The sequence below is a fragment of the Caloenas nicobarica genome, chromosome 29 (assembly GCF_036013445.1).
Source record: "Caloenas nicobarica isolate bCalNic1 chromosome 29, bCalNic1.hap1, whole genome shotgun sequence".
Lineage (NCBI taxonomy): Eukaryota > Metazoa > Chordata > Aves > Columbiformes > Columbidae > Caloenas > Caloenas nicobarica.
The window spans coordinates 2574735-2714391 of NC_088273.1; the positions used below are offsets into that span (position 1 = coordinate 2574735).

At 53.7% G+C, this 139657-nt stretch overlaps 8 protein-coding genes across 8 annotated transcripts; 4 read left to right on the top strand and 4 right to left on the bottom strand.

Moving 5' to 3' along the window:
* Positions 1–3982: 3982 nt before the first annotated feature.
* Positions 3983–4615, top strand: LOC135999711 (olfactory receptor 14J1-like). The gene has a single exon (XM_065653267.1). The coding sequence runs from the start codon at positions 3983–3985 to the stop codon at positions 4613–4615; it is 633 nt and encodes a 210-aa protein (XP_065509339.1).
* Positions 4616–12764: 8149 nt separating this feature from the next.
* On the bottom strand, positions 12765–21761 carry LOC135999581 (antigen WC1.1-like). The gene is made up of 14 exons (XM_065653143.1): positions 21695–21761; positions 20402–20716; positions 19123–19431; positions 18587–18901; positions 17741–18067; positions 17342–17656; positions 16680–16994; positions 16236–16286; positions 15837–16151; positions 15385–15420; positions 14963–15100; positions 14070–14165; positions 13248–13400; positions 12765–13018 (listed from the first exon to the last, which is right to left on the bottom strand). Exons 1-14 carry the CDS (start codon positions 21759–21761, stop codon positions 12765–12767), a joined length of 3006 nt encoding a protein of 1001 aa, XP_065509215.1.
* Positions 21762–55204: 33443 nt separating this feature from the next.
* On the bottom strand, positions 55205–56137 carry LOC135999600 (olfactory receptor 14J1-like). Its single transcript, XM_065653164.1, has one exon. The coding sequence runs from the start codon at positions 56135–56137 to the stop codon at positions 55205–55207; it is 933 nt and encodes a 310-aa protein (XP_065509236.1).
* An 11131-nt stretch (positions 56138–67268) lies between these two features.
* Positions 67269–68195, top strand: LOC135999712 (olfactory receptor 14J1-like). Its single transcript, XM_065653268.1, has one exon. It carries the CDS (start codon positions 67269–67271, stop codon positions 68193–68195), a length of 927 nt encoding a protein of 308 aa, XP_065509340.1.
* An 8571-nt stretch (positions 68196–76766) lies between these two features.
* LOC135999567 (scavenger receptor cysteine-rich type 1 protein M130-like) lies at positions 76767–90421 on the bottom strand. The gene is made up of 14 exons (XM_065653132.1): positions 90355–90421; positions 84457–84771; positions 83175–83483; positions 82642–82956; positions 81796–82122; positions 81397–81711; positions 80738–81052; positions 80294–80344; positions 79895–80209; positions 79443–79478; positions 79021–79158; positions 78078–78173; positions 77250–77402; positions 76767–77020 (listed from the first exon to the last, which is right to left on the bottom strand). Exons 1-14 carry the CDS (start codon positions 90419–90421, stop codon positions 76767–76769), a joined length of 3006 nt encoding a protein of 1001 aa, XP_065509204.1.
* A 12920-nt stretch (positions 90422–103341) lies between these two features.
* Positions 103342–104268, bottom strand: LOC135999713 (olfactory receptor 14J1-like). The gene has a single exon (XM_065653270.1). It carries the CDS (start codon positions 104266–104268, stop codon positions 103342–103344), a length of 927 nt encoding a protein of 308 aa, XP_065509342.1.
* Positions 104269–105860: 1592 nt separating this feature from the next.
* LOC135999607 (olfactory receptor 14J1-like) lies at positions 105861–106787 on the top strand. The gene has a single exon (XM_065653170.1). It carries the CDS (start codon positions 105861–105863, stop codon positions 106785–106787), a length of 927 nt encoding a protein of 308 aa, XP_065509242.1.
* Positions 106788–119858: 13071 nt separating this feature from the next.
* On the top strand, positions 119859–131191 carry LOC135999586 (scavenger receptor cysteine-rich type 1 protein M130-like). Its single transcript, XM_065653149.1, has 15 exons — positions 119859–119925; positions 120903–121127; positions 123446–123535; positions 124509–124817; positions 125039–125353; positions 125873–126199; positions 126285–126599; positions 126947–127261; positions 127655–127705; positions 127790–128104; positions 128515–128550; positions 128836–128973; positions 129787–129882; positions 130557–130709; positions 130938–131191. The coding sequence occupies exons 1-15, from the start codon at positions 119859–119861 to the stop codon at positions 131189–131191; spliced, it is 3006 nt and encodes a 1001-aa protein (XP_065509221.1).
* Positions 131192–139657: the final 8466 nt, after the last annotated feature.

Genomic DNA, 139657 nt, shown 5'->3' on the forward strand with positions numbered 1-139657 from the left:
ACTGTGAGGGCAATTACAGCTCCCCCTAGGAACCTGCTCATTGACTGGAGACTTCCTCAGGTTGCTAACAGAAGACCTTTTCCATCTCTTCTCCATGATCAAGTAGTTTGTAACACCTAAGACATTGTCACCCCGTATTTGGTTTACATGGAAAAGTCTTGGAACTGGGGGTGAGGGTGGGTGTGCTACAGTTGTCACCAATCTGAGAAGACAACAGGAGTTTGACCGACGTCAGACAGAGCCGATTTCAGCAGGTTCCAAGATGGACCCACTCCTTGCCAAACCTGAGCCACTCAGTGATGTTGATAGAACCTCTGTGATATTATATTTGAGAAAGGGTAAAAAATGCTACACAACAGCAAGTGGGAGAGAGAAGGGAGGAAATGCGAGAGGAAAAATGCTGCAGACACCAAGGTCATATCCCATAGGACCCAAGTAGGTCCCTCAGCAGGCCAAAGCCTGCTCTCCTGAAATCCTGCTCTTTGCCTTGTTATCATCTTCCAGGAGCCTCAGCTCCACTTTCTCATCCCTGACTGTTACATCCCTGACCAACTCTTTCTGCTTTGTAAGTGTGAAGTGCCACAGGGCACATCACTTCACTGACTCCTCAGTCACCCGTGTCAGGAAGGTGTTGTCAATGAGCTGCAAAACCCTCCTGGATGGCTGGTACCTTGCAGATTTTGGGATATCTTAGATCTGTGCAGGAAGGGTGGTTTCAGAGACGGTGGAGGTTTTCTTCATAGTGGGAAACAGAATAGGAATGAAATCAAGGCACAAAGTGCAGCTGGGAAGGTCCAGGCCGGACATGAGGAGAAAGGAATGTGAGTGGAAGGGCAGTGCTGTGGTGGAGCAGGTCACCCAGAGGACTCTGCATCAGCCCAAGGCTTTGTGCTTCAAGGAACAGCTGGGGAGGACAGAGAGATCTCAGCAAAGGAAGGAAGATGCTCAGACAAGAGCAAGGTGGGGCAGCAGGGGGGATGTCTCCAGCCTGCAGGGAAAGAGGTGCAGGTGATGCCACAGCATAGGACAGGCTGTTGTGGAGATGATCAAGGGATGTAAAAAGGCTGAAAGCCGCCAACAGACATGAGCTCCTTCTCCCCTTAGCTATGGCTGTTGTCTCCACCACTGATGCCTGTGAGGAGACACCTTGTCCTTACAGCACAGGGGCCTCATGGTCTCCTTGTCCCCAGCCAGGAACCTGGGAGGTGTGGGACCATAGTCCTGCCCTTGGCCTTGCACAGCCCCACATCACAGTGTCCCAGGAAGAGCCCTGGGCAACGTGGGAGGGATGGGATCTGATTTCCCAGGGGATGGGGGTCAGGGCTTGGCCCTTTGGTTAGTGAAACACATTCAGGTTTACTCAGCATCAGAGAGACCTGTACTTTGCTTTTCCTGACCTCTCATCTCTGCCTCCAGTTTTCTGCTCTAACCAGAGCCTGGGGATGGTTTCTCAATATTGTCCCTCAGTGGGACCCATTAACATCACAAGAAACTTTGGAGTTTGAATCTGACTTTGACTTCTTGAGAAGTTTCTTCAATTCCTCTCAGGCTGTGAGGCTCATGGACTCAGCACCAAAGCCACCAGAGGGGTCATTAAAGTGCCTGGGGCTGCTCCTGTGCTGCTGAGCTGGGCTGGGCTCCTGGGACAGAGGGAGCTCATGGCAAGCGGCAGCGCTGCAGAGAGACAGCTCTGCCCAGGAGCAGCTCCTCTGCAAAGCGCAGCAGGGCTGAGGGCTCTGCCTGGGGATCTCAGGGAGATGAGCAAGGCAGAGAGAGATTAAAGGTGGTCAGGATGGGGAGGATGACTGAGAGCTCACTGGAGGAGAACTCTTTGCAGCCCCTTGACATGGTAAGTCTCTGGGTCCAGGGCAATGCAGCTGTAGCTCCTGGAGGCATCTCCTAAAGCTGGAACAGCCACAGCTTGTGGGATCCCTATGGAGAGGACTCTTGTTCAGCAGTTTGGGAAATCTGAGAAGTCGATTGTGCAGCCAAGGGTGCCCAGAGCTGTCCTGCAGAGCAGGGTCCCTGCACCCCAGGGCTGTGCCGGGGCAGGGACTCTGCCGCCTGCCAGGGTCAGCGCTCAGCCTGCCCGGGGAGATCCCCACGGTGCTGTGGGAAGAAGCTGTGGGGGGAAGGAGCCACCTCTAGCTGGGCAGGGTCCTGCTATGGAGTGGAGGTTATGTTTTTCAGGGCTGCTCACAGCTCCAGATCACTTTACGAGATGCCCAGGAGGCTTTTAAAAAGCACAGCAAGACAGGGGCTCTGTGAAAGAGAAGGATCCTGTTTTATCAGTCTTATACTCTGGGTTGTCTATGTGGCCAAGGGGACACAGAAATTAATGTCTCAGTTCAGGAGGATGAACTGAAATTCCAAATCTGTGAGTCTTAGAAGTGAATAAACCTGTGAGTATCAGAAATCAACACATCCTGGCTTCCAGACAGCATCAGGATGACTTTTCCAGGCTCATTGTTGTTGGTCTGATGTTCCCATCAGAGCCGGCCCACACAGAGCTGCCCCTGGGCAGTGCCCGGCTGCTGGGAGGTGTCTGCAGGGCAGAGCTGAGCACACAGCGGCTGGGATGGGGTCTGTGACACTGACAGGAGGAGACCTGGGCACAGAGACACAGCTGCAGGCAGAGACAGCTCCAGGCAGCAGAGCAGGGGCTGTTCAGGAGCTCTTTTGCTCCTGCTCTGCAGGTGGCTGCTGGGGGTTGTCTGCTGGGCAATGATCGGACTGTCCCTTTAGCACATCCCATCTCCAGGAGCCCTGACTCTGCTCTGCCTGTCCTGCTGGGCTCACCAGCTGCCCCCAGAAAGGCCCAGCTCTGCTGTAGGATGCCAGGAGTGCTGAGCCTTTCCTTGGGGTCCGCACTCTCCTGCCAGAGTCCTTTGCTTGTCTCTGTGAGGGGTCGTGTCCTGCTCTCTCCAGCACATCTCCACCTCTGGGCTGGGGCAGGGAACAGTTTGCAGATCTGCCCTTTCAAACAGGGCTCTCCTTCTCCAGTATGAGTATAGTTGTTTGGATTAATTAGATTAATTTGTTTCTGAAGTCATTTTCATGGTAGCACAAGGTGAAGCACAGGACAGATGAGTAGAATCCTGATGGACACTGCTGCTATCTGACTCTGCACTGAGCCATAGAAAGCTGAGACTTTTTTTCAGTCCCATCGCAAGACACTTCACATTTTAATCACAGAAATGAGGATTTGTACCCCTAAAAAAACCCCGCTCACCTGATGTGGTGGTGGAAAATAAAAACAAAACAGTTAAAATAATGATAAAGACATGCTAATTGTCTCCTCTGCAGCCCATGGCCTTGACAGTCATGAGCAGAGATATTTAACTATTTCATGGCAGGTGGATTACATCTGCCATTCCTTGTGAATGTCAGACCTGTCACAAACCAGCTCCCATGTCCCCACTGCAGCAGAGCAAAGCTGGCTGCTTGGCAGCACACGGGCAGAGGTCCTGCTCCTCACAGCACACTCAACCAGCACAGACCAGAGAAAGGAAATGCATTTAAATTGGGGTGATATATATAAAAAATGGTATGGCTTTGCTAAGAGGAGTTTGTCCTGATTTTAAGTTGCTTTTTTTTTTTTTTTTTTAAACAGAGCCCACGTGCCAACAAACAGCAAATGTCCAACAGCAGCTCCATCACCCAGTTCCTCCTCCTGGCATTCGCAGACACACGGGAGCTGCAGCTCTTGCACTTCTGGCTCTTCCTGGGCATCTACCTGGCTGCCCTCCTGGGCAACGGCCTCATCATCACCACCATAGCCTGTGACCAGCACCTCCACACCCCCATGTACTTCTTCCTCCTCAACCTCGCCCTTCTCGACCTGGGCTCCATCTCCACCACTCTCCCCAAATCTATGGCCAACTCCCTCTGGAACACCAGGGCCATCTCCTACACAGGATGTGCTGCACAGCTCTTTTCATTTACCTTCTTGGCAGAAGCAGAGTTTTCTATACTCACCATCATGTCCTATGACCGCTTTGTTGCCATCTGCAAACCCCTGCACTACGGGACCCTCCTGGGCAGCAGAGCTTGTGTCCACATGGCAGCAGCTGCCTGGGCCACTGAGTTTCTCTATGCTCTGCTGCACACGGCCAATACATTTTCACTGCCACTGTGCAAGGGCAATGCTGTGGACCAGTTCTTCTGTGAAATCCCCCAGATCCTCAAGCTCTCCTGCTCACACTCCTACCGCAGGGAAGCTGGGCTTCTTGTGGTTAGTGCATTATTAGCATTTGGCTGTTTTGTGTTCATTGTGGTGTCCTATGTGCAGATCTTCAGGGCTGTGCTGAGGATCCCCTCTGAGCAGGGACGGCACAAAGCCTTTTCCACATGCCTCCCTCACCTGGCCGTGGTCTCTCTTTTCATCAGCACTGCCATGTTTACATACCTGAAACCCCCCTCCATCTCTTCCCCATTTGTGGACCTGGTGGTGTCTGTTCTGTACTCAGTGGTGCCTCCAGCAGTGAACCCCCTCATCTACAGCATGAGGAACCAGGAGCTCAAGGATGCCCTGTCGAAACTGAATGACTGGATTTCTTCTGAAGCTAGACACTGTCTCTGTCTTCTACATAAGAGTTATAGTCTAACTCACTGAAGGGTCATCCTGTGTGCAGTATTTTTTCTCTCTAGTTGTGGTTTTTTATTATAATATTTTAATTCCCTTCGTAATTCACTGCCTGCTTTTCTTTTCTCGTCGAGTGTCTGTGTCAACAAGGAATCATGCTCTCTGTGTTTAAGCAAAATAAAGGGCCCTTCAGCAAATTGTTTTCTGCAGACATTCTAACTCCAAGGCCTTTTCTGAGCTGCAGGGAGAGTTCATGTGAGCATGGGTGGAAGGGAAAAGAGCTCTTGCATGGCAGCACGGACAGGGAGCAGCAGAGCTTGGTCTTCCAGAGCTGTTCTCGTTCCACTCCCACACTCGCCTTCTCATCCCTTGTGTTGGTGCAAGGCCTGAGTGCTCTGGCAGCTTGGTCACCGTCCTGCTGTGTGTCAGTCCTGTGAGCGCAGGCAGGGACAGGCAATGGGCACTGCTGTGACAGAGCTGGCCTCAGAACAGCCTTTCCAGAAAGAACGGTCATCTCCTCAGGGCAGCGCATGATGGTTTATATCTTCTTGCAAAATCTATCTCAAGCATATGCCTACAAAAGTGGCCCACAGATGAAACACCGTTGTGCAGCTGAACAGTGTGTGTGTGCAGGGCTGGGCACACAGCAGTGTCCTCTCACAGCCAGGCCTCCTGCCAGAGACCTGCAGGACCAGCAGAGCAGGGGCTGGGCTGTGCCCGTGTGCACTGGACACCCCTTCGGAAGGAGCCTCAGGTCAATCACCATGGACTGGCCCCTCACAACCACCATTTCCAGCACTGGCCTCTCACCCCAGCTCAGAGTTCTTTGTCCCTCTATGGAATTACTCTGAATGAGTAGGTCAGAGGTTCATGTTTGCATTTTTCAGATGACATGTAAGCATACACTTCATGTATGTGAGGTGACATGAACCCGAGTCAGCACAAACACCATCAGCTATTCCTTGGGTTTCCACGAAGGCCTGTGAGACAGAGAGTTTATTGAGGTCACATCATCTTGGGACTAATATCCCATAGGAAACCACCAGAATGCAGCACTGGGATGTGCTTCCTTGAGCCAATGTCCATTCCTAATGATGAGGGACGTCAAAGAAGAATGCAGAACATGATCACACACCATGGGGCTGAGGTGCCTCGCATCCTTTGGGAATAGGAACAGGAGGCCAGAGAGACACTGTGACTCCTGTATCTGCCTGTAAAAGGGAAAGGGTCTGACCCTGAATATCTCAATGTGTTTTAAGAGTCCACGAGGCCAGCTCAGATGTGGGTGCCTGACAGAACCCTGATATTTCTGTGTGTGACTCCAGGGACTCCCAGTGGCCCAGTGAGATTCATCTCAGGTCCCTTGGGTAGGCTCATCGCGAGTGTCCCTATTTGCTACATCACCTTTGCCATCTCCATCACATGCTGTTCTACACAGTCCTACACCTGCCCCTCTTTCCCTGTGGGAAATTCTGGATTGTGGTGTCAAAAGTGCCAGAGTAATCAGAGAGGTTCAGAGGTCTCTTAGAAAGGCAGACGTCAAACCCATCTTCAAGAATGGCAGGAAGGAGAACTGGGAGAATTACTGGCTGGTCAGCCTACGTCTGTCCCTGGGAAGGGGATGGGCCACATCCTCCTGCAGCCATTTCCAGGCAGGTCTAGGACAAGGAAGGGATTGCTGAACCCAAATGGCCAGGGGAAAGAAAGGCATGTTGTGTACATGGAGTTTTGCAAGGCCCCAGACGTGGTCTCCTGTGGTGGCCTTAGAGCAGATTGGTGAGGTCTGGGATGAAGATGTGGATGTTTTGATGGGTGTGAAGTTGGCTGGATGACCAAGCCCAAACATCATCAGTGGTACAAAGTCCTCTGTTTAGCCAGTTTCTAGTGGCATCCCTCAGTGATGAGTACTTGGGGCAACACTGTTGAATGGGTTTATTCTCCCCCTGCATCGTGTCACGGAGCACATTTTCAGCTCCTATGTGGATGATGGAAAGCTGGGCAGAGGCCTAGAACAACCTCACCTGGTGGACCCTGCCCTGAGCAGGAGAGTGAGACAAGATGATATTCAGGGCCTTCATCAAACCTGAGGTATTATATGATTCAATGAATTTTTACCTTGGAGAAGTGTTTGAAGACAGAATATGTAGTCCTTATCAGTTAGAAGAATGAATCCTGCCTGCAATTGCTAACCTAAAATATGTAAATCCTCTCAGTTTTGGTCACTCTGCTCCTCTAACAAAGATTAAAGTGACTTTTAAAACACCTGATCAGAACGTGCAAAGAATACTGTCCTTGCAGTGCAGACACTCCGGAGCCTGCACAAGTAGTTGAGTCTTGTTTTAACATCTATCTCAAGACTGTTACATAAAGTGTCCTTTAGCAGAACTTTTCTCCTTATACGCTCATTATAATACTAAAATACACATGCCTAGGATGGGAGACCCAGGCTCAGCCCGGGACCCTTCCTCAACAAGCATACATGGTGATAAAATAACTATTTCTCACCATCAGAGCTGAAGAAAAGACTAAAAGGAGTTGTCCTGTGCAGGGACAGGAGTTGGATGCGATGATCCTTATGGGTCTCTTCCAACTCCGGACATTCTAGGATTCTATGAAACACTAGGTCAAAAGTCCATGTTTTCATTGTACAGATGAGTTGTAACCATACACATCACGTGCATGTCCATTGTGTGCATGTGGTGAAATGAACCCAAGTGAGCACACATGCTATCAGCTATTCCTTGGGGTGCCATAAAGGTCAGTGGAACAGAGATGGTGTTCAGGGGTCTCTTGCAAGATGTGTTTTTGTAGGATTCCATGAATCTTTTCCTTGGAGAGCTCTTTCAAGAGAGAATTGACAGAGGAAGAAGAAAAAGAAAACAACAAAAAAAAAAGACAGAAGCAGAGATATAAAATACACCAGTGTAAATACAGCAGCTCCTCTGGGGAACGTTTCTCCACTCAAACCCTTGATCTGAAATCTATTAGATAAATTTGATGAAAGCAGCTTAGTTTTATCTGCTCACACACTGGACCACAAGGAGGGTGATGGCTGGGTACGATGCCATGTGCTCAGCTGTGTCTCAGGAACTCATAGGCCAGTAGGAAGCCAATGGCTGTGGAGGGGACTGTGAGGTCACTTGTGCCTCTGCAGGGGATAGATCAATAGCAGGAACATGGCTGGGAAAGGGACTGGGAGGTCACACATACGAGACAAGCAATCGGGCCCAATCAGCATGATTTATGAAAGGCAAGTCCCACTTGACCAACCTGATCTCCTTCTATGTCAAGGTGACCGGCTTAGCAGATGAGGGAAAGTCTGTCATGGGGGAGTGAATCCACCACACAGGCTGTGGATGTTGTGTACTTAGACTTCAGTAGAGCCCTTGACACCGAATCCCACAGCATTCTCCTGGAGAAGCTGCAGCTCATGGCCTGGATGGGTGTATCTGCGATGGATAAAGAACTGGCTGGAGGACCGGGCCAAAGAGTTGTGGTGAACGGAGCCAATCCAGTTGGTGGCCGGTCACGAGTGGTGTTCCCCAGGGCTCAGTATTGGGGCCAGTTCTGTATAATCTCTTTATCAATGGTCTGGATGAGGGGATCAAGTGCACCCTCAGTAAGTTTGGAGATGACACCAAATTGGGAGGGAGTGTTGACCTGCTGGAGGGTAGGAAGGCTCTACAGCGGGATCTGGACCAGATAAAATGATGGGCTGAGTGTAGTTGTTTGAGGTTTAACAAGCCCAAGTGCCAGGTCCTGCACTTGGGTCTCAAGAACCCCAGGCAGCGCTACAGGCTGAAGGGAAGCGTGGCTGGAAAGCTGCCTGGCAGAGAGGGATCTGGGGGTGTTGATTCATAGCAGCTGAACATGAGCCAGCGTGTGCCCAGGTGGACAAAATGCCACCAGCATCCTGGCACGCACCAAGAGTAGCGCAGCCAGCAGGACCAGGGTAGTTATCATCCACTTGTAGCTGGCGCTTGTGAGGCCCCCACCTTGAATCCTGAGGTCAGATTTGCGTCCCTCACTATAGGAAACACCTTGAGGTGCTGGAGCAAGTTCAGAGAAGGGCAATGGAGCTGGTGAAGGGGCTGGAGGAAAAGTCTGATGAGGAGCAGGTGAGGGAACTGGGACTGTTTAGTCTGAAGAAAAGAAAGCAGAGGGGAGGCCTTCTCACTCTCTACAACTGCCTGAAAGGAGATTGGAGTATGGAGAGTGTTGGTCTCTCCATGTCTGTCCTGTACTGAGGACCCCAGAGCTGGATGCAGGACTCCAAGTGGGGCCTCACCGGAGTGGGGCAGAATCCCCTCCCTTAACTTGCTCGTCATGCTCCTTTGGATGCAGCCCAAGATATGTTTGGCCATCTGGGCTGCAAGCGCACATTCCCAGCTCCTGTCCAGTCTTTCACCCACCAGGATCCCCAAGTCCTTCTCGTCAGGGCTGCTCTCCATCCCTTCATCCTCCAGCCTGTAATGATAGCAAGGGGGTTGCCCCAACCCAGGTGCAGGACCTTGTGTACGGCCTTGTTGAACCTCAGGAGATTCAAATGGGTCCACTTCTCGAGCTTATCCAGGTCCCTCTGGGTGGCCTTCTGTCCCAGAGGCGTATCAGCAACACCACTCAGTTTGGTGTCATCCGCAAACTTGCTGAGGGTGCACTTGATCCCACTATGTCATTGATGAAGATATTAAACAGTACTGATCCCGGTATGGACCCCTGAGGGACGTCACTTGTCACCAGTGTCCATCGTGCCACTGATCACTGCTTTTTGGGTGTGAACATTGAGACAGTACCTCACCCACGGAACAGTCCAGCCATCAAATCCATATCTCTCCAATTCAGAGAGAAGGATGTTGTGAGGGACCATGTCAAAGTCCAGGTAGATGACATCCATAGCCCTTCCTTTGTCCGCTGATGTAGTTACTCCATCGTAGAAGTCCACTAGGTTAGTCAGGCAGGACTTGCCCTTGGTGAAGCCATTCTGGCTGTCTCAAATCACCTCCCTGTCCTCCTTGTGCCTTAGCACAGCTTCTGGGAGGATCTGTTCCATGATCTTCCCAGGCAAAGGTAACAGATTGACAGGTCAGTACTTTTCAGGGTCCTCCTTTCTACAGCAGAGGAGAGAAACACTGCCACACAGCGCAGCTTGGAATGTGGAAACTGGACATGAGAAGGAAGAAATGTCACTCAAAGGGTAGTGCTGTGGTAGAATAAATCATTCAGAAGGAGCATGAGTTCAGTCAACGACCTTGTGTTCCAAGGAACAGAGCATGGGAGTGGAGACACATCGGTCAATGTATGGAAATACCAGGGTGAGAGCAAGGGGAGGAAGCGAGATGGGTGTCTGCAGCCTGCAGGGAAACAGAAGCAGCTGTGGGACAGTGTAGGACAACCTGTGGTGGAGATGGCAAAGGGCACTGGCAAGGCTGGATGTCACCAAGAGAACCCAAGTCTTTGTCCCCTTGGCTATGGCAATCATCATGTTGTCCTCAGGCACTGGGGGCACCTCATGGCCTCCTTGCACACCCCCAGGAAGGCTGGGAACTGTCACACCATTGTCCTTCACTCAGCATCACACAGCCCACATCCCCCTGCCCCAGGAAGAGCCCTGAGCAATGGGTGAGGGACAGGATCTGCCTTCCCAGGGGCTGGGGGTCAGGCCTTGGCCTCTCTGCTTCACCCAACAAAACCAGGCTTTTCTCAGCACCTCAGCTGCCTGCACATGACCCTTTGTTTATCTGCCATCATGGCCTCCAATTCTCTGCTCTAACGAGTCCCTGAGGAGGCTTTGCTGGTACTTCTCCTCAGTGGAACTCATTAATACTTCAAGGTACTTAGTACTTATTTCTTCTGACTTTGACTTCTGGAAAGGTTTCTGCAATCTTTTCTCAGCACCTGAGGTTCAAGGACTCAGCACCAAATGCACCATGGGGTTCATTACATTGAAGAAAGCTCTAGGAAACCATGTCTTTTATTGTAATTGTCTTCTAGTATTGTACAGTTAATTGGAGGGGTTGCCTATTGTAGTTTCGGAGAGTGATTTCAAAAACCTTCTAATAAAAATTACTATTTTTTTTTTTTCAAAAGGTATAGTTTATTTTTTTTCAGTGTGGAGAAGAGGTGATTGCAGCATTATCTGATATTGATCCAGGGTCTCTCCTAAGGAGGTCTGGACTGGTTGGAGAAGCTGTCCCTTGAGGTCTGACACTGTGTGGACAACCTTGCTCCTCACCTCCCCAACCCCATCATTTCTCTCATTGGCCACCTGGCACTTGCATCCCTTTTCCTTACACCAGACTTCTCCACTGCAGGCTGCAGCTGGATGTTTGGGGCAGAGCTGAAGTAGCTCAGCTGGGAGAGCATCAGACTGAAGATCTAAAGGCCCCTGGTTCATCCCTGGGCTTCGCAATGATTTTCTCCCTTTGACATTTGCGGAGCCCATCTGCCTTCTTCCATCCTGCCCTGGCCCTCCTTGCGCCTCCAGCTCTTGCCACAGCACTGCCCATGCCCTGTAGCTGCAGATCTGTGGGTCAGAAGGAGCCTTCTTCTTGCACCACAAGTTCCCGCCTCTCCCTGGGCAGGAATCTCTATTCAGTGCTTTTTTGGGGTGATCTCCAGCTGTCCCTCCTTCTAATCAGCAATCAGGATCTCTGTTTTGTGAGGCCTCTGCAAAGACCCTGTCTCTCTCCTCTTTGTCATTCTCGATGGTGCACAGACTGCTCCCCTCATACACCTCCTTGCCTGGACCTCAGTTCCCAGACTGGAGCATCCTGACCACCGTCCCACCCAGTCCAAGGGCCGGGCACTCTCTGGAGCTGAGGTGTGAGTCGCAGCATCCTCTGGAGGTTTGTCACAGCTGGGCCTCTGACGTGCCAAGGACAGCTGGCAAAGCCGTGCTGAGCTTCGTCCCCTGGGGAGCGTGGGCACCAGTGTTGTTCAGTCACAGGCTGTCCTGAGCAGAGTTTTGTGCCTCCCCGCTTTGCCCTCCTGCTGCAATGTTTGATGAATCACAGACACGCTCCTCTCTGGGCATCAGCAGAGAGATACAAGCACAGGGGAATCTGTCTGAGGCCCCACATGAACATCCCTCTGCATCAGTTCCTCTCTGCTGCCAGGGCACAGGTCAGGACAGAAATACCAGCAGTGGCTCCCCTGGGGTCTAGCTTGGAAGTCACCAGCTGTCACACTGGGACTCCCAAACAGCCCCAGCTCAACCACTGAATGTCATTTTTACTTTTACTTGCATTTCCTGAGCACTGCACAAGTTGTTGTGCTCTCCATCCTCTCAGCCCAGAGCCAGGGCTCACAGCACAGGTGTCTCAACTGTCCCCCGTTTCCATACCCAAATATTCCAGGGAAGTTGGGCTTTTGTTGTGACTGAGAACAACTGAGAGGAGAGGGACAGACTGTCCAAGCAAAGTTACTGTCTTTTCAGCTTTGAGAATGAGCTTGAAAATGTTTGTCTGCCGGGGTAGTGCCTGCATGACTGTTACTGCTCCAAAAGAGTCCTTCTAGGTTCTTGCTGAGCAAGAACAGGAGAGTCATTGATGAAGACGGGCTTCGGGGACCCATGTGCCTCCTGACCATTGCGGGAGGAGATCTGTGGGCCATCATCACCTTTGCAGCCATCTGGAGTTTAAAGGGCACCTTGACCACCTTAGGGTTCACTTCTGCGGGGTCACAGCCCAGGACTTACCCTGATTGGCAGCTCTGTCATGGCCTCTGCGTTGTGGGACCAGCCTGGCCCAGGCAGGGCCTGGGGGAAAGAGCAGCTGGGAGATCTCGGGGTGAAGAAATGGGCACTGGGGTGCATCATGGCACCTATTAGAGAGCCATTTTGTCTAGAAACTGCCTGTGGCAAAGCAAGATGGGAACGTCTCTGTCAGCAGGATTATTCCACAGGGACCACAGGCTCTGGCAGCCCCACAACCTGACCCCAAACCTGTTGTCCCTGAGACAAACCCCTTCCCCACCGCCATGTCTTTGTTCTCTGCTGCCCCTGATCAAACTCAGGAAGATTTCCTGATGCCTGGGCAGACACAAACCAGATCCCGGTCAAAGTCCACTGAGACTTTTAATGACAACAAATATGATGCACAGTGTAAAAACAGGGAAAAAATGGAGGAAACTCTGGGCTGTTTCTGCTGCCCATGGGCAAAGGGAGACGGTTCCCTGGTGCTCACGGCTCTCCCAGCTGCACAGACCTCTCCTCCCTCCCGGCTGCACCCACCTGCACAGCAGGGATGGGGTTTCCTGGCTGGGGGCTCAGGAATTGCTGTGCACCCAGCTCTGTCACAGCCTTTGTGTCCTCACAAGGATGTGCCAGAGAGATCTCTTCAGCATCATCATAGCCCATGCTCCCCGGGGACAGGGACGAGGTGTCTCCTTCAGCTCCAGGGACCCCGGCACTTCTCTGGGAGCACAGGCTGCCCCCTGCAAGCAGCAATGCAGGACATTGCAGTTCACCCCATGGGGTCTGTGCACCACCTTCCTCCCTGCTCCTCACCACATTCAGCTCCTTCCTCCACCCTCCAGTCCCTCCATGGGAAACTCCTGGGGCAGGATTCCCCTTCCCAAGAGGTTTAGGTCTCAGTACAGCAGCAACTAGGGTGTGAGCAGGGATGGCACCCCAGGAACCAGCAGCGCTGAATTTCCCTCTCACCTCTGGGTGCATCCCTGGGTCCTGCTCCCTCCTCTGGCACCCTGGGCGTTTCCCAAGCTCCCTGTCCAGGGCCATCGTCCTCCGCAGGGTGAGAAAGCTCCCTGGCATCATCATAGCCCTCTGCTGGGTCATCCCCATGTGGAACAAGAACATCTGAAAAGAGAGGGGAGCTGGTGACAGTGAGAAGATACATCCTGCAGAGCAGAGGATGGGAGGCACTGGTGTTGGCAGCAGCACAGGAGACCCTCATGTCCTCCCCATCTCTGACACTCAGTGACACCTCTGTCCATCATTTGTCTGCAGGCAGATCAGCCCCTTCCTGCTTCATCACCTGGTGCTGATCCCAGACCATCCTCCTCCTCACGGTACCCAGGGTAGGGCTGCAGCCGGGTCAGGGACTGCTCTGAAGAGGAGCCTGGAGAGATGCGCAGCGGGTGTTAAGGAGCGAGCCCACTGACCTGGTTCGTGGCCAGCACTGCTGGGGAAGGGGGACCCACAGAGCTGGGGCTGCATGGGGAGGAGGGCTGGGAATTCACCCTGCTCCCCTGGGACAAGCTCTGTCTCAAAGGTGCTCCCAGAGCTGCCCCAGGACAGCTCATCCCTCACTGGTCAAGTGGGGTGCAGGGGCAGGAAGAGAGGGGCTGTCCAGCTGCGATGGGCAAAGCTGGTTGGGAGGCAGCTCCTCTCCTGGGCCCAGGACCTGGGTGCTCTCCCCACAGACCACACAGCCCCAGCACTGCAGGGACCACGGGCTGGGGGCTTCAGAGGGTCAGCCCTGGGGTGGGCCAGGGGAAAGGGTCCTGCAGATGTGCCCACACCCACCTGAGCGACCAAACCTCGCCTGCTTCTCCTGCACTGGGCTGTAACCGATCTCCTCATACACGGCCTCGGGGAAGAGCTCCTGGGCTGTCCTGGAGCCTGGGGACAGAGGCAGGGCTGGCACAGGGACAGGCAGAGGGGCGATGGGACCCCACTGTGTTCCCCCAGACCTGTTCCTTGGCCCAGCGCAGGACTGCTCCAACAGCACAGCCCCACTGTGCTGTCCAGGAACAGCTGCCACATCCCCAGTGAGGGCCACATCACTGTGGAGATGATCTGGGGCAGCATCACACCCTTGGAGACAGCGCCCAAGCCCCTCTGCCCCCTGGGTCATCCCCCCTTGTCTGACCCCAGAGCAGCTCACATGTTTCCTCTCCACCTGGAGCTGACCCCTGTCTGCCCCATGAGTCCATAGTAGGGCCCCAGCCTTACCAAGGGCAGGCAGGGCTGGGCGGAGGGTCAGCCTGGGGCCTGACACCGTGGAGATGGGCCTTGCTGCTCTGTGTTCCTCCTGTCTTCTCCTTTTCCCCAGAGCATCCTCCAGCACTACCCAGAGCACTGCCAGCCTTGGCCATCTCCACCAGGATAACATCTCCTCCAGGATAATATCTCCCCCAGGATAACATCTCCCACAGGATTATATCTCCCCAAGGATAAAATGTTCCCTGGTCCTGCTCTGCCATTTCTCTCCTTGCCCCATCTCTTGCTCCCACCACCTCTTGAGAGATCCACCAATTGCTGCTGGTGCCCTATGGCCAGACAGTCAATGGGGTGCGTGGAACAGGTGGCAGCATACAGTCTCATCCCCTCAGCTCTGCTTGTGCCCCTTGCTGACCCCCCGCAGCACTCACAGCCCTTCCAGGAGGCATCACTGGGACCTCTGTGGAAGGACCCACCTCTGCGCCCAGCCCTGGCTCTGAGCACTTGCCCGGCCAGCAGGGCCAGGAGCAGGCAGAGAAGGGCCCCCAGGATGATGCAGATGATGACGGGCACTGAGATCCTCCCATTGAGAGTCGGACGGCCCTGGGTGGGATCTGCATGGGCAAGAACATGGAAGAACAGCACCAGCCTTGGGAGAGGTGGAGGCAGCACCAGTCCTGACCCCCATCACACAAGGCAGCAGGGAGTGGAGGGCCCAGGGGGAGAGTGATGGAGAAGTTTCCACCCTGCTGAGTGAATTACAGCCCTCCTCAACCCCCACACAAACACCCCAGTGCCTCCTCCTGGGAGTTTCACACTCCAGCAAGGAGCCCCTTCCACCCAACTGTGGGTCAGAGTCTGGCCCTGGATACCCAGCCCTGGGGGGAGGACAAGTTACCTGCTTGGGGTGGGGATGCTGCTGTCCTGGGTGCAGCTGCAGAGGAGGAAAAGTAGAGCTGGGCTGAGAGGGTGGGAGTGCACGTACCAGGGAGCCTCCCCTCCAACACACCCATGTGTGTCTGTTGGTGTCCTTGACACATCCCAGCCAAATTGCCCCTCCTGTAGTGCTAGAAAGGGACCCAGGACAGGGCCTGTGGCCTCTGCTCTGGGTGGCAGGCAGGGTGGCACAGGCAGCCCATGGGATGGCCCTGGAGCTGCAGGGCCCCACGGGCAGTGGCCCAAGGACATCCAGTTCCACCGAGGCTGCTCCCTGCGTGGCACCAGCCTGCTGCACCCCACAGGAACATTCCTGCTCTTGGGAGCTCAGGGGCTGTGCCAGGACCAAGCGGGTGAAAGGCCTTCCCCAGCTCCCTGCCAATACCCGAGCAAGGGGTCCCAGCCCCAGCTCACCCGAGCAGCGCACGGCAGCATCTTCCTTATGCCGGCAAGCACGTCCGTCCCCAGGCCGGGCCCAGCAGTCCTGCGGAGACGACTCCGTCCCCCGGCACTCCACCCGCTCCAGCCAGATGGGGCCTTGCCCCACCCCAAAAGCAGCCTCACGCAGGGCAGACACCGCGGGGCCACAGCCCAGCTGCCTGCACGCCACCTGGGCATCCCGCATGTCCCAGGAGTCATCGCACACTGTCCCCCAGGAGCCGTGATGCCAGAGCTCCACTCTGCCCGAGCACCCGTCCTCGCCTCCCACGGCACGGATCTTCTCCCTGTCTGGAGAAGGCAAAGAGCTCCCATGGCACTCAGACAGCAGAGCCCTGCCAGGCAAGAGGAGCACACAGAGGAGCAGCTCCCTACCTGTGCAGCTGGTGGAGTTGGGGCACGGGGCCAAAGGCTCTGGGGGCATTTCTGGGCGTCTCCCTGAGGAAGGAAACACTGTGGTGAAGGGGCTGGCTCGGGGATTGTGCAGAAGATAGCGGGGCTTAGCTCTGGTCATGCCTGTGTGTGCCATCTTGGTCACAGAGCAGCAGGGGTTGTCCATGGAGGGGAGGCTCCTCTGAACCCCATCTGGTCTCTGCTGAGACCTCACTTGGAGATGTCACTGCCTCCTCCAGGCACTGCTGGGTGACAACTGCTGCTGGACGTGTGGGGCTCTGAGAGCTGTGGTCACGTTTGTGCCACCAGCAGCAGAAGAGTCTGACATGGAAATGAAAACCCCTCCAAGCTCTTTCTCTGCATTTGGCTGTGCCCAGAGGGGAGCAGAAGCTGGGGTGACACCGGACCCGAGTGGCTCAGAATTACCATTGCAGGTGATGTAGGTCTCATCTCGCAGGTCATCGCATGACTGTGGGTCCCAGGGAGCAGAGGGACACTGCCAAAAAGAGTTGTTTTTCTCCCCACACTGCACGTAATCCAGCCAGGCAGGGCCAGACACCCTGCCATAGGACAGGTCTGTTTCCAGGGATCCTCCATCCCCACAGCCCAGCTCCTTGCACGCCAGCGACACCGTGTCAGGAGTCATCGCATTGGAGCAAACACTCCCCCACGTCCCGTTGTAGAAGACCTGCAGGCGCCCGGAGCAGCCGTCACTGTTCTCCAGCCTCAGGGCCATGAACTCTGGGAGGAAAGGCAGCAAGAGGAACAGGCTGGTCTGGGGCTGTGGGAGCCAGGACACCTCTGCACTCCCCAGGCCCCCAGGCAGGCAGGGCAGGGCCAGCAAGTCCCCCTTGCAGCCAGGGCAGAGAGAAGTCCCTGATGGACACACAGCCCTGCTCTCCCCACTCACCCTGGGGGACAGCTGAGCTCCCTGGGGACCCCAGTGGGACTGAGGGCACCCATGCATGGGTGTCCATAGGCCGGGCTCAGGCAGGGGCTCAGCCACGGACAGCCTTGGCCATGCCCAGCTTTCCCTGCATCCCAGCCTCTCCAAGAGCCAGGATCCCAGCACATCTCCCAGCACAGACCTGAGCAGATGACGCCCGCGTCCTCTTTGTGCCTGCAGTCGTGCTGCCCCCAGGGCCCGGCAGCGCAGTCCCAGAGAGCAGCTTCGGACCCAGAGCAGTTCACACCGTCCAGCCAGATGTGGCCGGAGCCTTCTCCGAACCGAGCAGAGTCGGCCACCTCCACCGGCCCTCCACAACCCAGCTGGTGGCAAACGACGGCGGCATCAGACAAGTCCCAGCCATCGTCACAGACGGTCCCCCAGCTGCCCTGGTAGTAGATCTCCACTCTCCCTGCGCAGCGCCCGGACCCATTCACGAGCCAGACCCGCCGGCTCCCTGCAGTGGGGAGAAACCCCAGGTGATGTCAGGGGGTAGCTGCCCCCCACCCCTTCGTCTGGGGGCTCGTGCAGCACCGCTCACCCCAGCAAATGACTCCCACGTCCTCCACAACCCCTCCCAACAGGGCTCTCCTGGGCAGGGAGGTGTTGCAGAGGGTCAGGCTGGCCTCGTGCCCCGCGCACCGGACCCCTCGCAGCCCCACGGGGCCCGTCCCTCGCTCAGGCTTTGGGGGGTTGTAGGCTTTTTCTGCCTCTCCACACCACAGCTGCCGGCACACCACGCTGGCCTCCTGCACGTCCCACTGGTCGTCCAGGACTCTGCCCCACGTCCCGCGCTGGAAGATCTCCACTCGCCCGTTGCACCGGCTCCCTCCGCCCACCAGCCGCAGGGACGCAGAGTCGGCTGGGCCTGGGGACAGCAGAGGAGCCACAGCCATCAGCGGCACCGGGCAGCACGGCAGCCTCCAGGGAGGAGGGCAAGGGGGGTTTGTCCGACCAGACAGGACAAGATTGAGCCCTGTGCTGACGAGAAGCCAGGGCAAAGCCCAGGCCCTGTCTGCAGCTCACACCCAGGTCTGCTGCTGCTGGGTGGTGGGATGAGGCTCTGCAGGGCTCTCTGTGGGGATGGGATGTGGCTGTCTGCAGCCACAGGGATGGAGCAGAGCCCCACCGACCTGTCCTGGGCTCATGCTATGGAACACAGGCCTGGCAGTGGTGCTGGGGCCTGAGGCGCTGCCCTGGGGACAGGTGTCTGCCTCTGTTCAGACCTCAGCTCTCCCAGAGCAGAGCGGTCAGTGTGAGCAGGGAAAGCCCCCCAGGGATCCTCCAGGGAGAAATTCAGCCTGGCGCTGCCATGGGACCCAGCTTTGGGTGGCCATGTCTCCCACAAAGGGAAATGGAGCTAATGCACCATTTTCCCAGCACTCACCTGAGCAAATGACAGCAGCGTTGTTCCCGTGGGAGCATGGGGAGGCCCCCAGGGTGGTCACTGGGCACTGTCCCAGGTGGGCTTCAGTCCCGTCACAGTGGAACGAGTCTCTCCAGACAGGGCCGGTTTCTCTCCCAAAATACTCTCCTCCAGGAATGGACTCAGCAAACCCACAGTGGAGTTGACGACACAGAACGTGGGCATCCGAGAGATCCCAGCGGGAGGCACAGAGGGTCCCCCAGGTCCCCAGCACCTGGACCTCCACCCTCCCTGCACAGGCTGTGCTGCCGTTCACCAGCCAGAACGCTGTGTACTCTGGGGACAGAGGAGGAGAGAGGGTGGGTTGGTGCTTTTGTAGCCTCGGTAGCCAGTGGACAGTCCAAAGGGACAGATGCCTTTCTTCTCCTTGTGCACGGTTTTTGTGCTGGAGACGGTGCAATGATCCCTCCTGTCCTACACCCACCCAGCCTGGTTCTTGCTCTGTTCCCAAGCCCTGGCACAGCCCCAGTGTTCACCACCCCACCCTTTGTCCTTACGTGTGCAGCTGACAGCAGCGCTGTTCATCTGGGTGCAGGCCTGGTCCCGGGAGGACCCCGTGGGGCAGGAGGACAGGAGGGACTCATTCCCCACACACTGCAGCTCTCCATCCCACATGGGACCAACCCCTTCTCCAAAGTGACCTCCTCCAGACACAGGCAGGGCCACGCCGCACTGCAGCTCCCTGCAGACCACCTCAGCAGCTTTGGGGCCAAAGTGGGAATCCCAAACAGTTTTCCACTGGTCCCCATCACGGATCTCCACATGTCCTGAGCAGCGGCTCTTCCCTCCCACCAGACGGAAAAATCCTGGAAAAATACACCAAACAACCTGGGAGTTCCCAGAGCCCTCTGTCAGTTACATGCCCACATCCCTCATCACCTCCGAGCAAGCCGTGGCCAAACTGCCTATTGCACATGCCAGAGGAAGCTGTTGGGGAAGGGCTGGTGCCAGAAACACATCCAAGACTCCTCCTCCCCTTGTCTACACCACCAGAGCACCCGAGGTGTGTGTCTGCCACACACTCACAGCCACAGGTGCTGCTCACACAAAGGGCTCCCACACAAGGTTCTCTGTGCTGCGAGCACGGTCCCCCCAGCACCGCAGCCGTGTGAGCAGTTGGGGTCCAGGAGAACTGGCCCAGATGATGATGAAGCTGCAGCTGCTCAGCCCCTGCAGAGCTTGGGCCAGGCAGGACCATCCTCACATGGGTGCAACCAGAAACGCACTCTGCTCCCAGGGGTGTTCCTGGGGTGTTGGGAGGTTCCTTTTAGGTGGGAGATGTCCCAGAGCACACATATGGAGCAACTGCTATCATGGCTGGCACTCTCCAGAGCCCTCCCCTGCCTGCTCCAGGGGGTTGTTCTCATCCAGGGACACCGTGCTCTGCCCAGGGGTGCACAGGTCCCAGGCCAATGGCCAGGCATGGGACAGGAGACCCGCATGTCCCCCTGGCCTCACGCTGCCTCAGAGGGTGACAGCAGCATGGACGAGAGTCAGTAAGTGCTGGCAAAGACCCTGTTTCATGGGTCAGTGTGGGGAGCTGTGGGCAGGCAGGAGGGGTTGGGCAGCTTGTCAGCGCTGCCTGCATGGGGTCCTGTCCCCACAGGGCTGTCACAGCTTTCCCCAGGGACCAGTTACACCAGCAATGACAGTCCCCGTTCAACAGCATGATTGGCCACACTTGGCCGAGGTCCAGCATGTTTGTTGCTCCTTATGGCACAGCCAGGTCTCTTCCTGCATCCCAGCCCCAAAGGTGGGAACACGCTGACCCCTTACCTGAACACATCACTCCAGCATCCTCAGAATGATCACAGTTATCTTCACCCCATCCTGCATGTTTGCAGTCAGACAGGGTAGATTCAGTGCCATTACAGCCGACATCATCCATCCAAATGGGGCCAGATCCTGCCCCAAAGTGTCCGTACTGAGGAGCTCCAACAGCAGACCCACAGCCCAGCTGCTTACAAACCACTGCTGCATCGTTCATACTCCAGTGGTAAGCACACACAGTCCCCCACTGTCCCTGGTGTTTCACCTCCACTCTCCCAGCACAGCGCCTGCCGCCATCCGCCAGCCTCACCTCCGCAGCACCTTCAAACACCAACACGGGATGAGTCAGGAGAGCACCGAGCCCCAGTGCTGCAGGTCTGGGGGAACCTCCTGTCTGAGCTGTGTCAGAGGAACCAGGGTGGGAGCCCCCTCCCCTCCAGGCTGTCCCCAGAGCAGTGTGAGGGTCCCTTCTGTCCCCACAGCTGCGCAAGGCTGGGGGTGCCCAGGTCCAGCACTGCTGGGTCATTCTCCATCCCACCACACAAGGCAACTCTTCCCAACCCAAAGGCCACCTGCCCCCCACCCATGCCCACCCACACACTGCCCAGCCCTGCACTAGGCACCTGCTGCCCCCCAGACCAGCACCCTCTGAACAGCCCTGTGTACCAAGGGCTGCAGCTTCCCCTGCAAACCACCTGCCACAGCACCATCCAAACCCGGCCCAGCCCCAGGGCCTTCCCTGTTCCCACTGAGACCATCCACAGGACCACACATCCCCTCCTCTCCTGGTGTCAGCCCAGCCCCTGCACTGGGCCAGGCCCCCCAGGAAGGACGTCTCCCTACTGCAGATGTCCCCATCCTCTTCTCTCTGCGGGGCACAAACTGCCCCCGTGGGGTCAGGGCTACCCTGGAACAAGGGGCGCTGAGCAGCACACAAACCCTCTGGGGCACCCCAGAGGTTGGCAGTGGCCTGGAGATCTCTGGGTGCTGCCATCACCAGTGAGGCCACCACTGGCTCCAGAGGCAGAGTGCTGGGAACAAGGGGGCCCAAAATGGTACCCCAGGACAGGGTATCTGTGAATCCAGCCAGGCACAGGCTGCCCTGAACACTGGAGCCATGGAAAAGGAGATTCTCCCACCAAGACAGGCACAGGGAAGGGCACAGGCTCCATGGATCTGAGCACCTTCTGCCCCTTGTCTCAGCAGCACCTGCAAAGAAACCCCATTCCCAGACAGATCCCCATGACCACACTGGTACCCGCTGGCCCTGGGCGGTGGGACAAGGGAGTCAGCACTTACCCCTGCACAGCTGTACCCAGAGGAGCAGCCACAGCGTCTGAGGGGACAGGAGTCCCTCTGTGCCCATCCTGAGCCTCCTGCCCTGATGGCGCATCCCTCTGTGCCGCACTCCCTGCCGCAGCTCCAGGGACTCGTGGGAACAATGATAACGGGAGGGCAATATATCTCTGCAGATGTTCCCCAGCTACAGGAGGAGCCAATCGAAGCAGCAGCACCTTTTTAGACATTATCGGGAGCTATCTCCCCTCCGACACAGCCCAGTCCTCCAATGAACTTCTCCAGCGCCATTCATGACCATATATGAGGGACGGCTCCGCTGCAGGTGTCACATCACTGTGCTGGTGGAACGTCACAGGACAGGGCTGGTTGTAGTGAGGCAAACAATTTTTTACTCCTTGAGCCCTGTGGTGGGGACCAGGAGCACCGAGCATGTCCTGTGACAGACTATCCAAGAGCTCGAGGTAGGGAGCGTCCAAACACTCCTGTGCTACAAGACCCATGGGGCTGCGACTGCACCAGGGCTGTGTCAGGAAGGGAAGGAAACAGCCCCTGTGACAGACCCCACAGTGCTGGGAGCAGCAGCTGGGAAAGGGCCTTAGCCCAGGGCAGAGCCCCATCCCAGGAGCGCTGGCTCACCCACCGCTCCCTGGAGAGCCCACGGAAGGTCCCTCGCAGGAGCTGGAGCTGGGACACGTCCCTGTCCTGGCAGCAGACGTGCAGCCCAGGGGCTCAGACGCGTCCCTGCCTGTCAGTGTGTCACCGAGGGGCCGTTATTCCCCACGGGTGGATCAGAGCTGCAGCCTGCAGGTGCACAAACCACAGCCCCCGCGCTCCCCCCGCGGCGCCCGGGCAGGAAGTCTGTGGTTTCCTCCGGGCGCCGTGCCCGGGCACATCCCTGCGGTGCCCCCGAGCCACCCCCATCCCGACGGCTGCAGCCAGGGCTGCAGGGGCTGCTCCTTCGGCCTCGCAGACACGGGGCCGGGCAGCTCCGGTACCTCGTGGGGACCCTGTGACAGCACATGGACGGTCTGCACCGAGCTCCATGGCCATGGGGTGTCACCGGTGACGTGAGCACTGCACCCTCCTACTGCCAGTGCTGGGTGTGCATGGGTTATACTGACAGTGACCTCACAGCTCCTGCTGCCACCGCTGTGTGCTCATTGGTTATACTGACAGTGACCTCACAGCTCCTACTGCCACCGCTGTGTGCTCATTGGTTATACTGACAGTGACCTCACACCTCTACCGCCACCGCTGTGTGCTCATTGGTTATACTGGCAGTGACCTCACAGCTCCTACTGCCACCGCTGTGTGCTCATTGGTTACACTGACAGTGACCTCACACCTCTACTGCCACCGCTGTGTGCTCATTGGTTACACTGACAGTGACCTCACACCTGTACCGCCACCACTGTGTGCTCATTGGTTACACTGTCACACGAGTGTGTGCACTCTATGGACTTCTGCTGACAATGGTTCCAAAAAGCTGAATTTGGGTGGGGTATAAATATGGTTTTGTGACATCACGAGCACCCAGACGAGCCTTGTGTCTGTTCCTGGCCCATCTACTATTCAGCCACTGGTGATGTCGTAATATCTATGTCTGATATGGGCCTGCTCCTGGCCTGTTGGCTCTTCAGACACCAATGACCGCAAAACCACCTACACAAACTATGGGTCTGCTCCTGGCCTATTGGCTCTTCAGACACTAATGACCGCAAAACCACCTACATGAACTATGGGCCTGCTCCTGGCCTGTTGGCTATTCAGACACCAATGACCGCAAAACCACCTACACAAACTATGGGCCTGCTCCTGCCCTATCACTGCTCAGGCAGCAGTGACGTTACAAGCACCTACACATGCCATGGGCCTACTCCAGGCCTGTGAGCTACTCAGGGGTGGCTGACTCAGACACCTGGTGACCTCCCCAGCACCTGTAAGGACGTGCACCTGGTCCTGGCCCATCAGCCATTCAGCCAGGACTGACATCACAAGTACATCCCAAGCCACGTTTCTCCCTCTTGCCTTCAGCTCCTCAGGCACCAGTGACCTGACCACGTCACATCCACCCACTTGCTGTCTGCTCGCCTGCGAGACACAAAGGCACAAGTGACCTCACCAGCTGTGACACAAACTGTGTGCCTGCGCTGGGCCTGTCAGCTGCTCGGGTGTCAGTGACCTGCAACCACTTACACAATCGCTGAGTCAGCTCCTGGCCTGTGATCTACTGAGACACCAGGGACCTCACCCGCACAACCTGTTTGCTCTGTGCACATGTTGGGGGTGACCCCATCTGGCAGCGCCCACCCAATCACTTGCTCAATCCCCAGCAGCGGGATGGGGGAGGGAACTGGAAGGGCAAAAGCAAGAAAGAATATCTCATGGGTCAAGATAAAGACAATTTAATAAGTGGAGAAGAAATGACTCACAGCAGGAGATATATATGCTCAGCCTGTCTCTGAGCAAAGGATGTTCTGAAGAACACACCTGCCTCCTCAGTTCTATTGCTGACCATGACGTCATATGGTGTGGAATATCCCTCTGGTCAGTTGGGGTCAGCTCTCCTGGCTTCGTCCCCTCCAGCCTCTTGCCACCTGCAGCCTCCACACTGTTAGGGCAGAGGGAGAAACAGCGAAGGCCTTGAGGCTGTGCCAGTGCTGCCCAGCAACCGCTACAACATGAGTGTTGTCAAAGCTGTTCTGGGCACCATCAGCAGAGGCTGTGAACAAGAAAATTAGCTCCATCCCAGGGAGTACAATTTCCACCCCTTATTCCACACCACATGCACCCTGCTCAGGTCCTACAGTGTTCAAGACATTTACATCCACCACCACCCCCTTCCCCACCCCTTGACATGACACACGCAGCACACTGGGTTTGGTTGGTGTGGCTGAGGTGGACCTGGGCAAGTCCCATCACTTCTCCCCTCACTCAGTCAGAGCAGTTTGGAACATTCAATCATGTTATGAACCTAAGGACAAGGAAACCTATTTATCACCAGCCTGCACCCCACAGTGGCCTTACAAGCAGCTGGGAGACCCACACAACCAGGGGGGTGCCTCTTTTTGAACCTCAACATCCGATTTGTGGTTTATGGTTTTATTGGTGACTACTTCTGCTTCACGTTGTCTATTTTGAGATCCCCTTCAGGTCTTTTCCGTGTTGTCCCCATGCACATGTTCTTCTGAAGCTGGCATTTTGTCCTGGTTTTCCATGTTCACAGACAGTTTGCCTGTGTCTCGCAGCACCCAGAAGAGCTCAGAGTCTGACCCAGTAATCCCGCACTGCCATCCTGCTGGGCTGGGCTGGGATGCGGGGGCCATCCAGTCCAGCCCACAGGACTGGGCTTTTCCTTGTATGTGAAAGGATCTGTGCTGAGGGCCCCTCAGTGGCCTCCTGGGGGAGGACATAGCCCTTGGGCATGATCCAGCTTGTCTATGTCCTCCCCACCTGATTGAAGTTCCTCCCCAGACATCTGTGGGCTGCTTCTGCACCAGGTAAAGTGGGGGATGTCGACCCATCCTTATACTTTTCTTTCTACTCTCATTTAAAATCTACTTTTTCATTCTATTAGATCTTATTAAAGAAAGCATTATCCATTTTATATGTACGTTATAATGGCTATGTATATTTAATTTCTCTGGTTTTATACATACGTATATATCTATATATGATGTGTATACTCTTATACACATGTACAGAGGCATATATACATTTTAAATACCATATTTATTCATAAATAAAACAAAATAAAATAAAATAGAATAAAAAAAAATACTGGCTGCTCATGGCTTGGACAGGCATACTCCTTGCTGGGTAAAGAACTGGCTGGAGGGCTGGGCCCACAGAGTTGTGAACGGAGTCAGATCCAGTTGGTGTCTGGTCATGAGTGGTGTTCCTCAGGGCTCAGTATTGGGGCCAGTTCTGTTTAATCTCTTTATCAATGATCTGGACAATGGGATCAAGTGCACCCTTAGTAAGTTTGCAGATGACACCAAGTTGGGTGGGAGTGTTGATCTGCTGGAGGCTGGGAAGGCTCTACAGAGGGATATGGACTGGATGAAATGATGGGCTGAGGCCAGTTGCCTGAGGTTCAACAAAGCCAAGTGCCAGGTCCTGCACTAAAGTCATAACACCACCAGGTAACGCTACAGGCTCGGAGAGGAGCAGCTGGAAAGCTGCCTGGTGGAAAAGGACCTGGAGCTGTTGGTCGACAGTGGCTGAACCTGAGCCAGCAGTGTGCTCAGGTGGCCAAAAAAGGCCAATGGTATCCTGGCTGGTATCAGCACTAGTGTGACCAGCAGGACTAGAGAAGAGATTGTTCCCCTGTCCTGGCCACTGGTGAGGCTGCAGCTCGAATCCTGGGGTCAGTTTTGGGCACCTCACGGCAAGAAAGACTTTGAGGTGTTGGAGTCAGTTAAGAGAGGGACAACAAAGTTGATGAAGGGTCTGGAGCACAAGTCAGATGGGGAGTGGCTGAGGAAGCTGAAGCTGTTTAGCCTGGAGAAAAGGAGGCTGAGGGGAGACCTTATTGGTCTCTGCAACTACCTGAAAGGAGGTTGTAGTGAGGTGTGGGTCAGTCTCTTTTATCCAGGTAACAAGTGATAGAACAAGAGGAAATGGCCTCAAGTTGTGCCAGGGAATGACTGGGGAATAGAAAAAATTTCTTCATGAAAAGGATTTTTGGGCATTTGAACTGGCTGCTCAGGGAAGTAGTTGAGTCACCATCTCTGGAGGGTTTTAAAAGACATGTAGACATGGGGCTTAGGGACATGCTTTAGTGGTGGACTTGGCAGTGTTGGGTTTATGCCTGGACTCTATCATCTTAAAGGTCTTTTCTGACCTACGTGATTCTATGATTCCATTATTCTATTATTTTATGATTCTTCTGTGCTTGTACCTACACACAAATACAGATTTTCTCATATAAAAAGACAGATGACAGATATCTGATAAGATCAGTGCAAATTTGGCCATCCCAAATGGGCACATTACACTGAAGCTTTTTACCCTGCTTTTCTCCATCAGGCAAGTGTCGCCAAAACCTCAGAGTGGGATTCACTGTGTGCCAAGAGTAAGAAGTGGCATGGACAGTTATTGGCAGGGAGCTTTTGGGGCCCTGGGCTGTGTTAGACAAAAATAAAATGTTTCGAATGCTGTTAGGTTTCCATATGATGGAAATGTTGAGAACATTTTTTTTGTTTTAAGCAATAAAAAATAGAATGAAAGATGTAGAGTGAAAGACAAGTCTTATTGCAGATTTAGGCTTCAAATATTGCTGGTGTTGTTAACCTCCTTCCTTTGTTTTGCCTTGTTTTACTATACTGATCTCTGGGGGATTTTATGTTCTGCCTTTGTTTGCAAAGGCAAGTGATCATAACACTGGGCTGGGATGCAGTTACAGGGACAGGGGTGGGTGGTGCCAGTGTAGGTGCCCTGGGACCCTCTGCCCAGGCTCCAGCTGCAGCTTCCCAGGGGCTCTGGTCTCCAGCGAGTCCTCTGTGACAACGACCAGTCCAGACCTGGACTGCAGAGACACTGGCTCCTCTGGAGGTGGCCCTGGATACTTGTGGTCAGGCAATGGAGCTCGCCCTGAAAATGCGAGACATTTGCACACGTCTTTAAAAGCAGGAGCAGGAAATCATCAGCTGAAACAATTCAATACCTTAAATAAAATATCAGTGTTTTCCCTTGAGATCAAAATGAGGCTTTTCAGCATGTGCATTTAGAGCAAGAGGAGAACTTCTCATCTTCCACTAGATTTGCCTTGCCAGCACTCTCTCTGTTAGGCTGTGCATCTGATTTCCCTCATCTTTCATGTATTTCCACCCATCCTAACTAAACTGACCATGTCTGAAGTCACATTTCCAGCAACTAATCTACACACAAGCACTTGCGATTGCTCTCTGGATTTCCCTTCCCCTTACTCTTTGATCACTCAGACATCTCTCAACAATCCAGTTGCTGCTTTCAGCTTCAAGGAGGTAAAAGCTTCCTTGTCTTTCGGTAGTCTGTCTAATTCTGTCTTTAGCCATCTCTTTTATTGTGTTTATTTTGTAATTCATTTCTGCCTAAAATATTTTCTCATGGTTATGCCTTGTGAATGGTGAATCTCATTGGTGGCAGTTTGTCCTTGGCATACAGTTGAGGAGTGTGCTTTCTTTTAATCATGAATCTTATCAGCTTTATTTTGTTTGTTCAAAAGGAAAGAAAAGTCCCTCTTTGCCTGTGTGCAGCCAGGTCTCCAAGGAGAGCAGGTGGGAGCTGGTGCAAAGGAGCTGGAACATCCAGCTGCAGCCTGCAGTGGAGAAGTCTGGTGTAAGGAAAAGGGATGCAAGTCCCAGGAGGCCAATGAGAGAAATGATGGGGTTGGGGAGGTGAGGAGCAAGGTTGTCCACACAGTGTCAGGCCTCAAGTGTCAGACCTTCTCCAACCAGTCCAGACCTCCACAGGAGAGACCCTGGATCGATATAATACTGATAGAATATTTTCTTTAAACGGAAAAATTAATGAAGTACACCCTTTAAAATAGAAAGACGCTTTTATTAGAAGCTTTTTGAAATCTTTCTACATAGTTACACCAAGAAAACTCTCTAATTCACTGTACAAGAGTAGAAGACAATTACAAGAAGAGACATGGTTTCTTAGAGCTTTCTTCAGTGTAATGAGCCCCATGGTGCATTTGGTGCTGAGTCCTTGAAACTCACTGAGGTGCTGAGAGGAGATTGCACAAACCTTGCCAGAAGTCAAAGTCAGAAGAAAAAAGTACTGAGTACCTTGAAGTATTAATGAGTTCCACTGAGGGCAAGTACCAGCAAAGCCTCCCCAGGGACTCGTTAGAGCAGAGAATTGGAGGCCATGATGGCAGATAAACAAAGGGTCATGTGCAGGCAGCTGAGGTGCTGAGAAAAGCCTGGTTTTGTTGGATGAAGCAGAGAGGCCAAGGCCTGACCCCCAGCCCCTGGGAAGGCAGATCCTGTCCCTCACCCATTGCTCAGGGCTCTTCCTGGGGCAGGGGGATGTGGGCTGTGTGATGCTGAGTGAAGGACAATGGTGTGACAGTTCCCAGCCTTCCTGGGGGTGTGCAAGGAGGCCATGAGGTGCCCCAGTGCCTGAGGACAACATGGCTCCTCATAGGCCTTGGTGACAGAGATGATTGCCATAGCCAAGGGGACAAAGACTTGGGTTCTCTTGGTGACTTCCAGCCTTGCCAGTGCCCTTTGCCATCTCCACCACAGGTTGTCCTACACTGTCCCATGGCTGCTTCTCTTTCCCTGCAGTCCGTAGACACCCAACTCGCTTTCTCCCCCTGCTCTCACCCTGGAGTTTCCATACATTGACTGATGTGTCTCCAATCTCATGCTCTGTTCCTCGAAACACAAGGTGGTGGACTGATCTCACGCTCCTTCTGGATGATTTCTTGTACCACAGCACTACCCTTTGAGGGTGGCAGTGTTTCTCTCCTCTACTGTAGAAAGGAGGACCCTGAAAACTACTGACCTGTCAGCCTCTTACCTGTGCCTGGGAAGAACATGAAACAGATCCTCCAAGAAGTTCTGCTAAGGAACAAAGAATGATGACTCAAGCACTCCCTGGGCAGCCTGTTCCACTGCTTCACAACCTTTTCCATGAAAAAATGCTTCCTAATACCAATTCTGAACCTTCTCTGGCACAACCTGAGGCCATTTCCTCTCATCCTATCACTTGCTACTTAGAAGAACACCAACACTCTTCATGCTACAACCTCTTTTCAGATAGTTGTAGAGAGCGAAAGGTCTCCCCTCAGCCTCCTGTTCTCCAGGCTAAACACCCCCAGGTCCCTCAGCTACTCCTCAAAAGACTTGTGCTCCAGGCTCTCAACAGCCTTGTCCCCTCCTCTGCACTCACTCCAGCACCTCAGGGTCTTTCCTAAAGTGAGGGGCCCAAAACTGAACCGAGGATTCGACTTCTGGCCTCACCAGCGCTGAGTACAAGCGGATGATCACTGCCCCGGTTGTGCCTATTACACTATTCCTGATACAAGCCAAGAGGCTATTGGCCTTTTTGGCCACCTGGGCACATGCTGGCTCGTGTTCAGTCGCTGTCAATCAACACCCCCAGGTCTTTTTCCACCAGGCAGCTTTCCAGCCACACTTCCTCAAGCCTGTAGTCTTGCATGGGGTTGTTATGACCCAAGGGCAGGCCCTGGCACTTCGCCTTGTTACACCTCAGACAATTGGTCTCAGCCCAATGAACCAGCAGCTCCATATCGGTCCGTAGAGCCTTCCTACCCTCCAGCAGATCAACACTCCCACCCAACCTGGTGTCATCTGCAAACATACTGAGGGTGCGCTCGATGCCCTCATCCAGACCATTGATAAAGAGATTAAACTGGCCCCAGTACTGAGCCCTGGGGAACACCACTCATGACCGGTCACAACTGGATTTGGCTCCGTTCACCACAACTCTGTGGGCCCAGCCCTCCAGCCAGTTCTTTATCCATCGCAGATACACCATCCAGGCCATGAGCTGTGGGATACAGTGTAAAAGGCTTTACTCAAGTCTAAGTACACAACATCCACAGCCTGTGTGGCGGATTCACTCCCCCACGACAGACTTTCCCTCATCTGCTAAGCCGGTCACCTTGACATAGAAGGAGATCAGGCTGGTCAAGTGGGACTTGCCTTTCATAAATCATGCTGATTGGGCCCGATTGCTTGTCTCGTATGTGTGACCTCCCGGTCCCATTCCCAGCCATGTTCCTGCTGTTGGCCTATCCCCTGCAAAGGCACAAGTGACCTCAGAGTCCCCTCCACAGCCATTGGCTTCCTACTGGACTATGAGTTCCTGAGACACAGCCGAGCACATGGCATCGTACCCAGCCATCACCCTCCTTGTCGTCCAGTGTGTGAGCAGATAAAACTAAGCTGCTTTCATCAAATTTATCTAATAGATTTCCCATCAAGGGTTTGAGTGGAGAAACTTTCCTCAGAGGAGCTGCTGTATTTACATTTACACTGGTGCATTTTATATCTCTGCTTCTGCCTCTTTTTTTTTTTTCTTCTTCCTTGGTCTATTCTGTCTTGAAAGAGCTCTCCAAGGAAAAGATTCATGGAATCCTATAATAACACAGGTTGGAAGAGACCCCTGAACACCATCTCTGTCCCACTGACCTTTATGGCGCCCCAAGAAATAGCTGATAGCATTTGTGCTCACTTGAGTTTATCTTACTGCATGCACACAATGGACATGCACATGACGCGTATGTTTACAAATCATCTTTACAACAAAAACATGGACTTTTGACCTAGTTTTTCATAGAATCATAGAATGTCCTGAGTTGGAAGGGACCCACAAGCTTCATCGAGTCCAACTCCTGTCCTGGCACAGGACAACCCCACAGTTCACATCATGTATCTGAGGATGTTGTCCAGTCTCTTCTTGAACACTGTCAGGCTTGGGGCCGTGACATCTCCCTGGGGAGCATGTCCCAGTGTCCAGCACCCTCTGGGCAAAGAACCTTTTCCTCATGTCCAACCTGAACCTGGCGGATGTTTCTTCCATTCCCTTGGGTTCTGTCATTGTTCTGTCATCCACAGACAAGACATCAGTACCTTCCTTCTCCCCTTGTGAGGAAGCTGTAGCCACCATGAGGTCTCCTTTTAGTCTTTTTTTTCAGTTCTGATGGTGAGAAAACCCCTTGCTTTGCTTTCTGAAGCAGAAAGGAGAAGCCATGACCTCCAGGCAATGGGAAGGGGGATCCTGTCCCTCACACACGGCTCAGGGCTCTTCCTGGGACCGTGGGATGTGGGTGTGCAAGGCCGAGGGAAGGACAACACTGGTACAACAACTTCCAGCTTCCCCATGGGGCTGCAAGGAGGGAACGAGGCCCCAGTGCCATGAGGACAACATGTCTTCTCCTAGGCCTCAGTGGCACAGACAACTGCCATGGCCAAGGGGACAGAGACCTGGGTTCTGTTGGTCCCTTCCAGCCTTCCCAGCTCCCTTTGCCATCTCCATCACAGGCTGTTCTAAACGGTCCTACACCTGCCCTTCTTTCCCTGCAGGCTGCACACACCCATCTGCTTCCCCACCTGCTCTCACCCCAGCATTTCTGTCCCTTCACTGATGTGTCTGCACCCTCACTGGCTGTTTTTTGGAACACAAAGCCATGGGCTGATCCAGCTCCCTCTGCGTGACCTCTTGCACCACAGCCCTGCCCTTCCAGTCACATTTCTTCCTCCTGATATCCAGTCCTCACCTTCCAAGTTGCACTTTCTGACTCTTCCCTGCTTCTTCCCACTTCCAAGGAGAGCACGACCATCTAAGAAACTGCCCTTCATGCAGGGAACCCAAACTGCTAGGCTTCTGTGGTTTTTTACCTGACCAGAGAGAAGTAAATTCACCACGATCTTCTAAATCCCGTGACTGCTGTTGGCCTTTCAGCTTCTCTGACAGACATGAACATGTTCTTGCTGCTGTCCCGTCATGTTCTCAGGTGGGATGGACATGACAACCCGTCTCCAAGGCCTCTTCCTGGGTAGGGCCTGTGGGTACTTAGGCAGAGATTCTGTCCCAGCCATGTCGCTGCTGCTGGCCTGTCACCTCCAGAGACAGAACTGATCTCACATTCCCCTTCACAGCCACACGCTTCTGACTGGATTATGAGTTTCTGAGACACAACTGACCTCATAATACCAGCACCCATCCATCCCCCTCTTTAGCCGCCAGGACCTGACCAAGACTGAAGCATGTTCTACACAGTCCTACACCTGCCCCTCTTTCCCTGCCGGCTGTAGACACCCATCTGGCTTCCTCACCTTGTTCAAATCCATCAAATATATTTCCTACTAACAATGTGCATGAAAAGCACTCTTCTCTGGAACTGCTGTATTTCTGTTAACACCTTCTATATCTCCCCTTTTGCCTTTCTTTTTTTTCTACTATTCTTCTACGTATTCTCTCTCCAGAAACCTCTCCAAGGAAAAAAATCTTTCAAATCAGAGAATAACTCAAGTTTGAAGAGAGCCCTTGTCTCACTCATCTTGTCTCACCCTCCTGCTCAGGGCAGGGTCAACCAGGTGAGGTTGCTCAAGGCCTCCACCCGGCTTTGCATCATCCTCAAAGGTGCTGAAAGTGCACTCTGTTACATCTTAGAGGGGGGAGAATAAAGATGTTCAACAGTGTTGGCCCAAGTGCCAGTCACTGAGAGATGACACTAGTAACTGGCTGCATGGAGGACTTTATACCACTCATGATATTTGGGCTTAATGGTTCAACATCCCACCCAGCATCCACTTCTTGAGCCCCATCAGCACCACTCTGCCCAGAAGGACACCATGGCTGAGGCCTTGCAAGCACCCTGTACACAACATGCCTTTCTTTCCCCTGTCCATTTGGGTTCCACAATCCCTTCCTTTGCCTTCACATTCCAGGAAATGGGTGTAGGAGGACATGTCCCATCCCCTTCCCAGGGAGGGAGGTAGGGTGTCCAGCCTGTAACTGTCCCAGTTCCTATTCCTGCTCTTCTTGAAGATGGGTTTGAGGTCTGTGTTTTTTAAGGACCCCAGAACCATTCTGGTTTCTATGGCACTTTCAAGAGCACAATCCGGAATCATGGGAAGGGTGACGTAGCAGAAAGGAGCACTTGCAATGAGCCTGTCCAAGGCAGCTGAGATGAATCTCACTGGTCAAATGGGGTTTGTTCCTGTAGTCAAACATAGAAATGTCAGGGTTCTGTCAGGTGTCCACATCAGAGCTGGCCTCATGGACTCCTTATGCACCCAGGGATGCTCAGAGACAGAGTCTGTCCCTTTTACACAAAGAGGCAGGTGTCACAGAGTCCCTCTCTGACCTCCTGTTGCCACTCCCAAAGGGCGGGAGACACCTGAGCCCTGTGGTGTGTCACCCTGCTCTGCACTCATCTGACTTGTCCCATGGCAGGAAGAATGGACACAAGGAGCTCGCTTGAAGGAAGCACATCCCAGTGCTGCATTCAGGCAGTTAACAATGGGATGTTACTTCCAACACGAAGTGACCTCGAGATCTTGTCTGTCCCACAGGCCTTCATGGAACCCTAAGGAATAGTTGATGGTGTTTGTGATCACTCGGGTTCATGTCACCTCAAGTACATGATGTGCATGCTCACAATTCATCTGTACAAAGCAAACATGAACTGCTGAACTACTCATTCAGTGTCCATCCACGGAAGGAAGAACAACCTCTGTGGGTGGGAGGCCAGTGCTGGAAATGGTGGTTGTGAGGGGCCAGTGCTGAAAAAGGTGGTTGTGAGGGGCCAGTGCATGATGATTTACCTGAGGCTCCTTCCGAAGGGGTGTCCAGTGCACACGGGCACAGCCCAGCCCCTGCTCTGCTGGTCCTGCAGGTCTCTGGCAGGAGGCCTGGCTGTGAGAGGACACTGCTGTGTGCCCAGCCCTGCACACACACACTGTGCAGCTGCACAATGGTGTTTCATCTGTGGGCCACATTCTTGTACATGTTCTTGACAGAAACTTTGCAAGAAGACCTAAGCCTCCAGGCACTGCCCTAAAAAGATCACTTTTCTTCATAGAAGCACTGTTACGGAGGCCAGCTCTGTCACAGCAGTGCCCATTGCCTGTCCCTGCCTGCGCTCACAGGACTGACACACAGCAGGACGGTGACCAAGCTGCCAGAGCACTCAGGCCTTGCACCAACACAAGGGATGAGAAGGAGAGTGTGGGAGTGGAACGAGAACAGCTCTGGAAGGCCAAGGGCTGCTGCTCCCTGGCAGCGCTGCCAGGCTGGGACTCTGCTCCCCTCCACTAATGCAGACAGAAACTGTCCCTGCAGCTCCAAAAAGGCCTTAAAAGAAGATCTCAGGGGAAAAATAAATCTAAACGAAACACTGCAGTGCCTTTTATTCTTTTTTTTAGAAAAATAGAAAAAAGGGCTCCTCATTTCCATAGACACTTGGTCAGAAAAAAAGGCAGACAGTGAATTAGGAAAGGAATGACAACATTATGACAAAACACAACCACAACAATAAGAAACACATTGAATGTAATGAGTTAGCCTATAACTGCTATGCAGAGGGTGAGAGTTTGTTGCTGTTTCTTATTGAAAAAGTGCAGTTATCAATTTCCACACTGAATCCTGGAGCTCCTGGTTCCTCATGCTGTAGATGAGGGGGTTCACTGCTGGAGGCACCACTGAGTGCAGAACAGACACCACCAGGTCCAGTGAAGGGGATGAGATGGAGGGGGGTTTCAGGTAGGCAAAAATGCCAGTGCTGATGAAAAGAGAGACCACGGCCAGGTGAGGGAGGCAGGTGGAAAAGGCTTTGTGCTGTCTCTGCTCAGAGGGGATCCTCAGCACAGCCCTGAAGATCTGCACATAGGAGTAAAAAATGAAAATAAAACAGATAAAAGCTGAAAAGACAGCAACCTCAAGAAGCCCAGCTTCCCTGAGGTAGGAGTTTGAGCAGGAGAGCTTGAGGATCTGGGGAATTTCACAGAAGAACTGACCCACAGCATTGCCCTTGCACAGTGGCAGTGAAAATGTATTGGCCGTGTGCAGCAGAGCATAGAGAAATCCAGTGGCCCAGGCAGCTGCTGCCACGTGGACACAAGCTCTGCTGCCCAGGAGGGTCCCGTAGTGCAGGGGTTTGCAGATGGCAACGTAGCGGTCATAGGACATGATGGTGAGGACAGAATACTCTGCTGAAATGAAAAAGAGAAACATAAAGAGCTGTGCAGCACATACCAAAAAGGATATGGTCCTGGTGTTCCAGAGGGAGTTGGCCATGGATTTGGGGAGAGTGGTGGAGATGGAGCCCAGGTCGAGGAGGGAGAGGTTGAGGAGGAAGAAGTACATGGGGGTGTGGAGGTGCTGGTCACAGGCTATGGTGGTGATGATGAGGCCGTTGCCCAGGAGGGCAGCCAGGTAGATGCCCAGGAAGAGCCAGAAGTGCAAGAGCTGCAGCTCCCGTGTGTCTGCGAATGGCAGGAGGAGGAACTGGGTGATGGAGCTGCTGTTGGACATTTGCTTCCGATGGGTATGGAGTACTGTCACAGGAGTAAAAGACAATGACAAGTTAGGGGAGACTTCTCTGAGCAAAATCAAAGCCATTGCTTATGCACTTTCCCCCTGCTCCACACCCCCTTGTCCTTTTCCAGACCTTCCTTCAGCTCCGTGGCTGAGCCCTGGGTGGTCCTGGCTGGAGGTGCCGTGAGGAGCAGGACCTGTGCCCGCTGGCTGCCCAGGAGTCAGCCCTGCTCTGCAGCAGAGGGGTCATGGGAATGGGGGCAGGGGCCAGTCCTGGGGTTCAGCTGTGTCGGATGGACCCATTTCTGCTGCAGAAGAGCCTGTCAGCATCTGCTCTCCCAGTGATAAGGAACCAGGATTACACAAGGCAGTTTGAGATTTTGGGGTTTTTACAGCTTCCTGCAATTGCCCTGGAGAATGTTCTTCTGTCTCAGAAACCCTCAGCATTTCTGCTCCATGTCTGTGGGTCAGTGCAGATTAAGGGGACCTGCTCTGTCCCTCTGTCTTGCTCCAGCTGCCCTGGGCTGGCACCTTTCTGAGATGGAGGCTGATCACACTGCCATGTTACCCTGAACAGCCACCAGGTCCTGCTGAGAGCAGAGGGATCCACCTATGACCACAACATGTCTCACGCTTTCCTAAGGTCTCAGCACCCCACTTCTGGCCCAGGACAGACACGGCTCATTTCACAAGCCCAACAACATTTTCTCCGTTGCAGCAACTCTGTGCTTCTCTGTGGGGCTTAAGATATCACTAAGGTGATATAGCACAGGTTTGCATCCTGGTGGGGAGCTCACAGCTTGGAATGAAAACCTCAAGGACATAAAGAAGTGTCGTAATGATGGCGTTTGATTAAGGGAGACTCAGCTCACTGCCCAGACCCGCAAACTGCATTGCCCACACCCCACATGTCAGAGGAAATCTGGGACACGTGTTCCTATGGACACAGCTGCAGGAAAGGACCCACAAGATCAGGCTGTGACTCTGCAGCTGAAACTCCCACCCCCAGAGAGCCTGACAGCAAGAACCAGATCACACCAACCGTGACCCAGAGCAGTGGAGCAAGAAGGAAACTGCGGTGAGGGTGGGTGTGAGAGAGGCCAGGGCAGAGGCAGCCGGGCACTCAGACAGCGTCACCCTTCCCCAGCTGTGCAGCCACCTCCCACACACCAGCATTGCCGGGCAGCTGCTCTCAGCCCCTGTGCTCTGCAGAGGGAACTGGAGCTCTGGCTGCACAGGAGCTGCTTCATGCCTTGGAGCCCCCGGCCCTGAGGGCAGAGGCTTTGCTGGGTGGGAGAGGAGGCGAGGGGGCTGCTCACAGGAGGGATCTGCACTGCAGGGGATGATACAGAGTTTTCTGTGTTCTCCCTCCCATAACAATTCTGGGTTTAGTTTCCTCACATTTCTGGTCATTTCCCTGCCGTCTGGAGATTCTCCCGCTGAGAAGTGTTTCCCTGTCCATGTCTTTTCCCTTTCAGTGCTCACGGACCCCATTCCACCCTCTGTGCCCTCACCCTGGCCCTACAGAAACCTGCCTGTTTGCAGGGCACTGCCTGGGGGCATCTTCCTGTTTGCAGGTTGGGAAACAGGACAGGTCAGATTAAGGCTGATGGGTCCAGCAAAGGTGATGCAGATGCTGTCCAGAGGCAGAGGGGTGGTGAAGGGATGTTATGAGGCTTCTGGCAGATGTACTGATCACTCGAAGCTGCAGTTCAGGAATCTCAGTGACTTTTATAAGCATGAGGGCTCATTTTCATTTTATCCTTTCCTGCACCCCCCCACCCCTTGCGATAGGAAACTAAAAAGACAGGTGCAGGAAAGCTCCTCATCTTTCTGGTAATCCTTGCATTGATCTTGTCCTTGAGGCATCTGCTTGCCAAAATGCTGGGGGTGATCTAGAGCTGTGAGCAGCCCTGACCCACACAGCACCCTCTCCAAAGCAGGACCCTGCCCTATCAGATATTGCTCATTCCCCCAACAGCTTCTCCCCACAGCACCGTGGGGATCTCCCCGGGCAGGCTGAGCGCTGACCCTGGCAGGCGGCAGAGTCCCTGCCCCGGCACAGCCCTGGGGTGCAGGGACCCTGCTCTGCAGGACAGCCCTGGGCACCCCTGGGTGCTCACCATCTCTACAACCATCCCTGGGAGAAGGCAGCCGTCATGTGCTGTCCCCCTGATGGTGCAGCAGGGAAGCTCTGAAGCACGTCCTCCTCAATATTAGAGACACTGAGAGACTCCTCCTGAAAAGTCTCATAAACTGTTAGAGGTACCAGCTTAGGAGATCTTTCCAGGAACTGCAGCTGCATTGCCCTGGAGCCAGAGACTTACCATGCTAAGGGCTGTGAAGATTTTTCTCCAAGTGAGCGAGAGCTTTTTCCTCCCACCCCAGACTGTCTATAAAATTTCTCTGCCTGGCTCCATCCCCTCGGTGCTGCAGGCCGAGCCCTCAGCCCTGCTGCACTTTGCAGAGGAGCTGCTCCTGGGCAGAGCTGTCTCTCTGCAGCGCTGCCGCTTGCCATGAGCTCCCTCTGTCCCAGGAACCCAGCCCAGCTCAGCAGCACAGGAGCAGCCCATGATGTCCCTTTCTCTGTCCCCTCTGGGCTCCCTTCTGGTATTCCTGGGGCTCCAGGGGAACGTCCCATGAAACAGTGTGAAGTAATCAGTGCTGTTTCTTCTCTCACCTCTACAGAGACAATTCCTTCCCGCAGTAGTATTTTTCATATTAGAATTTGGGCATGAAAATCATCTTCTCTTGTCCCATCATTAGACAGGACACCAGGAAGGTTACAGCACAGATCTAAACTCTCCAAGCTAGAGAGAAGAATATCTCCAGTTGAATGAGTTTCGGTATTTTATTCTGTGTTTGTAGTCCTCGGGTTAGAAAGACATTCAGCAATCTTCTGGCCATGTCATGCCTCTGCTCTGAAGCAAAGCCTTTGCACACATGGAGTCTTGCACACTTGGTACCAGGTTTCCTTGTGGCAGGTCAGAGGTTTCCTGGTGCCACAGCTGGGGTGGTTCAGCCCAGATGTGAGGCAATGTCCTCAGCCAGGGACCTGACTGGGGGAGCTGGAGCTGTCAGTGTTGCAGACAGAGCTGTGACACGGATGGAATAAACTGCCAAGGCAGGGTGGCAGAAGTCAGTTCATCTGGTCTTCAAGGACAGCAGCCTCCAAGCACAGCAACAGTCCAGATCAAATCTCAGTCTAGACCTGTAAGGATATTCAAGAGCCACATAATGAGCTGTTCCTACTTCAGGAACAGTTAAAGGAGAAACAAAGACACCGTGTGGCCACTGATGAATTTAGTAAGAGAAAGCGGTGAGAGTCTCTGTGTCCTCTTGTCCTCCATCTTCACCAGCATGTTCTCCCAGGCCACTGTGACATGAGACAGGAATCTGGAGGAGAACAACCAGCAGTGGATGGGGATCAAGTCAGGGATCACTGGAACTAACACAGTCCTGACCAGTCTATGGGACAGGAGGGGCAGCATCCCAGGAGCTGAGACAGCAGGACGATGTCACAGGGAGGCCACTCTCCACCATCTCTGAAAGCTCATGGACACTGGGGACACTCCCTGACCACTGGCAGCTCTCACACAGTGTGTGCACTTTTCAAAAATGGCCAACAGATGAGTAGGGTAACTCAAAACTGTGCCCCAGAGCATGTCCACTGGGACCCCATTTCTGGGTGTCTGAAAGAGAAGGTGATGGGGTTTACCCAGGGTACATTGTGCCTGTCAGCCCTCTTTGCTTTCTGTGAGGAAAGGACAGGATTGTTGGTTGCGGGGAGAACATTGACGGTCTGTTACCTGGAAGTCAGGAAGACATTCATCATCATCCCCTGCAATATTAGAGTGTCCAAGTTAGGATATTATGGTCTGTGTCAGTGTGTAAGTCGATGGGTAAAAAGCAATCTGGATGGTTGGACTTGGAAAGGTGCTATAGGAAGGGAGAAACTTTGCAGTCATGAGGACAGTCAAGCACTGGAAGCTGTTTCCCAGGCATGTGCACTCACTCTGTCCCAGAAAGTGTCCAAGATGTGTTTGGATAAAGCTCTGAGTAATCTGGTCTGACCCTCCTTTGCGCAGGAGGTTGGTCAAGACACCTCCCAAGCTCCCTTTGAGCCTGGATGATGCTGTCCTTCCTTCCCCTTTGTATTTTCCATTTAGGGAGAGCTCTCAAGTTCTCCCTGACCACAGAACTAATTCACATGAGGTGCAGGGCTGCTTTACAAGTACCCGAAGCATGCCAGACCACAACTTTTGCATCCCTTTTCATTTGCCCCAACCCAGGGTCTCCTTTTTTTTGCTCTCCTCATGCCCAACTCGTTCATCCTTTTAGAGCAGGTTGCTCAAGAGGTGTCAGCATCCATGTACGGAGTCTGCACATCAGCCAGACATCAAAGTCACCATCAAGAGTCTTTTACCCCAGGAAGGGGAAAACTTCCAATGCAGGCACCAAACCAGTGCCCAACCTGCCTGGAGAGCCAGGACAGTTGTGCCACACAACAGCAGCCTCTGAGGGAAGATGCACGTGATGGGAATTGAAATGGTTTCAACCCAAATCATAGAATCATAAGATCATAGGATCATAGAATCATTTAGGCTGGAAAAGACCCTTAAGAACATGGAGTGCAACCGTAAATCAAACACTGCCAAGGCCACCACTAAACCATATCCCTAAGTGCCAAATCTCTACATCTTTTAAATACTTCCAGGGATGGAAGATAAAATTCTGAGCTGGCAGGACACCATTAAGTGCAGTTAGACATAAGATACTTGTCATGCCTGTGAGTTCAGACCTTGTTGGCAGAATGTCTCAGAACCCCTCAGTGAGGAGGACAGGGTGTTGGGGAGATGGGAGCACGTTTCAGTTTCCTAGATCCCAGGACAGAGCCCAAACCATCCTTCCCGTCAACTCTCCCATCCAATTTCTTGAGATGCAAATCTGGTGGGCCTTCTGTGGATAATCATGTTAAAAGGCGTGAATAATCCTTCAAGTGTTTGTGTAATTTGTCTAGGCATGTCAGTTTTTAAAGAAAAAAAAGTTTAACTTGCTTATATTTAAATATCTGTTAAAAAGTACTCTGCGTCTGTGGTAGCCCCTCTGGCAATGGCAATTCAATAGGTATTTGCACTATAAGGCTTCATACCTCATCCACAAGTACACATCTAAGTGGTTCAGATGAAGGGTGGTCTGGCAAAAGTCACCCTTTGTGTCCCCAGGTGCACGGACACTGCTCATGTGCCTCTGCAGAGAGGGGCAGAAGCTGGATCCCCTTCTCAGGACAGACTCCTTCCAGGAGAGACACAGCAATGGGGGTAACTCATCAGGTCTTTATGGCATTTCACTCAGCATCAGTTTTGACGTATTGGGTGCTTTTCTGTGACTACCCTTTCTGCACCAATCATTATAAAAAGACAACCGTTTACTAAGCCATGGTCATAAAGGGGCTGTTAGGACAAGAAAGCTCACCATGAACTCTGGAGAGAGCGAGGAAGTTTATAATAAGCAGCAGGAAGAACCAAGAAGCTCAAGGTCTCTTCTGGAGAGTGGGAGCCCCTGAGCAGCTGTGATTGGCCACGTGTAGGTGTGGGAGAGAGTCAGGGCATGTTAGGGAGAAGCAGTGAGATGGCTGATGGTTTAGTGAACCCTTACAGCCATGTCTGAGCCCAGAAATGGAAAGCAGTTGATGTGTGCAGGTGGAGGAGGAATAGGAGGAAGATTTTCCTGGGAATATGGAAGGAAGAAAGGCTGCTCTTGGGCTAATCATATATGGCAGTGACATTGCCATCTTGTGGGCATGGCTGTGCCTGGGAGATGGGGAATGGCTGCTGCTGGGGGTGGCTGTGCTCAGCCATGGCCCATGAGCTGACCCTGCTCTGCTCCTCTCTTACACTGCCCACACTTGCATGGACCTCAGGAAATATCCATGAACCTGGTGGATGCATGAACCTCCTGGAGTGATGGGTATGGATCCAAATAGAGGATTCAAGCAAGTTTGACACTGGGACATTGAGGTGACTGGTGACCATTGCCAGGTGTATGAAAGAAGCTGGAGGAGTTGTGAGGAACTCCCAGGCATTTCCAACTCCAGAGAAAACCAGAGCCTTGCAGTTAAAGCAACAGCACTTGACATAAAACTCACCTCCAAAACACAAAACACTCACATTGACCACAGGCAAATCCGTGAAAAACATTTGAGAAATACTTACCAAGCCCCAGGGGTCAGGGCTCAGTCATTCTGGAGATAAACAAGCATCGAGGGCTGACATGGCATCAGAGCCACCTCCACTTTGCTCTCACCACCTGTAACCAGTGTCTTCAAGTCTTTCCTTCACCAGCCTCCAGGGACAGGGACCTCGACTGCTTGTTTCCTTCACAGCTGTGTCAGTGCTGGCCCTTCATGGGGTCCCAAACGCCCTCAGAAACTTTTCTACTTCTGCCTTTCACTTCATCAGAGGTTTGTTCATTCTTTCAGTAGCTGCAGTTCAGGATCATGGCAGCAGAGGGCTCATTAACATCCAAAATGCCCTTACAAGCCAAGGCTCTGTGCATCATTTTCCTAGAGGCTTCAAGCCTGGTGTTGATGATTAGGGAGATTTCAGGAATAGCCAAACAGAGAGCATTTCCATAATAAATAGCAATACATCAGTACTTCTTCTATTGCCTTGCCCCGTCTCCCTCCTCTCCATTTCCAGAAGAGGCGGTATCTTATTGATCTGGGGCATTTTCTGATGAAGACAAAACAATATGTGTAGGAAAGTGGGTGCCTGATGCACCACTTGAGTGAGGAGACATGCCAGGGCAGCTCAAGAGGAATCACACTCCTCTGGAGCACAAGGCTGTCCTGCAAGGCTTCTCAGATTTCCTGAGCTCCTTCACCCATCAGACAGACTTCCATGTCACCACCTCTATCGGCTGCTGTCTCCTAGTATGTCAAAGTCTTCTTCTCTGGAGTCCACCAGCCTGTGCTCTGCTGCTGCCCTTCCTCCCTCCCCTCTGGTGCCTGGCACCCCACTGTTTCCTGGTCACCACAGCCAAGGTGGACACTGATGTTCACATCCCTCACCAGCTCTTCCTTGTTTCCCAGTCCCAGATCCAGGTGAGCATCACCCTTGTTGGCCCACCAGGTAGACATTTTAAGAAGTTGGCCCAAGATCCTTTGCACTGTTGGTATCCACAGCTTTGCCTGGCCAGTGAATGTCAGGGCGATTTCAGTTCCCCATAGGAACATGCTCATTGACTGGAGACTTCCTCGTGTTGCTGACAGAAGATCTTTTCCATTTCTTCTCCATGATCAAGTAGTTTGTAACACCCAACATGATGTCACCCTGTGCTGGATTTACATGGCGAAGTCTTGGAACTGGGGATGAGGGTGGGTGTGCTACAGTTGTCACCTCTCTGTGAAGACAACTGCAGTTTCACCCATGTCAGACAGAGCTGATTTCAGCTGACTCCAAGATGGACCCACTCCTTGACAAATCTGAGCCACTCACTCAGTGACGCTGGCAGCACCTCTGTGATATTGTATTTGAGAAAGGGTAAAAAATGCTGCACAACAGCAGGTGGGAGAGAGGAGGGAGGAAATGTGAGGGAAAAGCATTGCAGGCGCCAAGGTCATATCCCACAGGACCCAAGTAGATCCCTCAGCAGGCCAAAGCCTGCTCTCCTGAAATCCTGCTCTTTGCCTTGTTATCATCTTCCAGGAGCCTCAACTCTACTTTCTCATCCCTGACTGTTACATCCCTGACCAACTCTTTCTGCTTTGTAAGTGTGAAGTCCCACAGGGCACCTCACCTCACTGACCCCTCAGTCAACCGTGTCAGGAAGATGTTGTCAATGAGCTCCATACCCCTTCTGGATGGCTGGTACTTTGCAGATATTGGGATATCTTAGGTCTGCAACAAGGACAGGAACTGGAAACATGAGGCTTCTTTCACTCGTTTGAAGGATCAGTGTGCCTGTAGCTGATGTTCACCCACCACAAAATCGCCCATGTTGTTCTGCCCTCTCATGCTGACTTCTCAACCTTCAGCTGACAGTCTGCCCCTAGGCAGAATTCCATGCATTCCTGCTGCTCTCCCACATGAAGGGAAACTTCCCCTCTAAGTCCAGACCTCTGGCATGATGAGCACGAGACCCCCAGGACTCCACTGTTTCTCCAGGAGATGGTATTTGTAGTAACCTCATGTTCTTTTCTTGGGAGAGGCAACCTTATCAGGATAAGTGATCTGTATACAAACATTGAGAGCTGAGCAAACAGACCTTGAGAAACTTTGGGATTCACTGATCAGAAAGCTCTGAATCTTAATAAGAAGAAGTGACCAGATCTGTATCAGGGCAGGAGAATAACCCCACCCACCAGGACAGACCAGGACCTGACACGCTGAGCAGTGACCCTGAGGAGAAGGGCCTGGGCACTACAAGGGCCGCCACACAAGCCCGTGCTGCACGCTCACCATGAACAAGGCAGCTGCACACGGGGCTGCATGAGGAGGAGCGTGGGGACCCAGACACCTGGAGTTCTCATCCCATTCGGTTCAGCACTGGTGTGACCCCACACACACGGGTGTGTGCCAGTGTGCGGGTCCCAGTTTGGAGAAGCAGGGAGGAACTGGAGAGTGCAGGGCTGTGCCAAGGCAGGGGTCAGGACCTTGTGCACATGGTGTGGGATGCTGAGGGACCTGGGCTGCTCTGGCCCAGCAGCGCTGGGGAAGCTGCAGCAGTGTAGGAGTAGCCTGAGAGTGCTTGAAGGGTGCTTTCAGAGATGGTGGAGATTTTCTTCATGGTGGGAAAGAGAATAGGAAAGAAATAATGGCACAGAATGCAGCTGGGGAGGTCCAGGCAGGACATGAGGAGAAAGGAATGTGAGTGGAAGGGCAGTGCTGTGGTGGAGCAGGTCACCCAGAGGGAGTCTGCATCAGCCCAAGGCTTTGTGCTTCAAGGAAAAGCTGGGGAGGATGGGGAGATCTCAGCAAAGGAAGGAAGATGCTCAGACAAGAGCAAGGTGGGGCAGCAGGGGGGATGTCTCCAGCCTGCAGGAAAAGAGGTGCAGGTGATGGCACAGCATAGGACTGGCTGTTGTGGAGATGGTCAAGGGATGCAAAAAGGCTGAAAGCCCCCAACAGACATGAGCTCCTTCTCCCCTTAGCGATGGCCGTTGTCTCCACCTCTAGTGTCTGTGAGGAGACACCTTGTCCTTACAGCACAGGGGCCTCATGGCCTCCGTGTCCCCAGCCAGGAACCTGGGAGGTGTCAGACCATAGTCCTGCCCTTGGCCTTGCACAGCCCCACATCACACTGTCCCAGGAAGAGCCCTGGGCAACGTGGGAGGGATGGGATCTGATTTCCCAGGGTCTGGGGGTCAGGGCTTGGCCCTTTGGTTAATGAAACACATCCAGGTGTACTCAGCTTCAGAGCCACCTGTACTTTGCTTTTAGTGACTTGTCATCTCTGCCTCCAGTTTTCTGCTCTAACCAGCCCTGGGGATGGTTTCTCAGTCGTGTCCTTCAGTGGGACACATTAACATTACAAGAAACTTTGGAGTTTGAATCTGACTTTGACTAGTTGAGAAGTTTCTTCAATTCCTCTCAGGCTGTGAGGCTCATGGACTCAGCACCAAAGCCACCAGAGGGGTCATTAAAGTGCCTGGGGCTGCTCCTGTGCTGCTGAGCTGGGCTGGGCTCCTGGGACAGAGGGAGCTCACGGCAAGCGGCAGCGCTGCAGAGAGACAGCTCTGCCCAAGAGCAGCTCCTCTGCAAAGCGCAGCAGGGCTGAGGGCTCTGCCTGGGGATCTCAGGGAGACGAGCAAGGCAGAGAGAGATTAAAGGTGGTCAGGATGGGGAGGATGACTGAAAGCTCGCTGGTGGAGAAATCTTTCCAGCCCTTGACACGGTAAGTCTCTGGGTGCTGCAATGCAGCTGTAGCTCCTGGAGGCGTCTCCTAAACCTGGCACAGCCACAGCTTGTGGGATCTGTAAGGATGGGGATCTTGTCAGGCAATGTTGAACAGTTGTGAAGGTGGGTGAGCACCCAGGGGTGCCCAGGGCTGTCCTGCAGAGCAGGGTCCCTGCACCCCAGGGCTGTGCCGGGGCAGGGACTCTGCCGCCTGCCAGGGTCAGCGCTCAGCCTGCCCGGGGAGATCCCCACGGTGCTGTGGGGAGAAGCTGTGGGGGGAAGCAGCAAATTCGGGCTGGACATGGTCCTGCTATGGAGGGGGTGCTGCATGTGTCAGGGCTGCTTACAGCTCCAGATCACTTTAGGAGATGCCCAGGAGGCTTTTGAAAAAGCACAGCAAGACAGGGGCTCTGTGAAGTGGAAGGATCTTATTCTATCAGTCTTATACTCTGGGTTGTCTATGTGGACAATGGGAAACAGAAATTAATGTCTCAGTTCAGAAGGAGGCACAGAAATTCCAGAAATCTTGCTCTGAGAGGTGAATAAACCTGTGAGTATCAGAAATCAACACACCCTGGCTTACAGACAGCATCAGGATGACTTTTCCATGCTCATAATTGTTGGTCTGATGTTCCCATCAGAGTCGGCCCACACAGAGCTGCCCCTGGGCAGTGCCCGGCTGCTGGGAGGGGTCTGCAGGGCAGAGCTGAGCACACAGCGGCTGGGATGGGGTCTGTGACACTGACAGGAGGAGACTGGGCACAGAGACACAGCTGCAGGCAGGGACAGCCCCAGGCAGCAGAGCAGGGGCTGTTCAGGAGCTCTTTTGCTCCTGCTCTGCAGGTGGCTGCTGGGGGTTGTCTGCTGGGGAATGATCGGACTGTCCCTTTAGCACATCCCATCTCCAGGAGCCCTGACTCTGCTCTGCCTGTCCTGCTGGGCTTACCAGCTGCCCCCAGAAAGGCCCAGCTCTGCTGTAGGATGCCAGGAGTGCTGAGCCTTTCCTTGGGGTCCGCACTCTCCTGCCAGAGCCCTTTGCTTCTCTGGGTGAGGGGTCGTGTCCTGCTCTCTCCATCACATCTCCACCTCTGGGCTGGGATAGAGAAGAGTTTGCAGATCTGCCCTTTCTAAAAGGGCTCCTCTGCTCCAGTATGAGTCCAGTTTTTTGTATTAATTAGATTAATTTTTGTCTGATGTCATTTTCAAGGTAGCACAGGCAAAAGCACAGGACAGATGAGTGAAAGACTGATGGACACTGCTGCTCTCCGGACTAAGCATTGAGCCACAGAAAACTGAGCCATTTTGCCTGCCCTCTCTCAAGACTTTTCACATTTTCCCTCATAAAAATTAGGATTTCTCCTCCTTATCAGATATGGTGGCGGAAAATAAAGTATACAGATGAAATATTTATAAAGACATGCTATGTCTCTATTCTGCAGCCCACTCTCTACAGAATCATGAGTGCAGATATTGCACATTCCCATTAAAGCTGGACAGATGAGTAAAATCCTGATGGACACATCTGCTGTCTGACTGCACTGAGCCAGAGAAAGCTGAGCCTTTTTGCCTGTCCCGCCTCAAGACTCTTCACATTTTCAATCACAGAAATGAGGCTTTCTACTCCTAAAAAAACCCCACTCACCTGATGTGGTGGTAGAAAATAAAACAACACAGATCAAATATTTATATAAACATGCTAATTGTCTCCTGTGCCATCCAAGACTTTGAGAGTCATGAGCACAGATATTGAGGTTTTTCATTGAAGGTGGATTATATCTGCCATTCCTTGAGAACGTCAGAGGTGTCACAAACCAGCTCCCCCCATGTCCCCACTGCAGCAGAGCAAAGCTGGCTGCTTGGCAGCACAAGGGCAAAGGTCCTGCTCCTCACCACACGCTCAGCCATAACACATCAGAGAAAGGAAATGCATTTAAATAGGGGTGATGCCTATGAAAAATCATGTGGCTTAGCTCAGAGGGCTCTGTCCTAATTTCATGTTGCTTTTTCTTTTTTTGAACAGAGTGCATATGCCCAAAAGCAGCAAATGTCTAACAGCAGCTCCATCACCCAGTTCCTCCTCCTGCCATTCACAGACACACGGGAGCTGCAGCTCTTGCACTTCTGGCTCTTCCTGGGCATCTACGTGGCTGCCCTCCTGGGCAACGGCCTCATCATCACCACCATAGCCTGTGACCAGCACCTCCACACCCCCATGTACTTCTTCCTGCTCAACCTCTCCCTCCTCGACCTGGGTTCCATCTCCACCACTCTCCCCAAATCCATGGCCAACTCCCTCTGGAACACCAGGGCCATCTCCTTTTTGGGATGTGCTGCACAAGTCTTTATGTTTCTCTTTTTCATTTCAGCAGAGTATTGTCTCCTCACAGTCATGTCGTACGACCGCTATGTTGCCATCTGCAAACCCCTGCACTACGGGACCCTCCTGGGCAGCAGAGCTTGTGTCCACATGGCAGCAGCTGCCTGGGCCACTGGGTTTCTCAATGCTCTGCTGCAGACGGCCAATACATTTTCACTGCCACTGTGCAAGGGCAATGCCGTGGACCAGTTCTTCTGTGAAATCCCCCAGATCCTCAAGCTTTCCTGCTCAAACTCCTACCTCAGGGAAGATGGGCTTCTTGTGGTTAGCGCCTGCTTAGCATTTGGGTGTTTTATTTTCATTTTTTTCTCCTATGTGCAGATCTTGAGGGCGGTGCTGATGATCCCCTCGGAGCAGGGTCGGCACAAAGCCTTTTACACGTGTCTCCCTCACCTGGCTGTGGTCTGTCTGTTCATCATCACTGGCATTTTTGCCTACCTGAAACCCCCCTCCATCTCATCCCCTTCCCTGGACCTGGTGCTGTCTGTTCTGTACTCGGTGGTTCCTCCAGCAGTGAACCCCCTCATCTACAGCATGAGGAACCAGGAGCTCCAGGATTCAGTCTGGAAATTGATAACTGCACTTTTTCAATAAGAAACAGCAACAAACTCTCACCCTCTGCATAGCAGTTATAGGGTAACTCATTACATTCAATGTGTTTCTGGTTGTTGTTTTGGTTGTGTTTTGTCATAATGTTGTCATTCCTTTCCTAATTCACTGTCTGCCTTTTTTTCTGACCAAGTGTCTATGGAAATGAGGAGCCATTTTCTCTCTGTTTTTAAAAAGAATAAAGGGCTCTGCAGTGGTTTTTTTTTGTTTTATTTTTAAGGCCTTTTTGGAGCTGCAATGACAGTTTCTGTCTGTATTGGTGGAGAGGAACAGAGTCCCAGCCTGGCAGCACTAACAGGGAGCAGCAGCCCTTGGTCTTCCAGAGCTGTTCTCGTTCCACTCCCACACTCTCCTTCTCATCCCTTGTGTTGGTGCAAGGCCTGAGTGCTCTGGCAGCTTGGTCACCGTCCTGCTGTGTGTCAGTCCTGTGAGCGCAGGCAGGGACAGGCAATGGGCACTGCTGTGACAGAGCTGGCCTCCGTAACATACTTATATAAAGAAGAGTGATCTTCTTAAGGCAGTGCCTGAAGGCTTAGGTCTTCTTGCAAAGTTTCTGTCAAGAACATGCACAAGAAAGTGGCCCACAGATGAAACACCACTGTGCAGCTGCACAGTGTGTGTGTGCAGGGCTGGGCACACAGCAGTGTCCTCTCACAGCCAGGCCTCCTGCCAGAGACCTGCAGGACCAGCAGAGCAGGGTCTGGGCTGTGCCCCTGTGCACTGGACACCCCTTCGGAAGGAGCCTCAGGTCAATCATCATGCACTGGCCCCTCACAACCACCTTTTCCAGCACTGGCCTCTCACACACAGAGGCCAGCTCAGATGTTGACATCTGACAGAACCCTGACATTTCTGTGTTTGACTACGGGAACAAACCCCATTTGACCAGTGAGATTCATCCCAGCTGCCTTGGACAGGCTCATTGCATGTGTTCTTGTCTGCTACGTCACCCTTCCCATGATTCCGGATTGTGCTCTCAAAAGTGCCATAGAAACCAGAATGGTTCTGGGGTCCTTAGAAATAACACACCTCAAACCCATCTTCAAGAAGAGCAGGAATAGGAACTGGGAGAGTTACAGGCTGGTCACCCTACCTCCCTCCCTGGGAAAGGGATGGGACATGTCCTCCTACACCTATTTCCTGGAATGTGAAGGCGAAGGAAGGGATTGCGGAACCCAAATGGACAGGGGAAAGAAAGGCATGTTGTGTACACGATGCTTGCAAGGCCTCAGCCATGGTGTCCTTCTGGGCAGAGTGGTGCTGATGGGGCTCAAGAAGTGGATGCTGGGTGGGATGTTGAACCATTAAGCCCAAATATCATGAGTGGTATAAAGTCCTCCATGCAGCCAGTTACTAGTGTCATCTCTCAGTGACTGGCACTTGGGCCAACACTGTTGAACATCTTTATTCTCCCCCTCTAAGATGTAACAGAGTGCACTTTCATTGCCTTTGAGGATGGTGCAAACCTGGGTGGAGGCCTTGAGCAACCTCACTTGGTTGACCCCGCCCTGAGCAGGAGGGTGAGACAAGATGAGTGAGACAAGGGCTCTCTTCAAACCTGAGTTATTCTGTGATTTGAAAGAATTTTTGCCTTGGAGAGGTTTCTGGAGAGACAATAGGTAGAAGAATAGTAGAAAAAAAAGGAAGGCAAAAGGGGAGATAGAGAAGGTGTTAACAGAAATACAGCAGTTCCAGAGAAGAGTGCTTTTCATGCACATTGTTAGTAGAAAATATATTCGATGAATTTGAACAAAGTGAGGAAGCCAGATGGGTGTCTACAGCCTGCAGGGAAAGAGGGGCAGGTGTAGGACTGCGTAGAACATGCTTCAGTCTTGGTCAGGTCCTGGCGGCTAAAGAGGGAGATGGATGGGTGCTGGTATTATGAGGTCAGTTGTGTCTCAGAATCTCATAACCCAGTCAGAAGCGTGTGGCTGTGAAGGGGACAGTGAGATCAGTTCTGTCTCTGGAGGTGACAGGCCAGCAGTAGGGACATGGCTGGGAAAGAACCTCTGCCAAGGTACCCACAGGCCCTACCCAGGAAGAGGCCTTGGAGATGCGTTGTCACGTCCATCCCACCTGAGAACATGACGGGACAGCAGCAGGAACATGGTCGTGTCTGTCAGAGAAGCTGAAAGGCCAACAGCAGTCACGGGATTTAGAAGATCGTGGTGAAGTTACTTCTCTCTGGTCATGTAAAAAACCACAAGAAGCCTAACAGGTTGGGTTCCCTGCATGAAGGGCACTTTCTTAGATGGTCGTGCTCTCCTTGGAAGTGGGAAGAAGCAGGGAAGAGTCAGAAAGTGCAACTTGGGAGGTGAGGACTGGATATCAGGAGGAAGAAATGTGACTGGAAGGGCAGGGCTGTGGTGCAAGAGGTCACGCAGAGGGAGCTGGATCAGCCCATGGCTTTGTGTTCCAAAGAACAGCCAGTGAGGGTGCAGACACATCAGTGAAGGGACAGAAATGCTGGGGTGAGAGCAGGTGGGGAAGCCAGATGGGTGTCTGCAGCCTGCAGGGAAAGAGGGGCAGGGATAGGATGGTGTAGAACAGCCTGTGATGGAGATGGCAAAGGGAGCTGGCAAGGCTGGAAGGGACCAACAGATCCCAGGTCTCTGTCCCCTTGGCCATGGCAGTTGTCTCTGCCACTGAGGCCTAGGAGAAGACATGTTGTCCTCATGGCACTGGGGCCTCATTGCCTCCCTGCAGCCCCATGGGGAAGATGGAAGTTGTTGTACCAGTGCTGTCCTTCCCTCGGCCTTGCACACCCACATCCCACGGTCCCAGGAAGAGCCCTGAGCCGTGTGTGAGGGACAGGATCCCCCTTCCCAATGCCTGGAGGTCATGGATTTTCCTTTCTGCTTCAGAAAGCAAACCAAGGGGTTTCTCAGCATCAGAGATGAAGAAAGGACTAAAAAGGAGACCTCATGGTGGCTACAGCTTCCTCACAAGGGGAGAAGGGAAGGTACTGATGTCTTCTCTTTAGTGACCAATGAGAGAACCCAAGGGAATGGAAGATAGACGTGCCAGGGAAAGTTTTGGTTGGAGATGAGGAAAAGGTTCTTCACGTAGAGGGTGCTGGACACCGGAACAGGCTCCCCAGGGAGGTGTCACGGCCCCAAGCCTGACAGTGTTGAAGAAGAGACTGGACAACGTCCTCAGATACATGGTGTGAACTTTGGGGTTGTCCTGTGCAGGGACAGGAGTTTGATACAATGATACTTGTGGGTCCCTTCCAACTCAGGACATTCTATGATTCTATGAAATACTGGTTCAAAATTCCATATTTTCATTGTACAGCTGAGTTGTAAACATACACATCATGTGCATGTCCATTGTGTGCATGTGGTGAGATGAACCAAAGACAGCACCAATGCTATCAGCTATTCCTTGGGGTGCCATAAAGGTCAGTGGGATAGAGATAGTGTTCGGGGGTCTCTTCCAACCTGAGTTATTGTATGATTCCATGAATCTTCCCCTTGGAGAGCTCTTTCAAGACAGAATAGACAGAGAAAGAAGAAAAAAAAAAGGCAGACGCAGAGATATAAGTGTACCAGTGTAAACAGAGCACCTCCTCTGAGGAAAGATTCTCCACTCAAACCCTTGATAGGAAATCTATTAAATAAATTTGATGAAAGCAATGGACATGCACAAGATATGTATGTTTACAACTCATCTGTACAATGAATATGTGGACTTTTTACCTAGTATTTCATAGAATCGTAGAATGTCCTAAGTTGGAAGGAACCCGCAAGGAACATTGAATCCAACTCCTGTCCCTGCACAGGACAACTCCACAGTTCACACCATGTATCTGAGGACGTTGTCTAGTCTCTTCTTGAACGTTGTCAGGTTTGGGGCCCTGACACCTCCCTGTGGAGCCTGTTCCAGTGCTCCAGCAACCTCTGGGTGAAGAACCTTTTCCTCATGTCCAACCTGACCCTCCCCTGGCACATCTTCCGCCATTCCTGGGGTTCTGTCATTAGTCACTAAAGAGAAGAGCTCTACCCTGCCCGTCCTTCTCCTCTTGTGAAGAAGCTCTAGCCACCATGAGGTCTCCTTTTAGTCCTTTCTTCAGCTCTGATGCTGAGAAACCCCTTGCTTTTCTTTCTGAAGCAGAAAGGAGAAGCCATGACCTCCAGGCATTGGGAAGGGGATCCTGTCCCTCACACACGGCTCAGGGGTCTACCTGGGACCGTGGGATGTGGGTATGCTAGGCCGAGGGAAGGACAACACTGGTACAACAACTTCCAGCTTCCTCATTGGGCCTCCATGGAGGCAACGAGGCCCCAGTGCCATGAGGACAACACGTCTTCTCCTAGGCCTCAGTGGCAGAGACAACTGCCATGGCCAAGGGGACAGAGACCTGGGTTCTGTTGGTCCCTTCCAGCCTTGCCAGCGCCCTTTGCCATCTCCATCACAGGCTGTTCTACACCGTCCTATCCCTGCCCCTCTTCCCCTGCAGGCTGCAGACACCCATCTCCCTTCCCCACCTGCTCTCAGCCCAGCATTTCTGTCCCTTCACTGATGTGTCTGCACCCTCACTGGCTGTTCTTTGGAACACAAAGCCATGGGCTGATCCAGCTCCCTCTGCGTGACCTCTTGCATCACAGCACTGCCCTACCAGTGACATTTCTTCCTCCTGATATCCAGTTCTCACCTTCCAAACTGCACTTCATGACTTTTTTTTCCCTCTTCCTTTTTTTCCCATTACCAAGGAAAGCTCAGCCACCTGAGTAACTGCCCATCAAACAGAGAACCCAACCTGTTAGTCTTCTTGTCATCTTGCACTCGAACAGAGGGAAGTAATCTCACAATGATCTTCTAAATCCCAGGACTGCTGCTGGCCTTTCAGCTTCTCTGATAGACACGACCATGTCCCTGCTGCTGTCCCATCATGTTCTCAGATGAGATGAACATGACAATCCGTCTCCAAGGCCTCTTCCTGGGTGGGACCTGTAGGTACTTAGGCAGAGGTTCTTTCCCAGCCGTGTCCCTGCTGCTGGCCTGTCACCTCCAGAGACAGAACTGACCTCACAGTCCCCTTCACAGCCACACGCTTCTGACTGGATTATGAGACACTGACACACAGCTGATGTCATAACACACCATGCCCATCCATCAACCTCCTATGGCCCAGGACCTGACCAGATGAATGTATGCTTGTATTAGGGAAGTTATCAAATGTATATCCTACTAACGATTTGAGCACATAAACATCCCAGTGCTGCATCCAGGTAGATTCCTCTGGTATGTAACATCCAACATGAAGTGACCTCTAGACACTGTCTGCCCCACAGGCCTTCATGGAAGCTCAAGGAATGTCTGGTTATTTTTCACTTGGGCTCATCTAACCTCGGGTTCCTGTCACCTCACAAACATGATGTGCATGCTAACGGCTCATCGGTTCAATGAAAACCTCCTGTTGCCACTCCCAAGCGACGGGAGGTACCTCAGCCCTAAAGTGTGTCCCCCTGCTCTGTCTTCATCTGAAATGTCCCACGTCATGTGGAATGGGCAGAGAGATCTCAGTTCAAGGAAGGACAACCCAGTGCTGCATTCATGTGTTTTCCCGTGGGATGTTCCTCCCAACATGAAGTGACCTCGAGACACTGTCTGTCCCCCAGTCCTTCACGGAAAACCCTGGAATAGCTGATGGTGTTTTGGCTCACTAGGGTTCATGTCAACTCACGTACATGATGTGCGTGCTCATATCTCATCTGTACAAAGCAAACATGGACTGCTGAACTACTCATTCAGTGTCCATCCATGGAGGGAAGAACAACCTCTGTGGGTGAGAGGCCAGTGCAGGAAATGGTGGTTGTGAGGGGCCAGTGCATGATGATTGACCTGAGGCTCCTTCCGAAGGGGTGTCCAGTGCACACGGGCACAGCCCAGCCCCTGCTCTGCTGGTCCTGCAGGTCTCTGGCAGGAGGCCTGGCTGTGAGAGGACACTGCTGTGTGCCCAGCCCTGCACACACACACTGTGCAGCTGTACAATGGTGTTTCATCTGTGGGCCATTTTTTGGCATGTTTTTGGGAGAAGCTTTGGAAGAAGACTTAAACTTTGAGTCACTGCCCTGAGGAGATCACCTTTCTCTGTGGAAACACTGTTCTGATGTCCAGCTCTGTCACAGCAGTGCCCACTGCCTGTCCCTGCCTGCGCTCACAGGACTGACACACAGCAGGACGGTGACCAAGCTGCCAGAGCACTCAGGCCTTGCACCAACACAAGGGATGAGAAGGAGAGTGGGGAAGTAGAACGAGAAAACCTCTGGAAGACCAAGCGCTGCTGCTCCCTTGCAGTGCTGCCATGATGGACTCTTTTCCCTATCTCCCATGCACAGAGGAACCATCTCTGCAGCTCTAGAAAGGCTTTGCAGGAAGGACATAGTGAAAAACAAGTCATTACAGGAACCTTTGTTTTGTTTAGAGACAAGGAGAATACTGCTCCTCATTTACATAGCCAGTGCTTATAAAAGAAAAGGAGACAGTGGATTACAAAGGGGATGACAACATTATCACAATAAGAAAACAACTAATAACAACAAAAAATCCGGATAACAGTTTGGGCCTGTAATTAACTACATTAAAACTCCTATGTAGAAGAAGATGGACTGTTTATTGCTTCAGAAAACACTGAGATATGAGTTTCCTCAGGGCATCCTTGAGCTCCTGGTTCCTCATGCTGTAGATGAGGGGGTTCACTGCTGGAGGTAGCACCGAGTACAGAATGGCCATCACTAGGTCCAGGGATGAGAAGGAGATGGAGGAGGGCTTCAGGTAGGCAAAGGAACCAGTGCTGATGAACAGAGAGACCACAGCCAGGTGAGGGAGGCAGGTGGAAAAGGCTTTGTGCCGTCCCTGCTCAGAGGGGATCCTCAGCACGGCACTCAAGATCTGTACATAGGACATCACGATGAACACAAAACACATAAAAGCTAAACAGGCACTGACCACCATAAGCCCAAGTTCCCTGAGGTAGGAGTTTGAGCAGGAGAGCTTGAGGATCTGGGGGATTTCACAGAAGAACTGGTCCACAGCATTGCCCTTGCACAGTGGCAGTGAAAATGTATTGGCCGTGTGCAGCAGAGCATAGAGAAACCCAGTGGCCCAGGCAGCTGCTGCCATGTGGACACAAGCTCTGCTGCCCAGGAGGGTCTCGTAATGCAGGGGTTTGCAGATGGCAATGTAGCGGTCGTAGGACATGACTGTGAGGAGACAATACTCTGCTACTGCCAAGAACGCAAATGAGAACAGCTGTGCAGCACATCCTGTGTAGGAGATGGACCTGGTGTCCCATAAAGAATTTGCCATGGATTTGGGGAGAGTGGTGGAGATGGAGCCCAGGTCGAGGAGGGAGAGGTTGAGGAGGAAGAAGTACATGGGGGTGTGGAGGTGCTGGTCACAGGCTATGGTGGTGATGATGAGGCCGTTGCCCAGGAGGGCAGCCAGGTAGATGCCCAGGAAGAGCCAGAAGTGCAAGAGCTGCAGCTCCCGTGTGTCTGCGAATGGCAGGAGGAGGAACTGGGTGATGGAGCTGCTGTTGGACATTTGTTGCTGATGAGCATGGGGCACTGTCACAGGAGCAAAAGACAGTGACAAGTTAGGGGAGACTTCTCTGAGCAAAATCAAAGCCATTGCTTATGCACCCTCCCCCTGCTCCACACCCCTTGTCCTTTTCCAGACCTTCCTTCAGCTCCGTGGCTGAGCCCTGGGTGGTGCTGGCTGGAGGTGCCGTGAGGAGCAGGACCTGTGCCCGCTGGCTGCCCAGGAGTCAGCCCTGCTCTGCAGCAGGGGGTCATGGGAACGGGGGCAGGGGCCAGACCTGCGGTTCAGCTGTGTCAGATGGAACCGTTCCTGCTGCAGAAGGGCCTGTCAGCATCTGCTCTCCCAGTGATAAGGAACCAGGATTACACAAGGCAGTTTGAGATTTTTGGTTTTTTACAGCTTCCTGCAATTGCCCTGGAGAATGTTCTTCTGTCTCAGAAACCCTCAGCATTTCTGCTCCATGTCTGTGGGTCAGTGCAGATTAAGGGGACCTGGTCTGTCCCTCTGTCTTGCTCCAGCTGCCCTGGGCTGGCACCTTCCTGAGATGGAGGCTGATCACACTGCCATGTTACCCTGAAAAGCCACCAGGCCCTGCTGAGAGCAGAGGGACCCACCTATGATCATGACAAGTCTCATCCTTTCCTAAGGTCTCAGCACCCCACGTTTAGCCCAGGACACACATGGCTCATTTCACAAACCAAACGGCAGTTTCGCTGTTGTAGCATCTCTGTGTCTCTCCATGGGGCTTAAGATAACACTAAGGTGTTACAGCACAGGTTTGCATCCTGGTGGGGAGCTCACAGCTTGGATGGAAACCTCAAGGAGATAGCAAATGTCCTAATAATGGCATTTGATTAAGGGAGACTCAGCTCATTCCCCAGCCCCACAGACTGCATTGCCCACACCCCACAGGTCAGAGGAAAGCTGGGACACGTGTTCCCATGGACACACCTGCAGGAAAGGACCCACAAGATCAGGCTGTGACTCTGCAGCTGAAACTCCCATCCCCAGAGAGCCTGACAGCAAGAACAAGATCACAACAACAGTGACCCAGAGCAGTGGAGCAAGAAGGAAACTGTGGTGAGGGTGGGTGTGAGAGAGGCCAGGGCAGAGGCAGCCGAGCACTCAGACAGCGTCACCCTTCCCCAGCTGTGCAGCCACCTCCCACACACCAGCATTGCCTGGCAGCTGCTCTCAGCCCCTGTGCTCTGCAGAGGGAACTGGAGCTCTGGCTGCACAGGAGCTGCTTCATGCCTTGGAGCCCCCGGCCCTGAGGGCAGAGGCTTTGCTGGGTGGGAGAGGAGGCGAGGGGGCTGCTCACAGGAGGGATCTGCACTGCAGGGGATCATACCGAGTTTTCTGTGTTCTCCCTCCCATAACACTTCTGGGATTAGTTTCCTCTCATTTCTGATCATTTCCCTGCTGCTTGGAGATCCTCCCCCCGGGGAGGTGTTTCCCTGTCCATGTCTTTTCCCTGTCAGCACTCACAGACCCCATCCCACCCTCTGTGCCCTCACCCTGGCCCTACAGAAACCTGCCTGTTTGCAGGGCACTGCCTGGGGGCATCTTCCTGTTTGCAGGTTGGGAAACAGGACAGGTCAGATTAAAGCTGATGGGTCCAGTAAAGGTGATGCAGGTGCTGTCCACAGGCAGAGGGGTGGTGAAGGGATGTTATGAGCCTTCCGGCAGACGTACTGATCACTCAAAGTTGCAGTTCAGGAATCTCAGTGACTTTTTAAGCATGAGGGCTCATTTTCATTTTATCCCTTCCTGCAGCCCCCCACCCCTTGGGATAGGAAACTGAAAAGACAGGGTCAGGAAAGGTCATTATCTTTCTGGTAGTCCTCGCATTGGTCTTGTCCTTAGGGCATCCCCTTGGAAAAACGCTGGGGGTGATCTGGAGCTGTGAGTAGCCCTGACCCACAGAGGACTCTCCACAGCAGAAGCACCTTTCCTGCCCTGATACCGGTCGCTTCTTCTGCCCACAGCTTCTCCCCACAGCACCATGGGGATCTCTCCGGGCAGGCTGAGCGCTGACCCTGGCAGGTGGCAGAGTCGCTGCCCCGGCACAGCCCTGGGGTGCAGGGACCCTGCTCTGCAGGATAGCCCTGGGCACCCCTGGGTGCTCCCCCCTGCACTCACCCTCAGCAGAAGGTGCCGTCATGCCCCATCCCTCTGACAGTGCAGCAGGGAAGCACTGCTCTGGAGCATGTTCTTCTCTACAACTGATACACTGTGAGAAACACCTGACAGATCCTGTCAACTGTGAGATGTACCACCTTTAGGAGATCCCTCCAGGAAATGCAGCTGCGTTGTCCTACAGACAAAGACTTACCATGTCAGGACTGTGAAGATTTGTCTCTCATCAAATCCTCAGCAACCTACCACTCCACATTGCCTTTAATCTCTCTCTGCCTGGCTTCTGTCCAGCATCTCCAGGCAGAGCCCTCAGCCCTGCTGCGCTTTGCAGAGGAGCTGCTCCTGGGCAGAGCTGTCTCTCTGCAGCGCTGTCACTTGCCATGAGCTCCCTCTGTCCCAGGAGCCCAGCCCAGCTCAGCAGCACAGGAGCAGCCCATGATGTCCCTTTCTCTGTTCCCTGTGGGCTCCTCCAGGTGTCTCTGGGGCTCCAAGGGCTCAACTTTGAAACAACCTGAAGTAATCAGTGATGTTGATTCTCTCTCCTCTGCACAGACACTTCTTTCCAGCATTGTATTCTTCATATTAAAAAATAATCGGTATGAGAATCATCTTTTCTTGTCCCATCATTAGACAGGACATCAGTAATATTACAGCCATGTATCTAATTTCTGCAGGCTAGGAGAGGAATCTCTTCAGATGAATGAATTTATGCATTTTATTTTGGTTTTATATTCCTTTGTCTAGAGAGACATTCAGCAATCTTTTGACCATGTCATGTCTCTGCTCTGAGGCAAAGCCTTTGCACACATGACGTCTTCAACACTTGGTACCAGGTTTCCTTGTGGCAGGTCAGAGCTGGGCTGGTGCCACAGCTGGGGTGGTTCAGCCCAGATGTGAGGCAATGTCCTCAGCCAGGGACCTAACTGGCTGAGCTGGAGCTGTCAGTGTTGCAGACAGAGCTGTGACACGGATGGAATAAACTGCCAAGGCAGGGTGGCAGAATCTAGTTCATCTGGTCTTGAAGGACAGCAGCCTCCAAGCACAGCAACAGTCCAGATGAAAATTCAGTCTAGACCTGTAAGGATATTCAAGAGCCACATAATGAGCCGTTCCTACTTCAGGAACAGTTAAAGGAGAAACAAAGACACCGTGTGGCCACTGATGAATTTAATAAGAGAAAGAGGTGAGAGTCTCTGTGTCCTCTTGTCCTCCATCTTCACCAGCAAGTTCTCCCAGGCCACTGTGACATGAGACAGGAATCTGGAGGAAAACAACCAGCAGTGGATGGGGTCACTGGAACTAACACAGTCCTGACCAGTCTATGGGACAGGAGGGGCAGCATCCCAGGAGCTGAGACAGCAGGACCATGTCACAGGGAGGCCACTCTCCACCATCTCTGAAAGCTCATGAAGACTGGGGGGACTCCCTGACCACTGGCAGCTCTCACACAGTGTGTGCACTTTTCAAAAAGGGCCAATGGGTGAGCAGGGGAACTCAAAACTGTGCACCAGAGCATGTGCATGGGGACCCCATTTCTGGGTGTCTGAAAGAGAAGGTGATGGGGTTTACCCAGGGTAGGTTGTGCCTGTCCGCCCTCTTTGCTTTTTGTTAGGAAAGGACAGGGTTGTTGGTTGTGGGGAGAACACTGATGGTCTGTTACCTGGAAGTCAGGAAGACATTCATCATCATCCCCTGCAATATTAGAGTGTCCAAGGTAGGATATTATGGTCTGTGTCAGTGTGTAAGTCGATGAGTAAAAAGCAATCTGGATGGTTGGGCTTGGAAAGGTGCTATAGGAAGGGAGAAACTTTGCAGTCATGAGGACAGTCAAGCACTGGAATCTGTTTCCCAGGCATGTGCACTCACTCTGTCCCAGAAAGTGTCCAAGATGTGTTTGGATAAAGCCCTGAGTCATCTGGTCTGACCCTCCTTTGAGCAGGAGGTTGGTCAAGACACCTCCCAAGCTCCCTTTGAGCCTGGATGACACTGTCCTTCCTTCCCCTTTGTATTTTCAATTTAGGGAGAGCTCTCAAGTTCTCCCTGACCACAGAAATAATTCACATGAGGTGCAGGGCTGCTTTACAAGTACCCGAAGCATGCCAGACCACAACTTTTGCATCCCTTTTCATTTGCCCCAACCCAGGGTCTCCTCTTTTTTGCTCTCCTCATGCCCAACTCCTTAATGCTTTTAGAGCAGGTTGCTCAAGAGGTGTCAGCATCCATGTACGGAGTCTGCACATCAGCCAGACATCAAAGTCACCATCAAGAGTCTTTTACCCCAGGAAGGGGAAAACTTCCAATGCAGGCACCAAACCAGTGCCCAACCTGCCTGGAGAGCCAGGACAGTTGTGCCACACAACAGCAGCCTCTGAGGGAAGATGCACGTGATGGGAATTGAAATGGTTTCAACCCAAATCATAGAATCATAAGATCATAGAATCATTTAGGCTGGAAAAGACCCTTAAGAACATGGAGTGCAACCGTAAATCAAACACTGCCAAGGCTACCACTAAACCATATCCCTAAGCAACACATCTCCACATCTTTTAAATACTTCCAGGGATGGAAGATAAAATTCTGACCTGGCAGGACACCATTAAGTGCAGTTAGACGTAAGATACTTGTCATGCCTGTGAGTTCAGACCTCATTGGCAGAATGTCTCAGAACCCCTCAGTGAGGAGGACAGGGTGTTGGGGAGATGGGAGCATGTTTCAATTTCCCAGATCCCAGGACAGAGCCTAAGCCATCCTTCCCTTCAACTCTGGCATCCAGTTTCTTAAGATGCAAATCTGGTGGGCCTTCTGTGGATAATCATGTTAAAAGGAATGAATAATCCTTCAGGTGTTTGTGTAATTTCTTTAAGTGTGTCAGTACAAAAAAAAATTAGAAGAAATATTAATCTGCCTAAATATAATTATCTCCCACATTTCACTCTGCATCAGTGGTAGCCCCACTAGCAGTGCAAATCAAATAGCTATTTGCAGTATAAAGCATGATACCCTATCTATAAGTACACATCTAAGTGGTTCAGATGAAGGGTGGTCTGGCAAAAGTCACCCTTTGTGTCCCCAGGTGCACGGACACTGCTCATGTGCCTCTGCAGAGTGGGGCAGAAGCTGGATCCCCTTCTCAGGACAGACTCCTTCCAGGAGAGACACAGCCACAGGGGTAACTCATCAGGTCTTCATGGCATTTCACTCAGCATCAGCTTTGACATCTTGGGTGCTTTCCTGTGACTACCCTTTCTGCACAAATGATCGTAAAAAGACAACTGGAAATATGGAAGGAAGAAAGGCCTCTTTTGGGCTAATCGTGTATGGCAGTGACTTTCCCATCTTGTGGGCATGGCTGTGTCTGGGAGATGGGGAATGGCTGCTGCCTGGGGTGGCTGCTCACACTGACCACAGGCAAAGCCTTGAAAAACATTTGAGAAAAATCTACCGAGCCCCAGGGGTCAGGGCTCAGCCATTCTGGTGATAAACAAACATCAAGGGCTGACATGGCATCAGAGCCACCTCCACATTGCTCTCACCACCTGTAACCAGTGTCTCCAAGTCTTTCTTTCACCAACCTCCAGGAACACGGGCCTCGACTGCTTGTTTCATTCACAGTTGAGTCAGTGACGGCCCTTCATGGGGTCCCAAATGCCCTCAGAAACTTGGGTTTCGCTTCTGCCTTTCACTTCATCAGAGGTTTGTTCATTCTTTCAGCAGCTGCAGTTCAGGATCATGGCAGCAGAGGGCTCATTAACATCCAAAATGAGCCAAGGCTCTGTGCAGCATTTTCCTGAAGGCTTCAAGTCTGGTGTGGATGATTAGGGAGATTTCAGGAATAGCCAAACAGAGAGCATTTCCATAATAAGTAGCAATAAAGCCACATTTCTTCTATTTCCTTCCATGCTCACCCTTCCCTCCCTTTCCAGAACAGGTGGTATCAGCAGCCTCCAGTTCATATTGATGTGGAGCGTCTCCTGATTCAGATAGAATATGTCAGAAGAGTGCGTGCCTAAATCACCACGTGAGTGAGGAGGTAGTCCAGGACACCTCAAGAGGAGTCACACTCCTCTGGACCAAAGGGTGGGTGTTCCTGGGAATCTCAGCTGCCACGGCAGAGCCTTATTTGTGTTCGGGGAGCTGGTCAAATGACCCATCTCCTTTTCTGTAATGGTGTCTGAGTTTCCTCAAGTCACCCCTGACTTGAGCCCCATCCACTCCTGGGTGTTCTCCAGACTCCTGCATTCGGGAACAAAGTCCCGGGAGACCTTGCTGGTGAAGATGGAGGCAAAGAAGCCATGAAGTACCTCAGTCCTGTCTGATTCTACTCTTAGGAAGTTCAGCAGCAGGCCCACATTCACCCTGTCTGTTCTTTTACCCGAAGGAAGCTGTGTCAGCTCATCTTGCTGCCCCCAGCCTCCTCTGCAGGTATCAAGTCCAGGGCAGCTTTGGCATCATCTGTACATCCATGGGCAAGGCTTCTATAGTCTTCCTTTGCAGCTTCGCCTGCTTCCACCTCCTGCATGCTGCTTTTTAGCCCTGGAGCTCCATCAGTTCAGAGAAGCAGCCTCACAAGATAAATGCTTCTTTTCATGGATACTTGGACAGATCATTCTTGTGCTTGGAGCAGGCTGTCCTGTAAGGCTGATCAGATTTCCTGAGCTCCTTCACCCTTCAGACCTACTTCCATGGCACCACCTCGCCCGACATCCTCCAGTATGTCAAAGTCTTCTCTGGAGCCCACCAGCCTGTGCTCTGCTGCTGCCCTTCCTCCCTCCCCTCTGGTGCCTGGGACCCCACTGTTTCCTGGCCATGACAGCCAAGGAGGACACTGATGCTCTCATCTCTCACCAGCTCTTCCTTGTTTCCCAGTTCCAGATCCAGGTGAGCATGACCCTTGCTGGCCCATCAGGCAGCCGTGTTAAGCAGTTGTCCCAAGATCCTCTGGACTGTTGGCACCTGCAGATTTGCCCGGCCAGTGACTGTGAGGGCAATTACAGCTCCCCAGAGGAACCTGCTCATTGACTGGAGACTTCCTCAGGTTGCTGACAGAAAATCTTTTCCTTTTCTTCTCCATGATCAAGTAGTTTGTAACACCCAACACACTGTCACCCCGTATTTGGTTTACATGGAAAAGTCTTGGAACTGGGGGTGAGGGTGGGTGTGCTACAGTTGTCACCTCTCTGAGAAGACAACAGGAGTTTGACTGATGTCAGACAGAGCGAATTTCAGCTGGTTCCAGGATGGACCCACTCCTTGCCAAACCTGAGCCACTCAGTAATGTTGATGGAACCTCTGTGATATTGTATTTGAGAAAGGGTAAAAAATGCTACACAACAGCAGGTGGGAGAGAGAAGGGAGGAAATGTGAGAGGAAAAATCTGCAGACACCAAGGTCATATCCCATAGGACCCAAGTAGGTCCCTCAGCAGGCCAAAGCTTGCTCTCCTGAAATCCTGCACTTTTCCTTGTTATCATCTTCCAGGAGCCTCAACTCCACTTTCTCATCCCTGACTGTTACATCCCTGACCAACTCTTTCTGCTTTGTAAGTGTGAAGTCCCACAGGGCACGTCACTTCACTGACTCCTCAGTCACCCGCGTCAGGAAGATGTTGTCAATGAGCTCCAAAACCCTCCTGGACGCCTGGTACCTTGCAGATATTGGGATATCTTAGATCTGGCATGAGGACACTGCCCTGGAAACATGAGGCTTCTTTCCTTTGTCTGAAGGAGGCCACATCTAATTCCTATTCCTGATCAGGGAGCCTGTAGCTGATGTCCAGTCACCACAGCATTGCCCATGATGTTCTGCTCTCTCATGCTGACTCCTCAACATTCAGCTGACATTGTCTCCATGCATTCCAAATGCTCTCCCACATGAAGGCAAAATTCCACTCTCTGTGTCCTGTAACTCCTCATGCTGTCATCTTAGGAGAGACACACTCGTCAGGATAAGCCATCCGCATGCAAACATTAACAGCTGAGCAAATGGAGCTTCCATCCAGGGAGAGTCCAGACCTTAGAGAAAATCTGGGATTCGCCCATCAGAAAGTTCTGAAACTGAACAAGGAGAAGTGAGAAGTGCTGGGGACACTGCAGTAATAGGGGAGAAGCCTGAGAGTGCTGGAAGGGTGGTTTCAGAGACAGTGGAGGTTTTCTTCATAGTGGGAAACAGAATAGGAATGAAATCAAGGCACAAAGTGCAGCTGGGGAGGTCCAGGCTGGACATGCAGAGAAAGGAATGTGACTGGAAGGGCAGTGCTGTGGTGGAGCAGGTCACCCAGAGGAGTCTGCATCAGCCCAAGGCTTTGTGCTTCAAGGAACAGCTGGGGAGGATGGAGAGAGATCAGCAAAGGAAGGAAGATGCTCAGACAAGAGCAAGGTGGGGCAGCAGGGGGGATGTGTCCAGCCTGCAGGGAAAGAGGTGCAGTTGATGGCACACCATAGGACAGGCTGTTGTGGAGATGGTCAAGGGATGTAAAGAGGCTGAAAGCCGCCATCAGACAAGAGCTCCTTCTCCCCTTAGCGATGGCTGTTGTCTCCAGCTCTGATGCCTGTGAGGAGACACCTTGTCCTTACAGCACAGGGGCCTCATGGCCTCCTTGTCCCCAGCCAGGAACCTGGGAGGTGTTGGACCATAGTCCTGCCCTTGGCCTTGCACAGCCCCACATCACAGTGTCCCAGGAAGAGCCCTGGGCAACGTGGGAGGGACAGGATCTGATTTCCCAGGGTCTGGGGGTCAGGGCTTGGCCCTTTGGTTAATGAAACACATCCAGGTGTACTCAGCTTCAGAGCCACCTGTACTTTGCTTTTAGTGACTTGCCATCTCTGGCTCCAGTTTTCTGGTCTACCCAGACCCTGGGACAGTTTCTCAGTCGTGTCCCTCAGTGGGACCCATTCATATTACAAGAAACTTTGGAGTTTGAATCTGACTTTGACTTCTTGAGAAGTTTCTTCAGTTCCTCTCAGGCTGTGAGGCTCATGGACTCAGCACCAAAGCCACCAGAGGGGTCATTAAAGTGCCTGGGGCTGCTCCTGTGCTGCTGAGCTGGGCTGGGCTCCTGGGACAGAGGGAGCTCATGGCAAGCGGCAGCGCTGCAGAGAGACAGCTCTGCCCAGGAGCAGCTCCTCTGCAAAGCGCAGCAGGGCTGAGGGCTCTGCCTGGGGACCTCAGGGAGACGAGCAAGGCAGAGACAGATTAAAGGTGGTCAGGATGGGGAGGATGACTGAGAGCTCACTGGAGGAGAACTCTTTGCAGCCCTTGACATGGTAAGTCTCTGGGTGCAGGGCAATGCAGCTGTAGCTCCTGGAGGCATCTCCTCAAGGTAAACAGCCACAGCTTGTGGGATCTGTAAGGAGGGGGCTCTTGTCAGGCAATGTTGAACAGCTGTGAGGCCGGGTGAGCACCCAGGGGTGCCCAGGGCTGTGCCGGGGCAGAGCAGGGTCCCTGCACCCCAGGGCTGTGCTGGAGCAGGGACTCTGCTGCCTGCCAGCAGCTCAGCCTGCCCGGGGAGATCCCCACGGTGCTGTGGGGAGAAGCTGTGGGGGGAAGGAGCAACCTCTGGCTGGGCAGGGTCCTGCTATGGAGGGGGTGCTGCATGTGTCAGGGCTGCTTACAGCTCCAGATCACTTTAGGAGCTGCCCAGGAGGCTTTTGAAAAAGCACAGCAAGACAGGGGCTCTGTGAAAAGGAAGGATCTTATTCTACCAGTCTTATACTCTGGGTTGTCGATATGGCCAATGGGAAACAGAAATTAATATCTCAGGTCAGGAGGAGGCACAGAAATTCCAGAAATCTTGCTCTGAGAGGTGAATAAAAGTGTGAGTATCAGAAATCAACACACCCTGGCATACAGATGGCATCAGGATGACTTTTCCAGGCTCATTATTGTTGGTCTGATGTTCCCACCAGAGCAGGCCCACACGGAGCTGCCCCTGGGCAGTGCCCGGCTGCTGGGAGGGGTCTGCAGGGCAGAGCTGAGCACACAGCGGCTGGGATGGGGTCTGTGACACTGACAGGAGGAGACCTGGGCACAGAGACACAGCTGCAGGCAGGGACAGCTCCAGGCAGCAGAGCAGGGGCTGTTCAGGAGCTCTTTTGCTCCTGCTCTGCAGGTGGCTGCTGGGGGTTGTCTGCTGGGCAATGATCGGACTGTCCCTTTAGCACATCCCATCTCCAGGAGCCCTGACTCTGCTCTGCCTGTCCTGCTGGGCTCACCAGCTGCCCCCAGAAAGGCCCAGCTCTGCTGTAGGATGCCAGGAGTGCTGAGCCTTTCCTTGGGGTCCGCACTCTCCTGCCAGAGTCCTTTGCTTCTCTGGGTGAGGGGTCGTGTCCCGCTCTCTCCAGCACATCTCCACCTCTGGGCTGGGATAGAGATGAGTTTGCAGTTCTGCCCTTTCAAGCAGGGCTCTCCTTCTCCAGTATGAGTCTGTACTCATTTTTTGGGTTGAACAAGAAAAAGCACAGGGCAGATGAGTAAAAGACTGATGGACACTGCTGCTCTCCTGACTCTGCATTGAGCCACAGAAAACTGAGGCTTTTCGCCTGTCCTCTCTCAAGACTCTTCACATTTTCCCTCATGAAAATGAGGATTTTTCCCCCTCAACAGATATGGTGGTGACAAATAAAGGACACAGATAAAATATTTATAAAGTCATGCTATGTCTCTCCTCTGCAGCCCACTCTTTACAGAATCATGAGTGCAGATATCGAACATTTCCAAGAAGCTGGATTACATCTGACATTCCTTGTGAACATTGGAGCTGTCATGAAGGAGCTCCCATTTTCCCACTGCAGAAGAGCAAGGTTGGTTATTTGGTAGCACATGGGCAGAGGTTCTGCTCCTCACAGCACACTCAGCCAGCACACAACAGAGAAACGAAATGCATTTCAGTATGGTGACTTCTGTGAAAAATAGAGTGGCTTTACTCACAGGAGTCTATATCTCATGTTAAGTTATTGTTTCCTTTCTTTGAACAGAGCCTCATGCTGAGAAACAGCAAATGTCCAACAGCAGCTCCATCACCCAGTTCCTCCTCCTGCCATTCGCAGACACACGGGAGCTGCAGCTCTTGCACTTCTGGCTCTTCCTGGGCATCTACCTGGCTGCCCTCCTGGGCAACGGCCTCATCATCACCACCATAGCCTGTGACCAGCACCTCCACACCCCCATGTACTTCTTCCTCCTCAACCTCTCCCTCCTTTACCTGGGCTGCATCTCCACCACTCTCCCCAAATCCATGGCCAACTCCCTCTGGAACACCAGGTCCGTCTCCTCTTTGGGATGTGCTGCACAGCTCTTTATGTTTGTCTTCTTGTTAGCAGCAGAGTATTCTATGCTCACCATCATGTCCTATGACCGCTACGTTGCCATCTGCGAACCCCTGCACTACGGGACCCTCCTGGGCAGCAGAGCTTGTGTCCACATGGCAGCAGCTGCCTGGGCCACTGGGTTTCTCTATGCTCTGCTGCACACGGCCAATACATTTTCACTGCCACTGTGCAAGGGCAATGCTGTGGGTCAGTTCTTCTGTGAAATCCCCCAGATACTCAAGCCCTCCTGCTCACACTCCTACCTCAGGGAACTTGGGCTTGTGGTGGTCAGTGCCTGTTTAGCTTTTATGTGTTTTATTTTCATCGTGGTCTCCTATGTGCAGATCTTCAAGGCTGTGCTGAGGATCCCCTCTGAGCAGGGACGGCACAAAGCCTTTTCCACATGCCTTCCTCACCTGGCCGTGGTCTCTCTTTTCATCAGCACTGCCATGTTTGCCTACCTGAAACCCCCCTCCATCTCTTCCCCATGGCTGGACCTGGTGGTGTCTGTTCTGTACTCAGTGGTGCCTCCAGCAGTGAACCCCCTCGTCTACAGCATGAGGAATCAGGAGCTCCAGGATTCAGTGTGGAAATTGATAACTGCACTTTTACAATAAGAAACAGCAACAAACTCTCACCCTCTGCATAGCAGTTAGAGTGTAACTCATTACATTCTCAGCGTTTCTTTTTGTTGTTGTGGTTGTGTTTTGTCATAAAGTTGTCATTCCTTTCCTAATTCACTGTCTGCCTTTTTTTCTGACCAAGTGTCTATGGAAATGAGGAGCCCTTTTCTCTACTTTTTTAAAAAAATGTATAAAAGGCCCTGCAGTGTTTCATTTTGTTTTATTTTTCCCCTGAGATCTTCTTTTAAGGCCTTTTTGGAGCTGCAGGGACAGTTTCTGTCTGCATTAGTGGAGGGGAGCAGAGTCCCAGCCTGGCAGCGCTGCCAGGGAGCAGCAGCCCTTGGTCTTCCAGAGCTGTTCTCGTTCCACTCCCACACTCTCCTTCTCATCCCTTGTGTTGGTGCAAGGCCTGAGTGCTCTGGCAGCTTGGTCACCATCCTGCTGTGTGTCAGTCCTGTGAGCGCAGGCAGGGACAGGCAATGGGCACTGCTGTGACAGAGCTGGACTCAGAACAGCGTTCCATGAAGAATGGTGATCTGCTGAGTGCAGTCCTGGAAGTTTTAGGTCTTCTTTCATAGCTTTTCTCAAGAACATGCCCAAGAAAGTGGCCCACAGATGAAACACCATTGTGCAGCTGCACAGTGTGTGTGTGCAGGGCTGGGCACACAGCAGTGTCCTCTCACAGCCAGGCCTCCTGCCAGAGACCTGCAGGACCAGCAGAGCAGGGGCTGGGCTGTGCCCCTGTGCACTGGACACCCCTTCGGAAGGAGCCTCAGGTCAATCATCATGCACTGGCCCCTCACAACCACCATTTCCTGCACTGGCCTCTCACCCACAGAGGTTGTCCTTCCCTCCATGGATGGACACTGAATGAGTAGTTCAGCAGTTCGTGTTTGCTTTGTACAGATGAATTGTGAGCATGCACGTCATGTACTTGAGGTGACATGAAGCCGAGTGATCACAAACACCATCAACTATTCCTTAGGGTTCCATGAAGGCCTGTGGGACAGACAAGATCTTGAGGTCACTTGGTGTTGGAAGTAACATCCCATTGTTAACTGCCTGAATGCAGCACTGGGATGTGCTTCCTTCAAGCGAGCTCCTTGTGTCCATTCTTCCTGCCATGGGACAATTCAGATGAGTGCAGAGCAGGGTGACACACCACAGGGCTCAGGTGTCTTCTGCCCTTTGGGAGTGGCAACAGGAGGCCAGAGGGACACTGTGACTCCTGCCTCTTTGTGTAAAAGGGACAGACTCTGTCTCTGAGCATCCCTGGGTGCATAAGGAGTCCATGAGGCCAGCTCAGATGTTGACACCTGACAGAACCCTGACATTTCTGTGTTTGACTACAGGAACAAACCCCATTTGACCAGTGAGATTCATCTCAGCTGCCTTGGACAGACTCATTGCACGTGTTCTTGTCTGCTACGTCACCCTTCCCATGATTCCGGATTGTGCTCTCAAAAGTGCCATAGAAACCAGAATGGTTCTGGGGTCCTTAAAAAACGCAGACCTCAAACCCATCTTCAAGAAGAGCAGAAATAGGAACTGGGAGAGTTACAGGCTGGTCACCCTACCTCCCTCCCTGGGAAAGGGATGGGACATGTCCTCCTACACCCATTTCCTGGAATGTGAAGGTGAAGGAAGGGATTGCGGAACCCAAATGGACAGGGGAAAGAAAGGCATGTTGTGTACAGGGTGCTTGCAAGGCCTCAGCCATGGTGTCCTTCTGGGCAGAGTGGTGCCGATGGGGCTCGAGAAGTGGATGCTGGGTGGGAAGCTGGCTGAACCATCAAACCCAAATATCATGAGTGGTACAAAGTCCTCCATGCAACCAGTTGTGAGTGTCATCTCTCCCCCTCTAAGATGTAACAGAGTACACTTTCATTGCCTTTGAGGATGGTGCAAACCTGGGTGGAGGCCTTGAGCAACCTCACTTGGTTGACCCTGCCCTGAGCAGGAGGGTGAGACAAGATGAGTGAGACAAGGGCTCTCTTCAAACCTGAGTTATTCTCTGATTTGAAAGAATTTTTGCCTTGGAGAGGTTTCTGGAAAGAGAACAGGTAGAAGAATAGTAAAAAAAAAGTCAAAAGAGGAGATATAGAAGGTGTTAACGGAAATACAGCAGTTCCAGAGAAGAGTGCTTTTCATGCACATTGTTAGTAGGAAATATATTTGATGAATTTGAACAAGGTGAGGAAGCCAGATAGGTGTCTACAGCCTGCAGGGAAAGAGGGGCAGGTGTAGGACTGCGTAGAACATGCTTCAGTCTTGGTCAGGTCCCGGGGGCTAAGAAGGGGGATGGATGGGTGTGGTATTATGGGGTCAGTTGTGTCTCAGAAACTCATAATCCAGTCAGAAGCGTGTGGCTGTGAAGGGGAATGTGGGGTCAGTTCTGTCTCTGGAGGTGACAGGCCAGCAGCAGGAACATGGCTGGGAAAGAATCTCTGCCAAGGTACCCACAGGTCTTATCCAGGAAGAGGCCTTGGAGATGCATTGTCATGTCCATCCCACCCAGAGAACATGACGGGACAGCAGCAGGAACATGGTCGTGTCTATCAGAGAAGCTGAAAGGCCAACAGCAGTCACGGGATTTAGAAGATCGTGGTGAAGTTACTTCTCTCTGGTCAGGTAAAAAACCACAAGAAGCCTAACAGGTTGGGTTCCCTGCATGAAGGGCAGTTTCTTAGATGGTCGTTCTCTCCTTGCAAGGGGGAAGAAGCAGGGCAGAGTCAGAAAGTGCAACTTGGAAGGTGAGGACTGGATATCAGGAGGAAGAAATGTGACTGGAAGGGCAGGGCTGTGGTGCAAGAGGTCACGCAGAGGGAGCTGGATCAGCCCATGGCTTTGTGTTCCAAAGAACAGCCAGTGAGGGTGCAGACACATCAGTGAAGGGACAGAAATGCTGGGGTGAGAGCAGGTGGGGAAGCGAGATGGGTGTCTACAGCCTGCAGGGAAAGAGGGGCAGGGATAGGACGGTGTAGAACAGCCTGTGATGGAGATGGCAAAGGGCACTGGCAAGGCTGGAAGGGACCAACAGAACCCAGGTCTCTGTCCCCTTGGCCATGGCAGTTGTCTGTGCCACTGAGGTCTACGAGAAGACGTGTTGTCCTCGTGGCACTGGGGCCTCGTTGCCTCCTTGCAGCCCCAAGGGGAAGATGGAAGTTGTTGCACCAGTGTTGTCCTTCCCTCGGCCTTGCACACCCACATCCCACGGTCCCAGGAAGAGCCCTGAGCCGTGTGTGAGTGACAGGATCCCCCTTCCCATTGCCTGGAGGTCATGGCTTCTCCTTTCTGCTTCAGAAAGCAAAGCAAGGGGTTTTCTCACCATCAGAACTGAAAAAAAAGACTAAAAGGAGACCTCATGGTGGCTACAGCTTCCTCACAAGGGGAGAAGGAAGGTACTGATGTCTTGTCTGTGGATGACAGAACAATGACAGAACCCAAGGGAGTGGAAGAAACATCCGCCAGGTTCAGGTTGGACATGAGGAAAAGGTTCTTTGCCCAGAGGGTGCTGGACACTGGAACAGGCTCCCCAGGGAGATGTCACGGCCCCAAGCCTGACAGTGTTCAAGAAGAGACTGGACAACATCCTCAGACACATGATGTGAACTGTGGGGTTGTCCTGTGCCAGGACAGGAGTTGGACTCGATGATCCTTGTGGGTCCCTTCCAACTCAGGACATTCTATGATTCTATGAAAAACTAGGTCAAAAGTCCATGTTTTTGTTGTAAAGATGATTTGTAAACATGCGCGTCATGTGCATGTCCATTGTGTGCATGCAGTAAGATAAACTCAAGTGAGCACAAATGCTATCAGCTATTTCTTGGGGCGCCATAAAGGTCAGTGGGACAGAGATGGTGTTCAGGGGTCTCTTCCAACCTGTGTTATTATAGGATTCCATGAATCTTTTCCTTGGAGAGCTCTTTCAAGACAGAATAGACCGAGGAAGAAGAAAAAAAAAAAAAGGCAGAAGCAGAGATATAAAATGCACCAGTGTAAATACAGCAGCTCCTCTGAGGAACATTTCTCCACTCAAACCCTTGATAGGAAATCTATTAGATAAATTTGATGAAAGCAGCTTAGTTTTATCTGCTCACACACTGGACCACAAGGAGGGTGATGGCTGGGTACGATGCCATGTGCTCAGCTGTGTCTCAGGAACTCATAGTCCAGTAGGAAGCCAATGGCTGTGGAGGGGACTGTGAGGTCACTTGTGCCTCTGCAGGGGATAGGCCAACAGCAGGAACATGGCTGGGAATGGGACCGGGAGGTCACACATACGAGACAAGCAATCGGGCCCAATCAGCATGATTTATGAAAGGCAAGTCCCACTTGACCAGCCTGATCTCCTTCTATGTCAAGGTGACCGGCTTAGCAGATGAGGGAAAGTCTGTCGTGGGGGAGTGAATCCGCCACACAGGCTGTGGATGTTGTGTACTTAGACTTGACTAAAGCCTTTGACACCGTATCCCACAGCATTCTCCTGGAGAAGCTGCAGCTCATGGCCTGGATGGTGTATCTGCGATGGATAAAGAACTGGCTGGAGGGCTGGTCCCACAGAGTTGTGGTGAACGGAGCCAAATCCAGTTGTGGCCGGTCATGAGTGGTGTTCCCCAGGACTCAGTATTGGGGCCAGTTTAATCTCTTTATCAATGGTCTGGATGAGGGCATCGAGCGCACCCTCAGTATGTTTGCAGATGACACCAGGTTGGGTGGGAGTGTTGATCTGCTGGAGGGTAGGAAGGCTCTACGGACCGATATGGAGCTGCTGGTTCATTGGGCTGAGGTCAATTGTCTGAGGTGTAACAAGGCCAAGTGCCAGGGCCTGCACTTGGGTCATAACAACCCCATGCAAGACTACAGGCTTGAGGAAGTGTGGCTGGAAAGCTGCCTGGTGAAAAAAGACCTGCGGGTGTTGATTGACAGCGACTGAACACGACCCAGCATGTGCCCAGGTGGCCAAAAATGCCAATAGACTCTTGGCTTGTATCAGGAATAGTGTAATAGGCACAACCTGGGCAGTGATCATCCCCTTGTACTCAGTGCTGGTGAGGTCAGAAGTTGAATCCTCGGTTCAGTTTTGGGCCCCTCACTTTAGAAAAGACCCTGAGGTGCTGGAGTGAGTGCAGAGGAGGGCGACAAGGCTGTTGAGAGCCTGGAGCACAAGTCTTCTGAGGAGCAGCTGAGGGACCTGGGGGTGTTTAGCCTGGAGAACAAGAGGCTGAGGGGAGACCTTTCGCTCTCTACAACTATCTGAAAAGAGGTTGTAGCATGAAGAGTGTTGGTGTTCTTCTGAGTAGCAAGTGATAGGATGAGAGGAAATGGCCTCAGGTTGTGCCAGAGAAGGTTCAGAATTGGTATTAGGAAGCATTTTTTCATGGAAAAGGTTGTGAAGCAGTGGAACAGGCTGCCCAGGGAGTGCTTGAGTCATCATTCTTTGTTCCTTAGCAGAACTTCTTGGAGGATCTGTTTCATGTTCTTCCCAGGCACAGGTAAGAGGCTGACAGGTCAGTAGTTTTCAGGGTCCTCCTTTCTACAGTAGAGGAGAGAAACACTGCCACCCTCAAAGGGTAGTGCTGTGGTACAAGAAATCATCCAGAAGGAGCGTGAGATCAGTCCACCACCTTGTGTTTCGAGGAACAGAGCATGGGAGTGCAGACACATCAGTAAATGTATGGAAATACCAGGGTGAGAGGAAGGGGAGGAAATGAGATGGGTGTCTACAGCCTGCAGGGAAAGAGAAGCAGCTGTGGGACAGTGTAGGACAACCTGTGGTGGAGATGGCAAAGGGCACTGGCAAGGCTGGATGTCACCAAGAGAACCCAAGTCTTTGTCCCCTTGGCTATGGCAATCATCATGTTGTCCTCAGGCACTGGGGCACCTCATGGCCTCCTTGCACACCCCCAGGAAGGCTGGGAACTGTCACACCATTGTCCTTCACTCAGCATCACACAGCCCACATCCCCCTGCCCCAGGAAGAGCCCTGAGCAATGGGTGAGGGACAGGATCTGCCTTCCCAGGGGCTGGGGGTCAGGCCTTGGCCTCTCTGCTTCATCCAATAAAACCAGGCTTTTCTCAGCACCTCAGCTGCCTGCACATGACCCTTTGTTTATCTGCCATCATGGCCTCCAATTCTCTGCTCTAACGAGTCCCTGGGGAGGCTTTGCTGGTACTTGCCCTCAGTGGAACTCATTTATGCTTCAAGGGACTTAGTACTTTTTTCTTCTGACTTTGACTTCTGGAAAGGTTTGTGCAATCTCCTCTCAGCACCTGAGCTTCAAGGACTCAGTACCAAATATACCATGGGGCTCATTACACAGAAGAAAGCTCTAAGAAACCATGTCTCTTCTTGTAACGTCCTTCTAGTCATGTACAGTTAATTGGAGAAGTTTCCTAGTCTAATTATGGAGAACGATTTCAAAAACCTTCCAATAGAAATGACTTTTTTTGGTTTCAGGGTATTGTTTATTTTTTTTTTAGTGTGGAGAAGAGGTGATTACAGCATTATCTGATATTGTTCCAGGGTCTCTGCTAAGGAGGTCTGGACTGGTTGGAGAAGCTGTCCCTTGAAGTCTGACACTGTGTGGACAACCTTGCTCCTCACCTCCCCAACCCCATCATTTCTCTCCTTGGCCACCTGGCACTTGCATCCCTTTTCCTTACACCAGACTTCTCCACTGCAGTCTGCAGCTGGATGTTCGGGGCAGAGCTGAAGTAGCTCAGCTGGGAGAGCATCAGACTGAAGATCTAAAGGCCCCTGGTTCATCCCTGGGCTTCGCAATGATTTTCTCCCTTTGATATTTGTGGAGCCCATCTGCCTTCTTCCATCCTGCCCTGGCCCTCCTTGCTCCTCCAGCTCTTGCCACAGCACTGCCCATGCCCTGTAGCTGCAGATCTGTGGGTCAGAAGGAGCCTTCTTCTTGCACCACAAGTTCCCGCCTCTCCCTGGGCAGGAATCTCTATTCAGTTCTTTTTTGGGGTGATCTCCAGCTGTCCCTCCTTCTAATCAGCAATCAGGATCTCTGTTTCGTGAGGCCTCTGCAAAGACCCTGTCTCTCTCCTCTTTGTCATTCTCGATGGTGCACAGACTGCTCCCCTCATACACCTCCTTGCCCTGGACATCAGTTCCCAGACCGGAGCATCCTGACCACCGTCCCACCCAGTCCCAGGGCCGGGCACTCTCCTGAGCTGAGGTGTGAGTGGCAGCATCCTCTGTCTGGAGGTTTGTCACAGCTGGGCCTCTGATGTGCCAAGGACAGCTGGCAAAGCCGTGCTGAGCTTCGTCCCCTGGGGAGCGTGGGCACCAGTGTTGTTCAGTCACAGGCTGTCCTGAGCAGAGTTTTGTGCCTCCCCGCTTTGCCCTCCTGCTGCAATGTTTGATGAATCACAGACACGCTCCTCTCTGGGCATCAGCAGAGAGATACAAGCACAGGGGAATCTGTCTGAGGCCCCACATGAACATCCCTCTGCATCAGTTCCTCCCTGCTGCCAGGGCACAGGTCAGGACAGAAATACCAGCAGTGGCTCCCCTGGGGTCTAGCTTGGAAGTCACCAGCCATCACACTGGGACTCCCAAACAGCCCCAGCTCTACCACTGAATGTCATTTTTACTTTTACTTGCATTTCCTGAGCATTGCACAAGCTGTTGTGCTCTCCATCCTCTCAGCCCAGAGCCAGGGCTCACAGCACAAGTGTCTCAACTGTCCCCCGTTTCCATACCCAAATATTCCAGGGAAGTTGGGTTTTGTTGTGACTGAGAACAACTGAGAGGAGGGGAGAGGGACAGACTTTATGTCCAAGCAAAGTTACTGTCTTTTCAGCTTTGAGAATGGGCTTGAAAATATTTGGCTGCCGGGGTAGTGCCTGCATGACTCTCACTGCTCCAGGAGTCCTTCTAGGTACTCGGTGAGCAAGAACAGAAGAGTCATGGATGAGGACGGGCTTCGGGGACCCATGTGCCTCCTGACCATTGCGGGAGGAGATCTGTGGGCCATCATCACCTCTGGGGCCATCTGGAGTTTAAAGGGCACCTTGACCACCTTAGGATTCGCTTCTGCGGGGTCACAGCCCAGGACTTACCCTGATTGGCAGCTCTGTCATGGCCTCTGCGCTGTGGGACCAGCCTGGCCCAGGCAGGGCCTGGGGGAAAGAGCAGCTGGGAGATCTTGCGGTGAAGAAATGGGCACTGGGGTGCATCATGGCACCTGTTAGAGAGCCATTTTGACTAGAAACTGCCTGTGGCAAAGCGGGATGGGAACGTCTCTGTCAGCAGGATTATTCCACAGGAACCACGGGCTCTAGCAGCCCCACAGCCTGACCCCAAACCTGTTGTCCCTGAGACAAACCCCTTCCCCACCGCCATGTCTTTGTTCTCTGCTGCCCCTGATCAAACTCAGGAAGATTTCCTGATGCCTGGGCAGACACAAACCAGATCCCGGCTAAAGTCCACTGAGACTTTTAATGACAACAAATATGATGCACAGTGTAAAAACAGGGAAAAAATGGAGGAAACTCTGGGCTGTTTCTGCTGCCCATGGGCAAAGGGAGACGGTTCCCCGGTGCTCACGGCTCTCCCAGCTGCACAGACCTCTCCTCCCTCCCGGCTGCACCCACCTGCACAGCAGGGATGGGCTCTCCTGGCCGGGGGCTCAGGGATTGCTGTGCACCCAGCTCTGTCACAGCCTTTGTGTCCTCACAAGGATGTGCCAGAGAGATCTCTTCAGCATCATCATAGCCCATGCTCCCCGGGGACAGGGACGAGGTGTCTCCTTCAGCTCGAGGGACCCCAGCACTTCTCTGGGAGCACAGGCTGCCCCCTGCAAGCAGCAATGCAGGACATTGCAGTTCACCCCATGGGGTCTGTGCACCACCTTCCTCCCTGCTCCTCACCACATTCAGCTCCTTCTTCCACCCTTCAGTCCCTCCATGGGAAACACCTGGGGCAGGTTTCCCCTTCCCAAGAGGTTTAGGTCTCAGTACAGCAGCAACTAGGGTGGCAGCAGGGATGGCACCCCAGGAACCAGCAGCGCTGAATTTCCCTCTTACCTCTGGGTGCATCCCTGGGTCCTGCTCCCTCCTCTGGCACCCTGGGCGTTTCCCAAGCTCCCTGTCCAGGGCCATCGTCCTCCTGAGGGTGAGAAACCTCCCTGGCATCATCATAGCCCTCTGCTGGGTCATCCCCATGTGGAACAAGAACATCTGAAAAGAGAGGGGAGCTGGTGACAGTGAGAAGATACATCCTGCAGAGCAGAGGATGGGAGGCACTGGTGTTGGCAGCAGCACAGGAGACCCTCATGTCCTCCCCGTCTCTGACGGTGACACTCAGTGACACCTCTGTCCATCACTTGTCTGCAGGCAGATCAGCCCCTTCCTGCTTCATTACCTGGTGCTGATCCCAGACCATCCTCCTCCTCACGGTACCCAGGGTAGGGCTGCAGCTGGGTCAGGGACTGCTCTGAAGAGGAGCCTGGAGAGATGTGCAGCGGGTGTTAAGGAGCGAGCCCACTGACCTGGTTCGTGGCCAGTGCTGCTGGGGAAGGGGGACCCACAGAGCTGGGGCTGCATGGGGAGGAGGGCTGGGAATTCACCTGCTCCCCTGGGACAAGCTCTGTCTCAAAGGTGCTCCCAGAGCTGCCCCAGAACAGCTCATCCCTCACTGGTCAAGTGGGGTGCAGGGGCAGGAAGAGAGGGGCTGCCCAGCTGCGATCAGCAAAGCTGGTTGGGAGGCAGCTCCTCTCCCAGGCCCAGGACCTGGGTGCTCTCCCCACACACCACACAGCCCCAGCACTGCAGGGACCATGGGCTGGGGGCTTCAGAGGATCAGCCCTGGGGTGGGGCCAGGGGAAAGAGTCCTGCAGATGTGCCCACACCCACCTGAGCGACCAAACCTCGCCTGCTTCTCCTGTACTGGGCTGTAACCGATCTCCTCATACACGGCCTCGGGGAAGAGCTCCTGGGCTGTCCTGGAGCCTGGGGACAGAGGCAGGGCTGGCACAGGGACAGGCAGAGGGGCGATGGGACCCCACTGTGCTCCCCCAGACCTGTTCCTTGGCCCAGCGCAGGACTGCTCCAACAGCACAGCCCCACTGTGCTGTCCAGGAACAGCTGCCACATCCCCAGTGAGGGCCACATCACTGTGGAGATGATCTGGGGCAGCATCACACCCTTGGAGACAGCACCCAAGCCCCTCTGGCCCCTGGGTCATCCCCCCTTGTCTGACCCCAGAGCAGCTCACATGTTTCCTCTCCACCTGGAGCTGACCCCTGTCTGCCCCATGAGTCCATAGTAGGGCCCCAGCCTTACCAAGGGCAGGCAGGGTTTGGCAGAGGGTCAGCCTGGGGCCTGACACCGTGGAGATGGGCCCTGCTGCTCTGTGTTCCTCCTGTCTTCTCGTTTGCCCCAGAGCACCCTCCAGCACTACCCAGAGCACTGCCAGCCTTGGCCATCTCCACCAGGATAACATCTCCTCCAGGATAACATCTCCCCAGGACAACATCTCCCACAGGATAACATCTCCTCCAGGATAATATCTCCCCCAAGATAACATCTCCCACAGGATTATATCTCCCCAAGGATAAAATGTTCCCTGGTCCTGCTCTGCCATTTCTCTCCTTGCCCCATCTCTTGCTCCCACCACCTCTTGAGAGATCCACCCCTTGCTGCTGGTGCCCTATGGCCAGACAGTCAATGGGGTGCGTGGAACAGGTGGCAGCACACAGTCTCATCCCCTCAGCTCTGCTTGTGCCCCTTGCTGACCCCCCGCAGCACCCACAGCCCTTCCAGGAGGCATCACTGGGACCTCTGTGGAAGGACCCACCTCTGCGCCCAGCCCTGGCTCTGAGCACTTGCCCGGCCAGCAGGGCCAGGAGCAGGCAGAGAAGGGCCCCCAGGATGATGCAGATGATGACGGGCACTGAGATCCTCCCATTGAGAGTCAGACGGCCCCGGGTGGGATCTGCATGGGCAAGAACATGGAAGAACAGCACCAGCCTTGGGAGAGGTGGAGGCAGCACCAGTCCTGACCCCCATCACACAAGGCAGCAGGGAGTGGAGGGCCCAGGGGGAGAGTGATGGAGAAGTTTCCACCCTGCTGAGTGAATTATAGCCCTCCTCAACCCCCACACAAACACCCCAGTGCCTCCTCCTGGGAGTTTCACACTCCAGCAAGGAGCCCCTTCCACCCAACTGTGGGTCAGAGTCTGGCCCTGGATACCCAGCCCTGAGGGGAGGACAAGTTACCTGCTTGGGGTGGGGATGCTGCTGTCCTGGGTGCAGCTGCAGAGGAGGAAAAGGAGAGCTGGGCTGAGAGGGTGGGAGTGCACGTACCATGGAGCCTCCCCTCCAACACACCCATGTGTGTCTGTTGGTGTCCTTGACACATCCCAGCCAAATTGCCCCTCCTGTAGTGCTAGAAAGGGACCCAGGACAGGGCCCGTGGCCTCTGCTCTGGGTGGCAGGCAGGGTGGCACAGGCAGCCCAGGGGATGGCCCTGGAGCTGCAGGGCCCCACGGGCAGTGGCCCAAGGACATCCAGTTCCACCGAGGCTGCTCCCTGCGTGGCACCAGCCTGCTGCACCCCACAGGAACATTCCTGCTCTCGGGAGCTCAGGGGCTGTGCCAGGACCAAGCGGGTGAAAGGCCTTCCCCAGCTCCCTGCCAATACCCGAGCAAGGGGTCCCAGCCCCAGCTCACCCGAGCAGCGCACGGCAGCATCTTCCTTATGCCGGCAAGCACGTCCGTCCCCAGGCCGGGCCCAGCAGTCCTGCAGAGACGACTCCGTCCCCCGGCACTCCACCCGCTCCAGCCAGATGGGGCCTTGCCCCACCCCAAAAGCAGCCTCACGCAGGGCAGACACCGCGGGGCCACAGCCCAGCTGCCTGCACGCCACCTGGGCATCCCGCATGTCCCAGGAGTCATCGCACACTGTCCCCCAGGAGCCGTGATGCCAGAGCTCCACTCTGCCCGAGCACCCGTCCTCGCCTCCCACGGCACGGATCTTCTCCCTGTCTGGAGAAGGCAAAGAGCTGCCATGCCACTCAGACAGCAGAGCCCTGCCAGGCAAGAGGAGCACACAGAGGAGCAGCTCCCTACCTGTGCAGCTGGTGGAGTTGGGGCACGGGGCCAAAGGCTCTGGGGGCATTTCTGGGCGTCTCCCTGAAGAAGGAAACACTGTGGTGAAGGGGCTGGCTCGGGGATTGTGCAGAAGAGAGCGGGGCTGAGCTCTGGTCATGCCTGTGTGTGCCATCTTGGTCACAGAGCAGCAGGGGGTGTCCATGGAGGGGAGGCTCCTCTGAACCCCATCTGGTCTCTGCTGAGACCTCACTTGGAGATGTCACTGCCTCCCCCAGGCACTGCTGGGTGGCAAGTGCTGCTGGACGTGTGGGGCTCTGAGAGCTGTGGTCACGTTTGTGCCACCAGCAGCAGAAGAGTCTGACATGGAAATGAAAACCCCTCCAAGCTCTTTCTCTGCATTTGGCTGTGCCCAGAGGGGAGCAGAAGCTGGGGTGACACCGGACCCGAGTGGCTCAGAATTACCATTGCAGGTGATGTAGGTCTCATCTCGCAGGTCATTGCATGACTGTGGGTCCCAGGGAGCAGAGGGACACTGCCAAAAAGAGATGTTTTTCTCCCCACACTGCACGTAATCCAGCCAGGCAGGGCCAGACACCCTGCCATAGGACAGGTCTGTTTCCAGGGATCCTCCATCCCCACAGCCCAGCTCCTTGCACGCCAGCAACACCGTGTCAGGAGTCATCGCGTTGGAGCAAACACTCCCCCACGTCCCGTTGTAGAAAACCTGCAGGCGCCCGGAGCAGCCGTCACTGTTCTCCAGCCTCAGGGCCATGAACTCTGGGAGGAAAGGCAGCAAGAGGAACAGGCTGGTCTGGGGCTGTGGGAGGCAGGGCACCTCTGCACTCCCCAGGCCCCCAGGCAGGCAGGACAGGGCCAGCAAGTCCCCCTTGCAGCCAGGGCAGAGAGAAGTCGCTGATGGACACACAGCCCTGCTCTCCCCACTCACCCTGGGGGACAGCTGAGCTCCCCAGGGACCCCAGTGGGAATGAGGGCACCCGTGCATGGGTGTCCATAGGCCGGGCTCAGGCAGGGGCTCAGCCAGGGACAGCCTTGGCCATGCCCGGCTTTCCCTGCATCCCAGCCTCCCCGGGAACCATCCCAGCACATCTCCCAGCACAGACCTGAGCAGATGACGCCCGCGTCCTCTTTGTGCCCGCAGTCGTGCTGCCCCCAGGGCCCGGCAGCGCAGTCCCAGAGAGCAGCTTCGGACCCAGAGCAGTTCACACCGTCCAGCCAGATGTGCCCGGAGCCTTCTCCGAACCGAGCAGAGCCGGCCACCTCCACCGGCCCTCCGCAGCCCAGCTGGTGGCAAACGACGGCGGCATCAGACAGGTCCCAGCCATCGTCACAGACGGTCCCCCAGCTGCCCTGGTAGTAGATCTCCACTCTCCCTGCGCAGCGCCCGGACCCGTTCACCAGCCGGACCCGCCGGCTCCCTGCAGTGGGGAGAAACCCCAGGTGTTGTCAGGGGGTGGCTGCCCCCCACCCCATCATACGGGGGCTCGTGCAGCACCGCTCACCCCAGCAAATGACTCCCACGTCCTCCACAACCCCTCCCAACAGCAAACTCCCGGGCAGGGAGGTGTTGCAGAGGGTCAGGCTGGCCTCGTGCCCTGCGCACCGGACCCCTTGCAGCCCCACGGGGCCCGTCCCTCGCTCAGGCTTTGGGGGGTTGTAGGCTTTTTCTGCCTCTCCACACCGCAGCTGCCGGCACACCACGCTGGCCTCCTGCACGTCCCACTGGTCGTCCAGGACTCTGCCCCACGTCCCGCGCTGGAAGATCTCCACTCGCCCGTCGCACCGGCTCCCTCCGCCCACCAGCCGCAGGGACGCAGAGTCGGCTGGGCCTGGGGACAGCAGAGGAGCCACAGCCATCAGCGGCACCGGGCAGCACGGCAGCCTCCAGGGAGGAGGGCAAGGGGGGATTGTCCGACCAGACAGGACAAGATTGAGCCCTGTGCTGACGAGAAGCCAGGGCAAAGCCCAGGCCCTGTCTGCAGCTCACAGCCAGGTCTGCTGCTGCTGGGTGGTGGGATGAGGCTCTGCAGGGCTCTCTGTGGGGATGGGATGTGGCTGTCTGCAGCCACAGGGATGGAGCAAAGCCCCACCGACCTGTCCTGGGCTCATCCTATGGAACACAGGCCTGGCCGTGGTGCTGGGGCCTGAGGCGCTGCCCTGGGGACAGGTGTCTGCCTCTGTTCAGACCTCAGCTCTCCCAGAGCAGAGCGGTCAGTCTGAGCAGGGAAAGCCCCCCAGGGATCCTCCAGGGAGAAATTCAGCCTGGCGCTGCCATGGGAACCAGCTTTGGGTGGCCATGTCTCCCACAAAGGGAAGTAGAGCTAATGCACCGTTTTCCCAGCACTCACCTGAGCAAATGACAGCAGCGTTGTTCCCGTGGGAGCACGGGGAGGCCCCCAGGGTGGTCACTGGGCACTGTCCCAGGTGGGCTTCAGTCCCGTCACAGTGGAACGAGTCTCTCCAGACAGGGCCGGTTTCTCTCCCAAAATACTCTCCTCCAGGAATGGACTCAGCAAACCCACAGTGGAGTTGATGACACAGAACGTGGGCATCTGAGAGATCCCAGCGGGAGGCACAGAGGGTCCCCCAGGTCCCCAGTACCTGGACCTCCACCCTCCCTGCACACGCTGTGCTGCCGTTCACCAGCCTGAACCCTGTGTACTCTGGGGACAGAGGAGGAGACAGGGTGGGTTGGTGCTTTTGTAGCCTCGGCAGCCAGTGGAGAGTCCAAAGGGACAGATGCCTTTCTTCTTGTGCATGGTTTTCATGCTGTAGACAGTACAATGATCCCTCCTGTCCTACACCCACCCAGCCTAGTTCTTCCTCTGTTCGCAAGCCCTGGCACAGCCCCAGTGTTCACCACCCCACCCTTTGTCCTTACGTGTGCAGCTGACAGCAGCGCTGTTCATCTGGGTGCAGGCCTGGTCCCAAGAGGGCCCCGTGGGGCAGGAGGACAGGAGGGACTCATTCCCCACACACTGCAGCTCTCCATCCCACATGGGACCAACCCCTTCTCCAAAGTGACCTCCTCCAGACACAGGCAGGGCCACGCCACACTGCAGCTCCCTGCAGACCACCTCAGCAGCTTTGGGGCCAAAGTGGGAATCACAAACAGTTTTCCACTGGTCCCCATCATGGATCTCCACACGTCCTGAGCAGCGGCTCCTCCCTTCCACCAGGTGGAAAAATCCTGGAAAAATACACCAAACAACCTGGGAATTCCCAGAGCCCTCTGTCAGTTACATGCCCACATCCCTCATCACCTCCGAACAAGCCGTGGCCAAAGTGCCCATTGCACATCCCAGAGGAAGCTGTTGGGGAAGGGCTGGTGCCAGAAACACATCCAAGACTCCTCCTCCCCTTGTCTACACCACCAGAGCACCCGAGGTGTGTGTCTGCCACACACTCACAGCCACAGGTGCTGCTCACACAAAGGGATCCCACACAAGCTCCTCTGTGCTGCCCGGCACGGTCCCCCCAGCACCGCAGCCCTGTGAGCAGTTGGGGTCCAGGAGAACTGGCCCGGATGATGACAAAGATGCAGCTGCTCAGCCCCTGCAGAGCTTGGGCCAGGCAGGACCATCATCACCTGCGTACAAACAGAAGCTCCTTCTGATCCCAGGAGTGTTCCTGGGGTGTTGGGAGGTTCCTTTTAGGTGGGAGATGTCCCAGAGCACAGAAATGGAGCAGCTGTTATCATGGCTGGCACTTTCCAGAGCCCTCCCCTGCCTGCTTGAGGGGGATGTTCTCATCCAGGGACACCGTGCTCTGCCCAGGGGTGCACAGGTCCCAGGCCAATGGCCAGGCAGGGGACAGGAGACCCACATGTCCCCCTGGCCTCACGCTGCCTCAGAGGATGACAGCAGAAGAGACGAGAGGCAGTAAGTGCTGGCAAAGACCCTGTTTCATGGGTCAGTGTGGGGAGCTGTGGGCAGGCAGGAGGGGTTGGGCAGCTGGTCAGTGCTGCCTGCATGGGGTCCTGTCCGCACAGGGATGTCACAGCTTTCCCCAGGGACCAGTTACACCAGCAATGACAGTCCCAGCTCAGCAGCATGACTGGCCACACTAGGCCCAGATCTACCATGTTTGCTTTTTGCTGAGAGCACCGACATGTCACTTCTTGCATCCCAGGCCCAAAGTCAGTTATTAGGCTGACCCCTTACCTGAACACGTCACTCCAGCATCAAGAACGTGGACACAGTCATGTTCACCCCATCCTGCATGTGTGCAGTCAGACAGGGCAGATTCGGTGCCTTTACAGCCGACATCATCCATCCAAATGGGGCCAGATCCTGCCCCAAAGTGTCCGTACTGAGGAGCTCCAACAGCAGACCCACAGCCCAGCTGCTTACAAACCACTGCTGCATCGTTCATGTCCCAGTAGTTACCACACACAGTCCCCCACTGTTCATGCTGTTTCACCTCCACTCTCCCAGCACAGCGCCTGCCGCCATCCACCAGCCTCATCTCCGCAGCACCTTCAAACACTGACACAGGACCAGTCAGATCAGCGTCAAGTCCCAGCACTGTGGGTGTCAGGGTGGGAGCCCCCTCCCCTCCAGACTGTCCCCAATATGGTGCAGAGGTCCTTTGTATCCCCACGGGATGTGCAAGGCTGGGGTGACCAGCTCCAGCCCTGCTGGGACATTTGTGACCCCAGAGCTTTCAGCACGTCCTTCTACCATAACAGACCCTTCAAGCTGCCCCTGGCTCAGACCCACCTAGAGCACCTACTCCTCCCAGGTCAGCACCCTAGGAAGAGACCTGTCCCCAGGGATTCCCAAGCACCCGCTGCTGTTTCTCCCAGGGTCCCCAGCTGCCGTGGACCAAAGTCTGCCCCGGGCACGTCCCACATCATCATCTCAGGCCCTTGTGTAACCACTGTGGAGCAACATGTTGATCCCAGGGAGCCCTCCCAGCCCATGGCCCCTCTTTGTCCTTGGGCATCAGCCCAGCCCTGCCCTTCTCTATGATCCCCAGGAACATCACATCTCACACAGCCTGTGGGAACAGATGCCCCAGTTCCCTTGTCTCCACAATCACAAACTGTCCCCTCCTCAGGCTGGAGCTCACCCCAGTGTTCAACACCCCACCCCGAATCCTTACGTGTGCAGCTGACAGCAGCGCTGTTCATCGGGGTGCAGGCCTGGTCCCGGGAGGACCCCGTGGGGCAGGAGGACAGGAGAGACTCATTCCCCACACACTGCAGCTCTCCATCCCACATGGGACCAACCCCTTCTCCAAAGTGACCTCCTCCAGACACAGGCAGGGCCACGCCACACTGCAGCTCCCTGCAGACCACCTCAGCAGCTTTGGGGCCAAAGTGGGAATCACAAACAGTTTTCCACTGGTCCCCATCACGGATCTCCACACGTCCTGAGCAGCGGCTCTTCCCTCCCACCAGACGGAAAAATCCTGGAAAAATACACCAAACAACCTGGGAGTTCCCAGAGCCCTCTGTCAGTTACATGCCCACGTCCCACATCACCTCCAAGCAAGCCCTGGCCAAAGTGCCCATTGCACATCCCAGAGGAAGCTGTTGGGGAAGGGCTGGTGCCAGAAACACATCCAAGACTCCTCCTCCCCTTGTCTACACCACCAGAGCACCCGAGGTGTGTGTCTGCCACACACTCACAGCCACAGGTGCTGCTCACACAAAGGGCTCCCACACAAGCTCCTCTGTGCTGCCCGGCACGGTCCCCCCAGCACCGCAGCCGTGTGAGCAGTTGGGGTCCAGGAGAACTGGCCCAGATGATGAGGAAACTGCAGCTGCTCAGCCCCTGCAGAGCTTGGGCCAGGCCGGATCATCATCACCTGGGTGCAACCAGAAGAGCACTCTGCTCCCAGGGGTGTTCCTGGGGTGTTGGAAGGTTCCTTTTAGGTGGGAGATGTCCCAGAGCACACATATCGAGCAACTGCTATCATGGCTGATGCCTGTCCAGAGCCCTCCCCTGCCTTATCGAGGGGGATGTTCTCATCCAGAGACACTGTGCTCTGCCCAGGGGTGCACAGGTCCCAGGCCAATGGCCAGGCAGGGGGCAGGAGACCCGCATGTCCCCCTGGCCTCACGCTGCCTCAGAGGACGACAGCAGAAGGGATGAGAGTCAGTAAGTGCCAGCAAAGACTCTGTTTCATGGGTCAGTGTGGGGAGCTGTGGGCAGGCAGGAGGGGTTGGGCAGCTGGTCAGCACTGCCTGCGTGGGGTCCTGTCCCCACAGGGATGTCACAGCTCCAGGGATGTCTCAGGACCAGCCCGTGCATGCAGTGATGCAGAAGAAGCAGCCAGAGTCAAGCAGCTGCCTAGCTCCTAAAGCCTCACAGAGCGGGACCACACAGCCAAGCCCTGGGGTTGGGCAGCGAGGGGCCGTGTGCCGCCTGCTCCTCTGCCCAGGGTCCAGCAAAGAAAGAAAAGTTCCTGAAAAGTGCCCCCATCAAGATTCGCGTGTCCCTGAGGGGGAACATCCCAGCGTGATCAGCCCTCTCATGCTCTTCCTCCAAGGTGTGGGGTGCCGGCATGTTCCCTCTTGGTGTTTCCAGCTCAGGGATTCTCAGCCTTGTTGGCTGCGATCTGGCAGAATGAGTGGGGACCGACAGAGACCAGCAGACACCCCAGGGCAGGATGGAGGATTTGTGTGCAGGCCAAGACACCGAGATGGGGCTGAGAAACTGTGGCAGGGTTAGTTCACCCTGGGGTAGGTTCCTTCTGGCCTTTCCCAGGGACTGGGAACATGAGCAATGACAGTCCCAGCTCAGCAGTTGGACCAACATCACTGGCACGTTCTCTGGCTCATGCTTTTTGTTCCCTGAGAGTACAGCCAGGTGCCTTCCCCCATCCCAGCCCCAAAGGTGAAGAACAGGCTGACCCCTTACCTGAACACGTCACTCCAGCGTCGTAAATGTGCTCACAGTAATGTTCACCCCATCTGGCATGTGTGCAGTCAGACAGGGCAGATTCGGTGCCATTACAGTCGACATCACTCATCCAAATGGGGCCAGATCCTGCCCCAAAGTGTCCGTACTGAGGAGCTCCAACAGCAGACCCACAGCCCAGCTGCTTACAAACCACTGCTGCATCATTCATGTCCCAGTAGTTACCACACACAGTCCCCCACTGTTCATGCTGTTTCACCTCCCCTCTCCCAGCACAGCGCCTGCCGCCATCCGCCAGCCTCACCTCTGCAGAACCTTCAAACACTGACACAGGACCAGTCAGATCAGCGTCAAGCCCCAGCACTGTGGGTGTCAGGGTGGGAGTCCCCTCCCCTCCAGACTTCCCCAATATGTTGCCAGAGGTCCCTTGTATCGCCATGGGCTGTGCAAGGCTGGAGTGAAGAGCTCCAGCCCTGCTGGGTCATTTATGGCCCCAACGTTTTCGGCGCTTCCTTCTACCATAACAGACCCTTCAACCTGACCCTGGCCCAGACCCAACTAGTGCACCCACTCCTCCCCAGCCAGCACCCTGACAAGAGACCTGTCCCTAGGGATTCCCAAGCACCCGCTGCTGTTTCTCCCAGGATCCCCAGCTCCCCCGGGCCACAGTCTGCCCTGGGCACCTCCCAGATCATCATCTCAGCCCTTTGTGTATCCGCTGTGGAGCAACATGTTGATCCCAGGGAGCCCTCCCAGCCCATGGCCCCTCTTTGTCCTTGGGCCTCGACCCAGATCTGCCGTTATCAATGATCCCCAGGAAGGTCACGTCTCTGCCAGCCTGTGGGAACAGATGCCCCAGTTCCCTTGTCTCCACAAAAACCAACTGTCCCCTCCTCAGGCTGGAACTCACCCCAGAGTTCAACACCCCACCCCGAGTCCTTACGTGTGCAGCTGACAGCAGCGCTGTTCATCTGGGTGCAGGCCTGGTCCCTGGAGGACCCCGTGGGGCAGGAGGACAGGAGGGACTCATTCCCCACACACTGCAGCTCTCCATCCCACATGGGACCAACCTCTTCTCAAAAGTGACCTCCTCCAGACACAGGCAGGGCCAGACCGCACTGCAGCTCCCTGCAGACCACCTCAGCAGCTTTGGGGCCAAAGTGGGAATCACAAACAGTTTTCCACTGGTCCCCATCATGGATCTCCACACGTCCTGAGCAGCGGCTCTTCCCTCCCACCAGACGGAAAAATCCTGGAAAAATACACCAAACAACCTGGGAGTTCCCAGAGCCCTCTGTCAGTTACATGCCCACGTCCCACATCACCTCCAAGCAAGCCCTGGCCAAAGTGCCCATTGCACATCCCAGAGGAAGCTGTTGGGGAAGGGCTGGTGCCAGAAACTCATCCAAGACTCCTCCCTCCCTTGTCTACACCACCAGAGCACCCGAGGTGTGTGTCTGCCACACACTCACAGCCACAGGTGCTGCTCACACAAAGGGCTCCCACACAAGCTCCTCTGTGCTGCCCGGCATGGTCCCCCCAGCACCGCAGCCGTGTGAGCAGTTGGGGTCCAGGAGAACTGGCCCAGATGATGATGAAACTGCAGCTGCTCAGCCCCTGCAGAGCCAGCACTGCCTGCATGGGGTCCTGTCCCCACAGGGCTGTCACAGCCTCAGGGATGTCCCAGGACCAGCCTGTGTATGCAGTGGTGCAGAAGCAGCAGCCAGAGTCAAGCAGTTGCTAATCTCCTAAAGCCTGGCAATGCGGGACCACACAGCCGAGCCCTGGGGTTGGGTAGCGAGGGGTTGTTTGCCGCCTGCTCCTCTGCCCAGGGCCCAGCGCTCGTGCTCTCTGAAAAGTCCCTCCAAGGCCATCGATGTATACAGACTGACTGCTTACCTGAACATGTCACTCCAGCATCGTGAATGTGCCCACAGTGATGTTCACCCCTCCCTGCATGTTTGCAGTCAGACAGGGCAAATTCGGTGCCATTACAGCCGACGTCATCCATCCAAATGGGGCCAGATCCTGCCCTAAAGTGTCCGTACCGGTGAGCTCCAACAGCAGACCCACAGCCCAGCTGCTTACAAACCACTGCAGCGTCATTCATACTCCAGTGGTAACCACACACAGTCCCCCACTGTTCATGCTGTTTCACCTCCACTCTCCCAGCACAGCGCCTGCCGCCATCCGCCAGCCTCACCTCCGCAGCACCTTCAAACACCAACACGGGATGAGTCAGGAGAGCGCCGAGCCCCAGTGCTGCAGGTCTGGGGGAACCTCCTGCCTGCACTGAATCAGATGTACCAGGGTGGGAGCGCCCTCCCCTCCAGGCTGTCCCCAGAGCAGCACGAGGGTCCCTTCTGTCCCCACAGCTGTGCAAGGCTGGGGGTGCCCACGTCCAGCACTACTGGGTCATTCTCCATCCCACCACACAAGGCACCTCTTCCCGTCCCAAAGGCCACCTGTCCCCCACCCATGCCCACCCACATACTGCCCATCCCTGCACTAGGCACCTGCTGCCCCCCAGACCAGCACCCCCTGAAGAGTCCCATGTAACCAGGGCTGCAGCTTCCCCTGCAAACCACCTGCCCCAGCACCATCCAAACCCGGCCCAGCCCCAGGGCTTTCCCTGTTCCCACTGAGACCATCCACAGGATCACACATCCCTTCCTCTCTTGGTGTCAGCCCAGCCCCTGCACTGGGCCAGGCCCCCCAGGAAGGACGTCTCCCTACTGCAGATGTCCCCATCCTCTTCCCTCTGCGGGGCACAAACTGCTCTCGTGGGGTCAGGGCTCCCCTGGAACAAGGGGCGCTGAGCAGCACACAAACCCTCTGGGGCACCCCAGAGGTTGGCAGTGGCCTGGGTATCTCTGGGTGCTGCCATCACCAGTGAGGCCACCACTGGCTCCAGAGGCAGAGTGCTGGGAACAAGGGGGCCCAAAATGGTACCCCAGGACAGGGTATCTGTGAATCCAGCCAGGCACAGGCTGCCCTGAACACTGGAGCCATGGAAAAGGAGATTCTCCCACCAAGACAGGCACAGGGAAGGGCACAGGCTCCATGGATCTGAGCACCTTCTGCCCCTTGTCTCAGCAGCACCTGCAAAGAAACCCCATTCCCAGACAGATCCCCATGACCACACTGGTACCCGCTGGCCCTGGGCGGTGGGACAAGGGAGTCAGCACTTACCCCTGCACAGCTGTACCCAGAGGAGCAGCCACAGCGTCTGAGGGGACAGGAGTCCCTCTGTGCCCATCCTGAGCCTCCTGCCCTGATGGCGCATCCCTCTGTGCCTCACTCCCTGCCACAGCTCCAGGGACTCGTGGGAACAATGATGACGGGAGGGCAATATATCTCTGCAGATGTCCCCCAGCTACAGGAGGAGCCAATCGAAGCAGCAGCGCCTTTTTAGACATTATCGGGAGCTATCTCCCCTCCGACACAGCCCAGTCCTCCAATGAACTTCTCCAGCGCCATTCATGACCATATATGAGGGACGGCTCCGCTGCAGGTGTCACATCACTGTGCTGGTGGAACGTCACAGGACAGGGCTGGTTGTAGTGGGGCAAACAATTTTTTACTCCTTGAGCCCTGTGGTGGGGACCAGGAGCACCGAGCATGTCCTGTGACAGACTATCCAAGAGCTCGAGGTAGGGAGCGTCCAAACACTCCTGTGCTATAAGACCCATGGGGCTGCCACTGCACCGGGGCTGTGTCAGGAAGGGAAGGAAACAGCCCCTGTGACAGACCCCACAGTGCTGGGAGCAGCAGCTGGGAAAGGGCCTTAGCCCAGGGCAGAGCCCCATCCCAGGAGCGCTGGCTCACCCACCGCTCCCTGGAGAGCCCACGGAAGGTCCCTCGCAGGAGCTGGAGCTGGGACATGTCCCTGTCCTGGCAGCAGACGTGCAGCCCAGGGGCTCAGACGCGTCCCTGCCTGTCAGTGTGTCACCGAGGGGCCGTTATTCCCCACGGGTGGATCAGAGCTGCAGCCTGCAGGTGCACAAACCACAGCCCCCGCGCTCCCCCCGCGGCGCCCGGGCAGGAAGTCTGTGGTTTCCTCCGGGCGCCGTGCCCGGGCACATCCCTGCGGTGCCCCCGAGCCACCCCCACCCCGACGGCTGCAGCCAGGGCTGCAGGGGCTGCTCCTTCGGCCTTGCAGACACAGGGCCGGGCAGCTCCGGTACCTCATGGGGACCCTGTGACAGCACATGGACGGTCTGCACCGAGCTCCATGGCCATGGAGTGTCACCGGTGACGTGAGCACTGCACCCTCCTACTGCCAGTGCTGGGTGTGCATGGGTTATACTGACAGTGACCTCACAGCTCTACTGCCACCGCTGTGTGCTCATTGGTTACACTGACAGTGACCTCACACCTCTACTGCCACCGCTGTGTGCTCATTGGTTACACTGACAGTGACCTCACAGCTCCTGCTGCCACCGCTGTGTGCTCATTGGTTATACTGACAGTGACCTCACACCTCTACCGCCACCGCTGTGTGCTCATTGGTTACACTGACAGTGACCTCATACGTCCTACTGCCACCGCTGTGTGCTGATTGGTTACACTGTCACACGTGTGTGTGCACTCTATGGACTTCTGCTGACAATGGTTCCAAAAAGCTGAATTTGGGTGGGGTATAAATATGTTTTTGTGACATCAGGAGCACCCACACGAGCCATGTGTCTGTTCCTGGCCCATCTACTACTCAGCCACTGGTGATGTCATAATATCTATGTCTGATATGGGCCTGCTCCTGGCCTATTAGCTATTCAGACACCATTGACCGCAAAACCACCTGCACAAACTATGGGCCTGCTCCTGCCCTATTGGCTATTCAGACACCAATGACCGCAAAACCACCTACACAAACTATGGGCCTGCTCCTGTCCTAATTGCTATTCAGACACTAATGACTGCAAAACCACCTACACAAACTATGGGCCTGCTCCTGCCCTATCACTGCTCAGGCAGCAGTGACATTACAAGCACCTACACATGCCATGGGCCTACTCCAGGCCTGTGAGCTACTCAGGGGTGACTGACTCAGACACCTGGTGACCTCCCCAGCACCTGTAAGGACGTGCACCTGGTCCTGGCCCATCAGCCATTCAGCCAGGACTGACATCACAAGTACATCCCAAGCCACGTTTCTCCCTCTTGCCTTCAGCTCCTCAGGCACCAGTGACCTGACCACGTCACATCCACCCACTTGCTGTCTGCTCGCCTGCGAGACACAAAGGCACAAGTGACCTCACAAGCTGTGACACAAACTGTGTGCTGCGCTGGGCCTGTCAGCTGCTCGGGTGTCAGTGACCTGCAACCACTTACACAATCGCTGAGTCAGCTCCTGGCCTGTGATCTACTGAGACACCAGGGACCTCACCCGCACAACCTGTTTGCTCTGTGCACACGTTGGGGGTGACCCCATCTGGCAGCGCCCACCCAATCACTTGCTCAATCCCCAGCAGCGGGATGGGGGAGGGAACTGGAAGGGCAAAAGCAAGAAAGAATATCTCATGGGTCAAGATAAAGACAACCTAAGTGGAAAAGTAATCACTCACAGCAGGAGAGATATATGCTCAGCCTGTCTCTGAGCAAAGGATGTTCTGAAGAACACACCTGCCTCCTCAGTTCTATTGCTGACCATGAGGTCATATGGTGTGGAATATCCCTCTGGTCAGTTGGGGTCAGCTCTCCTGGCTTTGTCCCCTCCAGCCTCTTGCCACCTGCAGCCTCCACACTGTTAGGGCAGAGGGAGAAACAGCAAAGGCCTTGAGGCTGTGCCAGTGCTGCTCAGCAACTGCTGCAACGTCAGAGTGTTGTCAAAGCTGTTCTGGGCACCATCAGCAGGGACTGTGAACAAGAAAATTAGCTCCATCCCAGGGAGTACAATTTCCACCCCTTATTCCACACCACATGCACCCTGCTCAGGTCCTACAGTGTTCAGGACATTTACATCCACCACCACCCCCGTCCCCACCCCTTGACATCACACACGCAGCACACTGGGTTTGGTTGGTGTGGCTCAGGTGGACCTGGGCAAGTTCCATCACACTCCTGACTTCTCCCCTCACTCAGAGCAGTTTGGAACATTCAATCAGGTTATGAACCTAAGGACAAGGAAACCTATTTATCACCAGCCTGCACCCCACAGTGGCCTTACAGGCAGCTGGGAGACCCCCACAACCAGGGAGGTGCCTCTGTTTGGCACCTCAACATCCAATTTGTGGTTCATGGGTTCATTGGTGAGTTCTTCTGCTTCACGTTGTCTATTTCGAGGTCCTCTTCAGGTCTTTTCCATATTGTCCCCATGCACATGTTCTTCTGAAGCTGGCATTTTGTCCTGGGTTTCCATGTTCACAGACAGTTTGCCTGTGTCTCGCAGCACCCAGAAGAGCTCAGAGTCTGACCCAGTAATCCCGCACGGCACGTCCTGCTGGGCTGGGCCGGGATGTGGGGGCCATCCAGTCCAGCCCACAGGACTGGGCTTTTCTTTGTACGTTAAAGGATTTGTGCTGAGGGCCCCTCGGTGGCCTCCTGAGGGAGGACATAGCCCTTGGACATGATCCAGCTTGTCTGTGTCCTCCCCACCTGATTGAAGTTCCTCCCCAGACATCTGTGGGCGGCTTCTGCACCAGGTAAAATGGGAGATGTCGACCCATCCTTATACTTTTCTTCCTACTCTCATTTCAAATCTACTTCTTCATTCCATTAGATCTTATTAAAGAAGGCATTATCCATTTTATATGTACGTTATAATGGCTATGTATATTTAATTTCTCTGGTTTTATACATATGTATATATCTATATATAATGTGTATACTCTTACACACATGTATAGAGGCATATATACATTTTAAATACCATATTTTTTCAAAAATAAAATAAACCAAAATAAAATAGAATAAAAAAATAAAAATACAGGCTGCTCATGTCTTGGACAGCTGTACTCCTTGCTGGGTAAAGAACTGGCTGGAGGGCTGGGCCCAAAGAGTTGTGAACAGAGTCAGATCCAGTTGGTGGCTGGTCATGAGTGGTGTTCCCCAGGGCTCAGTATTGGGGCCAGTTCTGTTTAATCTCTTTATCAATGATCTGGACAATGGGATCAAGTGCACCCTTAGTAAGTTTGCAGATGACACCAAGTTGGGTGGGAGTGTTGATCTGCTGGAGGCTGGGAAGGCTCTACAGAGGGATATGGACTGGATGAAATGATGGGCTGAGGCCAGTTGCCTGAGGTTCAACAAAGCCAAGTGCCAGGTCCTGCACTAAAGTCATAACACCACCAGGTAACACTACAGGCTCGGAGAGGAGCAGCTGGAAAGCTGCCTGGTGGAAAAGGACCTGGAGCTGTTGGTCGACAGCGGCTGAACCTGAGCCAGCAGTGTGCTCAGGTGGCCAAAAAAGGCCAATGGTATCCTGGCTGGTATCAGCACTAGTGTGACCAGCAGGACTAGAGAAGAGATTGTTCCCCTGTCCTGGCCACTGGTGAGGCTGCAGCTCAAATCCTGGGGTCAGTTTTGGGCACCTCACGGCAAGAAAGACTTTGAGGTGCTGGAGTCAGTTAAGAGAAGGACAACAAAGTTGATGAAGGGTCTGGAGCACAAGTCAGATGGGGAGCGGCTGAGGGAGCTGAAGCTGTTTAGCCTGGAGAAAAGGAGGCTGAGGGGAGACCTTATTGGTCTCTGCAACTACCTGAAAGGAGGTTGTAGTGAGGTGTGGGTCAGTCTCTTTTATCCAGGTAACAAGTGATAGAACAAGAGGAAATGGCCTCAAGTTGTGCCAGGGAATGACTGGGGAATAGAAAAGATTTCTTCATGAAAAGGATTTTTGGGCATTTGAACTGGCTGCTCAGGGAAGTAGTTGAGTCACCATCTCTGGAGGGTTTTAAAAGACATGTAGACATGGGGCTTAGGGACATGCTTTAGTGGTGGACTTGGCAGTGTTGGGTTTATGCCTGGACTCTATCATCTTAAAGGTCTTTTCTGACCTACGTGATTCTATGATTCCATTATTCTATTATTTTATGATTCTTCTGTGCTTGTACCTACACACAAATACAGATTTTCTCATATAAAAAGACAGATGACAGATATCTGATAAGATCAGTGCAAATTTGGCCATCCCAAATGGGCACATTACACTGAAGCTTTTTACCCTGCTTTTCTCCATCAGGCAAGTGTCGCCAAAACCTCAGAGTGGGATTCACTCTGTGCCAAGAGTAAGAAGTGGCATGGACAGTTATTGGCAGGGAGCTTTTGGGGCCCTGGGCTGTGTAAGACAAAAATAAAGTGTTTCGAATGCTATAGGTTTCCATATGATGGAAACGTTGAGAACATTTTTTCTGTTTTAAGCAATAAAAAATAGAATGAAAGATGTAGAGTGAAAGACAAGTCTTATTGCAGATTTAGGCTTCAAATATATCTGGTGTTGTTAACCTCCTTCCTTTGTTTTGCCTTGTTTTACTATACTGATCTCCGGGGGATTTTATGTTCTGGCTTTGTTTGCAAAGGCAAGTGATCATGACATTGGGCTGGGATGCAGTTACAGGGACAGGGGTGGGTGGTGCCAGTGTAGGTGCCCTGGGACCCTCTGCCCAGGCTCCAGCTGCAGCTTCCGAGGGGCTCTGGTGTCCAGCGGGTCCTCTGTGACAACGACCACTCCAGACATAGACTGCAGAGACACTGGCTCCTCTGGAGGTGGCCCTGGATACTTGTGGTCAGGCAATGGAGCTCGCCCTGAAAATGTGAGACATTTGCACACGTCTTTAAAAGCAGGAGCAGGAAATCATCAGCTGAAACAATTAAATACCTTAAATAAAATATCAGTGTTTTCCCATGAGATCAAAATGAGGCTTTTCAGCATGTGCATTAAGAGCAAGAGGAGAACTTCTCATCTTCCACTAGATTTGCCTTGCCAGCGCTCTCTCTGTTAGGCTGTGCATCTGATCTCCCTCATCTTTCATGTATTTCCACCCATCCTAACTAAACTGACCATGTCTGAAGTCACATTTCCAGCAACTAATCTACACACAGGCACTTGCGATTGCTCTCTGGATTTCCCTTCCCCTTACTCTTTGATCACTCAGACATCTCTCAACAATCCAGTTGCTGCTTTCAGCTTCAAGGAGGTAAAAGCTTCCTTGTCTTTCAGTAGTCTGTCTAATTCTGTCTTTAGCCAACTCTTTTATTGTGTTTATTTTGTAATTCATTTCTGCCTAAAATATTTTCTCATGGTTATGCCTTGTGAATGGTGAATCTCATTGGTGGCAGTTTGTCCTTGGCACACAGTTGAGGAGTGTGCTTTCTTTTAATCATGAATCTTATCAGTTTTATTTTGTTTGTTCAAAAGGAAAGAAAAGTCCCTCTTTGCCTGTGTGCAGCCAGGTCTCCAAGGAGAGCAGGTGTGAGCTGGTGCAAAGGAGCTGGAACATCCAGCTGCAGCCTGCAGTGGAGAAGTCTGGTGTAAGGAAAAGGGATGCAAGTGCCAGGTGGCCAATGAGAGAAATGATGGGGTTGGGGAGGTGAGGAGCAAGGTTGTCCACACAGTGTCAGGCCTCAAGTGTCAGACCTTCTCCAACCAGTCCAGACCTCCACAGGAGAGACCCTGGATCGATATAATACTGATAGAATATTTTCTTTAAACGGAAAAATTAATGAAACACACCCTTTAAAATAGAAAGACGCTTTTATTAGAAGCTTTTTGAAATCTTTCTACATAGTTACACCAAGAAAACTCTCTAATTCACTGTACAAGAGTAGAAGACAATTACAAGAAGAGACATGGTTTCTTAGAGCTTTCTTCAGTGTAATGAGCCCCATGGTGTATTTGGTGCTGAGTCCTTGAAACTCACTGAGGTGCTGAGAGGAGATTGCACAAACCTTGCCAGAAGTCAAAGTCAGAAGAAATAAGTACTAAGTACCTTGAAGTATTAATGAGTTCCACTGAGGGCAAGTACCAGCAAAGCCTCCCCAGGGACTCGTTAGAGCAGAGAATTGGAGGCCATGATGGCAGATAAACAAAGGGTCATGTGCAGGCAGCTGAGGTGCTGAGAAAAGCCTGGTTTTGTTGGATGAAGCAGAGAGGCCAAGGCCTGACCCCCAGCCCCTGGGAAGGCAGATCCTGTCCCTCACCCATTGCTCAGGGCTCCTCCTGGGGCAGGGGGATGTGGGCTGTGTGATGCTGAGTGAAGGACAACGGTGTGACAGTTCCCAGCCTTCCTGGGGGTGTGCAAGGAGGCCATGAGGTGCCCCCAGTGCCTGAGGACAACATGATGATTGCCATAGCCAAGGGGACAAAGACTTGGGTTCTCTTGGTGACTTCCAGCCTTGCCAGTGCCCTTTGCCATCTCCACCACAGGTTGTCCTACACTGTCCCACAGCTGCTTCTGTTTCCCTGCAGGCTGTAGACACCCAACTCGCTTCCTCTCCTTGCTCTCACCCAGGTATTTCGATACATTGACCGATGTGTCTCCACTCTCATTGTCTGTTCCTTGGAACACAAGGTGGTGCACTGATCTCACGCTCCTTCTGGATGATTTCTTGTACCACAGCACTACCCTTTGAGGGTGGCAGTGTTTCTCTCCTCTACTGTAGAAAGGAGGACCCTGAAAACTACTGACCTGTCAGCCTCTTACCTGTGCCTGGGAAGAACATGAAACAGATCCTCCTAGAAGCTCTGCTAAGGAACAGAGAATGGTGACTCAAGCACTCCCTGGGCAGCCTGTTCCACTGCTTCACAACCTTTTCCATGAAAAAATGCTTCCTAATACCAATTCTGAACCTTCTCTGGCACAACCTGAGGCCATTTCCTCTCATCCTATCTCGTGCTACTCAGAAGAACAGCAACACTCTTCATGCTACAACCTCTTTTCAGATAGTTGTAGAGAGCGAAAGGTCACCCCTCAGCCTCCTGTTCTCCAGGCTAAACACCCCCAGGTCCCTCAGCTGCTCCTCAGAAGACTTGTGCTCCAGGCTCTCAACAGCCTTGTCCCCTCCTCTGCACTCACTCCAGCACCTCAGGGTCTTTTCTAAAGTGAGGGGCCCAAAACTGAACCGAGGATTCAACTTCTGGCCTCACCAGCACTGAGTACAAGGGGATGATCGCTGCCCCGGTTGTGCCTATTACACTATTCCTGATACAAGCCAAGAGTCTATTGGCCTTTTTGGCCACCTGGGCACATGCTGGCTCATGTTCAGTCACTGTCGGTCAACACCCGCAGGTCTTTTTCCACCAGGCAGCTTTCCAGCCACACTTCCTCAAGCCTGTAGTCTTGCATGGGGTTGTTATGACCCAAGGGCAGGCCCTGGCACTTGGCCTTGTTACACCTCAGACAATTGACCTCAGCCCAATGAACCAGCAGCTCCATATCGGTCTGTAGAGCCTTCCTACCCTCCAGCAGATCAACACTCCCACCCAACCTGGTGTCATCTGCAAACATACTGAGGGTGCGCTCGATGCCCTCATCCAGACCATTGATAAAGAGATTAAACTGGCCCCAATACTGAGCCCTGGGGAACACCACTCATGACCGGCCACAACTGGATTTGGCTCCGTTCACCACAACTCTGTGGGCCCGGCGCTCCAGCCAGTTCTTTATCCATCGCAGATACACCATCCAGGCCATGAGCTGCAGCTTCTCCAGGAGAATGCTGTGGGATACGGCGTAAAAGGCTTTACTCAAGTCTAAGTACACAACATCCACAGCCTGTGTGGCAGATTCACTCCCCCACGACAGACTTTCCCTCATCTGCTAAGGCGGTCACCTTGACATAGAAGGAGATCAGGTGGGTCAGGCAGGACCTACCTTTCATAAATCATGCTGATTGGGCCCAATTACTTGTCTCGTATGTGTGACCTCGCAGTCCCTTTCCCAGCTATGTTCCTGCTGTTGGCCTATCCCCTGCAGAGGCACAAGTGACCTCACAGTCCCCTCCACAGCCATTGGCTTCCTACTGGCCTATGAGTTCCTGAGACACAGCTGAGCACATGGCATCATACCCGGCCATCACCCTCCTTGTGGTGCAGTGTGTGAGCAGGTAAAACTAAGCTGCTTTCATCAAATTTATCTAATAGATTTCTTATCAAGGGTTTGAGTGGAGAAGCTTTCCTCAGAGGAGGTGCTCTGTTTACACTGGTACACTTATATCTCTGTTTCTGCCTTTTTTTTCTTCTTCCTCTGTGTATTCTGTCTCAAAAGAGCTCTCCAAGGCAAAGATTCATGGAATCATACAATAACGCAGGTTGGAATTGACTCCTGAACACTATCTCTATCCCAATGATATATATGGCACCCCAAGGAATGGCTGATAGCATTTTTGCTCTCTTGGGTTCATCTCATCACGTGCACACAATGGACATGCACATAAAATATATGTTTACAACTCATCTGTACAACGAAAATATGGAATTTTGACCCAGTATTTCATAGAATCATAGAATGTCCTGAGTTGGAAGGGACCCACAAGTATCATTGAATCAAACTCCTGTCCCTGCACAAGACAACCCCACAGTTCACACCATGTATCTGAGGACGTTGTCCAGTCTCTTCTTCAACAATGCCAGGCTTGGGTCCAAGACAGCTCCCTGGGGAGCCTGTTCCAGTGTCCAGCACCCTCTACGTGAAGAACCTTTTCCTCATCTCCAACCTAAACTTTCCCTGGCACATCTATCTTCCATTCCCTTGGGTTCTCTCATTGGTCACTAAAGAGAAGACATCAGTACCTTCCCTTCTCCCCTTGTGAGGAAGCTCTAGCCACCATGAGGTCTCCTTTTAGTCCTTTCTTCAGCTCTGATGCTGAGAAACCCCTTGGCTTGCTTTCTGAAGCAGAAAGGAGAAGCCATGACCTCCAGGCATTGGGAAGGGGGATCCTGTCACTCACACACGGCTCAGGGCTCTTCCTGGGACCGTGGGATGTGGGTGTGCAAGGCTGAGGGAAGGACAGCACTGGTACAGCAACTTCCAGCTTCCCCATGGAGCTGCAAGGAGGCAACGAGGCCCCAGTGCCACGAGGACAACATGTCTTCTCCTAGGCCTCAGTGGCACAGACAACTGCCATGGCCAAGGGGACAGAGACCTGGGTTCTGTTGGTCCCTTCCAGCCTTGCCAGCGCCCTTTGCCATCTCCACCACAGGCTGTTCTACACCGTCCTACACCTGCCCCTCTTTCCCTGCAGGCTGTAGACACCCATCTCCCTTCCCCACCTGCTTTCACCCCAGCATTTCTGTCCCTTCACTGATGTGTCTGCACCCTCACTGGCTGTTCTTTGGAACACAAAGCCATGGGCTGATCCAGCTCCCTCTGCGTGACCTCTTGCACCACAGCCCTGCCCTTCCAGTCACATTTCTTCCTCCTGATATCCAGTCCTCACCTTCCAAGTTGCACTTTCTGACTCTTCCCTGCTTCTTCCCACTTCAAAGGAGAGCACGACCATCTAAGAAACTGCCCTTCATGCAGGGAACCCAACCTGTTAGGCTTCTTGTGGTCTTTTACCTGACCAGAGAGAAGTAACTTCACCACGATCTTCTAAATCCCGTGACTGCTGTTGGCCTTTCAGCTTCTCTGACAGACACGACCATGTTCCTGCTGCTGTCCTGTCATGTTCTCAGGTGGGATGGATGTCCCAACCCGTCTCCAAGGCCTCTTCCTGGGTAGGACCTGTGGGTACTTAGGCAGAGGTTCTTTCCCAGCCATGTCCCTGCTGCTGGCCTGTCACCTCCAGAGACAGAACTGATCTCACTGTACCCTTCACAGCCACACGCTTCTGACTGGATTATGAGTTTCTGAGACACAACTGACCTCATAATACGACACCCATCCATCCCCCTCCTTAGCCGCCAGGACCTGACCAAGACTGAAGCATGTTCTACGCAGTCCTACACCTGCCCCTCTTTCCCTGCAGGCTATAGACACCCATCTGGCTTCCTCACCTTGTTCAAATTCATCAAATAGATTTCCTACTAACAATGTGCATGAAAAGCACTCTTCTCTGGAACAGCTGTATTTCCATTAACACCTTCTATATCTCCTCTTTTGACTTTCTTTTTACTATTCCTCTACCTATTCTCTCTCCAGAAACCTCTCCAAGGCAAAAAATCTTTCAAATTACAGAATAACTCAGGTTCGAAGAGAGCCCTTTTCTCACTCATCTTGTCTCACTCTCCTGCTCAGGGCAGGGTCAACCAGGTGAGGCTGCTCAAGGCCTCCACCCAGGTTTGCATCATCCTCAAAGGTGCTGAAAGTGCACTCTGTTACATCCTAGAAGGGGAGAATAAAGATGTTCAACAGTGTTGGCCCAGTTACTGGTCACTGAGAGATGACACTAGTAACTGGCTGCATGGAGGACTTTGTACCACTCATGATATTTGGGTTTGATGGTTCAGCCAACTTCCCACCCAGCATCCACTTCTTGAGCCCAATCGGCACCACTCTGCCCAGAAGGACACCATGGCTGAGGCCTTGCAAGCACCCTGTACACAACATGCCTTTCTTTCCCCTGTCCATTTGGGTTCCGCAATCCCTTCCTTCGCCTTCACATTCCTGGAAATGGGTGTAGGAGGACATGTCCCATCCCCTTCCCAGGGAGGGAGGTAGGGTGTCCAGCCTGTAACTCTCCCAGTTCCTGTTCCTGCTCTTCTTGAAGATGGGTTTGAGGTCTGCGTTTTTTAAGGACCCCAGAACCATTCTGGTTTCTATGGCACTTTTGAGAGCACAATCCGGAATCATGGGAAGGGTGACATAGCAGACAAGAACACGTGCAATGAGCCTGTCCAAGGCAGCTGAGATGAATCTCACTGGTCAAATGGGGTTTGTTCCTGTAGTCAAACACAGAAATATCAGGGTTCTGTCAGGTGTCAACATCTGAGCTGGCCTCATGGACTCCTTATGCACCCAGGGATGCTCAGAGACAGAGTCTGTCCCTTTTACACAAAGAGGCAGGTGTCACAGAGTCCCTCTCGACCTCCTGTTGCCACTCCCAAAGGGCAGGAGACACCTGAGCCCTGTGGTGTGTCACCCTGCTCTGCACTCATCTGACTTGTGCCATGGCAGGAAGAATGGACACAAGGAGCTCGCTTGAAGGAAGCACATCCCAGTGCTGCATTCAGGCAGTTAACAATGGGATGTTACTTCCAACACCAAGTGACCTCAAGATCTTGTCTGTCCCACAGGCCTTCATGGAACCCTAAGGAATAGTTGATGGTGTTTGTGATCACTCAGGTTCATGTCACCTCAAGTACATGACGTGCATGCTCACAATTCATCTGTACAAAGCAAACACGAACTGCTGAACTACTCATTCAGTGTCCATCCATGGAGGGAAGAACAACCTCTGTGGGTGAGAGGCCAGTGCAGGAAATGGTGGTTGTGAGGGGCCAGTGCATGATGATTGACCTGAGGCTCCTTCCCAAGGGGTGTCCAGTGCACACGGGCACAGCCCAGCCCCTGCTCTGCTGGTCCTGCAGGTCTCTGGCAGGAGGCCTGGCTGTGAGAGGACACTGCTGTGTGCCCAGCCCTGCACACACACACTGTGCAGCTGCACAATGGTGTTTCATCTGTGGGCCACTTTCTTGTGCATGTTCTTGACAGAAACTTTGCAAGAAGACCTAAGCCTCCAGGCACTGCCCTAAAAAGATCACTTTTCTGCATAGAAGCACTGTTACGGAGGCCAGCTCTGTCACAGCAGTGCCCATTGCCTGTCCCTGCCTGCGCTCACAGGACTGACACACAGCAGGACGGTGACCAAGCTGCCAGAGCACTCAGGCCTTGCACCATCACAAGGGATGAGAAGGAGAGTGTGGGAGTGGAACGAGAACAGCTCTGGAAGACCAAGGGCTGCTGCTCCCTGGCAGTGCTGCCAGGCTGGGACTCTGCTCCCCTCCACTACTGCAGACAGAAACTGTCCCTGCAGCTCCAAAAAGGCCTTAAAAGAAGATATCAGGGGAAAAATAAATCAAAACGAAACACTGCAGGGCCTTTTATACATTTTTTTAAAAAAGTAGAGAAAAAGGCTCCTCATTTCAATAGACACTTGGTCAGAAAAAAAGGCAGACAGTGAATTAGGAAAGGAATGACAAATTTATGACAAAACACAACCACAACAACAACAAGAAACACTGAGAATGTAAAGAGTTACACTATAACTGCTATGCAGAGAGTGAGAGTTTGTTGCTGTTTCTTATTGTAAAAGTGCAGTTATCAATTTCCACACTGAATCCTGGAGCTCCTGGTTCCTCATGCTGTAGATGAGGGGGTTCACTGCTGGAGGCACCACTGAGTACAGAACAGACACCACCAGGTCCAGTGAAGGGGATGAGATGGAGGGGGGTTTCAGGTAGGCAAATGAACCAGTGATGATGAACAGGGAGACCACGGCCAGGTGAGGGAGACACGTGGAAAAGGCTTTGTGCCATCCCTGCTCAGAGGGGATCCTCAGGACAGCCCTCAAGATCTGCACATAGGACAGCACAGTGAAAATAAAACACATAAAAGCTAAACAGGCACTGACCACCATAAGGCCAAGTTTCCTGAGATAGGAGTGTGAGCAGGAGAGCTTGAGGATCTGGGGGATTTCACAGAAGAACTGGTTCACAGCATTGCCCTTGCACAGTGGCAGTGAAAATGTATTGGCCGTGTGCAGCAGAGCATAGAGAAACCCAGTGGCCCAGGCAGCTACTGCCATGTGGGCACAAGCTCTGCTGCCCAGGAGGGTCCCGTAGTGCAGGGGTTTGCAAATGGCAATGTAGCAGTCATAGGACATGATGGTGAGCATAGAATACTCTGCTGCTAACAAGAAGACAAACATAAAGAGCTGTGCAGCACATCCCAAAAAGGAGACGGACCTGGTATTCCAGAGGGAGTTGGCCATGGATTTGGGGAGAGTGGTGGAGATGGAGCCCACGTCGAGGAGGGAGAGGTTGAGGAGGAAGAAGTACATGGGGGTGTGGAGGTGCTGGTCACAGGCTATGGTGGTGATGATGAGGCCGTTGCCCAGGAGGGCAGCCAGGTAGATGCCCAGGAAGAGCCAGAAGTGCAAGAGCTGCAGCTCCCGTGTGTCTGTGAATGGCAGGAGGAGGAACTGGGTGATGGAGCTGCTGTTGGACATTTGCTGTTTCTCAGCATGGGGCTCTGTTCAAAGAAAGGAAACAATAACTTAACATGAGATATAGACTCCTGTGAGTAAAGCAACTCCATTTTTCACAGAAATCACCATACTGAAATGCATTTCGTTTCTCTGTTGTGTGCTGGCTGAGTGTGCTGTGAGGAGCAGAACCTCTGCCCATGTGCTACCAAATAACCAGCTTTGCTCTGCTGCAGTGGGAAAATGGGAGCTCCTTCATGACAGCTCCAATGTTCACAAGGAATGTCAGATGTAATCCAGCTTATTGGAAATGTTCGATATCTGCACTCATGATTCTGTAAAGAGTGGGCTGCAGAGGAGAGACATAGCATGACTTTATAAATATTTCATCTGTGTCCTTTATTTTTCACCACCATATCTGTTGAAGGAGAAAAATCCTCATTTTCATGAGGGAAAATGTGAAAAGTCTTGAGAGAGGACAGGCGAAAAGCCTCAGTTTTCTGTGGCTCAATGCATAGTCAGGAGAGCAGCAGTGTCCATCAGTCTTTTACTCATCTGCCCTGTGCTTTTTCTTGTGCAACCCAAAAAATGAGTACGGACTCATACTGGAGCAGGGGAGCTCGGTCTGAAAGGGCAGATCTGCAAACTGTTCCCTGCCCCAGCCCAGAGATGGAGATGTGCTGGAGAGAGCAGGACACGACCCCTCACCCAGAGAAGCAAAGGACTCTGGCAGGAGAGTGCGGACCCCAAGGAAAGGCTCAGCACTCCTGGCATCCTACAGCAGAGCTGGGCCTTTCTGGGGGCAGCTGGTGAGCCCAGCAGGACAGGCAGAGCAGAGTCAGGGCTCCTGGAGATGGGATGTGCTAAAGGGACAGTCCGATCATTGCCCAGCAGACAACCCCCAGCAGCCACCTGCAGAGCAGGAGCAAAAGAGCTCCTGAACAGCCCCTGCTCTGCTGCCTGGAGCTGTCCCTGCCTGCAGCTGTGTCTCTGTGCCCAGGTCTCCTCCTGTCAGTGTCACAGACCCCATCCCAGCCGCTGTGTGCTCAGCTCTGCCCTGCAGACCCCTCCCAGCAGCCGGGCACTGCCCAGGGGCAGCTCTGTGTGGGCCGGCTCTGGTGGGAACATCAGACCAACAATAATGAGCCTGGAAAAGTCATCCTGATGCCATCTGTATGCCAGGGTGTGCTGATTTCTGATACTCACACTTTTATTCACCTCTCAGAGCAAGATTTCTGGAATTTCTGTGCCTCCTCCTGAACTGAGATATTAATTTCTGTGTCCCCTTGACCACACAGACAACCCTGGAGTATGAGAATGATAGAATAAGATCCTTTGCTTTCACAAAGCCCCTGTCTTGCTGTGCTTCTTTAAAAGCCTCCTGGGAATGTCCTAAAGTTCCCACTGCAGCAGAGCAAAGCTGGTTATTTAGTAGCACATGGGCAGAGGTTCTGCTCCTCACAGCACACTCAGCCAGCACACAACAGAGAAACGAAATGCATTTCAGTATGATGATTTCTGTGAAAAATGGAGTGGCTTTACTCACAGGAGTCTATATCTCATGTGAAGTTCGTGTTTCCTTTCTTTGAACAGAGCCCCATGCTGAGAAACAGCAAATGTCCAACAGCAGCTCCATCACCCAGTTCCTCCTCCTGCCATTCACAGACACACGGGAGCTGCAGCTCTTGCACTTCTGGATCTTCCTGGGAATCTACCTGGCTGCCCTCCTGGGCAACGGCCTCATCATCACCACCATAGCCTGTGACCAGCACCTCCACACCCCCATGTACTTCTTCCTCCTCAACCTCTCCCTCCTCGACCTGGGCTCCATCTCCACCACTCTCCCCAAATCCATGGCCAACTCTTTGTGGGATACCAGGGTAATTTGCTATGCAGGATGTGCTTCACAACTCTTTCTGTTAGTCTTTTTAGCTTCAGCAGAATTTTATCTTCTCACCATCATGTCCTACGACCGCTACGTTGCCATCTGCAAACCCCTGCACTACGGAACCCTCCTGGGCAGCAGAGCTTGTGTCCACATGGCAGCAGCTGCCTGGGCCACTGGGTTTCTTCATGCTCTCCTGCACACAGCCAATACATTTTCACTGCCACTGTGCAAGGGCAATGCTGTGGACCAGTTCTTCTGTGAAATCCCCCAGATCCTCAAGCTCTCCTGCTCACACTCCTACTTCAGGAAAGCTGGGCTTATTGTGATATGTTTCTTGGTAGCTTTTATGTGTTTTATTTTCATTGTGCTGTCCTATGTGCAGATCTTGAGGGCTGTGCTGAGGATCCCCTCTGAGCAGGGACGGCACAAAGCCTTTTCCACGTGCCTCCCTCACCTGGCTGTGGTCTCTCTGTTTGTCAGCACTGCCATGTTTGCCTACCTGAAACCCCCCTCCATCTCCTCCATATCCCTGGACCTGATCATGGCAGTTCTGTACTCGGTGGTTCCTCCAGCAGTGAACCCCCTCATCTACAGCATGAGGAACCAGGAGCTCCAGGATTCAGTGTGGAAACTGATAACTGGACTTTTTCAATAACAAACAGCAATAAACTCTCATCCTCTACAGAGCAGTTATAGTGTAACTCGTAGGCTCAACCATTCTTGTTTTGTTGTTGTTGTTTTGCTGGTATTTTGTGATAATGTTGTCATCCATTTCGTAATTCACTGTCTGCCTTTTTTTCTTACCAAGTGTCTATGGAAATGAGGACCCTCCTCCTCTCCTTAAAAAAAAATTAAAATAAATGGGCCCTGCAGTATTTTGCTTTTTTTTTCTCCTCTGCTTTTCTTTTAAGGCCTTTTTGGAGCTGCAGGGACAGTTTCTGTCTGCATCAGTGGAGAGGAACAGAGTCCAGCATGGTGACACTGCCAGGGAGCAGCAGCCCTTGGTCGTCCAGAGCTGTTCTCGTTCCACTCCCACACTCTCCTTCTCATCCCTTGTGTTGGTGCAAGGCCTGAGTGCTCTGGCAGCTTGGTCACCGTCCTGCTGTGTGTCAGTCCTGTGAGCGCAGGCAGGGACAGGCAATGGGCACTGCTGTGACAGAGCTGGCCTCAGAATAGCCTTCCATGAAGAGCGATCTTCTGAGGATAGTGCCTGAAGGTTTAGGCCTTCTTTCAAAGCTTTTCTCAAGAACTTGCCCAAGAAAGTGGCCCACAGATGGAACACCAGCGGACAGCTAAACTGTACGTGTGTACAGGGCTGGGCACACAGCAGTGTCCTCTCACAGCCAGGCCTCCTGCCAGAGACCTGCAGGACCAGCAGAGCAGGGGCTGGGCTGTGCCCCTGTGCACTGGACACCCCTTGGAAAGGAGCCTCAGGTCAATCATCATGCACTGGCCCCTCACAACCACCATTTCCTGCACTGGCATCTCACCCACAGAGGTTGTTCTTCCCTCCATGGATGGACACTGAATGGGTAGTTCAGCCGTCCATGTTTGCATTGTACATATGAGATGTGAGCACGCACGTCATATACATGAGGTTACATGAATGCGAGTAAGCACAAACACCAGCAACTATTCTTTGGGGTTCCATGAAGGCCTGTGGCACAGAGGAGGTCTTGATGTCACTTCATGTTGAGAGGAACACTCCATGGGAAATCACCTGAGTGCTGCACCGGGATGTGATTGCTTGAACTGTCCATTCCTCATGTCATGGGACATCTCAGATGAGTGCAGAACAGGGTGACACACCGCAGGGCTGAGGTGTCTCCCGTCCTTTGGGAGTGGCAACCGGGAGTCAGAGAGACACTGTGACTCCTACCTCTGTCTCTGAGCATGCCTGGGTGCATAAGGAGTCCATGAGGCCAGCTCATGTGTGGACACCTGACAGAACCTTGAGATTTCTCTGTGTGACTCCAGGCACACACTCCACTGTATCAGTGAGACTGATCTCAGCCGCCTTGGACAGGCTCATTGCAAGTGCTCCTTTCTGCTATGTCACACTTGCCCGTGATTCTGGATTATGCTCTCAAAAGCACCAGAGCAACCAGAGAGATTCTGGTGTCCTTGGGAAAGACAGACATCAAAGCCATCTTCAAGAATGGCAGGAACAAGAATTGGGAGAACTGCAGGTTGGTCAGCCTGCCTCTGTCTCTGGGAAGGGGATTGGACACGTCCTCCTGCAGCCATTTCCCAGCACTTGAAGGACAAGAAAGGGATTGCTGAAGCAAAATGTGCAGGGAAAAGGAAGGTATGTCGTGTACATGGAGTTTTGCAAGGCCTCAGACTTGGTCTCCCATGGTGTCCTTATAGCCAGATGGGTGCTGTCTGGGCTGAAGAAGTGGACACTGGGTGGGAACTTGGCTGAATGATTGAGCACAGATGATGTGAAAGGTACAAATATTTCTGTGCAACCAGTTACTGGTGACATCTCTCAGTGACCAGCATTGGGCAAACACTGTTGAATGTCTTTTTCTCCCCCTGTATGATGGGATGAGTGCACTTGCATCTCTTTTAAGGATGATGCAAAGCTGGGCAGAAGCCTTGAGTAACCTCACCTGGTTGACCCTGCCTTGAGCAGGAGAGTCAGACAAGATGATGTTCAGGGCTCTCTTCAAATCTGAGTTATTCTAGGATTCGATGAATCTTTACCTTGGAGAGGTTTTTGAAAACTGAACATATGTAGGAAGAAGAAAAAAAAATAAACAGGCAGAGGAGGAGATCTAAAACGTGTGAACATCAATATGGCACTTCCTGTGAAGAATGTTTCTCCCTTCTCTCATTCTCCATTAGTAGCAAATAGATGTCATCAAATTCATAAAACAAGGATATTTATAACTGGTCAGGTCCTGGGCCAAGAGGAGGTTATGGATGGGTATGGCCCCAAGCCTGACAGTGTTCAAGAATAGACTGGACAATGCCTTCAGACACAGGGTATGAAATGTGGAGTTGTCCTGTGCAAGGAGAGGAGTTGGACTCAATGATGCTTGTGGGTCCCTCCCAGCTCAGGACATTCTAGGATTCTATGAAATACTAGGTCACAAGTCCATGTTTTCGTTGTACAGATGCGTTGTAAACATAGACATCATGTGCATGTCCATTGTGTGCATGTGGTGAGATGAACCCAAGTGAGCACAGATGCTATCAGCTATTCCTTGAGGTGCAATAAAGGTCAGTGGAACAGAGATGGTGTTCAGGGGTCTCTTCCAACACGCGTTATTGTAGGATTCCATGAATCTTTTCCTTGGGGAGCTCTGTCAAGGAAGAATACACAGAGGAAGAAAAAAAAAAAAAAGGCAGAAGCAGAGGTATAAAATGCACCAGTGTAAATACAGCAGCTCCTCTGGGAAACGTTTCTCCACTCAAACCCTTGAATGGAAATCTATTAGATAAATTTGATGAAACCAGCTTAGTTTTATCTGCTCAGACACTGGACCACAAGGAGGGTCCAAAGAGTTGTGGTGAATGGGCCAAATCCAGTTGGTGGCCAATCACGAGTGGTGTTCCCCAGGGCTCAGTACTGGGGCCAGTTCTGTTCAATCTCTCTATCAATGATCTGGATGAGGGGATCGAGTGCACCGTTAGTAAGTTTGCAGATGACACGAAGTTGGGTGGGAGTGCTGACCTGCTGGACAAGACGACAGGAAGGGTCAACAGGGGGATGTGGAGCTGCTGGTTCATTAGGCTGAGTCCAATTGTCTGAACTTTAACAAGGCCAAGTGCCATGGCCTGCACTTGGGTCATAACAACCCCACGCAACACTACAGGCTCAGGAAAGAGCGGTTGGAAGGCTGCTTGTCAGAAAAGACCTGGGAGTGTTGATCAACAGCAGCTGAACATGAGCCAGCATGTGCCCAGGTGGCCAAAAAGGCCAATGGCCTCCTGGTGTGCATCAAGAATAGTGTAGTGGGCAGAACCGGGGCAGCGATCATCCCCTTGTACTTGGCGCTGGTGAGGCCACAACTCGAATCCTCAGTTCAGTTTTGGGCCTCTCATTATAGGAAAGACCTTGAGGTGCTGGAGTGAGTGCAGAGAAGGGTACAAGGCTGTTGAGGGTCTGGAGCACAAGTCTTCTGAGGAGCAGCTGAGGGACCCGGGAGTGTTTAGCCTGGAGAAAAGGAGGCTGTGGGGAGACCTTTTTGCTCTCAACATGTATCTGAAAAGAGGCTGTAGAATGAAGAGTGTTGGTGTTCTCATGAGTAGCAAGTGATAGCATGAGAGGAAATGGCCTCAGCTTGTGCCAGAGAAGGTTCAGAATTGATATTAGGAAACATTTCTTCATGGAAAAGTTTGTGAAGCAGTGGAACAGGCTTCCCAGGGAAATGGCTGAGTCACCATTCCTGAAGGTGTCTAAAAGATGTATAGATGAGGTTCTCTGGGAAATGGTTTAGTGCTAGAGTTAGGTTGTGGTTGGACTCGATGACATTAATGGTCTCTTCCAACTGAAATGATTCTATGATCCTACGATTCTATTCTTCAAGGGAGACAAAGAGGCTGGGGGGAGACCTTATTGCTGTCTAGAACTACCTGAACGGAGGTTCCCATACGGTGGAGCTATCCTTTGAGGTAGGAATCATAGAATCATAGAGAGTGTTGGAAGGGAGCTTCACAGGTCGTCTAGTCCAACCCCCCTGTCATGAGCAGGGACATCTTCACCCAGATCAGGTTGCTCAGAGTGCCATCCAGCCTGGCCTTGAATGTCTCCACGGATGTCTCCATCCACCACCTCTCTGGGCAATCAGTGCAGTTGTTTCATCACCCTCATTGTAAAAAATTTCTTCCTCATGTCTGACCTGAATCTCTCCTCTTCTAGTTCAAAACCATCACCCCTTGTCCTATCACAACATGCCCTGCTAAAAAGGCTGTCCCTATCATTCTTCTCGGCCTCATTAAGGTATAGAAAGCTGACAATAAGGTCTCCCTGGAGCCTTTTGTTCTCCAGGCTGAACTACACCAACTCTCTCAGCCTGTCCTCACAGCAGAGCTGTTTCATCCCTCTGATCATCTTGGTGACCTTGCTGTGGCCCCTCTCCAACAGGTCCATGTCTTTCCTGTACTAAGGACCCCAGAGCTGGATGCAGGACTACAGGTGGGTTCTCACCACGGTGGGGCAGAATCCCCTCCCTTGATGTGCTGCTCATGCTCCTTTGGATGCAGCCCAAGATATGTTTGGCCTTCTGGGCTGCAAGCGCACTTTGCCAGCTCCTGTCCGGTCTTTTACCCACCAGTATCCCCAAGTCCTTCTCGTCAGGGCTGCTCTCCATCCCTTCATCCCCCAGCCTGTATTGATAGTGGGGGGTTGCCCCAACCCAGGTGCAGGACCTTGTGTTTGGCCTTCTTGAACCTCAGGACACTCACATGAACCCTCTTCTCGAGCTTATCCAGGTCCCTCTGGATGGCCTTCTGTCCCTAACATGTATCAGGAACTCCACTCGGTTTGGTGTCATCTGTAAACTTGCTGAGGGTGCACTTGATCCCACTATGTCACTGATGAAGATACTAAACAGTAGTGATCCCAGTATGGACCCCTGAGGGACACCACTTATCACCAGTGTCCATCCAGACATTGTGCCATTGACCACCACTCTCTGGGAGTAAACATTGAGCCAGTTCCTCACTCACCAAACAGTCCAGACATCAAATCCTCTCCAATTCAGAGAGAAGGATGTCGTGAGGGACCATGTCAAAGTCCAGGTAGATGACATCCATAGCCCTTCCTTTGTCCACTGATGTCGTTACTCCATCGTAGAAGGCCACCAAGTTAGTCAGGCAGGACCTGCCCTTGGTGAAGCCATGCTGGCTGTCTCAAATCACCTTCCTGTCCTCCTTGTGCCTTAGCACAGCTTCTAGGAGGATCTGTTCCATGATCTTCCCAGGCACAGGTAAGGGGCTGACAGGTCAGTAGTTTTCAGGGTCCTCCTGTCTACAGCAGAGGAGAGAAACACTGCCACACAGCGCAGTTTGGAACATGAGGAGGAAGAAATATCACTCAAAGAGTAGTGTTGTGGTACAAGAAATCATCCAGAAGGAGCGTGAGATCAGTCCACCACCTTGTGTTTCAAGGAACAGAGCATGAGAGTGGAGACACATCAGTCAATGTATGGAAACACCAGGGTGAGAGCAAGGGGAGGAAACGAGATGGGTGTCTACAGCCTGCAGGGAAACAGAAGCAGCTGTGGGACAGTGTAGGACAACCTGTGGTGGAGATGGCAAAGGGCACTGGCAAGGCTGGATGTAACCAAGGGAACCCAAGTCTTTGTCCCCTTGGCTATGGCAATCATCATGTTGTCCTCAGGCACTGGGGCACCTCATGGCCTCCTTGCACACCCCCAGGAAGGCTGGGAACTGTCACACCATTGTCCTTCACTCGGCATCACACAGCCCACATCCCCCTGCCCCAGGAAGAGCCCTGAGCAATGGGTGAGGGACAGGATCTGCCTTCCCAGGGGCTGGGGGTCAGGCCTTGGCCTCTCTGCTTCATCCAACAAAACCAGGCTTTTCTCAGCACCTCAGCTGCCTGCACATGACCCTTTGTTTATCTGCCATCATGGCCTCCAATTCTCTGCTCTAACGAGTCCCTGGGGAGGCTTTGCTGGTACTTGCCCTCAGTGGAACTCATTAATACTTCAAGGTACATAGTACTTTTTTCTTCTGACTTTGACTTCTGGCAAGGTTTGTGCAATCTCCTCTCAGCACCTCAGTGAGTTTCAAGGACTCAGCACCAAATGCACCATGGGGCTCATTACACTGAAGAAAGCTCTAAGAAACCATGTCTCTTCTTGTAATTGTCTTCTACTCTTGTACAGTGCATTAGAGAGTTTTCTTGGTGTAACTATGTAGAAAGATTTCAAAAAGCTTCTAATAAAAGCGTCTTTCTATTTTAAAGGTTGTGTTTCATTAATTTTTCCGTTTAAAGAAAATATTCTATCAGTATTATATCAATCCAGGGTCTCTCCTGTGGAGGTCTGGACTGGTTGGAGAAGGTCTGACACTTGAGGTCTGACACTGTGTGGACAACCTTGCTCCTCACCTCCCCAACCCCATCATTTCTCTCATTGGCCACCTGGCACTTGCATCCCTTTTCCTTACACCAGACTTCTCCACTGCAGGCTGCAGCTGGATGTTCCACCTCCTTTGCACCAGCTCCCACCTGCTCTCCTTGGAGACCTGGCTGCACACAGGCAAAGAGGGACTTTTCTTTCCTTTTGAACAAACAAAATAAAACTGATAAGATTCATGATTAAAAGAAAGCACACTCCTCAACTGTATGCCAAGGACAAACTGCCACCAATGAGATTCACCATTCACAAGGCATAACCATGAGAAAATATTTTAGGCAGAAATGAATTACAAAATAAACAGAATAAAAGAGTTGGCTAAAGACAGAATTAGACAGACTACCGAAAGACAAGGAAGCTTTTACCTCCTTGAAGCTGAAAGCAGCAACTGGATTGTTGAGAGATGTCTGAGTGATCAAAGAGTAAGGGGAAGGGAAATCCAGAGAGCAATCGCAAGTGCTTGTGTGTAGATTAGTTGCTGGAAATGTGACTTCAGACATGGTCAGTTTAGTTAGGATGGGTGGAGATACATGAAAGATGAGGGAGATCAGATGCACAGCCTAACAGAGAGAGTGCTGGCAAGGCAAATCTAGTGGAAGATGAGAAGTTCTCCTCTTGCTCTTAATGCACATGCTGAAAAGCCTCATTTTGATCTCATGGGAAAACACTGATATTTTATTTAAGGTATTGAATTGTTTCAGCTGATGATTTCCTGCTCCTGCTTTTAAAGACGTGTGCAAATGTCTCGCATTTTCAGGGCGAGCTCCATTGCCTGACCACAAGTATCCAGGGCCACCTCCAGAGGAGCCAGTGTCTCTGCAGTCTATGTCTGGACTGGTTGTTGTCACAGAGGACCCGCTGGACACCAGAGCCCCTCGGAAGCTGCAGCTGGAGCCTGGGCAGAGGGTCCCAGGGCACCTACACTGGCACCACCCACCCCTGTCCCTGTAACCGCATCCCAGCCCAATGTCATGATCACTTGCCTTTGCAAACAAAGGCAGAACATAAAATCCCCCGGAGATCAGTATAGTAAAACAAGGCAAAACAAAGGAAGGAGGTTAACAACACCAGATATATTTGAAGCCTAAATCTGCAATAAGACTTGTCTTTCACTCTACATCTTTCATTCTATTTTTTATTGCTTAAAACAAAAAAAATGTTCTCAACATTTCCATCATATGGAAACCTACAGCATTCGAAACACTTTATTTTTGTCTTACACAGCCCAGGGCCCCAAAAGCTCCCTGCCAATAACTGTCCATGCCACTTCTTACTCTTGGCACAGAGTGAATCCCACTCTGAGGTTTTGGCGACACTTGCCTCATGGAGAAAAGCAGGGTAAAAAGCTTCAGTGTAATGTGCCCATTTGGGATGGCCAAATTTGCACTGATCTTATCAGATATCTGTCATCTGTCTTTTTATATGAGAAAATCTGTATTTGTGTGTAGGTACAAGCACAGAAGAATCATAAAATAATAGAATAATGGAATCATAGAATCATGTAGGTCAGAAAAGACCTTTAAGATGATAGAGTCCAGGCATAAACCCAACACTGCCAATTCCACCACTAAAGCATGTCCCTAAGCCCCATTTCTACATGTCTTTTAAAACCCTCCAGAGATGGTGACTCAACTACTTCCCTGAGCAGCCAGTTCAAATGCCCAACAACCCTTTTCATGAAGAAATCTTTTCTAATACCCAGTCATTCCCTGGCACAACTTGAGGCCATTTCCTCTTGTTCTATCACTTGTTACCTGGATAAAAGAGACTGACCCACACCTCACTACAACCTCCTTTCAGGTAGTTGCAGAGACCAATAAGGTCTCCCCTCAGCCTCCTTTTCTCCAGGCTAAACAGCTTCAGCTCCCTCAGCCGCTCCCCATCTGACTTGTGCTCCAGACCCTTCATCAACTTTGTTGTCCTTCTCTTAACTGACTCCAGCACCTCAAAGTCTTTCTTGCTGTGAGGTGCCCAAAACTGACCCCAGGATTCGAGCTGCAGCCTCACCAGTGGCCAGGACAGGGGAACAATCGCTTCTCTAGTCCTGCTGGTCACACTAGTGCTGATACCAGCCAGGATACCATTGGCCTTTTTTGGCCACCTGAGCACACTGCTGGCTCAGGTTCAGCCACTGTCGACCAACAGCTCCAGGTCCTTTTCCACCAGGCAGCTTTCCAGCTGCTCCTCTCCGAGCCTGTAGTGTTACCTGGTGGTGTTATGACTTTAGTGCAGGACCTGGCACTTGGCTTTGTTGAACCTCAGGCAACTGGCCTCAGCCCATCATTTCATCCAGTCCATATCCCTCTGTAGAGCCTTCCCAGCCTCCAGCAGATCAACACTCCCACCCAACTTGGTGTCATCTGCAAACTTACTAAGGGTGCACTTGATCCCATTGTCCAGATCATTGATAAAGAGATTAAACAGAACTGGCCCCAATACTGAGCCCTGAGGAACACCACTCATGACCAGCCACCAACTGGATCTGACTCTGTTCACAACTCTTTGGGCCCAGCCCTCCAGCCAGTTCTTTACCCAGCAAGGAGTATGCCTGTCCAAGCCATGAGCAGCCAGTATTTTTACTTTTTTGTTCTATTTTATTTTATTTTGTTTTATTTATGAATAAATATGGTATTTAAAATGTATATATGCCTCTGTACATGTGTATAAGAGTATACACATTATATATAGATATATACGTATGTATAAAACCAGAGAAATTAAATATACATAGCCATTATAACGTACATGTAAAATGGATAATGCCTTCTTTAATAAGATCTAATGGAATGAAGAAGTAGATTTGAAATGAGAGTAGAAAGAAAAGTATAAGGATGGGTCGACATCCCCCATTTTACCTGGTGCAGAAGCCGCCCACAGATGTCTGGGGAGGAACTTCAATCAGGTGGGGAGGACACAGACAAGCTGGATCATGCCCAAGGGCTATGTCCTCCCCCAGGAGGCCACTGAGGGGCCCTCAGCACAGATCCTTTCACATACAAGGAAAAGCCCAGTCCTGTGGGCTGGACTGGACGGCCCCCACATCCCAGCCCAGACCAGCAGGACATGCCGTGCGGGATTACTGGGTCAGACTCTGAGCTCTTCTGGGTGCTGCAAAACACAGGCAAACTGTCTGTGAACATGGAAACCCAGGACAAAATGCCAGCTTCAGAAGAACATGTGCATGGGGACAATATGGAAAAGACCCGAAGAGGATCTCAAAATAGACAACGTGAAGCAGAAGATGTTGCAAATGAACCCATGAACCACAAATTGGATGTTGAGGTGCCAAACAGAGGCACCTCCCTGGTTGTGGGGGTCACCCAGCTGCCTGTAAGGCCACTGTGGGGTGCAGGCTGGTGATAAATAGGTTTCCTTGTCCTTAGGTTCATAACCTGATTGAATGTTCCAGACTGCTCTGAGTGAGGGGAAAAGTGATGGGACTTGCCCAGGTCCACCTGAGCCACACCAGCCAAACCCAGTGTGCTGTGTGTGTCATGTCTGGGGTGGGGAAGGGGGTGGTGGTGGATGTAAATGTCTTGAACACTGTAGGACCTGAGCAGAGTGCACATGGTATGGAATAAGGGGTGGAGATTGTACTGCCTGGGATGGAGCTAATTTTCTTGTTCACAGCCCCTGCTGATGGTGCCCAGAACAGCTTTGACAACACTCATGTTGCAGCAGTTGCTGAGCAGCACTGGCACAGCCTCAAGGCCTTCGCTGTTTCTCCCTCTGCCCTAACAGTGTGGAGGCTGCAGGTGGCAAGAGGCTGGAGGGGACGAAGCCAGGAGAGCTGACCCCAACTGACCAGAGGGATATTCCACACCATATGACGTCATGGTCAGCAATAGAACTGAGGAGGCAGGTGTGTTCTTCAAAACATCCTTTGCTCAGAGACAGGCCGAGCATATGTATCTCCTGCTCTGAGTGATTACTTCTCCACTTATTAAATCGTCTTTATCTTGACCCATGAGATACTCTTTCTTGGTTTTGCCCTTCCAGTTCCCTCCCCCATCCCGCTGCTGGGGATTGAGCAAGTGTTTGGGTGGGCGCTGCCAGATGGGGTCACCCCCAACATGTGCACAGAGCAAATAGGTTGTGTGGGTGAGGTCCCTGGTGTCTCAGTAGATCACAGGCCAGGAGCTGACTCAGCGATTGTGTAAGTGGTTGCAGGTCACTGACACCCGAGCAGCTGACAGGCCCAGCGCAGGCACACAGTTTGTGTCACAGCTTGTGAGGTCACTTGTGCCTTTGTGTCTCGCAGGCGAGCAGACAGCAAGTGGGTGGATGTGACGTGGTCAGGTCACTGGTGCCTGAGGAGCTGAAGGCAAGAGGGAGAAACGTGGCTTGGGATGTACTTGTGATGTCAGTCCTGGCTGAATGGCTGATGGGCCAGGACCAGGTGCACGTCCTTACAGGTGCTGGGGAGGTCACCAGGTGTCTGAGTCAGTCACCCCTGAGTAGCTCACAGGCCTGGAGTAGGCCCATGGCATGTGTAGGTGCTTGTAATGTCACTGCTGCCTGAGCAGTGATAGGGCAGGAGCAGGCCCACAGTTTGTGTAGGTGGTTTTGTGGTCAATGGTGTCTGAATAGCCAACAGGCCAGGAGCAGGCCCATAGTTTGTGTAGGTGGTTTTGCAGTCATTAGTGTCTGAATAGCAAATAGGCCAGGAGCAGACCCATAGTTTGTGCAGGTGGTTTTGTGTTCATTAGTGTCTGAATAGCCAACAGGCCAGGAGCAGGCCCATAGTTTGTGTAGGTGGTTTTGTGGTCATTGGTGTCTGAAGAGCCAACAGGCCAGGAGCAGGCCCATATCAGACATAGATATTATGACATCACCAGTGGCTGAATAGTAGATGGGCCAGGAACAGACACATGGCTCATCTGGGTGCTCCTGATGTCACAAAAACATATTTATACCCCACCCAAATTCAGCTTTTTGGAACCATTGTCAGCAGAAGTCCATAGAGTGCACACACACGTGTGACAGTGTAACCAATGAGCACACAGCGGTGGCAGTACAGGTGTGAGGTCACTGTCAGTGTAACCAATGAGCACACAGTGGTGGCAGTAGGAGCTGTGAGGTCACTGTCAGTATAACCAATGAGCTCACAGCGGGGGCAGTAGGAGCTGTGAGGTCACTGTCAGTATAACCAATGAGCACACAGCAGTGGCACTCGAGGGTGTGAGGTCACTGTCAGTGTAACCAATGCGCACACAGCGGTGGCAGCAGGAGGTATGAGGTCACTGTCAGTGTAACCAATGAGCACACAGCGGTGGCAGTACAGGTGTGAGGTCACTGTCAGTGTAACCAATGAGCACACAGCGGTGGCAGTAGAGGTGTGAGGTCACTGTCAGTATAACCAATGAGCACACAGCGGTGGCAGTAGAGGTGTGAGGTCACTGTCAGTATAACCAATGAGCACACAGCGGTGGCAGTAGAGGTGTGAGGTCACTGTCAGTATAACCAATGAGCACACAGCGGTGGCAGTAGAGGTGTGAGGTCACTGTCAGTATAACCAATGAGCACACAGCGGTGGCAGTAGAGGTGTGAGGTCACTGTCAGTATAACCCATGCACACCCAGCACTGGCAGTAGGAGGGTGCAGTGCTCACGTCACTGGTGACACCCCATGGCCATGGAGCTCGGTGCAGACCGTCCATGTGCTGTCACAGGGTCCCCACGAGGTACCGGAGCTGCCCGGCCCCGTGTCTGCGAGGCCGAAGGAGCAGCCCCTGCAGCCCTGGCTGCAGCCGTCGGGGTGGGGGTGGCTCGGGGGCACCGCAGGGATGTGCCCGGGCACGGCACCCGGAGGAAACCACAGACTTCCTGCCCGGGTGCCGCGGGGGGAGCGCGGGGGCTGTGGTTTGTGCACCTGCAGGCTGCAGCTCTGATCCACCCGTGGGGAATAACGGCCCCTCGGTGACACACTGACAGGCAGGGACGCGTCTGAGCCCCTGGGCTGCACGTCTGCTGCCAGGACAGGGACGTGTCCCAGCTCCAGCGCCTGCGAGGGACCTTCCGTGGGCTCTCCAGGGAGCGGTGGGTGAGCCAGCGCTCCTGGGATGGGGCTCTGCCCTGGGCTAAGGCCCTTTCCCAGCTGCTGCTCCCAGCACTGTGGGGTCTGTCACAGGGGCCGTTTCCTTCCCTTCCTGACACAGCCCCGGTGCAGTCGCAGCCCCATGGGTCTTATAGCACAGGAGTATTTGGACGCTCTCTACCTCGAGCTCTTGGATAGTCTGTCACAGGACATGCTCGGTGCTCCTGGTCCCCACCACAGGGCTCAAGGAGTAAAAAATTGTTTGCCCCACTACAACCAGCCCTGTCCTGTGATGTTCCACCAGCACAGTGATGTGACACCTGCAGCGGAGCTGTCCCTCATATATGGTCATGAATGGCGCTGGAGAAGTTCATTGGAGGACTGGGCTGTGTCAGAGGGGAGATAGCTCCCGATAATGTCTAAAAAGGTGCTGCTGCTTCGATTGGCTCCTCCTGTAGCTGGGGGACATCTGCAGAGATATATTGCCCTCCCGTCATCATTGTTCCCATGAGTCCCTGGAGCTGCGGCAGGGAGTGTTGCACAGAGGGATGCGCCATCAGGGCAGGAGGCTCAGGATGGGCACAGAGGGACTCCTGTCCCCTCAGACGCTGTGGCTGCTCCTCTGGGTACAGCTGTGCAGGGGTAAGCGCTGACTCCCTTGTCCCCCTGCCCAGGGCCAGCGGGTACCAGTGTGGTCATGGGGATCTGTCTGGGAATGGGGTTTCTTTGCAGGTGCTGCTGAGACAAGGGGCAGAAGGTGCTCAGATCCATGGAGCCTGTGCCCTTCCCTGTGCCTGTCTTGGTGGGAGAATCTCCTTTTCCATGGCTCCAGTGTTCAGGGCAGCCTGTGCCTGCCTGGATTCACAGACACCCTGTCCTGGGGTGCCATTTTGGACCCCCTTGTTCCCAGCACTCTGCCTCTGGAGCCAGTGGTGGCCTCACTGGTGATGGCAGCACCCAGAGATACCCAGGCCACTGCCAATCTCTGGGGTGCCCCAGAGGGTTTGTGTGCTGCTCAGCACCCCTTGTTCCAGGGGAGCCCTGACCCCACGGGGGCAGTTTGTGCCCTGCAGAGAGAAGAGGACGGGGACATCTGTAGTAGGGAGACGTCCTTCCTGGGGGGCCTGGCCCAGTGCAGGGGCTGGGCTGACACCAGGAGAGGAGGGGATGTGAGATTATATGGATGGTCTCAGTGGGAACAGGGAAAGCCCTGGGGCTGGGCCGGGTTTGGATGGTGCTGGGGCAGGTGGTTTGCAGGGGAAGCTGCAGCCCTGGGTACACGGGACTGTTCAGGGTGTGCTGGGCTGGGGACAGCTGCTGCCCAGTGCAGGGCTGGGCAGTGTGTGGGTGGGCATGGGTGGGGGGCAGGTGGCTGTTGGGGAGGGAAGAGGTGCCTTGTGTGGTGGGATGGAGAATGACCCAGTAGTGCTGGACGTGGGCACGCCCAGGCTTGCGCAGCTGTGGGGACAGAAGGGACCCTCGCACTGCTCTGGGGACAGCCTGGTGGGGAGGGGGCTCCCACCCTGGTACATCTGATTCAGTGCAGGCAGGAGGTTCCCCCAGACCTGCAGCACTGGGGCTCGGCGCTCTCCTGACTCATCCCGTGTTGGTGTTTGAAGGTGCTGCGGAGGTGAGGCTGGCGGATGGCGGCAGGCGCTGTGCTGGGAGAGTGGAGGTGAAACACCAGGGACAGTGGGGGACCGTGTGTGCTTACCGCTGGAGTATGAACGACGCTGCAGTGGTTTGTAAGCAGCTGGGCTGTGGGTCTGCTGTTGGAGCTCACCAGTACGGACACTTTAGGGCAGGATCTGGCCCCATTTGGATGGATGATGTCGGCTGTAATGGCACCGAATTTGCCCTGTCTGACTGCAAACATGCAGGGAGGGGTGAACATCATTGTGATCACACTTTTGATGCTGGAGTGACGTGTTCAGGTAAGGGGTCAGCCTGTTCTTCACCTTTGGGGCTGGGATGGGGGAAGGGACCTGGCTGTACTCTCAGGGAACAAAAAGCATGAGCCAGAGAACGTGCCAGTGATGCTGGTCCAACTGCTGAGCTGGGACTGTCATTGCTCATGTTCCCAGTCCCTGGGAAAGTCCAGAAGGAACCTACCGCAGGGTGAATTAACCCTGCCACAGTCTCTCAGCCCCACCTCAGTTGGTGTCTTGGGCTGCACATGAATCCTCCATCCTGCCCTGGAGTGTCTGCTGGTCTCTGTCGGTCCCCACTCATTCTGCAAGATCCCAGCCAACAAGACTGAGAATCCCTGAGCTGGAAACACCATGGGGGGACATGCCGGCACCCCACACCTTGGAGGAAGAGCATGAGAGGGCTGATCACGCTGGGTTGTTCCTCCTCAGGGACATGTGTACATCAATGGCCTTGGAGGGACTATTCAGAGAGCACGAGCGTTGGGCCATGGGCAGAGGAGCAGGCGGCACATGGCCCCTCGCTGACCAACCCCAGGGCTCGGCTGTGTGGTCCCGCATTGCCAGGCTTTAGGAGATTAGCAACTGCTTGACTCTGGCTGCTGCTTCTGCATCACTGCATACACAGGCTGGTCCTGGGACATCCCTGAGGCTGTGACAGCCCTGTGGGGACAGGACCCCATGCAGGCAGTGCTGGCTCTGCAGGGGCTGAGCAGCTACAGTTTCATCATCATCTGGGCCAGTTCTCCTGGACCCCAACTGCTCACACGGCTGCGGTGCTGGGGGGACCGTGCCGGGCAGCACAGAGGAGCTTGTGTGGGAGCCCTTTGTGTGAGCAGCACCTGTGGCTGTGAGTGTGTGGCAGACACACACCTCGGGTGCTCTGGTGGTGTAGACAAGGGGAGGAGGAGTCTTGGATGAGTTTCTGGCACCAGCCCTTCCCCAACAGCTTCCTCTGGGATGTGCAATGGGCACTTTGGCCACGGCTTGCTTGGAGGTGATGAGGGATGTGGGCATGTAACTGCCAGAGGGTCTGGGAACTCCCAGGTTTTCTGGTGTTTTTTTATCCAGGATTTTTCCGTCTGGTGGGAGGGAAGAGCCGCTGCTCAGGACGTGTGGAGATCCGTGATGGGGACCAGTGGAAAACTGTTTGTGATTCCCACTTTGGCCCCAAAGCTGCTGAGGTGGTCTGCAGGGAGCTGCAGTGCGGCGCGGCCCTGCCTGTGTCTGGAGGAGGTCACTTTGGAGAAGGGGTTGGTCCCATGTGCGATGGAGAGCTGCAGTGTGTGGGGAATGAGTCCCTCCTGTCCTCCTGCCCCACGGGGTCCTCCCGGGACCAGGCCTGCACCCAGATGAACAGCGCTGCTGTCAGCTGCACACGTAAGGACTCGGGGTGGGGTGTTGAACCCTGGGGTGAGCTCCAGCCTGAGGAGGGGACAGTTTGTGATTGTGGAGACAAGGGAACTGGGGCATCTGTTCCCACAGGCTGACAAAGGCATGATGTTCCTGGGGATCATAGAGAAGGGCAGGGCTGGGCTGATGCCCAAGGACAAAGAGGGGCCATGGGCTGGGAGGGCTCCCTGGGATCAACATGTTTCTCCACAGTGGTTACACAAAGGCCTGAGATGATGATGTGGGAGGTGCCCGGGGCAGACTGTGGTCCACGGCAGCTGAGGACCCCGGGAGAAACAGCAGAGGGTGCTTGGGAATCCCTGGGTACAGGTCTCTTCCTAGGGTGCTGGCCTGGGAGGAGTGGGTGCTCTAGGTGAGTCTGAGCCAGGGGCAGCTTGAAGGCTCTGTAATGGTAGAAGGACGTGCTGAAAGCTCTGGGGTCACAAATGTCCCAGCAGGGCTGGAGCTGGTCACCCCAACCTTGTACATCCCGTGGGGATACAAAGGACCTCTGCACCATATTGGGGACAGTCTGGAGGGGAGGGGGCTCCCACCCTGACACCCACAGTGCTGGGGCTTGACGCTGATCTGACTGGTCCTGTGTCAGTGTTTGAAGGTGCTGCAGAGGTGAGGCTGGCGGATGGCGGCAGGCGCTGTGCTGGGAGAGTGGAGGTGAAACAGCATGAACAGTGGGGGACTGTGTGTGGTAACTACTGGGACATGAACGATGCAGCAGTGCTTTGTAAGCAGCTGGGCTGTGGGTCTGCTGTTGGAGCTCCTCAGTACGGACACTTTGGGGCAGGATCTGGCCCCATTTGGATGGATGATGTCGGCTGTAAAAGGCGCCGAATCTGCCCTGTCTGACTGCACACATGCAGGATGGGGTGAACATGACTGTGGTCACCATCTCGATGCTGGAGTGACGTGTTCAGGTAAGGGGTCAGCCTAATAACTAACTTTGGGCCTGGGATGCAAGAAGTGACATGTCGGTGCTCTCAGCAAAAAACAAACATGGTAGATCTGGGCCTAGTGTGGCCAGTCATGCTGCTGAGCTGGGACTGTCATTGCTGGTGTAACTGGTCCCTGGGGAAAGCTGTGACATCCCTGTGCGGACAGGACCCCATGCAGGCAGCACTGACCAGCTGCCCAACTCCTCCTGCCTGCCCACAGCTCCCCACACTGACCCATGAAATGGGGTCTTTGCCAGCACTTATTGCCTCTCGTCTCTTCTGCTGTCATCCTCTGAGGCAGCGTGAGGCCAGGGGGACATGTGGGTCTCCTGTCCCCTGCCTGGCCATTGGCCTGGGACCTGTGCACCCCTGGGCAGAGCACGGTGTCCCTGGGTGAGAACATCCCCCTCGAGCAGGCAGGGGAGGGCTCTGGAAAGCACCAGCCATGATAACAGCTGCTCCATTTCTGTGCTCTGGGACATCTCCCACCTAAAAGGAACCTCCCAACACCCCAGGAACACTCCTGGGATCAGAAGGAGCTTCTGTTTGTACGCAGGTGATGATGGTCCTGCCTGGCCCAAGCTCTGCAGGGGCTGAGCAGCTGCATCTTTGTCATCATCCGGGCCAGTTCTCCTGGACCCCAACTGCTCACAGGGCTGCGGTGCTGGGGGGACCGTGCCGGGCAGCACAGAGGAGCTTGTGTGGGATCCCTTTGTGTGAGCAGCACCTGTGGCTGTGAGTGTGTGGCAGACACACACCTCGGGTGCTCTGGTGGTGTAGACAAGGGGAGGAGGAGTCTTGGATGTGTTTCTGGCACCAGCCCTTCCCCAACAGCTTCCTCTGGGATGTGCAATGGGCACTTTGGCCACGGCTTGTTCGGAGGTGATGAGGGATGTGGGCATGTAACTGACAGAGGGCTCTGGGAACTCCCAGGTTGTTTGGTGTATTTTTCCAGGATTTTTCCGTCTGGTGGGAGGGAAGAGCCGCTGCTCAGGACATGTGGAGATCCGTGATGGGGACCAGTGGAAAACTGTTTGTGATTCCCACTTTGGCCCCAAAGCTGCTGAGGTGGTCTGCAGGGAGCTGCAGTGCGGCGTGGCCCTGCCTGTGTCTGGAGGAGGTCAATTTGGAGAAGGGGTTGGTCCCATGTGGGATGGAGAGCTGCAGTGTGTGGGGAATGAGTCCCTCCTGTCCTCCTGCCCCACGGGGCCCTCCCGGGACCAGGCCTGCACCCAGATGAACAGCGCTGCTGTCAGCTGCACACGTAAGGACAAAGGGTGGGGTGGTGAACACTGGGGCTGTGCCAGGGCTTGGGAACAGAGCAAGAACCAGGCTGGGTGGGTGTAGGACAGGAGGGATCATTGCACCGTCTCCAGCACAAAAACCGTGCACAAGGAGAAGAAAGGCATCTGTCCCTTTGGACTGTCCACTGGCTACCGAGGCTACAAAAGCACCAACCCACCCTCTCTCCTCCTCTGTCCCCAGAGTACACAGCGTTCAGGCTGGTGAACGGCAGCACAGCCTGTGCAGGGAGGCTGGAGGTCCAGGTGCTGGGGACCTGGGGGACCCTCTGTGCCTCCCGCTGGGATCTCTCGGATGCCCACGTTCTGTGTCGTCAACTCCACTGTGGGTTTGCTGAGTCCATTCCTGGAGGAGAGTATTTTGGGAGAGAAACCGGCCCTGTCTGGAGAGACTCGTTCCACTGTGACGGGACTGAAGCCCACCTGGGACAGTGCCCAGTGACCACCCTGGGGGCCTCCCCATGCTCCCACGGGAACAACGCTGCTGTCATTTGCTCAGGTGAGTGCTGGGAAAATGGTGCATTAGCTCCATTTCCCTTTGTGGGAGACATGGCCACCCAAAGCTGGGTCCCATGGCAGCGCCAGGCTGAATTTCTCCCTGGAGGATCCCTGGGGGGCTTTCCCTGCTCAGACTGACCGCTCTGCTCTGGGAGAGCTGAGGTCTGAACAGAGGCAGACACCTGTCCCCAGGGCAGCGCCTCAGGCCCCAGCACCACTGCCAGGCCTGTGTTCCATAGGATGAGCCCAGGACAGGTCGGTGGGGCTCTGCGCCATCCCTGTGGCTGCAGACAGCCACATCCCAACCCCACAGAGAGCCCTGCAGAGCCCCATCCCACCACCCAGCAGCAGCAGACCTGGCTGAGAGCTGCAGACAGGGCCTGGGCTTTGCCCTGGCTTCTCGTCAGCACAGGGCTCAATCTTGTCCTGTCTGGTCGGACAATCCCCCCTTGCCCTCCTCCCTGGAGGCTGCCGTGCTGCCCGATGCCGCTGATGGCTGTGGCTCCTCTGCTGTCCCCAGGCCCAGCCGACTCTGCGTCCCTGCGGCTGGTGGGCGGAGGGAGCCGGTGCGACGGGCGAGTGGAGATCTTCCAGCGCGGGACGTGGGGCAGAGTCCTGGACGACCAGTGGGACGTGCAGGAGGCCAGCGTGGTGTGCCGGCAGCTGCGGTGTGGAGAGGCAGAAAAAGCCTACAACCCCCCAAAGCCTGAGCGAGGGACGGGCCCCGTGGGGCTGCGAGGGGTCCGGTGCGCAGGGCACGAGGCCAACCTGACCCTCTGCAACACCTCCCTGCCCAGAAGTTTGCTGTTGGGAGGGGTTGTGGAGGACGTGGGAGTCATTTGCTGGGGTGAGCGGAGCTGCACGAGCCCCCAGACGAAGGGGTGGGGGGGCAGCCACCCCCTGACATCACCTGGGGTTTCTCCCCACTGCAGGGAGCCGGCGGGTCTGGCTGGTGAACGGGTCCGGGCGCTGCGCAGGGAGAGTGGAGATCTTCTACCAGGGCAGCTGGGGGACCGTCTGTGACGATGGCTGGGACCTGTCTGATGCCGCCGTCGTTTGCCACCAGCTGGGCTGTGGAGGGCCGGTGGAGGTGGCCGGCTCCGCTCGGTTCGGGGAAGGCTCCGGGCAGATCTGGCTGGATGGTGTGAACTGCTCTGGGTCTGAAGCTGCTCTCTGGGACTGCGCTGCCGGGCCCTGGGGGCAGCACGACTGCGGGCACAAAGAGGACGCGGGCGTCATCTGCTCAGGTCTGTGCTGGGAGATGTGCTGGGATCCTGGCTCTTGGAGAGGCCGGGATGCAGGGAAAGCCGGGCATGGCCAAGGCTGTCCCTGGCTGAGCCCCTGCCTGAGCCCGGCCTATGGACACCCATGCACGGGTGCCCTCAGTCCCACTGGGGTCCCTGGGGAGCTCAGCTGTCCCCCAGGGTGAGTGGGGCGAGCAGGGGAGTGTGTCCATCAGGGACTTCTCTCTGCCCTGGCTGCAAGGGGGACTTGCTGGCCCTGCCCTGCCTGCCTGGGGACCTGGGGAGTGCAGAGGTGTCCTGGCTCCCACAGCCCCAGACCAGCCTGTTCCTCTTGCTGCCTTTCCTCCCAGAGTTCGTGGCCCTGAGGCTGGAGAACAGTGACGGCTGCTCTGGGCGCCTGCAGGTTTTCTACAACGGGACGTGGGGGAGTGTTTGCTCCAACGCGATGACTCCTGACACGGTGTCGCTGGCGTGCAAGGAGCTGGGCTGTGGGGACGGAGGATCCCTGGAAACAGACGTGCCCTATGGCAGGGTGTCTGGCCCTGCCTGGCTGGATTACGTGCAGTGTGGGGAGAAAAACAATTCTTTTTGGCAGTGTCCCTCTGCTCTCTGGGACCCACAGTCATGCGATGACCTGCGAGATGAGACCTACATCACCTGCAATGGTAATTCTGAGCCACTCGGGTCCGGTGTCACCCCAGCTTCTGCTCCCCTCTGGGCACAGCCAAATGCAGAGAAAGAGCTTGGAGGGGTTTTCATTTCCATGTCAGACTCTTCTGCTGCTGGTGGCACAAACGTGACCACAGTTCTCAGAGCTCCACACGTCCAGCAGCAGTTGCCACCCAGCAGTGCCTGGGGGAGGCAGTGACATCTCCAAGTGAGGTCTCAGCAGAGACCAGATGGGGTTCAGAGGAGCCTCCCCTCCATGGACACCCCCTGCTGCTCTGTGACCAAGATGGCACACACAGGCACGAGCAGAGCTCAGCCCCACTCTCTTCTGCACAATCCCCGAGCCAGCCCCTTCACCACAGTGTTTCCTTCTTCAGGGAGACGCCCAGAAATGCCCCCAGAGCCTTTGGCCCCGTGCCCCAACTCCACCAGCTGCACAGGTAGGGAGCTGCTCCTCTGTGTGCTCCTCTTGCCTGGCAGGGCTCTGCTGTCTGAGTGCCATGGCAGCTCTTTGCCTTCTCCAGACAGGGAGAAGATCCGTGCCGTGGGAGGCGAGGACGGGTGCTCGGGCAGAGTGGAGCTCTGGCATCACGGCTCCTGGGGGACAGTGTGCGATGACTCCTGGGACATGCGGGATGCCCAGGTGGCGTGCAGGCAGCTGGGCTGTGGCCCCGCGGTGTCTGCCCTGCGTGAGGCTGCTTTTGGGGTGGGGCAAGGCCCCATCTGGCTGGAGCGGGTGGAGTGCCGGGGGACGGAGTCGTCTCTGCAGGACTGCTGGGCCCGGCCTGGGGACGGACGTGCTTGCCGGCATAAGGAAGATGCTGCCGTGCGCTGCTCGGGTGAGCTGGGGCTGGGACCCCTTGCTCGGGTATTGGCAGGGAGCTGGGGAAGGCCTTTCACCCGCTTGGTCCTGGCACAGCCCCTGAGCTCCCGAGAGCAGGAATGTTCCTGTGGGGTGCAGCAGGCTGGTGCCACGCAGGGAGCAGCCTCGGTGGAACTGGATGTCCTTGGGCCACTGCCCATGGGGCCCTGCAGCTCCAGGGCCATCCCCTGGGCTGCCTGTGCCACCCTGCCTGCCACCCAGAGCAGAGGCCACGGGCCCTGGGTCCCTTTCTAGCACTACAGGAGGGGCAATTTGGGCAGGATGTGTCAGGAACACCTACAGACACACACGGGTGTGTGGAGGAGAGTCTCCCTGGTACGTGCACTCCCACCCTCTCAGCCCGGATCTCCTTTTCCTCCTCTGCAGCTGCACCCAGGACAGCAGCATCCCCACCCCAAGCAGGTAATTTGTCCTTCCCCCAGGGCTGGGTATCCCAGGGCCAGACTCTGACCCACAGTTGGGTGGAAGGGGCTCCTTGTTGGAGTGTGAAACTCCCAGGAGGAGGCACTGGGGTGTTTGTGTGGGGGTTGAGGAGGGCTGTAATTCACTCAGCAGGGTGGAAGCTTCTCCATCACTCTCTCCCGGGGCCCTCCACTCCCTGCTGCCTTGTGTGATGGGGGTCAGGACTGGTGCTGCCTCCACCTCTCCCAAGGCTGGTGCTGTTCTTCCATGTTCTTGCCCATGCAGATCCCACCCGGGGCCGTCCGGCTGTCAATGGGAGGATCTCAGTGCCCATCATCATCTGCATCATCCTGGGGGCCCTTCTCTGCCTGCTCCTGGCCCTGCTGGCCGGGCAAGTGCTCAGAGCCAGGGCTGGGCGCAGAGGTGGGTCCTTCCACAGAGGTCCCAGTGATGCCTCCTGGAAGGGCTGTGGGTGCTGCGGGGGGTCAGCAAGGGGCACAAGCAGAGCTGAGGGGATGAGACTGTGTGTTGCCACCTGTTCCACGCACCCCATTGACTGTCTGGCCATCGGGCACCAGCAGCAAGGGGTGGAGAGAGCCCAGAGGTGGTGGGAGCAAGAGATGGGGCAAGGAGAGAAATGGCAGAGCAGGACCAGGGAAGATGTTATCCTGGGGGAAATGTTATCCTAGAGGAGATGTGATCCTGTGGGAGATGTTGTCCTGGGGAGATGTTATCCTGGAGGAGATGTTATCCTGGTGGAGATGGCCAAGGCTGGCAGTGCTCTGGGTAGTGCTGGAGGGTGCTCTGGGGAAAAGGAGAAGACAGGAGGAACACAGAGCAGCAGGGCCCATCTCCACGGTGTCAGGCCCCAGGCTGACCCCCTGCTCAGCCCTGCCTGCCCTTGGTAAGGCTGGGGCCCTACTATGGACTCATGGGGCAGACAGGGGTCACCTCCAGGTGGAGAGGAAACATGTGAGCTGCTCTGGGGTCAGACAAGGGGGGATGACCCAGGGGCCAGGGGGCTTGGGCGCTGTCTCCAAGGGTGTGATGCTGCCCCAGATCATCTCCACAGTGATGTGGCCCTCACTGGGGATGTGGCAGCTGTTCCTGGACAGCACAGTGGGGCTGTGCTGTTGGAGCAGTCCTGCGCTGGGCCAACTAACAGATCTGGGAGAGCACAGTGCGGTCCCATCGCCTCTCTGCCTGTCCCTGTGCCAGCCCTGCCTCTGTCCCCAGGCTCCAGGACAGCCCAGGAGCTCTTCCCCGAGGCCGTGTATGAGGAGATCGGTTACAGCCCAGTGCAGGAGAAGCAGGCGAGGTTTGGTCGCTCAGGTGGGTGTGGGCACATCTGCAGGACCCTTTCCCCTGGCCCCACCCCAGGGCTGACCCTCTGAAGCCCCCAGCCCATGGTCCCTGCAGTGCTGGGGCTGTGTGGTCTGTGGGGAGAGCACCCAGGTCCTGGGCCCAGGAGAGGAGCTGCCTCCCAACCAGCTTTGCTGATCGCAGCTGGGCAGCCCCTCTCTTCCTGCCCCTGCACCCCACTTGACCAGTGAGGGAAGAGCTGTCCTGGGGCAGCTCTGGGAGCACCTTTGAGACAGAGCTTGTCCCAGGGGAGCAGGGTGAATTCCCAGCCCTCCTCCCCATGCAGCCCCAGCTCTGTGGGTCCCCCTTCCCCAGCAGCACTGGCCACGAACCAGGTCAGTGGGCTCGCTCCTTAACACCCGCTGCGCATCTCTCCAGGCTCCTCTTCAGAGCAGTCCCTGACCCGGCTGCAGCCCTACCCTGGGTACCGTGAGGAGGAGGATGGTCTGGGATCAGCACCAGGTAATGAAGCAGGAAGGGGCTGATCTGCCTGCAGACAAGTGATGGACAGAGGTGTCACTGAGTCTCACTGTCAGATGGGGAGGACCTGAGGGTCTCCTGTGCTGCTGCCAACACCAGTGCCTCCCATCCTCTGCTCTGCAGGATGTATCTTCTCACTGTCACCAGCTCCCCTCTCTTTTCAGATGTTCTTGTTCTGCATGGGGATGACCCAGCAGAGGGCTATGATGATGCCAGGGAGGTTTCTGACCCTGAGGAGGACGATGGCCCTGGACAGGGAGCTTGGGAAACGCCCAGGGTGCCAGAGGAGGGAGCAGGACCCAGGGATGCACCCAGAGGTAAGAGGGAAATTCAGCGCTGCTGGTTCCTGGGGTGCCATCCCTGCTCACACCCTAGTGCTGCTGTACTGAGACCTAAACCTCTTGGGAAGGGGAATCCTGCCCCACGAGTTTCCCATGGAGGGACTGGAGGGTGGAAGAAGGGGCTGAATGTGGTGAGGAGCAGGGAGGAATGTGGTGCACAGACCCCATGGGGTGAACTGCAATGTCCTGCATTGCTGCTTGCAGGGGGCAGCCTGTGCTCCCAGAGAAGTGCCGGGGTCCCTGGAGCTGAAGGAGACACCTCGTCCCTGTCCCCGGGGAGCATGGGCTATGATGATGCTGAAGAGATCTCTCTGGCACATCCTTGTGAGGACACAAAGGCTGTGACAGAGCTGGGTGCACAGCAATCCCTGAGCCCCCGGCCAGGAGAGCCCATCCCTGCTGTGCAGGTGGGTGCAGCCGGGAGGGAGGAGGGGTCTGTGCAGCTAGGAGAGCCGTGAGCACTGGGGAACCGTCTCCCTTTGCCCATGGGCAGCAGAAACAGCCCACAGTTTCCTCCATTTTTCCCCTGTTTTTACACTGTGCATCATATTTGTTCTCATTAAAAGTCTCAGTGGACTTTGACCGGGATCTGGTTTGTGTCTGCCCAGGCATCAGGAAATCTTCCTGAGTTTGATCAGGGGCAGCAGAGAACAAAGACATGGCAGTGGGGAAGGGGTTTGTCTCAGGGACAACAGGTTTGGGGTCAGGCTGTGGGGCTGCCAGAGCCCGTGGTCGCTGTGGAATAATCCTGCTGACAGAGACGTTCCCATCCCGCTTTGCCACAGGCAGTTACTAGTCAAAATGGCTCTCTAATAGGTCCCATGATGCACCCCAATGCCTATTTCTTCACTCCAAGATCTCCCAGCTGCTCTTTCCCCCAGGCCCTGCCTGGGCCAGGCTGGTCCCACAGCGCAGAGGCTATGACAGAGCTGCCAATCAGGGTAAGTCCTGGGCTGTGACCCCGCAGAAGTGAACCCTAAGGTGGTCAAGGTGCCCTTTAAACTCCAGATGGCCCCAGAGGTGATGATGGCCCACAGATCTCCTCCCGCAATGGTCAGGAGGCACATGGGTCCCCGAAGCCCGTCTTCATCAATGTCTCTCCTGTTCTTGCTCAGCAACAACCTAGAAGGACTCTTTTGGAGCAGTAACAGTCATGCAGGCACTACCCCTGCAGACAAACATTTTCAAGCTCATTCTCAAAGCTGAAAAGACAGTAACTTTGCTTCGGCAGTCTGTCCCTCTCCTCTCAGTTGTTCTCAGTCACAACAAAAGCCCAACTTCCCTGGAATATTTGGGTATGGAAACGGGGGACAGTTGAGACACTTGTGCTGTGAGCCCTGGCTCTGGGCCGAGAGGATGGAGAGCACAGCAGCTTGTGCAATGCTCAGGAAATGCAAGTAAAAGTAAAAATGACATTCAGTGGTTGAGCTGGGGCTGTTTGGGAGTCCCAGTGTGATGGCTGGTGACTTCCAAGCTAGACCCCAGGGGAGCCACTGCTGGTATTTCTGTCCTGACCTGTGCCCTGGCAGCAGGGAGGAACTGATGCAGAGGGATGTTCATGTGGGGCCTCAGACAGATTCCCCTGTGCTTGTATCTCCCTGCTGATGCCCAGAGAGGAGCGTGTCTGTGATTCATCAAACATTGCAGCAGGAGGGCAAAGCGGGGAGGCACAAAACTCTGCTCAGGACAGCGTGTGACTGAACAACACCGGTGCCCACGCTCCCCAGGGGACGAAGCTCAGCACAGCTTTGCCAGCTGTCCTTGGCACATCAGAGGCCCAGCTGTGACAAACCTCCAGACAGAGGATGCTGCCACTCACACCTCAGCTCAGGAGAGTGCCCGGCCCTGGGACTGGGTGGGATGGTGGTCAGGATGCTCCAGTTCGGGGAACTGAGGTCCAGGGCAAGGAGGTGTATGAGGGGAGCAGTCTGTGCACCATCGAGAATGACGAAGAGGAGAGAGACAGGGTCTTTGCAGAGGCCTCACGAAACAGAGATCCTGATTGCTGATTAGAAGGAGGGACAGCTGGAGATCACCCCAAAAAAGCACTGAATAGAGATTCCTGCCCAGGGAGAAGCGGGAACTTGTGGTGCAAGAAGAAGGCTCCTTCTGACCCACAGATCTGCAGCTACAGGGCATGGGCAGTGCTGTGGCAAGAGCTGGAGGTGCAAGGAGGGCCAGGGCAGGATGGAAGAAGGCAGATGGGCTCCGCAAATGTCAGAGGGAGAAAATCATTGCGAAGCCCAGGGATGAACCAGGGGCCTTTAGATCTTCAGTCTGATGCTCTCCCAGTTGAGCTACTTCAGCTCTGCCCCAAACATCCAGCTGCAGACTGCAGTGGAGAAGTCTGGTGTAAGGAAAAGGGATGCAAGTCCCAGGTGGCCAATGAGAGAAATGATGGCGTTGGGGAGGTGAGGAGCAAGGTTGTCCACACAGTGTCAGACCTCAAGGGACAGCTTCTCCAACCAGTCCAGACCTCCTTAGGAGAGACCCTGGATCAATATCAGATAATGCTGCAATCACCTATTCTCCACACTGAAAAAAAAATAAGCTATACCCTTTGACAAAAAAAAAATAGTAATTTTTATTAGAAGGTTTTTGAAATCACTCTCCGAAACTACAATAGGCAACCCCTCCAATTAACTGTACAATACTAGAAGACAATTACAATAAGAGACATGGTTTCTTAGAGCTTTCTTCAATGTAATGAACCCCATGGTGCATTTGGTGCTGAGTCCTTGAACCTCAGGTGCTGAGAAAAGATTGCAGAAACCTTTCCAGAAGTCAAAGTCAGAAGAAATAAGTACTAAGTACCTTGAAGTATTAATGAGTTCCACTGAGGACAAGTACCAGCAATGCCTCCCCAGGGACTCGTTAGAGCAGAGAATTGGAGGCCATGATGGCAGATAAACAAAGGGTCATGTGCAGGCAGCTGAGGTGCTGAGAAAAGCCTGGTTTTGTTGGATGAAGCAGAGAGGCCAAGGCCTGACCCCCAGCCCCTGGGAAGGCAGATCGTGTCCCTCACCCATTGCTCAGGGCTCTTCCTGGGGCAGGGGGATGTGGGCTGTGTGATGCTGAGTGAAGGACAATGGTGTGACAGTTCCCAGCCTTCCTGGGGGTGTGCAAGGAGGCCATGAGGTGCCCCAGTGCCTGAGGACAACATGATGATTGCCATAGCCAAGGGGACAAAGATTTGGGTTCTCTTGGTTACATCCAGCCTTGCCAGTGCCCTTTGCCATCTCCACCACAGGTTGTCCTACACTGTCCCACAGCTGCTTCTGTTTCCCTGCAGGCTGCAGACACCCATCTCGCTTTCGCCCCCTGCTCTCACCCTGGTGTTTCCATACGTTGCCTGATGTGTCTCCAATCTCATGCTCTGTTCCTCGAAACACAAGGTGGTGGACTGATCTCACGCTCCTTCTGGATGATTTCTTGTACCACAACACTACTCTTTGAGTGACATTTCTTCCTCCTCATGTTCCAAACTGCGCTGTGTGGCAGTGTTTCTCTCCTCTGCTGTAGAAAGGAGGACCCTGAAAACTACTGACCTGTCAGCCTCTTACCTGTGCCTGGGAAGATCATGGAACAGATCCTCCCAGAAGCTGTGCTAAGGCACAAGGAGGACAAGGAGGACAGGGAGGTGATTTGAGACAGCCAGCATGGCTTCACCAAGGGCAAATCCTGCCTGACTAACCCAGTGGCCTTCTACGATGGAGTAACTACATCAGTGGACAAAGGAAGGGCTATGGATGTCATCTATCTGGACTTCTGTAAAGCCTTGGACATGGTCCCTCACAACATCCTTCTCTCTACACTGCAGAGATATGGATTTGATGGCTGGACTGTTTGGTGGGTGAGGAACCGTCTCAATGGTTGCACCAAGAGAGTGGTGGTCAATGCAACGATGGCCACTGGTGACAAGTGGTTTCCCTCAGGGGTCCATACTGGGATCAGTACTGTTTAATATCTTCATCAATGACATAGTGGGATCAAGTGCACCCTCAGCAAGTTTGCGGATGACACCAAACTGAGTGGTGTTGCTGATATGACTGTGGGACAGAAGGCCATCCAGAGGGACCTGGAAAAGCTCAAGAAGTGGACCCATTTGAATCTCCTGAGGTTCAACAAGGCCGTACGCAAGGTCCTGCACCTGGGTTGGGGCAACCCCCTCGCTATCATTACAGGCTGGGGGATGAAAGGATAGAGAGCAGCCCTGATGAGAAGGACTTGGGGATACTGGTGGGTGAAAGACTGGACAGGAGCCAGCAATGTGCGCTTGTAGCCCATAAGGTCAAACATATCCCGGGCTGCATCCAAAGGAGCATGACGAGCAGGTCAAGGGAGGGGATTCTGCCCCACTCTGGTGAGGTCCCACCTGGAGTCCTGCATGCAGCTCTGGGGTCCTCAGTACAGGACAGACATGGAGAGACCAACACTCTCCATACTCCAATCTCCTTCCAGGCAGTTGTAGAGAGTGAGAAGGCCTCCCCTCCACCTTCTTTTCTTCAGACTAAACAGTCCCAGTTCCCTCAGCTGCTCCTCATCAGACTTTTCCTCCAGCCCCTTCACCAGCTCCATTGCCCTTCTCTGAACTTGCTCCAGCACCTCAAGGTCTTTCCTATAGTGAGGGACCCAAATCTGACCTCAGGATTCAAGGTGGGGGCCTCACAAGCGCCAACTACAAGTGGATGATAACTACCCTGGTCCTGCTGGCTGCGCTACTCTTGATGCATGCCAGGATGCTGGTGGCATTTTGTCCACCCGGGCACACGCTGGCTCATGTTCAGCTGCTGTGAATCAACACCCCCAGATCCCTCTCTGCCAGGCAGCTTTCCAGCCACGCTTCCCTTCAGCCTGTAGTGCTGCCTGGGGTTCTTGAGACCCAAGTGCATGACCTGGCACTTGGTCTTGTTAAACCTCAAACAACTAGACTCAGCCCATCATTTCATCTGGTCCAGATCCCGCTGTAGAGCCTTCCTACCCTCCAGCAGGTCAACACTCCCACCCAATTTGGTGTCATCTGCTAGCTTACTGAGGGTGCACTCGATCCCCTCATCCAGATCATTGATAAAGAGATTAAACAGAAATTGCCCCAATACTGAGCCCTGGGGAACACCACTCATGACCGGCCACCAACTGGATTGTCTCCGTTCACCACAACTCTGTGGGCCCAGCCCTCCAGCCAGTTCTTTATCCATCGCAGATACACCATCCAGGCCATGAGCTGCAGCTTCTCCAGGAGAATGCTGTGGGATACAGTGTCAAAGGCTTTACTCAAGTCTAAGTACACAACATCCACAGCCTGTGTGGCGGATTCACTCCCCCATGACAGACTTCCCCTCATCTGCTAAGCCGGTCACCTTGACATAGAAGGAGATCAGGCTGGTCAAGCGGGACTTGCCTTTCATAAATCATGCTGATTGGGCCCAATTCCTCATCTCGTATGTGTGACCTCCCGGTCCCTTTCCCAGCCATGTTCCTGCTGTTGGCCTATCCCCTGCAGAGGCAAAAGTGACCTCACAGTCCCCTCCTCAGCCATCGGCTTCATACTGGTTTAGGAGTTCCTGAGACACAGCTGAGCACATGGCATCGTACCCGGCCATCACCCTCCTTGTGGTCCAGTGTGTGAGCAGATAAAACTAAGCTGCTTTCATCAAATTTGTGCTCTCTCGGGTTCATCTCACCACATGCACACAATGGACATGCACATGATGTGTATGTTTACAACTCATCTGTACAATGAAAATATGGAATTTTGAACCAGTATTTCATGAATCCTAGAATGTCCTGAGTTAGAAGGGACCCACAAGTATCATTGAATCCAACTCCTGTCCCTGCACAGGACAACCCCAAAGTTCACACCATGTATCTGAGGACGTTGTCCAGTCTCTTCTTCAACACTGTCAGGCTTGGGGCCATGACACCTCCCTGGGGAGCCTGTTCCAGTGTCCAGCACCCTCTACGTGAAGAACCTTTTCCTCATCTCCAACCTAAACTTTCCCTGGCATATCTATCTTCCATTCCCTTGGGTTCTCTCATTGGTCACTATAGAGAAGACATCAGTACCTTCCCTTCTTCCCTTGTGAGGAAGCTGTAGCCACCATGAGGTCTCCTTTTAGTCTTCTCTTCAGCTCTGATGCTGAACCCCTTGGTTTGCTTTCTGAAGCAGAAAGGAGAAGCCATGACCTCCAGGCAATGGGAAGGGGGATCCTGTCCCTCACACACGGCTCAGGGCTCTTCCTGGGACCGTGGGATGTAGGTGTGCAAGGCCGAGGGAAGGACAGCACTGGTACAACAACTTCCATCTTCCCCATGGGGCTGCAAGGAGGCAACGAGGCCCCAGTGCCATGAGGACAACATGTCTTCTCCTAGGCCTCAGTGACACAGACAACTGCCATGGCCAAGGGGACAGAGACCTGGGTTCTGTGGGTCCCTTCCAGCCTTGCCAGCACCCTTTGCCATCTCCATCACAGGCTGTTCTACACCGTCCTATCCCTGCCCCTCCTTCCCTGCACGCTGCAGACACCCATCTGGCTTCCCCACCTGCTCTCACCCCAGCATTTCTGTCCCTTCACTGACGTGTCTGCACCCTCACTGGCTGTTCTTTGGAACACAAAGCCATGGGCTGATCCAGCTCCCTCTGCGTGACCTCTTGCACCACAGCCCTGCCCTTCCAGTCACATTTCTTCCTCCTGATATCCAGTCCTCACCTTCCAAGTTGCACTTTCTGACTCTTCCCTGCTTCTTCCCACTTCCAAGGAGAGCACGACCATCTAAGAAACTGCCCTTCATGCAGGGAACCCAACCTGTTAGGCTTCTTGTGGTTTTTTACCTGACCAGAGAGAAGTAACTTCACCACGATCTTCTAAATCCCGTGACTGCTGTTGGCCTTTCAGGTTCTCTGACAGACACGACCATGTTCCTGCTGCTGTCCCGTCATGTTCTCAGGTGGGATGGACATGACAATGCATCTCCAAGGCTTCTTTCTGGATAAGACCTGTGGGTACCTTGGCAGAGATTCTTTCCCAGCCATGTCCCTGCTGCTGGCCTGTCACCTCCAGAGACAGAACTGATCTCACATTCCCCTCCACAGCCACACGCTTCTGACTGGATTATGAGTTTCTGAGACACAACTGACCTCATAATACCACACCCATCCATCCTCCTCCTTAGCCGCCAGGACCTGACCAAGACTGAAGCATGTTCTACGCAGTCCTACACCTGCCCCTCTTTCCCTGCAGGCTGTAGACACCCATCTGGCTTCCTCACCTTGTTCAAATTCATCAAATATATATCCTACTAACACCGTGCATGAAAAGCACTCTTCTCTGGAACTGCTGTATTTCTGTTAACACCTTCTATATCTCCTCTTTTGACTTTCTTTTTTTTCTACTATTCTTCTACGTATTCTCTCTCCAGAAACCTCTCCAAGGCAAAAAATCTTTCAAATCAGAGAATAACTCAGGTTTGAAGAGAGCCCTTGTCTCACTCATCTTGTCTCACTCTCCTGCCTAGGGCAGGGTCAACCAGGTGAGGTTGCTCAAGGCCTCCACCCAGCTTTGCATCATCCTCAAAGGTGCTGAAAGTGCACTCTGTTACATCTTAGAGGGGGAGAATAAAGATGTTCAACAGTGTTGGCCCAAGTGCCAGTCACTGAGAGATGACAGTAGTAACTGGTTGCATGGAGGACTTTGTACCACTCATGATATTTGGGCCTGATGGTTCAGCATCCCATCCAGCATCCACTTCTTGAGCCCCATCAGCACCACTCTGCCCAGAAGGACACCATGGCTGAGGCCTTGCAAGCACCCTGTACACAACATGCCTTTCTTTCCCCTATCCATTTGGGTCAAGCAATCCCTTCCTTCGCCTTCACATTCCAGGAAATGGGTGTAGGAGGACATGTCCCATCCCCTTCCCAGGGAGGGAGGTAGGGTGACCAGCCTGTAACTCTCCCAGTTCCTATTCCTGCTCTTCTTGAAGATGGGTTTGAGGTCTGCGTTTTCTAAGGACCCCAGAACCATTCTGGTTTCTATGGCACTTTTGAGAGCACAATCCGGAATCATGGGAAGGGTGACGTAGCAGACAAGAACACGTGCAATGAGCATGTCCAAGGCAGCTGAGATGAATCTCACTGGTCAAACGGGGTTTGTTCCTGTAGTCAAACACAGAAATGTCAGGGTTCTGTCAGGTGTCAACATCTGAGCTGGCCTCATGGACTCCTTATGCACCCATGGATGCTCAGAGACAGAGTCTGTCCCTTTTACACAAAGAGCCAGGTGTCACAGAGTCCCTCTCGACCTCCTGTTGCCACTCCCAAAGGGCAGGAGACACCTGAGCCCTGTGGTGTGTCACCCTGCTCTGCACTCATCTGACTTGTCCCATGGCAGGAAGAATGGACACAAGGAGCTCGCTTGAAGGAAGCACATCCCAGTGCTGCATTCAGGCAGTTAACAATGGGATGTTACTTCCAACACCAAGTGACCTCAAGATCTTGTCTGTCCCACAGGCCTTCATGGAACCCTAAGGAATAGTTGATGGGGTTTGTGATCACTCGGGTTCATGTCACCTCAAGTACATGATGTGCATGCTCACAATTCATCTGTACAAAGCAAACACGAACTGCTGAACTACTCATTCAGTGTCCATCCATGGAGGGAAGAACAACCTCTGTGGGTGGGAGGCCAGTGCAGGAAATGGTGGTTGTGAGGGGCCAGTGCATGATGATTGACCTGAGGCTCCTTCCCAAGGGGTGTCCAGTGCACAGGGGCACAGCCCAGCCCCTGCTCTGCTGGTCCTGCAGGTCTCTGGCAGGAGGCCTGGCTGTGAGAGGACACTGCTGTGTGCCCAGCCCTGCACACACACACTGTGCAGCTGCACAATGGTGTTTCATCTGTGGGCCACTTTCTTGTACATGTTCTTGA

Coding starts and splice junctions, on each gene's coding strand:
- LOC135999607 (XM_065653170.1), top strand. CDS start 105,861: ATGTCCAACAGCAGCTCCATCACCCAGTTCCTCCTCCTGCCATTCACA.
- LOC135999600 (XM_065653164.1), bottom strand. CDS start 56,137: ATGTCCAACAGCAGCTCCATCACCCAGTTCCTCCTCCTGCCATTCGCA.
- LOC135999713 (XM_065653270.1), bottom strand. CDS start 104,268: ATGTCCAACAGCAGCTCCATCACCCAGTTCCTCCTCCTGCCATTCACA.
- LOC135999712 (XM_065653268.1), top strand. CDS start 67,269: ATGTCCAACAGCAGCTCCATCACCCAGTTCCTCCTCCTGCCATTCGCA.
- LOC135999711 (XM_065653267.1), top strand. CDS start 3,983: ATGTCCTATGACCGCTTTGTTGCCATCTGCAAACCCCTGCACTACGGG.
- LOC135999567 (XM_065653132.1), bottom strand. CDS start 90,421: ATGGGCACAGAGGGACTCCTGTCCCCTCAGACGCTGTGGCTGCTCCTC. Junction 80,210..80,293: donor CAACTCCACCAGCTGCACAG/GTAGGGAGCTGC, acceptor TGCCTTCTCCAG/ACAGGGAGAAGATCCGTGCC. Junction 78,174..79,020: donor AGCCAGGGCTGGGCGCAGAG/GTGGGTCCTTCC, acceptor CTCTGTCCCCAG/GCTCCAGGACAGCCCAGGAG.
- LOC135999581 (XM_065653143.1), bottom strand. CDS start 21,761: ATGGGCACAGAGGGACTCCTGTCCCCTCAGACGCTGTGGCTGCTCCTC. Junction 15,421..15,836: donor TGCTGCCGTGCGCTGCTCGG/GTGAGCTGGGGC, acceptor CCTCCTCTGCAG/CTGCACCCAGGACAGCAGCA. Junction 15,101..15,384: donor AGCATCCCCACCCCAAGCAG/GTAACTTGTCCT, acceptor TTGCCCATGCAG/ATCCCACCCAGGGCCGTCCG.
- LOC135999586 (XM_065653149.1), top strand. CDS start 119,859: ATGGGCACAGAGGGACTCCTGTCCCCTCAGACGCTGTGGCTGCTCCTC. Junction 123,536..124,508: donor TGCTGGAGTGACGTGTTCAG/GTAAGGGGTCAG, acceptor GTATTTTTCCAG/GATTTTTCCGTCTGGTGGGA. Junction 128,551..128,835: donor AGCATCCCCACCCCAAGCAG/GTAATTTGTCCT, acceptor TTGCCCATGCAG/ATCCCACCCGGGGCCGTCCG.